At 43.5% G+C, this 121,896-nt stretch overlaps 4 protein-coding genes, 1 non-coding gene and 2 pseudogenes across 13 annotated transcripts; 4 read left to right on the top strand and 3 right to left on the bottom strand.

Moving 5' to 3' along the window:
* The first annotated feature begins 18,925 nt into the window (after nt 1-18,925).
* On the top strand, nt 18,926-20,517 carry LOC124039135 (corticoliberin-like). Its single transcript, XM_046355019.1, has 2 exons — nt 18,926-19,034; nt 19,555-20,517. The coding sequence occupies exon 2, from the start codon at nt 19,574-19,576 to the stop codon at nt 20,075-20,077; it is 504 nt and encodes a 167-aa protein (XP_046210975.1). The 5' UTR covers nt 18,926-19,034; nt 19,555-19,573; the 3' UTR covers nt 20,078-20,517.
* A 3,247-nt stretch (nt 20,518-23,764) lies between these two features.
* On the bottom strand, nt 23,765-32,579 carry LOC124039566 (tripartite motif-containing protein 55-like). Of its 3 annotated transcripts, none has more exons than XM_046355671.1 (9): nt 32,233-32,579; nt 31,661-31,830; nt 29,375-29,558; nt 29,101-29,196; nt 28,161-28,394; nt 28,031-28,053; nt 27,789-27,913; nt 25,077-26,100; nt 23,765-24,507 (listed from the first exon to the last, which is right to left on the bottom strand). In XM_046355671.1, the coding sequence occupies exons 1-8, from the start codon at nt 32,350-32,352 to the stop codon at nt 26,000-26,002; spliced, it is 1,053 nt and encodes a 350-aa protein (XP_046211627.1). In that variant the 5' UTR covers nt 32,353-32,579; the 3' UTR covers nt 23,765-24,507; nt 25,077-25,999. The 3 variants fall into 3 exon arrangements, with proteins under 3 accessions (XP_046211627.1, XP_046211629.1, XP_046211628.1); XM_046355673.1 differs by having other exon boundaries at nt 29,375-29,555; XM_046355672.1 differs by lacking the exon at nt 23,765-24,507 and adding an exon at nt 24,931-25,036 and having other exon boundaries at nt 25,582-26,100.
* Nucleotides 32,580-34,035: 1,456 nt separating this feature from the next.
* On the top strand, nt 34,036-34,121 carry trnay-gua. The gene is given in 2 exon segments: nt 34,036-34,072; nt 34,086-34,121. It is a non-coding gene; the product is annotated as a tRNA-Tyr (tRNA).
* A 1,326-nt stretch (nt 34,122-35,447) lies between these two features.
* LOC124040484 lies at nt 35,448-43,043 on the bottom strand (annotated as a pseudogene).
* LOC124039565 (high affinity cAMP-specific 3',5'-cyclic phosphodiesterase 7A-like) lies at nt 41,680-81,299 on the top strand. 5 transcript variants are annotated; one of them, XM_046355666.1, is made up of 13 exons: nt 46,698-47,730; nt 65,157-65,217; nt 67,466-67,498; nt 67,957-68,046; nt 70,397-70,590; nt 70,711-70,774; nt 71,098-71,294; nt 71,454-71,585; nt 78,109-78,200; nt 78,321-78,465; nt 78,597-78,693; nt 78,775-78,855; nt 78,969-81,299. In XM_046355666.1, the coding sequence occupies exons 1-13, from the start codon at nt 47,593-47,595 to the stop codon at nt 79,280-79,282; spliced, it is 1,638 nt and encodes a 545-aa protein (XP_046211622.1). In that variant the 5' UTR covers nt 46,698-47,592; the 3' UTR covers nt 79,283-81,299. The 5 variants fall into 5 exon arrangements, with proteins under 5 accessions (XP_046211626.1, XP_046211622.1, XP_046211624.1 ...); XM_046355670.1 differs by lacking the exons at nt 46,698-47,730; nt 67,466-67,498 and adding an exon at nt 41,680-41,740; XM_046355668.1 differs by lacking the exon at nt 67,466-67,498 and having other exon boundaries at nt 46,699-47,730; nt 67,960-68,046.
* Nucleotides 81,300-81,781: 482 nt separating this feature from the next.
* LOC124040483 lies at nt 81,782-86,418 on the bottom strand (annotated as a pseudogene).
* Nucleotides 86,419-87,894: 1,476 nt separating this feature from the next.
* LOC124039564 (armadillo repeat-containing protein 1-like) lies at nt 87,895-120,662 on the top strand. Of its 3 annotated transcripts, XR_006839603.1 has the most exons (9): nt 87,895-88,299; nt 89,649-89,857; nt 93,361-93,452; nt 102,900-103,092; nt 103,718-103,834; nt 103,949-104,023; nt 110,083-110,288; nt 113,797-113,846; nt 118,164-120,662. XR_006839603.1 is itself a non-coding variant. In XM_046355663.1 (8 exons), exons 2-7 carry the CDS (start codon nt 89,696-89,698, stop codon nt 110,275-110,277), a joined length of 834 nt encoding a protein of 277 aa, XP_046211619.1. In that variant the 5' UTR covers nt 87,895-88,299; nt 89,649-89,695; the 3' UTR covers nt 110,278-110,288; nt 118,164-120,662. The 3 variants fall into 3 exon arrangements, 2 of the variants coding, with proteins under 2 accessions (XP_046211619.1, XP_046211620.1); XM_046355663.1 differs by lacking the exon at nt 113,797-113,846; XM_046355664.1 differs by lacking the exons at nt 113,797-113,846; nt 118,164-120,662 and having other exon boundaries at nt 103,949-103,996; nt 110,083-112,703.
* Nucleotides 120,663-121,896: the final 1,234 nt, after the last annotated feature.

The following is a 121,896-nucleotide window of genomic DNA, read 5'->3' as shown; positions in this document are numbered from 1 at the left end:
ATGTGTCATCATAAGACTTCTTTAATGAAGTATAATACTATCTCTACACACAAGGAAAGAGCAAGGAGGACCCATCATATCGTTTGATACACTAATAACATCTCACCCTGGCCGAGAGGGGCTGTAACTAAACTCAGTTCAGTACCATAGATCCAACTACACCACCCTAGGATTGTACCAAGAGCATAGGAAGTAACAGTTTTACCATAGATAACACAGGTTATTTGAGAATGGGCTTGAGTGGAAATGGATGAAAGGAAAATCAGAGGCAACCAAGTAATACTTCTCTTAGCCTCTTGAGACTAGGGGGCAGTATTTTGATGTTTGGATGAAAAACGTACCCAAATGAAACTGCCTATTTCTCAGGCCCAGAAGCTAGAATATGCATATAATTGGCAGATAGAAAACACTCTAAAGTTTCCAGAACTGTCCAAATATTGTTTGTGAGTATAACAGAACTGATATTGCAGTTAAAAACCTGAGGAACATCCAACCAGGAAGTGCTGTTTTTCTGAAACCTCCCTGTTCTATTGCATGCCTTCCCTCCATTTAAAGGGATATCAACCAGATTAATTTCCCTATGGCTTCCACATGGTGTGAACAATCTTTAGACATAGTTTCAGGCTTTTATTCTGAAAAATGAGCGTGAATGATCACATCGCGTCAGTGGATAGCTGTGTCCCCCCAGAGTTTTGAAGGCCATAAAGATCATCAAGGACAACAACCACCCGAGCCACTGCCTGTTCACCCCACTATCATCCAGAAGGCGAGGTCAGTACAGGTGCATCAAAGCAGGGGCAGAGAGACTGAAAAACAGCTTCCATCTCAAGGCCACCAGACTGTTAAACAACCACCACTAACATTGAGTGACTGCTGCCAATATACTGACTCAACTCCAGCTCACAAATTTAGAACCAGGAACAGATATAGCCCTTGGTTCTCCCCAGACCTGACTGCCCTTAACCAACACAAAAACATCCTATGGCATTCTGCATTAGCATCGAACAGCCCCCGTGATATGCAGCTGTTCAGGGAAGCTAGAAACCGTTATACACAGGCAGTTAGAAAAGCCAAGGCTAGCTTTTTCAAGCAGAAATTTGCTTCCTGCAACACTAACGCAAAAAGGTTCTGGGACACTGTAAAGTCCATGGAGAATAAGAACACCTCCCAGCTGCCCACTGCACTGAAGATAGGAAACACAGTCACCACTGATAAATCCACCATAATTGAGAATTTCAATAAGCATTTTTCTACAGCTGGCCATGCTTTCCACCTGGCTACTCCTACCCCGGTCAACAGCACTGCACCCCCAACAGCAACTCGCCCAAGTCTTCCCCATTTCTCCTTCTCCCAAATCCATTCAGCTGATGTTCTGAAAGTGCTGAAAAATCGGGACCCCTACAAATCAGCCGGGCTAGACAATCTGGACCCTTTCTTTCTAAAATTATCTGCCGAAAATGTTGCCACCCCTATTACTAGCCTGTTCAACCTCTCTTTCGTGTCGTCTGAGATTCCCAAAGATTGGAAAGCAGCTGCGGTCATCCCCCTCTTCAAAGGGGGGGACACTCTTGACCCAAACTGCTACAGACCTATATCTATCCTACCATGCCTTTCTAAGGTCTTCGAAAGCCAAGTCAACAAACAGATTACCGACCATTTCGAATCTCACCATACCTTCTCTGCTATGCAATCTGGTTTCAGAGCTGGTCATGCGTGCACCTCAGCCACGCTCAAGGTCCTAAACGATATCTTAACCGTCATCGATAAGAAACATTACTGTGCAGCCGTATTCATTGATCTGGCCAAGGCTTTCGACTCTGTCAACTACCACATCCTCATCTGCAGACTCGACAGCCTTGGTTTCTCAAATGATTGCCTCGCCTGGTTCACCAACTACTTCTCTGATAGAGTTCAGTGTGTCAAATCGGAGGGTCTGCTGTCCGGACCTCTGGCAGTCTCTATGGGGGTGCCACAGGGTTCAATTCTTGGACCGACTCTCTTCTCTGTATACATCAATGAGGTCGCTCTTGCTGCTGGTGAGTCCCTGATCCACCTCTACGCAGACAACACCATTCTGTATACTTCCGGCCCTTCTTTGGACACTGTGTTAACAACCCTCCAGGCAAGCTTCAATGCCATACAACTCTCCTTCCGTGGCCTCCAATTGCTCTTAAATACAAGTAAAACTAAATGCATGCTCTTCAACCGATCGCTACCTGCACCTACCCGCCTGTCCAACATCACTACTCTGGACGGCTCTGACTTAGAATACGTGGACAACTACAAATACTTAGGTGGCTGGTTAGACTGTAAACTCTCCTTCCAGACCCATATCAAACATCTCCAATCCAAAGTTAAATCTAGAATTGGCTTCCTATTTCGCAACAAAGCATCCTTCACTCATGCTGCCAAACATACCCTTGTAAAACTGACCATCCTACCAATCCTCGACTTTGGCGATGTCATTTACAAAATAGACTCCAATACCCTACTCAACAAATTGGATGCAGTCTATCACAGTGCACTTCGTTTTGTCACCAAAGCCCCATATACTACCCACCATTGCGACCTGTACGCTCTCGTTGGCTGGCCCTCGCTTCATACTCGTCGCCAAACCCACTGGCTCCATGTCATCTACAAGACCCTGCTAGGTAAAGTCCCCCCTTATCTCAGCTCGCTGGTCACCATAGCATCTCCCACCTGTAGCACACGCTCCAGCAGGTATATCTCTCTAGTCACCCCCAAAACCAATTCTTTCTTTGGCCGCCTCTCCTTCCAGTTCTCTGCTGCCAATGACTGGAACGAACTACAAAAATCTCTGAAACTGGAAACACTTATCTCCCTTACTAGCTTTAAGCACCAACTGTCAGAGCATCTTACAGATTACTGCACCTGTACATAGCCCACCTATAATTTAGCCCAAACAACTACCTCTTTCCCAACTGTATTTAATTGATTTATTTTGCTCCTTTGCACCCCATTATTTATATTTCTACTTTGCACATTCTTCCATTGCAAAACTACCATTCCAGTGTTTTACTTGCTATATTGTATTTACTTTGCCACCATGGCCTTTTTTGCCTTTACCTCCCTTCTCACCTAATTTGCTCACATTGTATATAGACTTGTTTATACTGTATTATTGACTGTATGTTTGTTTTACTCCATGTGTAACACTGTGTCGTTGTATCTGTCGAACTGCTTTGCTTTATCTTGGCCAGGTCGCAATTGTAAATGAGAACTTGTTCTCAACTTGCCTGGTTAAATAAAGGTGAAATAAATAAATAAATAAAACTTGAATAATGAAAATTGATGTAAAAAAATATATCACTAGCCACTTTAAACAATGCCACTTAATATAATGTTTACATATCCTACATTACTCATCTCATATGTATACAGTGCCTTGCAAAAGTATTCGGCCCCCTTGAACTTTGTGACCTTTTGCCACATTTCAGGCTTCAAACATAAAGATATAAAACTGTATTTTTTTGTGAAGAATCAACAACAAGTGGGACACAATCATGAAGTGGAACAACATTTATTGGATATTTCAAACTTTTAACAAATCAAAAACTGAAAAATTGGGTGTGCAAAATTATTCAGCCCCCTTAAGTTAATACTTTGTAGCGCCACCTTTTGCTGCGATTACAGCTGTAAGTCGCTTGGGGTATGTCTCTATCAGTTTTGCACATCGAGAGACTGACATTTTTCCCATTCCTCCTTGCAAAACAGCTCGAGCTCAGTGAGGTTGGATGGAGAGCATTTGTGAACAGCAGTTTTCAGTTCTTTCCACAGATTCTCGATTGGATTCAGGTCTGGACATTGACTTGGCCATTCTAACACCTGGATATGTTTATTTTTAAACCATTCCATTGTTGATTTTGCTTTATGTTTTGGATCATTGTCTTGTTGGAAGACAAATCTCCGTCCCAGTCTCAGGTCTTTTGCAGACTCCATCAGGTTTTCTTCCAGAATGGTCCTGTATTTGGCTCCATCCATCTTCCCATCAATTTTAACCATCTTCCCTGTCCCTGCTGAAGAAAATCAGGCCCAAACCATGATGCTGCCACCACCATGTTTGACAGTGGGGATGGTGTGTTCAGGGTGTTGCTTTTACGCCAAACATAACGTTTTGCATTGTTGCCAAAAAGTTCAATTTTGCTTTCATCTGACCAGAGCACCTTCTTCCACATTTTTGGTGTGTCTCCCAGGTGGCTTGTGGCAAACTTTAAACAACACTTTTTATGGATATCTTTAAGAAATGGCTTTCTACTTGCCACTCTTCCATAAAGGCCAGATTTATGCAATATACGACTGATTGTTGTCCTATGGACAGAGTCTCCCACCTCAGCTGTAGATCTCTGCAGTTCATCCAGAGTGATCATGGGCCTCTTGGCTGCATCTCTGATCAGTCTTCTCCTTGTATGAGCTGAAAGTTTAGAAGGACGGCCAGTTCTTGGTAGATTTGCAGTGGTCTGATACTCCTTCCATTTCAATATTATCGCTTGCACAGTGCTCCTTGGGATGTTTAAAGCTTGGGAAATCTTTTTGTATCCAAATCCGGCATTAAACTTCTTCACAACAGTATCTCGGACCTGCCTGGTGTGTTCCTTGTTCTTCATGACGCTCTCTGCGCTTTAACGGACCTCTGAGACTATCACAGTGCAGGTGCATTTATACGGAGACTTGATTACACACAGGTGGATTGTATTTATCATCATTAGTCATTTAGGTCAACATTGGATCATTCAGAGATCCTCACTGAACTTCTGGAGTTTGCTGCACTGAAAGTAAAGGGGCTGAATAATTTTGCACGCCCAATTTTTCAGTTTTTGATTTGTTAAAAAAGTTTGAAATATCCAATAAATGTCGTTCCACTTCATGATTGTGTGATTGTCGTCACAAAAAATACAGTTTTATATCTTTATGTTTGAAGCCTGAAATGTGGCAAAAGGTCGCAAAGTTCAAGGGGGCCGTATACTTTCGCAAGGCACTGTATGTATATACTGTACTCTATCATCTACTGCATCTTGCCATCTTTATGTAATACATGTATCACTAGCCACTTTAAACTATGCCACTTTTATGTTTACATACCCTACATTACTCATCTCATATGTATATACTGTACTCGATACCATCTACTGCATTTTGCCTATGCCGTTCTGTACCATCACTCATTCATATATCTTTATGTACATATTATTTATCCCTTTACACTTGTGTGTATAAGGTAGTAGTTGTGGAATTGTTAGGTTAGATTACTTGTTGGTTATTACTGCATTGTCGGAGCTAGAAGCACAAGCATTTCGCTACTCTCGCATTAACATCTGCTAACCATGTGTATGTGACAAATAAAATTTGATTTGATTTGGTGTGTGAGCAGCTTGGAGCAGACATTTTCTCTCTCTCTCCTATTGAAAAAGCTACCGTCCGGTTGAAACATTATTGATCATTTATTGTAAAAACAACCCGAGGATTGATTATAAAATACATTTAACATGTTTCTACAAACTTTACGGATACTATTTGGAATTTTTTGTCTGCCCGTTGTGACCTGCACGAGCCTGTGGATTACTGAACAAAACGCGCCAACCAAATGGAGGTTTTTGGATATAAAAATAATCTTTATGGAACAAAACTAACATTTATTGTGTAACTGGGAGTCTTGTGAGTGCAAACATCTGAAGATCATCAAATGTAAGCGATTCATTTGATTGCTTTTCTGACTTTCGTGACCAATCTACTTTGCTGCTAGCTGTTTGTAATGTTTTGTCTGCTGAGAGAGCTGTCCTAACATAAACGCTTGGATAGCTTTCGCTGTAAAGCTTTTTTGAAATCTGACACGCCAGGTGGATTAACAACAAGCTAAACTGTGTTTTGGTATATTGCAATTCTGATTTCATGAAAATTAAATATTTTTAGCAATTCAATTTGAATTTGGTGCTCTGCAATTCAGCGGATGTTGACGAAAATGATCCCGCTAAAGGGATTGGTGCACCAAAAGGTTCTCTTAGCAAAACCAAGGCTTTAAAAAAATCTAAAAAGCTCTGCCACAGCCTCCAAACAAATATAGTTTACCTCTCACCTGTACTTTCCCCTGGACAGCCACACCTCAACCAATGGAAACAAGGGTTATAAAGAGGCAGAGAAAAACAGGGAGCCCATCACATTACTCAATGAATCAAGCAATAAACAAGCGCTCAATTAAGAGCAAAGGGTTAGAAGCATGCACAATAATTAAGAGCATTTGTCAGACCTGTGACAATGAGATCAGCACTAGATTGAGTACAGTTACATGCACACAATAATATGATTATTGCGGACAGTCAGATTAATATAATAGTTAGATTAAAACGTTTACATGCTTTGCAAGAACAACGATTTCCCTAATAATCCTGTACACATGGACACATATGAAATCAGGCTATCTGATGGGACTTTGATGAATGCAGAAAATCTCAATCAAAATGAATGTTCTACCACTGCAACATGTTCGTTTTGGGAAGCCTATTTGATTCTGAGTACGGACATAAATAACGTTTGTATGTGAAAACTACTTCTAAGATGTATACTTTCAGTTGTTCCCGAACTCACTTGGTTCTCGGCTGGTGCTATAGCACATGCAGATCAAATACACCGCGGAAACTCGGACGGTTAAGGTGTTTACATGTCCTAATAATTCGAAAGATTTCTCAGAAAACCGGGTGTTTTAATCATCGTATGCTTACTTTGATTATGACCGTACACCGATTAAGATAAGCAGACTAAGGTGTTTACATGACCAATGCAATACTCGGCCTACTGCCATAATCAGTTTCTTATTAGTGTGTGTGTTAACCTACTCAAGGGTTCTAAGAATACCAGGTTTTCTTCTGGATGGTGTCAATCAAGGTAACTTTTGTTTTGAGCTTTTATACGGGCAATTGTGACTCTTAAATTCTAATTTTGCTTGATCACATTTTAGCCAAAACAGTTAAAAGCATTACTGGCATCACCCACCAGAAGTTACATTGACACCTTCATGGAGATAAAGAGGATTGTGGTCTCAGGATGGATTGTCCCCCTCTGGCAGTGGTCATCAAACCTGGTCCTAAAGCAATAGCATGCAATCCTACTGCATTCTGCTCACCTATGAAGTTACTGGGTCAAAACATATAAACAAAACCCACAACATTCATGTTTAGCTCATTTGACTCTTTTAATGCAGTTTTGTTTTCAACAACAATGACTTTTGACCCTGTACTAAGAATAGCGCATGTCCTTGTTTTCCTCACTGGGCAGCATCTTGTGTAACATGACGTTGTGCAACCATTATGGGCACTGTGGGACAAATACACACAGAGCAATCATCTGCAAAGACGGATGGGAATTATGCAAATGTGCTGTGACTGAAGCGGACACTAAGCATCCGTGGTCGCCACATGAGCGTGAGACGGACTTAGGCTCTGATGTCACTTAGATGTTGTCTTGGCCACTCATAGCCAAAAAGTGTTACTTAAGTCAAGCTGACCCAGGAAGCGCCACAGGAGACCTATAAACTTGCTACTAAGCCTCAAGGGCTGATACGTGGTCAGTGTTATGATTGGCCCCCTTATGGTCAAGGTTAGGGTTGAGGCAGGATCAACTAATCCTATATCTGTGGAAAGACAAGTGGTGTCCTATTGGACTGCAGCTGGTAAGAAAACAATCCCAGCTCTGATGCAGTTGTCAGCCATCCTCAAGTCCTCTTATTACAGATTCAACTCAGCATTCACTGTTTGTTCTTATGGTAGCAAACAGAGATGGCAAACATGGTTATGTCACAAGAACGAGAACCTGGAAAGATAAATCATGGGAAGAGGCGACACGTGTAAATCCTAAACAGAATTAGTGAAATGCGTTAAGATTAAAACTGTGATGTCATCACACAAAGACTCTGACGTAAACACATCGACGTTAACATTTAAAACGGTTAAGTAAGGGTTAGGTAAGGGTTATGGAATAGGTTAGGTTTAGAGTCTGGGTTAAGGTTAAAGGTTAGGGATGTCCCAATGATCTTGGATAACACTAATGGTACTAAGACGGGGTGGCAGGCAGCTTCCATTGTGGGTAGGATAGAAAAAGGCCACACGGCATCGACCGCCCTCACCAAGACATGATGGAGGAGCACAGAAACAGATGGAGGAGAAAGATCTTTATTTTTCCACAAACACTTCATATATATTCTCATATACACTTCGGAGACTGAGAATTGTGAAAAACATCAAGTGAAATGAAATTGTATTCATAACATGCTTCGTAAAACAACAGGTGTAGACTAACAGTGAAATACTTACTTACAGGCCTATACCAACAATAGAGCAGGAGAGAAAATAGAGAATTAATAAAAAAATAAAACACGTAATAAAACAAGTAATAACAAATACACAATGAGTAAAAATAACTTTGCTATATACACGGGGTACCAGTACTGAGTCAATGTGCAGGGGTACGAGGTAATTGAGGTAGATATGTACATATAACTAGGAATAAAGTGACTAAGCAACAGTTATGTTCAACAGAGAAAAATACTTAGAAATCAACTACAATCACTTCCAGTGAATGCTTAAGTCATATTATCAAGCCTTTCATAACAAAATTACCATATTATGAAATAAATCAATAAACAAGTTATGTAATACAGGAATTAACGCAATCTCATTTGAATGGTGTTGATATGCTTTGACACGGACATCACTAGTCAAACGAGTCTCTGCAAATGCGTATCCAGATCAGACACTCAGTGTCCCAGGACTAAATCAGATTATTAGTAGTCCACTGCCCACCGCTGTGAGGCAGAAAACAGGCCTGACTGAAGCCACTCTGGGCTGGCTGAACAGGAGTCACAGAACAATGACGAAAAGAGGAAGACCAGCAATAGATACATGTCTATTTTGGGGGGGAAATCTTTTTTTTTTAAAGGAGTAATCCGTCCATGCTCCACATTATGAGCCGTAGATTCACATGTGAAGGATATGTGCAGCCACACATACAGTACCAGTTGAAAGTTTGGACACACTTAATTATTCCAGGATTTTAACACTTTTTAAAACTCTTTTCTACATTGTAGAAGACATCAAAACTATGAAATAACACGTATGGAATCATGTTATAACCAAAAAAGTGTTAAACAAATCAAAATATATTTTATATTTGGGATTCTTCAAAGTAGCCACCCTTTGCTTGATGACAGCTTTGCACACTCTTGGCATTCTCTCAACCAACTTCATGAGGAATGCTTTTCCAACCGTCTTGAAAGAGTTCCCACATATGCTGAGCATATGCTGCTTTTCCTTCCCACTGCAGTCCAACTCATTCCAAACCATCTCAATTGGATTGAGATTGGTGATTGTGGAGGCCAGGTCAACTGATGCAGCACTCCATCACTCTCCTTCTTGGTCAAATAGCCCTTACACAGCCTGGAGGTGTGTTTTGGGTCATTGCCCTGTTGAAAGAAAAATGATAGTCCCACTCAGCGCAAACCAGATGGGATGGCGTATCACTGTATATAACATGTAATAGCAGACAGTGATGCTCTTCTTTGTAGTAAAAGAGGAACGATCTCAACCTGTCACACATAGCAGGGGTGAGATGGGGATAACTCCATCGTTAGCACACCCACTCCACCTGCATTTTACCCTATTCATATCATCAAACTACACTTTATTCACATCCTTATTATCATTATTAGAATCACTGGAGATCTCCAACAATCCCCTGGGGAAATCAAAGAAACACGTCTCTGTTTCCATTGATCATCCTTGAGATGTTTCTACAACTTCATTGGAGTCCACCTGTGGTAAATTCAATTGATAGGACATGATTTGGAAAGGCATACACCTGTCTATACAAAGGTCCCACAGTTGACAGTGCATGTCAGAGCAAAACCCAAGCCATGAAGGAATTGTGCGTAGAGCTCCGAGGCAGGATTATGTTGACGCACAGATCTGGGGAAGGTTACCAAAAATATCTGCAGCATTGGAGGTCCCCAAGAACACAATGGTTTTCTTCATTCTTAAATGGAAGAGGTTTGGAGATCTTCCTAGAGCTGGCCGCCTGACAATACTGACAAATCGGGGGAAAAGGGCCTTGGTTAGGGAGGTGACAAAGAAACCGATGGTCACTCTGACAGAGCTCCAGAGTTCCTCTGTGGAGAGGGGAGAACCATCCAGATGGACAACCATCTCTGCAGCACTCTATCAATCAGGCCTTTATGGTAGAGGGCCAGTTGGAAGCCACTCCTCACACATGACAGCCTGCTTGGAATTTGCCAAAAGGCATCTAAAGTACTCTCAGACCATGAGAAACAAGATTCTCTGGTCTGATGAAACCATGATTGAACTCTTTGGCCTGAATGCCAAGCATCACATCTGGAGGAAAAATGGCACCATCCCTATCATGCTGTGGGTGTCACGCCTTGGTCATTGTATCTTGTGTTTTTGTTATATGTTTGGGTAGGCCAGGGTGTGACATGGGTTTATATGTTGTATTTCGTATTGGGGTTTGTATTAATTGGGAGTGTGTATTATTAGGGGTGTGTCTAGTTAGGCTTGGCTGCCTGAGGCGATTCCTAATTGGAGTCAGCTGATTCTCGTTGTCTCGGATTGGGAACCGTATTTAGGTAGCCTGAGTGCGCGTTGTATTTCGTGGGTGATTGTACCTGTCTCTGTGTTAGTCACCAGATAGGCTGTAATTAGTTTCACTCGTTTGTTGTTTTCTTCTTCAGTTATTTCATGTACTGCATTATCTTCATTAAAAGTCATGAGTAACCTACACGCTGCATTTCGGTCTGACTCTCTTCAAACAACAGACGAAGTTCGTTACAGTGGGGATGTTTTTCAGCGTTAGGGACTGGGAGACTAGTCAGGATAGAGGGAAAGATGAATGGAGCAAAGTACAGGGAAATCCTTGATAAAAACCTGTTCTCAGGACCTCAGACTGGGGTGCTCAGGACCTCAGACTGGGGAAAAGGTTCACCTACCTATAGGACAACGATTCTAAGCACACAGCCAAGACAATACAGGAATGTCTTCGGGATAAGTCTCTGAATGTCCTTGAGCGGCCTAGCTAGAGCCCGGACGGAAATCCGATCGAACATCTCTGGAGAGACCAGAAAATAGCTGTGCAGCGACGCTCCCCATCCAACCCGACAGAGCTTGAGAGGATCTGCAGAGAAGAATGGGAGAAACTCCCCAAATACAGGTCTGCCAAACAAATACAGGTGTGCCAAGACTCAAGGCTGTAATCGCTGCCAAAAGTGCTTCAACAAAGTACTGAGTAAAGGGTTTGAATTCTTATGTAAATGTGATATTTAATTTATTGTTTATTTTTTTCATTTGCAAAAAATTCTAAAAACCTGTTTTTGCTTTGTCATCATGGGATATTGTGTGTAACCGATTGAATCCACTTCAGAACAAGGCTGTAACGTAACAAAATGTGAAATAAGTCAAGGGGTTTGAATACATTCTGAATGAGCTGTATAACAGATACTGACAGACAACAGGAAGTTGGTATCTAATTAATTGATCAGTTGGCCTACCTGTGCATAATTAATCTACCTGTCCTCAAGGACACATGCATAGTATTGTATCTATCACTTGTTTATTTTAAGCATTTACCAAGTGTACATGTAATTAACCAAACAAAGCAGGGACTTGATGTGTAAAAAGTAAAAAATACTGGAGTGGCTAAAATGACAGAGAGAGGGACAACTACAAAGAAACAGAAAAACACACAGGACAATGAGTTAAGTTTGCTCCTGCATATGCCAGCCTGGCTGTGCCAAAGTTAGGGCTGTTTGTATTAGTCATTAAATAAACCAAGATCCATTCATTGGCAGTAATACCAACTTGGAGGTAAATGTCTCACCACTAACGTTTGGCCTATTTGTCTTCCCACTCCTCTGTAAAATAGATGTCAGAGTCTACCACCAGTGTCACCCACCTCTAGTACCTCGTTAAAGTGGAGGAATACATTCGAATACACTCTGAATTCAATTACTGTCCGTTTTAAACCAGGCCGTATCACTGCTCTCTATATTTTCTGGACACATGAGCTTTGCCCATTAATGTCAGGCATTGCCTCTGGGGACCCTTGGGCCTAGCCACCTCATATAAAAGCAGTGGGAGGAGGACCCGTTAACAGTCATAAGGCCACTGTCACCTCCTTTATTGAGATGAGTTCCTCCAAGTCGACCACAACACTGACTGCGTTAAGTAAACGTGGTACGTGGTGGCTGGTACCAGGGGTGGCAAATCTAGTAATCCAGTTATTAGCATGGCACCACAGATAAGTGCATGTACCTGCAGGCTGTTCCACATTACAATTACGAAAGCAAATGATCATCAATTGAAGGACATCTGTTTCCATGGCGAATTAGTGTCCTCTCTTTGGGTCATTTACCATAGCCGATGCTCTCTACAGACTTACATCGGGCCAGTGTCTCAGTCTCGCATAGTCATCTACTGTAGCCGATGCTCTCTACAGACTTACATCGGGCCAGTGTCTCAGTCTCGCATAGTCATTTACTATAGCCGATGCTCTCCACAGACTTACAGCGGGCCAGTGTCTCAGTCTCGCATAGTCATCTGCTATAGCCGATGCTCTCCACAGACTTACAGCTGGCCAGTGTCTCAGTCTTGCATAGTCATCTATTATAGCCGATGCTCTCCACAGACTTACAGCTGGCCAGTGTCTCAGTCTATCTAGCCGATGCTCTCCACAGACTTACAGCTGGCCAGTGTCTCCGTCTCGCATAGTCATCTACTGTAGCCGATGCTCTCCACAGACTTCCAGCTGGCCAGTGTCTCAGTCTCGCATAGTCATCTACTGTAGCCGATGCTCTCCACAGACTTACAGCGGGCCAGTGTCTCAGTCTCGCATAGTCATCTACTATAGCCGATGCTCTCCACAGACTTATAGCGGGCCAGTGTCTCAGTCTCGCATAGTCATTTACTGTAGCCGATGCTCTCTACAGACTTACAGCGGGCCAGTGTCTCAGTCTCGCATAGTCATCTACTATAGCCGATGCTCTCCACAGACTTATAGCGGGCCAGTGTCTCAGTCTCGCATAGTCATTTACTATAGCCGATGCTCTCCACAGACTTACAGCTGGCTAGTGTCTCAGTCTCGCATAGTCATCTACTGTAGCCGATGCTCTCCACAGACTTACAGCGGGCCAGTGTCTCAGTCTCGCATAGTCATTTACTGTAGCCGATGCTCTCCACAGACTTACAGCTGGCCAGTGTCTCAGTCTCGCATAGTCATCTACTGTAGCCGATGCTCTCCACAGACTTACAGCGGGCCAGTGTCTCAGTCTCGCATAGTCATCTACTATAGCCGATGCTCTCCACAGACTTACAGCGGGCCAGTGTCTCAGTCTCGCATAGTCATCTACTATAGCCGATGCTCTCCACAGACTTATAGCGGGCCAGTGTCTCAGTCTCGCATAGTCATTTACTGTAGCCGATGCTCTCTACAGACTTACAGCTGGCCAGTGTCTCAGTCTCGCATAGTCATTTACTGTAGCTGATGCTCTCCACAGACTTACAGCGGGCCAGTGTCTCAGTCTCGCATAGTCATCTACTATAGCCGATGCTCTCCACAGACTTACAGCGGGCCAGTGTCTCAGTCTCGCATAGTCATCTACTATAGCCGATGCTCTCCACAGACTTATAGCGGGCCAGTGTCTCAGTCTCGCATAGTCATTTACTGTAGCCGATGCTCTCTACAGACTTACAGCTGGCCAGTGTCTCAGTCTCGCATAGTCATTTACTATAGCCGATGCTCTCCACAGACTTACAGCTGGCTAGTGTCTCAGTCTCGCATAGTCATTTACTGTAGCCGATGCTCTCCACAGACTTACAGCGGGCCAGTGTCTCAGTCTCGCATAGTCATTTACTTGTTGTCAGTCTCACTTTCTCATAACAGGACCTCATCACTGTGTTGGGTCAAATTCTACAATACAAAAAAGGATGGCTAGTGATTCCATAATCCGGGCCTTGAGCCCTTCCTGTTTTGCATCACACGACTTAGTGATTGGTTGAGCGGGGCGTTGATTTGACAGTGAGGTGACCGAAAGCGCTCCCTGTCTGACATGGTAGTGTGTTCTATTTGTGTCGGACAGCATGTGCTTCTCATGATGGGACCTGACACCGCTCCTGGAGGAGAGGGGGAAGGAGATGGAGAGAGTGGGGGGCAATCACTGTGACACACAGTGTAGTATGATGAAGATGCTACGGGACAGTGACTCCCTTCAATGTTTTTCTTGGCAGGGCGCAGAGGTTCTCTAAGCAGGACTACATACACCAACATTTAAAATGTATAGTCAATCAATAGCGGCTAAGATTTTTTAGATGAGGGATGACAGAGCTATGTTGGGATTGGGATCCTTCTACATTATTCTAATGCAGGGGTGTACAGATCCAGTCCTGAATAACTACATGTGTACAGGATTTAGTTCCAGCCATGTACCAATAGGACACCTGATTCAGCTTGTCATGGCTAAATTTGCAATCACGCTCTGCAACTGGAAATCCTCACATCTCCCATTTTCTCCAGCTCTGCTGTCAGACCGTCACCTTAGTCAGAAGATGGATGCTGTTATCAAATGTAATAACATTAAGATATTCTGGAGAAGAATACACGTCTTTCATGTTATTTCATTGCATTATTCCCTAGGGTTCCTTGTAAACCACAGATATATTGTTTTCCCTGCTTTTTCATACTCAAGACGTCTGAATGATGTGAGAGAGATAGACATGGTATATAGAAAATTGTCCTTTTCTCAAAATGTGGGGATGTAAGGTGTAGACGTCTAGACAATTACGTATTAACAACCAGATGGATTTTCTATTAGGGTTCTAATGGAAATATAGAAATGTTAAAAAACTATTATGAAGGAAAATGCGCAACACTCGCTCACCATGAAAAAATGTATGATTTATTTAAGCAAGGTTAAAATATAAAACATTTCGGCCTACCATGGCCTTCGTCAGAGTCAATTAAAAAACACTGTGTTTAAATAAAACATAGACGTTTTATGCTGAGCGAATGTTGCACCTTTTCCTTTGCACCGTTGATTACATTTCCAGAAAACTACTATGAACCAGAACTAAAAGAAATCTATGAGTGTGTGGGAGAGAGAGAGAGGGACGGACGGAGGGAGGGAGGGAGATAGATAGATAGAAAGCGACAAACTGGCAGAGAAAATGAGAAACAAATATAAGAAGGCAAAAGAAAGAACCTGAAACAAAGCCTAAGCAGAAAGACAAAGAATGGAAAAAGCAGAGTTCTAGTCCGTGCTCTCTATGAAGCTGATTGGGATTCTAATGGCAGTCGGTGTGAAATTTGAATCAAGTGAGAGAATCACTCCTGTCTGGCAGGCCAAGAAGACAGGAGTGACAGAGCTAGTGATGTACATGTATGCAGCAGTAATGAATCATAGAGAAATGCTACTGATGGTCTTGGTGAAAACCCTTCTCTGTGACATTTTTTGTTTTACCTTTATTTAACTAGACAAGTCAGTTATATAACAATTTGTTATTTTCAGTGATGGCCTAGGAACAGAGGGTTAGCTGCCGTGTTCAGGGGTAGAACAACAGAATTTTAAAATCTTGTCTGCTTGGGGATTTGATCTTGCAACCTTTTGGTCCCTAGTCCAACACTCTAACCACTAGGCTACCTGCCACCCCATTTGTAGGTTCACCACCAGAAGGCAAGACAGGTCAGCTGGAAAGGTTAGGAGAATGTTAACAAACAGTCATGTATTTGCTTAGTTGAGATGGGTGATAATGGCTCTGAAGTGCAGCATGTATACTATTTCTACCCACAGTAAATGATGGAGGAGACCTTAAGAAGAACTAGGTCATACAGTCGCTATTGAAAGTCTACACACCCCTTGTAATCTTCCCATTTTGCTGCCTTTAAATTATTTTTTATTTGTTTTCATCTCTAATGATCTACACAACATACTCCACATTTTCAAAGTAAAAGAAAGTTATGCATTGATGCATTGATTGCTTGTTTTCACACCCCAGAGTTCATTCTTGGTGGAAGCATTTTTGGCATTTGGATCCCTTTGTATGTTCTTGTATTGTGGTGGCAGCATCATGTTAAGGGTATGCTTGTTGTGGACAGGGACTGGGGAGTTTGTCAGGATCAAAAGAAACTTGAATGAAGCAAAATGATTCACAGCTGTAATGGCAGCCAAATGCACTTCCATCAAGTATTAACTGTATTGATGTCTTCAAACCTCAGAGTTAATGCTTGATGGAAGCGCATTTGGCTGCCATTACAGCTGTGAATCATTTTGAATAAGATTCTACCAACAAACCTTGCACTTTTAGGGGAACATATCTATTGGTTTTGTCAAAACAGCTCAACCTCAGTAAATATGGTTGGGAATCATTGACGAACAGCAATATTCACATTTTGGCAAAAATAAAATTATGCAGATTTTAAGCACGACAAAGAATGTACGTTCAGGAACACTCAACACCTCTTGGAAAGCCATTGTGGTGTGTCTTTGACATTCAAATATGTGTAATTGTGTTGTGGTAATAACACTCTATTCAAGGATTAGGTTTTCAGAAGACTGAGGCAGGTTTTCCTCTAACTTTGCTCCTTTTGTCACGCCCTGATCTGTTTCACCTGTCTTTGTACATGTCTCCACCCCCCTCCAGGTGTCGTCCATCTTCCCCATTATCCCCTGTGTATTTATACCTGCGTTCTCTGTTTGTCTGTTGCCAGTTCATTTTGTTTGTTGAACCTACCAGCGTTTTCCCCCTTGCTCCTATCTTGTCTAAGTTCCTGTTGTCTAGTTTTTCCCGGCTTTGACCCTTCTGCCTTTCCTGACCCTGAGACTGCCTGCCGTCCTGTACCTTTGCCCCACTACTCTGGATTACCGACCTCTGCCTGACCTGACACTGAGCCCGCCTGCTGTCCTGTACCTTACACCCTCTCTGGATTATTGACCCCTGCCTGCCTTGATCTGTCATTTGCCTGGCCCTGTTTGAGGAATACACTTTTGTTTCTTCACCACTGTAATACCTTTCAAGTTTCTTTTGATCCTGACAAAATCCCCAGTCTCTGCCAACAACAAGCATACCCATAACATGATGCTGTCACCACAATACAAGAATATACAAAGGGATCAAAATGATTCACAGTTGTAATGGCTGCCAAAAATGCTTACACCGAGAATGAACTCTGGGGTGTGAAGACATAAGCAATCAATACGTTGTCTATTCATTTGGAAAATATTCTATAACTTTCTTTCACTTTGAAAATGTGATCTGTAGGGAAAAATGAAATCCTTCATAGATTTAATTTTAGGACAGCAAAATGTGAAGACTGTAAAAGGGGTGTGTAGACTTTCACCAGACTTCACTAGCTTACATTGTGTATATCAGTTTATTAGGTACACCCATCTAGTACCAGGTCGGACCCCCCTTTGTCTCCAAAACAGCCTGAATTCTTCGGGGCATGGATTCTACAAGGTGTGGCATACAAAGGGAACTAATGTGTGCCAGGAAAACATTCCCCACACCACTACACCACCGCCTCCAGCCTGTACTGTTGACACCAGGCAGGATGGGCCAGAGCCAGAGACCAGGGACCAGGCCAGAGACTTATGTTACATCTTGATTCTGCCATCAGCATGATGCAACTGGAACCAGGATTCGTCGGACCAGGCTATATTTTTCCATTCCTCAATTGTCCAGTGTTGGTGATCGCATGCCCACTGGAGCAGATAGGAGTGGAACCCAGTGTGGTCGTCTGCTTCAATAACCACCACCAACAGTCCACTCTGAGCTATTGAATCATTATTTGCCTGTTTGTGGCCAGCCTGTTAGCTTGCACAATTCATTCCATTCTCCTTCGACCTCTATCATCAACAAGCTGTTTTTGCCCACGGGACTGACGCTGACACTTTTTTTGTTTGTCACACCATTCTCAGTAAACCCTAGACGCTGTCATGTGTGAAAAGTCCAGGAGGTCGGCCGTTTCTGAGATACTGGAACCAGCGCGCCTGCCACCGACGGTTATACCACTCTCAAAGCCGCTTAGGTCACTGGTTTGCCCATTCTAATGTTCAATCAAACAGTAACTGAATGCCTTGGTGCCTGTCTGCCTGCTTTATATAGCAAGCCACAGCCACGTGACTCTGTCATTTTGTGAATGGGGTGGTGTACCTAATAAACTGGCCATTCAATGTATGTTGGTGTGTAATCATGTTTAAGAAAAGTTGAGGAACTCTAATCTACAGACGTATATATATATTTAAAAAAAAAGTTGAGCTAGTAAGCCCCTATAGCATTCCGAACATTCTGTTCATGACATTTTAAGCGATTGCCATGAAATATTGGACAATGCATTTCAGACCAATCTGTTGTTCTTGAAGTTGATTAGTACAATTATATTAATTTAAAATGTACTCTGAGGTAATCTGTTATAAATATTCATCATTTCTCAGCAATATTTTATTTCTAATTTCTAATTCAGGGCACAAAGTCTGTATTTGATTGTCTGAGTGAGAATCATTTTGAGAAGTGCACCACCAAAATTACAATTCAGTCCATTTTCTGAACAGGACTTGTGCATGACATAATACAGGTCTCCTTTTTGTAGAACAGACCAGCCACTGAGATAAAGAACAACTATAGACTAATAATTATGTCTGCATCCAAGCCTGTGTGCGTGTTAGAAAATATGCTGTATTCTAAACACACACACACACGCACACAACCAACATTTATGACTCATCTCATTCAAACTACCCCAGACTTTCACAGATGCGTTCATTCAAGTTACACCAATGTAACTCCGCGCGCACGCAATCTCTGAGCTCAGAGCGTGACACTTGTCGCGGGTCTTGGCTATATAAATCCAAACTGCCGTGCTTTATTTGAAGAACTCCTTATACACATTTCTTGATCCATCACTCGTGGAAGAGGAAGAGAGTTCTCAACAAATACCTAAAATCCAGGGACACAACGACTCAACTGAAGGTATGAGACCATATATGCTGGCAACAAGTCCATGCATAGATCATACTTCATTTTAAAATGTTATTTTCACTTGTGTGTTGGAAGGTGCCATTACATGTTATTCCTCAACATGGAAAGCTGTTCATAGATTTCCACATGAACTTGATGGATACGCAAAGATGCATGCATAATTAATATACTCCCTCTCTGCTATCTCGTTTTGATTTTGTGGACGTTTCACCAACCCCTGGATTTATGGCCCACTAAATGGATTACTTTGCATGTACATATTCTATTTAATTTATTTCTGGCTGTAAATTCCTAGTCTGATAATGGTAGAGATGACAGGAATTTAAAATCATAGACAGTGCATTCTCATCACAATTGAAAAACTTTTACTTAAGTCATGCACATGTAGTTTATATTATCCTGCAACTTCATCGCATGCAACGAATGCCTCAATTTTATGAACAAAACGTATTGTACAAAAATTATAATGATTGAGGGAGACGTGAAGTTAATTGTCTCCATTCTTCTTCAGATCTCGTTGAACCCCTGACATGAAGCTCAATTTCCTCGTCACCACCGTGGTTCTGCTCATTGCTTTCTTACCGCGCTATGAGTGTAGGGCTATCGAGAGCCCTGGCGCTGTCCAGCGCGCCACCGCTCCACATCACGACGCGCAGCAACAGTCTCTTCCCCTCCTGACGCGACATGGAGAGGAATACTACATCCGACTGGGAAACGGGAACCGCAACTCTGCTGCGTCCGCACCTAAAGGCATGTACCCAGAGGGCTCCCCATCGGTCTACAACAGAGCCTTGCAGCTCCAACTGACGCAGCGTCTTCTACAAGGCAAAGTTGGGAACATCAGCCGGTTCGTCAGCGGCTTCGCGAACCAGCTCGACGACTCGATTGAGAGGGGGAGGAGGTCTGATGATCCGCCGATATCTCTAGATCTTACGTTCCACATGCTCCGACAGATGATGGAGATGTCCAGAGCTGAACAGTTACAGCAACAAGCCCATAGCAACAGAAAAATGATGGAGATCTTCGGGAAATGAAAACTACATCCATCCATCCCCAAAGATTTGTTTTTACATTTAGCACAAAACACACAGTATTCTGTACCATAGTGCTGCTTTTCCATCTTTGTTTATAATGATTTATTTTATAGCTTTAACCTGACGGTGGAGACTAAATGGGCTTGTAGGTTACTTGTAATTATGATTGTAGCCAATATCATGCAAGATAAAGTATGTCCTATGAATTTGTATTAGGCTATTGTTGTTGAAGTTCTACGTCAAAACTGTAGAATATACACGATTCTGTCTCTCTTTAAGACAAAAACATTTTTTTTGGTAGATCTTATAGGCTTAGGAAATTACGCTTTATTGTATGTTATGTTATTTAAGTTTGTTAATAAACTTATGAGCAACCAGTACATTTTTGTTGTGCAAGAGAATGTCTTATACTTATATTTTTCAATAAAATCTGAAAAGTTGTTTGCACTTCTCTGTGGATATTTGTAAACTCTACAGTTTATCGCCCATATAGTTAGCCATTTGAATATAAATTTGGTTTTGTATAAATACTGGACACAAACTTTTCACTGATCTGAAGTGTCTGGCAAAAAAACCCTAAACATGATTATCTGTATAGCCTACAGTAGTCCGTACAATAGAATAACGTTTGAGGATGGAGCAAGAGCGTTTCTTTCAAGCCTGAAGATGTCTAATTGCATGTGCTTTGAAAAGCAGCACCTGTCCAACGGCAATAGTCGCTATACCATGTGTCATACAGTGAGAAATAAGTCCAAAAAGAAAGAGAGATTAGGTCTACTCTTAATCATAAAGATAAACAGAATTTGTTTTTCCTGTCCTTGAACTGATTTAGGATCCGCTCGCTGCCACAAGTTGAAACACTCACACAAAAGGATACAGAATTCAAAAGAAAAAAACATATAGTGAAATTGCTATTGTTAATGCATTTATATTAGCCTACTGATGACTTGTGCCACCAAATTGATCCAGACAAGGTAAAGAAAAAATTACATTAGAATCGAAGTCAGAGAATCACTGGAAATGTGAGCACAATAACAAGCTGAGAGGAGTTAGTGAGATGACCATTGCCTCAAAGGAGCCTCCTTACAATTCAAGCCTCATCTACCTAGCTGTTTCAAAACACTCCTCTATGAAGGAGCGCCACTCATTACACAGTCCAAGCCACTGCTTCGCTAGTGACAAGACAACAAAAACACAGGAATACCAGATGAGCTCTTGTGTGAGATGAGAGTGGCACGCGTCTGTATGCCCTGATCCTTGATCCGTAGTGTCAACATAAACAAAATAACTGTGTCTGTGAGTCATTCAGCTTATTGTCTGCCCTACATAGCAACAGGGGGCTCATTACAGTGTGGAGCCTAAATTGTAAATGTTGCAGTGAACCATGCTGTGAACAGTGAACTATGCTGTAAAGCTGATTGACAAGATAAGTAAATGATGGATCTGGATCCGGGTGTGTGGATTGTTAAAGCACCACCACAAGATTCACCTTACACACCCACACCCTCCACTGGGCTGGAAGACACTATTTGGATTACGCAACAAGCTTCCTGACATCGTTAACTGAACTGAGGCAGTGAGATGTGTGAACTAACGCCTGTTTAATGCTAAGAAGGAGGCATAAGGGAAATACCACATAGAGAAATGGTGCTGGAGGCCAATGGAAATGACTTTGGCCCACATGCCCTGAACGGTCTACACTCTGCTGGAAGACAAAGTATCTACAGTGAGGCAGTAAAGACAAATGGTGCATTATGATTTTCTGCACAAAGGAAGAAGGACACCTGAACAAACAAGTGGTTTTATTCACACATTTTATGCATGCAATATAATGTACACTGTGACAAAATGCAGGCAAAATATCTTCTTTCTTATATTTTCTATGAGAGAAGTCTGCTTGCCATCTCTTACAGTAATTGAAAAACCTAGCCATGTATATATTAAACCTGGAGCGCCTTCAGAGCGCTTTCACACCCGGTGACTTTTTCCACATTGTGTTGTTACAGCATGAATTTATAATAGATTACATTTAGATTTTGTGTCACTGGCCTACACACAATACACCATCATGTCAAAGTGGAATAATATTTCTAGACATTTTAAAATTGGATAAAAAATGAAAAGCTGAAATGTCTTGAGTCAATCAGTATTCAACCCCTTTGTTACGGCAAGCCTAAATAAGTTGAGGAGTAAACATTTGCTTAATAAGTCACATAATAAGTTGCATGGACTCACTCTGTGTGCAATAACAGTGTTTAACATGATTTTTGAAAGACTACCCCATCTCTGTACCCCCACATACAATTATCTAAGGTCCCTCAGTCGATGAGTGAATATCAAACACAGGTTCAACCACAAAGACCAGGGTTTTTCCAATGCTTTGCAAAGAAGGGCACCTATTGGTAAATGAGTAAAAAAACAAAACAGATATTGAATATCCCTTTGAGCATGGTGAAGTTATTATTTACATGTTGGATGGTGTCTCAATACACCCAGACTACAAAGATACAGACGTCCTTGTAACAGGGAGTTTGCGCAGGTCTCCTACCTGGCATAACTACTCTCCCTTCTAGCCTCCCCCCAATAATTTTTTTGGGCTGCTTTTCCGGCTTCCAACCGCGTCGCCGTGCTGCCTCCTCATACCTGCGCCTCTCCGCTTTTTCCGCTTCTATTTCTTCCTTGGGACAGCGATATTCTCCCGGCTGCGCCCAGGGTCCTTTTCCGTCTAATATCATCTCCCAAGACCAGAAGTCCTTATATTTCTGCTCCTCACAATTAACAGGGAGAGTAGGCTCAGGTCTGACTCCTGACTCAGCCACTCTCTCTCTGCACTCTCCCCCAATAAATATTTGGGGGTTACTTTCGGTTTTCGCTCTGCGTCGCCGTGTTTTCCTTTTTGACTCCATTCGTCTATAGCCCTCTTCGCACTGCTGCAGGGAATCCCAGGCGGGCTCCTGCACTCGCTCTGGGTCGGCCGCCCACCTGTCGATTTCTTCCCACGTCGTATACTCCATGCCTCTACCGTCCATAACGTCCTACTTTAGATCCTGCCAGTTTACACACTGCTCGGTCTGTGAGTGGTGGGTGTTTCTGTAACGGCGTTCGTTTGTTGAATGAAGAGAGTCAGACCGAAATGCAGCGTGTAGGTTACTCATGGCTTTAATGAAAGTATCGCGGTACATGAAATAACTGAACTAAATACAAAAACAACAGAACGTGAAACTAATTACAGCCTATCTGGTGACTACAACACAGAGACAGGTACAAACACCCACAAAATACAAAGCGAAAGTCAGGCTGTCTAAATACGGTTCTCAATCAGAGACAACGACAAGCACCTGACTCTGATTGAGAATCGCCTCAGGCAGCCAAGCCTAACTAGACACACCCCTAATCAGCCGCAATCCCAAATAATACAAACCCCAATACGAATACAACATATAAACCCATGTCACACCCTGGCCTACCCAAACATATAACAAAAACACTAAATACAATGACCAACGTGACAGTCCTTCCTAACTCAGTTCCCAGAGAGGAAGGAAACCATTTCACCATGAGGCCAATGGTGACTTTAAAACAGATACAGAGTTGAATGGCTGTGAAAGGATAAAACTGAGGATGGATCAACAACATTGTGTTAATCCACAGTACTAACCTAATTGACAGAGGAGACAGGTACAGAAGGAAGCCTGTACAGAATACAAATATTCCAAAACATGCATCCTGTTTGCAATAAGGCACTAAAGTAAAACTGCAAAAAAAAACTGCAAAAGAAATGTACTTTATGTCCTGAATACAAAGCATTATATTGGTGGAAAATTGAACAGAACAAAACCACAGAGTACCACTCTTCATATTTTCAAGCAAGGTGGTGGCTGCATCATGTTATGGGTATGCTTGTCATCAACAATAACTAGGGAGTTTTAGGAGGTATACAAATAAACAGGATGGAACTAAGCACAGAGAAAATCCTAGAGAAAAACCTGATCCAGTCTGCTTTCCAACACTGGGAGGAAAATGCTCTTATCAGGTCAATAACCTAAAACACAAGGCCAATTATACACTGGAGTTGCTTACCAAGACAACATTGAATGTTACTGAGTGGCCTAGTTAAAGTTCTGACTTAAATAGGCTTGAAAATCTATATTAAGACTTTAAAATGGCTGTCTAGCAATGATCAACAACCAACTTCACAGAGATTGAAGTTTGTTTTATTTTTAAATGAGCAAATATTGTACAATCCAGGTGTGGAAAGCTCTTAGAGACTTACCCAGAAAGACTGAGCTGTAATTGCTGCCAAGGTGATTCTAACATGACTCATACATTTTTCATAAATATTTTACAAATGTTCTAATTTAATTTTTCACTTTGATATTACAGTGTTTTATGTAGATCGTTGACAAAAATGAAATCAATTTGAATCCCACCTTGTAACAACAAAATGTGGAAAAAGTAAAGGGGTATGAATACTTTCTGAAGGTACTGTATATATTATTATACTATGTGAATTCATAATGTAACCAAATACATATATATATTTGTATACTTTTTCAGTAAAAAAAACAACAATAAAAGGCAGAAAAATCTTCTGGAAGTTCTTGTGAGATGTTCAGCTGATGATATTCTCTAATGATGTAGTTCAGATCATGTGGCATCTTGCCAACAATAACTAGGGAGTTTTAAGGTTCATTAAAACAACACTGCTGCTCAGACAAAACTCTACAACGGCAGTCTGAGGGAAAAATGCTAAAATTAGCCACAAAAAACTACTTTGTTAGCATATTTCTTTAACAAATCAAATTTAATCAGGCTAAAAGTCTTCCTAAATAGTGAACTTCCTGACTCCTGAAATGCACTCACATTGGGAAAAAAACATGTCCACATCCAGCTGCATCCAACCACAGCTTTGGGAGGAAGTCCCGGGAGAGTTGTGTGTCAGAAGGATCTATCTATTACCTGTGATCGTTGACAAAAATGAAATCAATTTGAATCCCACCTTGTAACAACAAAATGTGGAAAAAGTAAAGGGGTATGAATACTTTCTGAAGGTACTGTATATATTATTATACTATGTGAATTCATAATGTAACCAAATACATATATATATTTGTATACTTTTTCAGTAAAAAAAAAAACAATAAAAGGCAGAAAAATCTTCTGGAAGTTCTTGTGAGATGTTCAGCTGATGATATTCTCTAATGATGTAGTTCAGACGGTGGCATCTTGCCAACTTCATTAAAGAAACAACACTGCTGCTCAGACAAAACTCTACAACGGCAGTCTGAGGGAAAACTAAAATTAGCCACAAAAAACTACTTTGTTAGCATATTTCTTTAACAAATCAAATTTAATCAGGCTAAAAAGTCTTCCTATAGTGAACTTCCTGACTCCTGAAATGCACTCCTATTGGGAAAAAAACATGTCCACATCCAGCTGCATCCAACCACAGCTTTGGGAGGAAGTCCCGGGAGAGTTGTGTGTCAGAAGGATCTATCTATTACCTGTGCAGGTGTGCTTCAGGTAGATGTTGTCCATAGGCACTGATCATGGATCAGCTTAGCTTTCCCCAATCCTAACCTTAACCATGAGGAGGGGAAAACTCAAAACTGACATTAGAACAATGTCCAGGGGCAACTTCATCCTACTCCTGCAAGAAGTATCTTTGAGTCTGGACCAAAGATGGTGGATAAGTTAAGATGTCCCTCTCAGGCCGTTTACCACTGAAAAGGAAAGGATCAGTTCCGGTCTGATTAACGAGGTGGCTCTCACATAGGCTTCAATGCATTAGCAGCTGGGTTTGGTCTGCTTAGTTCATTGACTCTATAGGAACCAGAAAAAAATGAGGGAGTCTGTCTCACTTCCTCTCCATCTCTGTTTGGGCCATGGCTGATGGTTGGCTGTGCTCTGTGGTTGGCTGAGTTAAGGGGCGGGGGATGGGAGTGGGGCAGCTGTTGAGGATCCACCTCCTACTTCAGCCTCTGCCTTTCCCCCATCTACCTCCTCATACTCATCTTCGTCATCTACAGACAGAGGGATATTGAAGTGAGAGATAAATGTCTGATAAACAACAACGCAAGAACTACATATACTGCCCATGGAAAGCTTAATATACAGTTGAAGTCGGAAGTTTACATACACTTAGGTTGGAGTCATTAAAACTCGTTTTTCAACCACTCCACAAATTTCTTGTTAACAAACTATAGTTTTGGCAAGTCGGTTAGGACATCGGCAAGTCGGTTAGGCCAAGTCGGTAAGAACATTGTTTACAGACATATTATTTCACTGTATCACAATGCCAGTGGGTCAGATAGGTTGACTGTGCCTTTAAACAGCTTGGAAAATTCCAGAAAATTATGTCATGGCTTTAGAATCTACTAATATGTTAATTGACATCATTTGAGTCAATTGGAGGTGTACCTGTGGATGCATTTCAAGGCCTACCTTCAAACTCAGTGCCTTTTTGCTTGACATCATGGGAAAATCAAAAGAAATCAGCAAAGACTTCCGTAAAAAAATTGTAGACCTCCACAAGTCTGGTTCATCTAATTTCCAAACGCCTGAAGGTACCATGTTCATCTGTACAAACAATTGTACTCAAGTATAAACACCATGGGACCACGTAGCCGTCATACTGCTCAGGAGGGAGACGCATTCTGAGATGAGCGTACTTTGGTGCGAAAAGTGCAAATCAATCCCAGAACAACAGCAAAGGACCTTGTGAAGATGCTGGAGGAAACAGGCATAAAGATATCTATATCCACAGTAAAACAAGTCCTATATCAACATAACCTGATAGGCCGCTCAGCAAGGAAGAATCTGCTGCTCCAAAACCAACATAAAAGAGCCAGACTATGGTTTGCAACTGCACATGGGGACAAAGATCCTCTGGTCTGATGAAACAAAAATTTTTGGCCATAATGAAGAAATGTCCTCTATTGTGGATGCTTTGCTGCATTATGATGGCATATATTGAATATTGCAACATCTCAAGACATCAGTCAGGAAGTTAAAGCCTGGTCGCAAATGGGTCTTCCAAATGGACAATGACCCAAAGCATACTTCCAAAGTTGTGGCAAAATGGCGTAAGGACAACAAAGTTAAGGTATTGGAGTGGCCATCACACAGCCCTGACCTTAATACTATAGAAAATTTGTGGGCACTGAACTGAAAAAGCGTGTGTGCGAGCCAGGAGGCCTACAAAGCTGACTCAGTTACACCAGCTCTGTCAGGAGAAATGGGCCAAAATTCACCCAACTTATTGTGGGAAGCTTGTGAAAGGCTACTTGAAACGTTTGACCCAAGTTAAACAATTTAAAGGCAATGCTACCAAATACTAATTGAGTGTATGTAAACTTCTGACCCATGTGATGAAAGAAATAAAAGCTGAAATAAATCATTATCTCTACTATTTTTCTGACATTTCACATTCTTAAAATAAAGTGGTGATCCTAACTGACCTAAGACAGGGAATTTTTACTAGGATTAAATGTCAGGAATTGTGAAAAACTGAGTTTAAATGTACTTGGCTAAGGTCTATGTAAACTTCCGACTTCAACTGTAGCTTTCACCTAGCCTGTTTTCAGATCAATAAAGATGACAGCCCGGAAACAAGGAAAGTAAACCACACAAGACAATTGAGATGCACCCCACCCTGCAGGGGCAGACAGAATGAGACACAATAAGATGTTTCACTACCAACTCGTCCTACCTGAGATGAAGTCAATGCTACGCAGGGCCCTGCCCTCTCTCCAGAAGTTAACAGTGTAGTGATCCATCGCCTCATATCCTTGCTCCACCTTCTCCAGGTGGGAGGTACTCGACGCCTCCCCAGTCCTGACACACACACACACAGGGGAGAGTCAGGCTTTGCCTTATTGTGTATGGTGTTTAGAGATATGTACATAATGCGGTACATGATACGCACTTTGTTCCGTCAGCATGTGTACTCACCTTTTAAGGAGGTCTTTTACAGTCTGTAAGACAGAGAAATGGAAAGGGTTACTCTAAATTCCTGATTTATGTGAAAAGTTGAATCAGGATTGAAGCCTGAATGTTAAGGGAGAGTGTTTGTGTCAGTCACCTGTAAGAAGACAGCCATCTCTGGTTCCTCCAAGGTCTGTATGCCTGTCTCTACGGTCTTACAGCTCCGCTCCAGGTGCTCTTTGTACTTCTTGGTTAAACCACGAATGTAGTTGAGCTTCTCTTCCTGCTCGGCCACCACCTTAGAACTTAAGTCCCTCTTCCTCTCCTCCAAGATGGCGTACAGATGGTCAAACTTCTCACACAGCTGGGACTTCTGCCTCCTGCCATTCTCCTGTGCGCAGGTAACCACACACACATGGACGGACAGACAGACGGACACAAACACACAAGCGTTTTCTCCCATTGCCTTGCCTAATGATCATGACCCAGCTCTGACCACGATCCAGCTCTGATCACGATCCAGCTCTGACCACGACCAGCTCTGACCACGACCCAGCTCTGAACACGACCCAGCTCTGAACACGACCCAGCTCTGAACACGACCCAGCTCTGAACACGACCCAGCTCTGAACACGACCCAGCTTTGACCATGACCCAGCTTTGACCATGACCCAGCTCTGAACAAGAACCAGCTCTGCATGACAATCCTGGGTAACACCACCACGGGTGACACAGAGGGGACTGGAGCCACTCCAGCTTCCTCCCCAGTACAGTTGTTACTAGCTCATCAACTCCAATGTGTGTGTGTGTGTGTGTGTGTGTCCGCTCTCTCCCCATCAACTCTCCTCTTGGTTTCTCAGTATGAGAGAGAAACGGCAGAATACTTAGTGTGTTTCTTGGTATGTGTGAGGGAGGACAAAGTGTCCGAACTTATTAGTTTATTTTTGTGGGTGATAGAAACAAACAGACTTAGAACACCTTCTCATTTTTGTATAGGGGGGCTCAATACAGTAACATCCTGGTTTCAGTTGGCTGTGTTAGTGAGAGGCAGACAGACAGAGACAGAAATACAGGTGCTGCCACACTGGCCCAGTCACCTCTATGGTCCGGCAGGTCTCCTTTAACTGACTGATGATGCCCTGGATCCTGTCGTTGTTCCCCACCATCATCGCTATCCCGTCAGTCAACTCCGTCTGGGGGCACGCAGTACACACACACACACACACACACACAGAGCCAAAACAGTCACTGAGAGAGTTGCAATGCACTGACATGCGCAGGAGGCAACTGTCCCATTTCACCTACTGTGCATCTCTTGAAGATGTTTTCCTACATCAGTCAAGACCATACAGCAGATAATTGGGTCCTCACCTTCTGTGTCTGGTACATGCTTTTGAGCGGCGCCACCTCACAGTCCTGGTGGGCTCCAAACACCTTGCACATGGAGCAGGTGGGAACGCTGTGGGTCACACAGTAGATGTTGATCTTCTCCTCCTTGTGCTCTTGGCACATGGCCTGCTCCTCTGTCCTCTCTGGGGCCGCTGGCTTGGCGCTGCTTGAAGGGGGAGGGAGACATGATGAGACTCCCAATACTAGGGGTGCATCTTACTGTAATAGTTTAGTGGCTTCCTCTCCTGCTCAGTTTCCTTCCACTGGATGTTGTGAGTCAGGCTGCCTGCCCATGATAACTGAACATCATTCAGTCATGATAAGACTATCAAGGTCATGATAGGCTACATCACATCCTAAGCCTTAAGCATCTGTACAAACAGTATCTAAATGGAGTGACGTGTGTGTCATACCTTAGTTTTTAGTCACCCTTCCTCCCAACACGCACACACACACACACACACACACGTCGGCTCGGAGTATATCATTGTATTACTCGGACCAGAGACCTCCTGCCAGCCAAATCAACCCTCTGACTCACTGTGGGACCATGGGTTAATATGGGCACCAGCGGCTGGGTGACATATACACTGCCTTTAAGCACGCAAAACTACACAATAAGCAAGCGTACCTCTCCTTCTCTTTTTTCCTCTATCAAGCTATTGAATGTCCTCAAACACACAGAGCACCCCTCACCTCCATTCCACTCTATCCCTCTCTATGTCGAGCGAAAGAGTTTTGTCTCGTGAATAAAGTCTAAAGCGTTAAGCGTGATGTCGAGTGAAAGGACAGTAGAGAGCTAGATTACATTGCCTCAGGGCTCCTATTCTTCATAGCAACACATTCATCTGATGGATTCTTATAGCACTAAACCCTCCAGCAGACACCATAGACAAGATGACACTCTCACTACAAAACCGCGGACACTTAGCTCATTTTAGCTAGCGGGAGTTAAATATAAACAGTAATCCGTCATGTAAATGTGATGTTTGTGATCTACGTACTTCCTTGACTGTATTTAGCTCCAGCTGTTGTCATCGCTGTGGCTTCTGGAGGGAGAACATCTGATTGAAGGACGTCATCTACTACTGTATTTCATTATTTCTTTATCAACACTATTTTATGATCTACTACTAGTCACCTTCATCAGCCACCATTTGTCTTTATAAGGCAGCCTGGAATACTTGTATACGAGGCCAGAAAAGTAGTCAAGATTGTAGAAAACATTCAGTATGAGTGGCAGCAGGAGTTTTTCCACAGTAAAGATTGAGGCCCAGCTTTGTCTTGGTCAGGTGTCATGTCATGTGACGAGGAATCAGGAAAAATAACACCTTTCAACACTGGAGTTTCAACACATTTTTAATGTAGGCTGTATGTAGTTTTTCAGAGCTATCATTATACAGTGGGGCAAAAAAGTATTTAGTCAGCCACCAATTGTACTCTCTCCCCATCAGTTCTCCCACTTAAAAAGATGAGAGAGGCCTGTAATTTTCATCATAGGTACACTTCAACTATGACAGACAAAATGAGAAATAAAATCCAGAAAAATCACATTGTAGGATTTTTAATGAATTTATTTGCAAATTATGGTGGAAAATAAGTATGGATTTCTGGATTTTTTCTTTCTCATTTTGTCTGTCATAGTTGAAGTGTACCTATGATGAAAATTATAGGCCTCTCATCTTTTTAAGTGGGAGAACTTGCACAATTGGTGGCTGACTAAATACTTTTTTGCCCCACTGTATATGTCACTGTCAATGCCCTAACTGGCCTATTTTAACAAATCACTGTTCGTCTTCATGTAAGCAATTCACTGTTCGTCTTCATGTAAGCAATTCACTGTTCGTCTTCATGTAAGCAATTCACTGTTCGTCTTCATGTAAGCAATTCACTGTTCGTCTTCATGTAAGCAATTCACTGACATATTGCAAGTAGTATTAGAGCCTGGGAATGTAATACAATGGGTGAATAAGATAAGGATATTACACATTCAAAAAAACATTTTCCCCTGAACTCACAAAATAGAGTAACTGGATGTTTGTATTTAGTTTGTGGTACAGCAGGACCGTGATGGTAGTGTCTGAGACAGACTCTATTTCCTTTATAATTACTATTTAAAATGATTCCTGAAACAAGCTAGTGAGAACATGGAGAAAATGGTTTCCCCCCAGTTTGCTCATCTGTTCATGCACCTTGGCTGGAAAGTGAAGTACAGGCACTGGAAGTATTATTTTTCCTTTGGACTCCTATAGTGTACAACTCTCTCACCTGGTGGACTCCTGTTTGAACATGTCGATGATGTTCTCCACCAGCAGGTTCCTCTGGAGCCCGTAGACCCCATGGCGGTCCAGGACCACCTCGTGCCTGCAGGACGGGCACCGGAAACGGCCACCGGAGGTCACTGACCCCCCTCTGGTTGGGAGGTATGGGTTGGAGGCCTAGACAGGATAGAACAGACAGGGGCATATTAAAATGTATACCAAATGTAATACCTATTATTATCTATGCCTAATATTTCATCTGTAATACTATAGTCACATTTGAGGCTACACAAAATGACATGGGAGCACATAGCTGAGATTGAACACTGCAATGGCTCATGGGAAACAACAAGATGAAATAAAACACAAAATGAGAACAGTGCAGAGGTTTTGGTGTACATAGCTTATGGGCATGGACAAGAAACAAACAAAAACAATATCCCTGATATACAGTAAAACTAGTTGTTATAAATAGACCAACAAATAATATAGTTTGTAGATTAAACACGGTTTAATATATATGTCTACCAGAAAAAAGAACAGCTATTTATTACTTACGTTATTGCAGGACTACTTTACCTGAAAGATATCATTGGCACACTTTCTACACAGGTTGTGTTGACACGGTAAAATGACCACTGGTTTGGTAAATGTTTCCAGGCAGATGGGACAAATCAACTGCTTCTCCAAATTGTCCATGACGTTTCTCTTCTGATACACACCCACTCACTGCGTTAAGACGTTAAAAGTGTCAAATGAATAATAAGAAATGGTTAATTCGGCATTATAACGTCCCAAGCCGCTTATTTCAGAGTAAAATTGAAATGTAGGTCCACGGTAATTGCTCCGGTTCAACCTGTTCCTCACACTGAGTATAGTGTGGCACCCAAACTGGCTGCTCGAGCGGGTGTCAGGGCTGTTTTTAGAAAGTGTCAGGTCGAAGGTTGCCATGTTTACATGCCCATATATGAAAATGAGTCTAGATAGGGCTTGGGCAGTTAATGATTCCTCGCAGTAGTCTTTAAACTGACCCCATTTAATGTAAAGCTGTGTGTCATCAAACTGTTAGCCTATATACAAATATCATTGTATAACAAAAGTGTTTGAGGATGTGTTGTTCAGGGGAACAACATGAACATGTGACATAATAGGCTATTTATATTGGCTGTGGTAGGATTTACATTTTGGACTCAACTGATGTTTTGATGAGCATCGCAGTTCGTTGGTAATCCTAGGGGAGTTCAGTAAACCTACTAGAATTTCAGTGGGCGCCCTGAAACTGTAAAAAATTGACGAACGCTCCACCATTTGAGCTTAATCCCCTTGTGGTTATTACATTTGCAAATTAGAATCCACCTGTGTCTGATGAACAGTGGCATACACACTATGATTGAGTATAAAAGCAGTATAATGAGCCAATTTGATGTATTATGGTATTTAAAAATAATATTTACGCATATAAAACGTATCAGAATATATGATCAGCATCATGAACAGTATGTCGTAGTGTAAACAGTACAGTATCTCGCAGATCAAGGAAGGAACGTTCATCCAGTTCATGTTTCAAAACGTTCTAATGTTAATCATCCAGTTACATTGTATCAGAATGTTTCATATGAATACATAGCAACACATGACTGGCTACAAAGTAATTTCAATGTTTATTTATGGAAAATAGACAACAACACTGATTGGGAAGTTCGGGAAAAGATTTGGAGAATGCGGGCATCGATCCCGCTACTTCTCGCATGCTAAGCGAGCGCTCTACCATTTGAGCTAATTCCCCTTCCTATACAATGGCAGCAGTGACTCATATAAATGCATCAGGCTATTTGGAAAGATGCGTCGAATGTGAGTAGCTGGTTAGTTTACTATGTTGCCACCTCCCTCTCGAAGTTAAACTTTTTAGTCTGTCGTCAGAGTAACAACAGCTTCCATGACACTTTAATTTAGGAAACAGTTCATTACCACCATGTCAACCTTATTAGACAATTTCGCTAACGTCGTTACAGCTAGTTTAGTTTTAGTCTAGGAATATACAGAGTACTGTCCTAGATTTTATTAATGGTTGCACACGGCCTCAGTATATTTGACACGGCTCATGCTCGCTAGCTCGTAACGTTAAATGTGTTGAATGCGTTTGAAGCGAGATGTAGCTAGCTACCTTTAGCTATGGGCATATCTCGTTTGTTTTTATAATTCGCAATCTAAATGTGTGACTGCTAAAATGTCGTTTACTCAGATATATTATTCGACGCTAAGTAATTAATTACAGAAAGTAAACTCGGACACCAACCAGCCACATATATCCATATATATAATAATACATGCACACACATTGTTACGTATAGATACCCCGCTAGTCAACGGTTTCATGTACTCCCTTCGATAGCTCAGTTGGTAGAGCGGAGGACTGTAGAGGTTACATAGCGATCCTTAGGTCGCTGGTTCAAATCCGGCTCGAAGGAGGATTTTTTTGCTCACCTGATTTGTGAAACCAGACCTAACAACAGATTTAAGTATAATTTGTACGCCTATATGTTTGTAAGATGCGTAATGTAATTACAAAAAAAGATGTTGAAGTAACTTTTCAAAAAGGAAAGTCTATTGCCACATGACACAATTCTAAATCTCTCAAACCTTTCACAGCCATACTTACGCCTACTATACTGTATAACAAACAACACAAAACAATAACTAACACAAAACACATTGCACACAAAGGAACACTCATTCATAATTTACAAAGTGTAGTCAAGGGGTGGAATGGACGCCTTCTGGGATCTACATCAGGGAATGAATCCCCCTTAGACCTGGGTTCAAATAATATTTAGGGTATTAGGGAAGGAAGTATTTAGATATATTTTTGTTGTTGTTGAAAAGACAAGTTTTTGAATATTGGAATTTATTTGGAAATACACTTGGAACGTCTGCATCCCATGCATTCAACCCAGGTATTTGAAAATAGTATTTTAAATAACTATTTGAAAATAATTTCAAATAGTAGGCTATTTTTGGGAATTATTTGAAAAAACTTGAAAATACTTCCAATATAAGTAGTTAATTCAGGGCACATTATTTGAAAATGCTAAAAGACACAGAAAATAAGTTTTTACAGTGCATTCAGAAAGTATTCAGACCTCTTGACTTTTTCCACATTTTGTTACATTACAGCCTTATTCTAAAATGGATGAAATCGTTTTTTTTTTTTTACCCCTCATCAAACTACATACAATAGCTCATAATGCTAAAGCAAAAACTGTTTTAAAAAATAAAGTTATTAAAAATAAAAGGCTTGTCCTCATGGCTTGGTTTTTGCTCTGACATGCACTGTCAACTGTGGGACCTTATATAGACAGGTAGGTGCCTTTCCAAATAATGTCTAATCAATTGAATTTACCACAGGTGGACTCCAATGAAGTTGTAGAAACATCTCAAGGATGATCAATGGAAATAGTATGTACCTGAGCTCAATTTCGAGTCTATTAGCAAAGGGTCTCAATACTTATGTAAATATGGTGTTTCTGTTTTAAAAAATATATACATTTGCAAACATTTCTAAAAACCTGTTTTTTCACTTTGTCAATATGGGGTATTGTGTGTAGATGGAGCAGGAAAAATATTTACTTAATACATTTCACAATAATGCTGTAACAAAATGTGGAAAAAGTAAAAGGGTCTGAATACTTTCTGAATCCACTGTAAATAACAAATACTTAAATACACATGTATTTGAACCCAGGGCTGGAATCCCTATGACATCACCAGTCCTCTAATGTCTGCTCTCAGGTGTGTTAGGGATAGGCCTGTCGTCCGTCACCAATCAACCTGGTATTCTTGCTGGTATTGGTTGGTTGCTGTATTATGGGGATGTCGTCAGCATCTGGAGAGGGTAAGATCAATTTATCAGTGCATTTAGTTTATGTTGTAATGTTACACAGAACTATGAAAATATGGCATATCCTCCAAAACTGTCCTAGAAATAAGTCTACTACAGGTGTAGGATCTTAATTTGAGCCAGTTTGATACAGCAGGAATAATCCTGCAGCAACAGGAAATGTGAATTATTATGTGGTTTATAATGAATGGAATTTTTTTTTAGGGGCAAATCAAGTCTAATATTTAAAGTGGAAATTACAAACTTTAGAAGCTTTTTAAACCTTGACTACTCTACAAGTTTGCAAAAAGAGTGATCAAGTTAAGATCCTACATTTGTACACTAACTATAGGAAGTGTCGTCTAGCCTCCTGCCTCCTGCTGCCGGTTGTCCTTTTGGCACCACAGACGAGGCACACTTTGTCACAGCCTGGCTGGCTTGAAGGGCCGCTTTAATCACTTCAATTACCCTGGGCTATCCCTACAGTAGTAGGTACAATTCCTATTGGTACATGCTCACAATAAATATGTTATCATAAGCAATGTGTTCTGAAGCCAAATATATGAGTAGGCCTTCTTATCATCCCCCCATGATGGCTGAGAGACTGTGCAGTGAGTGCTGGAAACAAAGGCCATTGTGAGATGGGGCTCAAAATAACTGCTTATGGAAACACATTTAGAGATGTGACTCAGAGGCAGTAATTATCAGTTATGTTGGAGAACTGCAGCAGACATGAAGAATAAAATCACACCCAACCTCCCACAGCTAACTGGCACCAGAGCAATGTATCATATCCAAATATCTGGCCCAAATATATCAAGTCTCTTTATTTTCATTAACAGGCTGACTTGGTGCGTTGGAGAAAACATCGTATTCACAGTCTATGCCATTCTGCTGTCTTCGTGACTTTGCTTTCACATCAAAGTCACTTCGCAGCATCAAATGTTTTCCCTTTAATAGATGAGGAAGTATCGATACGGTAGGAGAGTGATGTAGGAAGAGCTTATTAAAAGGGTTGCTGCTGTTGTTTCAACAGAAGGATAATAAAACTGCGAACTACAGGCTAATTCTGAAGCAGTAAGAGATAGTGTGTGAGGCTTGCTCAGGGTAGAAGTTGCCCTTAGGCACAGCATTAGCTTACCCTCCCAGAGTCCTAATCTTATTAGGAAGATGAAAGGCAAAACTGACCTCAGTTCAGTGTCAAGGGGCAATTTCATCCTTCTCAGTGGGGCTCACCTGGCTCTCTGTTTCAAAACCCTGCTGAACATTGTAGCTGCGAATACCCTCCAGGTGTGTGCTGCTCACCTGTCTCCATGTCTGTGCGGATCTGCTCCCCCAGGTTGCCAGGGAAAATGTAGGTGTCGGGGTCCTCCTCCCCAGGGGTTTTGGTTTTTACACATCCCACAGCAGCAGTTCAAGCAGCAGCACAGGCAGCAGCAGAAGTAGCAGCCTGTTAGCATGCTACAGACCATAAACAGTGTCTGCTACAGACACTATTAACACATGAACATAGACTAGATTTCCTTTTTCACACACACACACACACACACACACACACACACACACACACACACACACACACACACACACACACACACACACACACACACACACACACACACACACACACACACACACACACACACACACACACACACACACACACACACACACACACATGCATGAAATAAAAGTTGAATAAACGTTGAAGCTCTCTCAAAACTGCTGAGCCACGTACAGCCTGAGGGAGACATAGCTGTTGTAGATGTTCCTCTTGGAAGCATCTGGCAGGACGGAGTGGGCATTGTTGAGCTCCTTGAATTTATCTGTGCCGTTCAGGTTCTCTGGGTTCTTGTCTGGATCATGTTTCAAAGCAAGATTTTTGAATAGAAAAAAAGTATTACAAAAAAATGACTTAAATGTAAATGAAAAGATGATTCACTCCAGAAGGCTAAGCTAGCCGAAATGCCATCTTCTTCATTGTTACTATCTTGCTACTTTAGGGTCTTATCTAATGCTTTCAGTAAGAGGCTGCACTATTATCTCTCATTTCCAAGCTGAGATCTTTTCCCATGTTTCAGTGTGTATCCTGGCATCTCTAGACGCATTCCTGTCTACACTCTCAATACCTGCAGATCACTCTGAATACCTGCAGATCACTCTCAATACCTGCAGATCACTCTCAATACCTGCAGATCACTCTCAATACCTGCAGACCACTCTCAATACCTGCAGATCACTCTCAATACCTGCAGATCACTCTCAATACCCGTAGCTCACTCTCAATACCTGCACACCACTCTCAATACCTGCAGATCACTCTCAATACCTGCAGACCACTCTCAATAACTGCAGACCACTCTCAATACCTGCAGATCACTCTCAATACCTGTAGCTCACTCTCAATACCTGCACACCACTCTCAATACCTGAAGATTACTCTCAATACCTGCAGATCACTCTCAATACCTGCAGATCACTCTCAATACCTGCAGATCACTCTCAATACCTGCAGACCACTCTCAATACCTGCAGACCACTCTCAATACCTGCAGATCACTCTCAATACTTGCAGATCACTCTCAATACCTGCAGATTAGATCCAGTCAGCAGTCAGCACCATATCAACTAGTGACAAAGATGGGGTGAGAACCCTCAAATCTGTCAACACACACACCTGCCAGGCATTAGTACATTAGTACAATACTGATATAAGCACAGTTTTAGTTGGAATAGCATGTATAGCACAATTAAAGTATTCTAAGTCAGGCTAGAAAATGCGTAGATATTGTTGACAGACACCATGAAATAAATATAACCCCAGTCAGCTTTGCATAAAACAATAAATATAACTACAGTCAGCTTTACATAAAACAATACATGAAACTACAGTCAGCTTTACATAAAACAATACATGAAACTACAGTCAGCTTTACATAAAACAATACATGTAACACAGTCAGCTTTACATAAAACAATAAATATAACTACAGTCAGCTTTACATAAAACAATAAATATAACTACAGTCAGCTTTACATAAAACAATAAATATAACTACAGTCAGCTTTACATAAAACAATAAATATAACTACAGTCAGCTTTACATAAAACAATACATGAAACTACAGTCAGCTTTACATAAAACAATACATGAAACTACAGTCAGCTTTACATAAAACAATAAATATAACTACAGTCAGCTTTACATAAAACAATAAATATAACTACAGTCAGCTTTACATAAAACAATAAATATAACTACAGTCAGCTTTACATAAAACAATAAATATAACTACAGTCAGCTTTAAAACAATAAAATAACTAATAAATATAACTACAGTCAGCTTTACATAAAACAATAAATATAACTACAGTCAGCTTTACATAAAACAATAAATATAACTACAGTCAGCTTTACATAAAACAATAAATATAACTACAGTCAGCTTTACATAAAACAATACATGTAACTACAGTCAGCTTTACATAAAACAATAAATATAACTACAGTCAGCTTTACATAAAACAATAAATATAACTACAGTCAGCTTTACATAAAACAATAAATATCAACATAAAACAATAAATATAACTACAGTCAGCTTTACATAAAACAATAAATATAACTACAGTCAGCTTTACATAAAACAATACATCAGTTTAACTAAATATAACAGTCAGCTTTACATAAAACAATAAATAAACTACAGTCAGCTTTACATAAAAAACAATACATGAAACTACAGTCAGCTTTACATAAAACAATAAATATAACTACAGTCAGCTTTACATAAAACAATAAATATAACTACAGTCAGCTTTACATAAAACAATAAATAAACTACAGTCAGCTTTACATAAAACAATAAATATAAACAATAAATATAACTACAGTCAGCTTTACATAAAACAATAAATATAACATGAAACTACAGTCAGCTTTACATAAAACAATAAATATAACTACAGTCAGCTTTACATAAAACAATACATGAAACTACAGTCAGCTTTACATAAAACAATAAATATAACTACAGTCAGCTTTACATAAAACAATACATGTAACTACAGTCAGCTTTACATAAAACAATAAATATAACTACAGTCAGCTTTACATAAAACAATAAATATAACTACAGTCAGCTTTACATAAAACAATACATGTAACTACAGTCAGCTTTACATAAAACAATAAATATAACTACAGTCAGCTTTACATAAAATAATAAATATAACTACAGTCAGCTTTACATAAAACAATAAATATAACTACAGTCAGCTTTACATAAAACAATAAATATAACTACAGTCAGCTTTACATAAAACAATAAATATAACTACAGTCAGCTTTACATAAAACAATAAATATAACTACAGTCAGCTTTACATAAAACAATAAATATAACTACAGTCAGCTTTACATAAAACAATAAATATAACTACAGTCAGCTTTACATAAAACAATACATATAACTACAGTCAGCTTTACATAAAACAATAAATATAACTACAGTCAGCTTTACATAAAACAATAAATATAACTACAGTCAGCTTTACATAAAACAATAAATATAACTACAGTCAGCTTTACATAAAACAATAAATATAACTACAGTCAGCTTTACATAAAACAATACATGTAACTACAGTCAGCTTTACATAAAACAATAAATATAACTACAGTCAGCTTTACATAAAACAATAAATATAACTACAGTCAGCTTTACATAAAACAATACATGAAACTACAGTCAGCTTTACATAAAACAATAAATATAACTACAGTCAGCTTTACATAAAACAATAAATATAACTACAGTCAGCTTTACATAAAACAATAAATATAACTACAGTCAGACATAAAACAATAAATATAACTACAGTCAGCTTTACATAAAACAATAAATATAACTACAGTCAGCTTTACATAAAACAATAAATATAACTACAGTCAGCTTTACATAAAACAATACATGAAACTACAGTCAGCTTTACATAAAACAATAAATATAACTACAGTCAGCTTTACATAAAACAATAAATATAACTACAGTCAGCTTTACATAAAACAATAAATATAACTACAGTCAGCTTTACATAAAACAATAAATATAACTACAGTCAGCTTTACACAAACCAATCAATATAAGTACAGTCAGCTTTACGTAAAACAATACATGTAACTACAGTCAGCTTTACATAAAACAATACATGTAACTACAGTCAGCTTTACATAAAACAATAAATATAACTACAGTCAGCTTTACATAAAATAATAAATATAACTACAGTCAGCTTTACATAAAACAATAAATATAACTACAGTCAGCTTTACATAAAACAATACATGTAACTACAGTCACACCCTGACCATAGTTTGCTTTGTATGTTTTGGTTGGTCAGGGTGTGAGCTGAGTGGGCATTCTATGTTACATGTCTAGTTTGTCTAGTTCTATGTTTAGCCTGATATGGTTCTCAATCAGAGGCAGGTGTTTGTATTTATTAGGTAGCCATATTTAGGTAGCCTGTTTGGTGTTGGGTTTTGTGGGTGATTGTCCTTGTTACTGTCTCTGTGTTACTTTGCACCAGTATTAGGCTGTTTCGGGTTTTCGTGTTACGTTTATTGTTTTTGATTTGTGTTTACTTTGTTTCATTAAACATGGATCGCAATAGTCACGCCGCATTTTGGTCTGACTCTCTTTCACGTAAGGAAAACCGTGACAACTACAGTCAGCTTTACATAAAACAATACATGTAACTACAGTCAGCTTTGCATAAAACAATACATGTAACTACAGTCAGCTTTACATAAAACAATACATGTAACTAAATGTTATCGCTCTCTTTTTTTGCTGTATATTGTAATTTGTCATTAACATTTGATGATGCTCTGAAGCACGTCTGCTTGTTCATTTTTAATGATGCCAACATGCTCTGGAAATGCCACTGTTTACATATTCATTAACAACAAACAAGGGCTGCTCAAAAGCTAACCATTTGGATGGTTCCTGAAAGTGAATTCCAATTAGGCTAATTAAGAAGGACTAATTGTAATGGCACCTGTATGCGTCTGAAGTGAATTCCTATTATAAGTCATTAGATTCCGACTTACTACTGGACGTGTCGGAGTGCTTCCAATGGAAATGTATTGGTGAAATGAGAGAGAAGGCAGAGGTGCAAGAGGTCTTGACACATATTTTGGTTGAAATGTAAGTTACAGCATGTAGGTTAAAATAGTTATCCTAAACAAAATCTACATTAAGAGCGTCTGCTAAATGACTTAAATGTAAATGTAAATGTTAAAATGCGGAATTACACTGCAAAATATAATTGAAAACAGCTTGGGTTATAGCTGAGTGAATTGATCTTGATTAAGCATCAAAGGCCCCTGTCATGACACAATAACTAGATTAAGGTTGAGTACGGGGACCAGTAGGTTTTTATCAGCTGCTTTTCATGTTGTAGGACGTCTGTTCTTCTGTTTTATTGTAAGGTTCAGGTACTACTTGTTGTGTGGGTACATAGAAAGTGGGGCTGCAGCCATAACGCTAGGGTCTATTCCCAACGTGTTCTGACAAGCTTCCGAGTACACCCGCCCTGCATATGGGGGGCACACACACACACACACACACACACACACACACACACACACACACACACACACACACACACACACACACACACACACACACACACACACACACACACACACACACACACAGGAATCTTGTATAAGCCCTGACCTGTGTACAACAAGGGGTGCCATCTGTTCTGTAGTATTAATATTTTAGTTTTATGGAAGTAATATTGTATTCATGCAGCTATCTGACAATAACTGTCTGTGATTATAAAAGGTCTTGCAGCAGTCAGTCAGAGTGTCTGTCTGACTCACAAAGTCTTGTTTTTTGTCTCCTGAAAAACGGCCCATTAAAATCATTCCCACTGACCTCCATAGACATGGGTTGTTACATGACATCTGTTTGTGCTTTCCAGCACACGTTGCATGGTCACAGATCAATGTATAACCTGCTTCTGTGGAGAAAATGATCTTCGTATACTAACAAAAACAGTGTTTAGAGTATATAGAGTTAAATGGATGGAACGTTTTACATGGGTTAACATGCTCAAAGGGTTGCTGTCAGTGATGTCATATGCAGTTCAGTTTCTCCATTGAGGCATACAGTTATCTGTTGTCTTTTGTTTGTCTGGTTACTCCACTAACTAGCCAAATGACTTCCAAATTGTGTGTCCTATAGAAACAACCTGATGGGTCGGCCCAAATATTTAAGTGGGTCACCCACTGGTTTAACCAAGCACACAACTCAAGAAGTGAGGTGAAAGTGTGTGTGTGTGTGTGTGTGTGTGTGTGTGTGTGTGTGTGTGTGTGTGTGTGTGTGTGTGTGTGCCTGTAGGACTTATTGATGTTGTCCAGTGTACAGGTCTTTTGAGGCCCAGGACTAAGTATAGGGCCTCTCCTGAGATGGACAGGGAATGCTGCTTTTGTTCCGACATATTCTCTCACCATTACCTGCACAACACAGCAACCACAATGATTTGATTCCTGATATTGACTGTGTGGTTGTTCAGCTGATCCACTGATCTATCAGTAATGGTATACTGTTCACACAGCATCCCTATTCATCATTGATAGAACTGCTATAAATAGTAACAAATAATTTTCCACAGAGATTGTACCGTTCCATTGTTTTATCACTATGTTATCTCCAACACTCTATTCGATCTAAGAGTTGCTAAAGACATTGGCAAAATTCATCAGAGAACACAAACATGAGAACTTGTCACCTTACTGTTTTAACATGGACTACGAACACGAAAACAACAGAACTCAAAAGACTTAACTAAGAGAACATTTAGCCAATCACATCCTCTGCATTTGTCCACAGCTATTCCTCTTTCCCGTTCCTCTCTTTCCTAACTGTTCCTCTGTCCAGACCGTCAGCTCCAGTGCTCCAGTCGTCCCTGGGAGAGACAGACAGGTCAGTGGATTCAGGTGTCTGCTCTGTGGAGGACTAGTTCAGCAGATGAGATGAAGAAAACATACAGGTAGATAGTCATGTGCTCACGTTTCAGCAGGCCCAGCCGCCAGTGGCCCTAACATGATTGGCTGGAGGTTGGGTTGGGGTTTAAAGGGGAGTTGGAAGTAGGTCTACTATATTGCAGGATACTGAGGTGTCTGGGTAGAATAGTAGTAGTGTCAACGGATTGATGACTTTCTGAGAGAGGGTGAAAGATAATGTAAAATATTGAACGTAATGCTGTGCTTTTTAGTCTACTATCGTTTTAGTAGGCTTGATAGGATTACACCATGGGTTTCACAAAGCTTCTGCATTCAGTGACAGAAGACCACCACCTAGTGGAAGATAGAAGAAACGCAGAAAAAAAGTATTGTCCTCTTGTCTTCTTCCACAAGATGGCGATACATACATGCAGAGTGACATACATGCAGAGTGACATACATACAGAGTGACATACATACAGAGTGACATACATACAGAGTGACATACATACAGAGTGACATACATACAGAGTGACATACATGCAGAGTGACATACATGCAGAGTGACATACATGCAGAGTGACATACATGCAGAGTGACATACATGCAGAGTGACATACATGCAGAGTGACATACATGCAGAGTGACATACATGCAGAGTGACATACATGCAGAGTGACATACATGCAGAGTGACATACATGCAGAGTGACATACATACAGAGTGACATACATGCAGAGTGACATACATGCAGAGTGACATACATGCATAGTGACATACATGCAGAGTGACATACATGCAGTGACATACATACAGAGTAACATACATACAGAGTGACATGACATGGTGTTAAAAACGTAGGTCGAAAAGGGTTTGCAGGTGGACACAAAGTTTACCATGACCAATATGCATTATACTCACCTAAGCTCCATGTATATAAAGACTACAATAATTATAGTAATATTGTATCTTATAATTTAGATTGGGTAGAGTTTGCAAACCAGTGATTATTTCAAGGAGTGGCATATCACAGTTATAATGTATTGTTTATGGTGTTGAAAGTCCAAACAAAACAACAGATTGGAGTCACATTTTATTGACGGTTTATTTCCTGATCTGAAAGAAGATACTTGTGGCCCCTGGGGAAACATCAGGTAAGCAGCTCACCTGTCCCTGGACTCCCTTCTCTATACTCCGTGTCTCCTGGGCTTGCACACTGACTTGTGTGGCTAAGCATGTCTACCTAGGGACCAATATGTGTGTGCTTTAAAGAGACCGTAGGAGGAATTAATTAAGAAATGCTTTCCTACCCTTTCCCGCAGACAGTCACACTCATGGGAGTGTGCACACACACCCACAAGCGCGCACACGCACACATCTCATTTAGAGTGGTTGAGTGGTTTGTTGAAAACATTTTGTAAAACCTACCAAATCAACACCAACCTCCACTACACTTTTAGAAATGTCTATTAACAAATGCAGCTTAATAGCCACCACAGCTAAACCCAGTCATTCTCAGTTGATATCCAACCGAATGAGGCTAGATAGGCTTGTCCTTGGCTAAGGGCAATATGGGGTTCCACTATCATGTGCCTAGCTTTCTTTGAGGTTGAGTGACTGGCTGGTGGAGTGATTTTAGCTCAATGTTGCTTCGGTTGCCTGGAAAAGACGCAGGACCTCGTGGCAGGGAGTGTGATTGTGTGGAATTGCATTCAGAGTGCCGTAGAAGAGAGGGAGAGATGGAAGGATGGAGTCGAGGAGAGGGGTATAGCCCTACTCATTATGCCCCTCAACTGGCATTCAGCCTGACTGTTGCCATGGTGCAGCTCAGGATTTTCCCCCAGCTCTCCTACATAAGGAAACAACAAAAAAAATGGTCTAATTGGAATGTAAGTAGAGGTGGTTCTTAGAACAGTGTTTTCAGGGGAGAAATCTGGAATGGTGTGTTCCTTGACTTCTTGGAAATAAGGTCTTATTTACATCTAACCTACTACTCACACAACGGACAATAGAGACACACCGGACAATAGAGACACACCTGACAATAGAAACACACCTGACAATAGAGACACACCTGACAATAGAGACACACCTGACAATAGAGACACACCTGACAATAGAGACACACCTGACAATAGAGACACACCTGCCAATAGAGACACACCTGACAAGAGACGCACATGACAATAGAGACACAACGGACAATAGAGACGCACCTATCAATAGAGACACACCTATCAATAGAGACACACCTGACAATAGAGACACACCGGACAATAGAGACACACCGGACAATAGAGACACACCGGACAATAGAGACACACCGGACAATAGAGACACACCGGACAATAGAGACACACCGGACAATAGAGACACACCTGCCAATAGAGACACACCTGCCAATAGAGACACAACGGACAATAGAGACACACCTGACAATAGAGACACACCGGACAATAGCCACTTACTGCAGGTACTACTTGTTAGGTCAGCCTGACATTGATGGAGGAGTAGTATGAATTCCTTTCTCTCTCTCTCTCTCTCTCATACATTTGTGGGAAGTTCTCCTCCCTACTGATTGTGACAGACATTCACTGTGATCTCAAATGAATATCATGAATAATAATATGTGTATTTGATTGTTCAAATACTATTCCTACCCCGACACCTGTCTAGGAACAATAAAAACCTTTCAGATAATTAATGAAGGTAGGGTAGTCAATAAGTCACTTTTCAAGTAAGTAGCCTATTATTATTTGTATTATTAATGTGAACTATGAGACACCATACAGCTTTTATTAACAGATCATACAACATTTTTGAAGAGTATTCCACTAAATTCCACCATAGCCTCACATTGAAAACAGTTGAGTACTACTTCTCAAGTACAACTGGGTGACTCATGCAAGAAAGGTAATCACAGGCAATGATGTGGACCTCTCTAGGGCAAACCCCATTGTGGTGGAATACCCTTGTGGAGGTCTGCGCCGTCGGTGTACGACTGCTCAAATCGGTATTGGGGATCGCCCTGGACATGTAGCCAATAGTGTGGCTTGTTGCAAACAAAATCTACGCCATTGTCCAATCACTATAGATGTGACACTGGTAGCCTTGCTGCAATTGGATAACTTGGACAAGGGCGTCTTGTTTTCTCTCCAGCAGCTCCATCTCTGGCAGGTGGTGTGTTCGAGAGAAGCCTCATGTTTAGAAAGGTAGCTAGGTAGTTAAAGGAAATCAATTTACCTTGGTTCACATTTTTGCTGCAGTTTATTTTTGTTTGATGTGCCAATATTTTTCCCGGACGACGGGTTTAGGTGAAATGGACGTCGGGTTTCCCCTTGAGCCAGCCACTTTCTTTTGAAATCACACAGTGCTGCATTGAGTGAGACCGATGTGTGGTGAATCACGGGTGCTATTTATCCTTGCATTGAGGAAAAAAAGATAGATATTGATAGTTTCTTCTCGCACCGAAAATCTTGAATGAATACCACGAACCACTGCTCCAATATGTTCCTCGTATGATTCCTTTCACTTCACCCACTAGTGATGTACATCGGCAGCTGTTTTTTTTTAAGTGGTCTTCCCTTTTTGTTTTGATTTGGAGACAATGCGGAGCCATATCACGACGAAGCACGTCTGAGGCGAGTTTTGGAGAAGACAATGAGGAAACGTTTTTATGAAGATAGAGAAAATATAGAGGCCTCGTCCTTTGAGGGCCCAAATCTGTGTAGAAAAAGGTGCTAAGTAGCAGCATGAATAACATCCCCGGTTAGAATGGGAACAAACGAGACTAGCGGCATAGGCAATGTATTAATGACGGCGATTTTGGCAAGTTTAAAGCCGCCTAGAACAAAGATAAGTAGCTTTCTTCACTGCTGAAGTATTACAACGGATTCCCTCCACACAATTACAGGAGGAATACCGCTCTACAATCAACCCTCTTATTTTCCTGCATTTTACTTTCCATTTGATCAATTTATTTCCCATTTTAACTGATTTTTATTCGTTTTTTTTTTTATCTGGATCCAACTCTGACTTTGTTCAATGGAAGTATGTTATCAGCTGCCGGTTTTGCCTCTAGACAGGCCGGTTCCTAAGCATGTCCTCAGCCGGAGAGGAGCCATCAGTTTCAGCTCCAGCTCGTCTCTCTTCGGGGCTCCTGATCCAAGGCAGCTGTCACAGGTAATGTCTCGTTACTTCAACTGGATCGGTTTCAAATGAACTGTCTCGGCTCTCCATAATGACACTACATAATCAATTTGATGACATCTCATGCACTACCTAATAACTAACTGTTGGATCGCTTCTTTCAGATTCATATGAGTGGTATGGGAACCCCGCAGGTGGTAGCCTATCGATTTGCAATGTCACTCTAAAACTACAAAATGATCAGTAAAAATGTTCAAGTGGTTAAATGCAGTCACTCTTCAACTCAATGTATTGTTAAGCTACATTGTCTGAATTGTTGCAACGCCTTCAAGTGTTAGTTGCAACAGCTGTCTACTTGTCACTTTGTGCAATTGTCACTTCGATCTAGTGTGTTCCAGTCTAGACACATTTAACAGACTCGTTAAATAGGTGAGCCACATTGGCTACTCCTTGATTTCTCATCACGTTGTATAGGAGGCCTATTCATGGAATAGTTGTGCAATGTAGCTTAGGCCCATGAGTTACAGTATTTTGTTAAGGAAACTTTGGCGCAAGGAAACAATGATATATGAGCGGGATCTGATAACCTTAACTAACACGATCACAGAATGATGAGGACATCGACTCACGTGTTTGGTAGTTGATAGTTAGCCATCCTACAGAGTAATTGTATGTTAAATAAGGGGTGAATAACTCGTGTCCGACGCTCACATGACATTGTATACCGAACACATTAACCAGGCAGTGAGATCTGTGCGTGTGCGAGCCGCGTCCCTCTTCGGTGGGATATCCATTCGTCTTTTGTCAAGCCCACTGCTCCACATCACATAATCACCCCTGTGTCTGCTTTCAAATATCCACACCATTACCCTCCACTCAACAACAGATATACAGGCCCTCTCTGTCAAAGGCTATCAATGTCCTGGCATAGCATTGGATGCATAAAGTCCTGCTTAGTTTTCTGATGCGATGATCCATCAGTTTATTGAATATTCCAAATGGCTGCCATGTTGCACTATGGAACGTTGTTTTGAACGGGGAACGCTCGTTCTAGTTTTATGCACCCATGCGAAACCTGTAGTACAATCGCACTGTGTACAAACACTGTAGGAGCCATTGTGCTCCTGGTTCGTGTTTGCCCCTTGTTTCTCTTGAGTGTGCCACAGTTCATTTGTAATTGGTGGGCTGTGTTTAAATTATTATTCTTTTGGCCCTTTTGTTGGGAGAAACGGCTCACTTGCAACGAGCCACAGGCTTTGTAGTGTTAAGTGGGGTTCTTTTGAAACAATGATTTGCATCAGGTTTTGGTTTGTGCAGCAGAAGTGAAGACCTTCCCACTGTAGTTGGACACCAGGGTATGGAATGGAGACGTGTTTGCTGTATGGGTTTTCCCACACACACTACTTGCCATGGAGTGACTACTGTCCCTCTCTAAACATAATTTCTCTCCTTCTGTGTGGCCATAAGGGTGAGTCTTTTCCTCTGTGGTCACTGCTGTGTTCTGGTTCCAGTGTGCTCGCTTCCTGGTGTTTGTTTAAGCGGGGACAGGGGACGGGCTAGAACTAGCATTACTGAGGGAGCAGGTTCAACATGTGCCTGAGGGTAGTGGTTTGGCTCTTTGCCAAACTCCCAGATGGCCGGAGTTTCAGGCCCTCTTGCTCTCTGATGAAGACATTTCCTCTTGTAAACAGAGGGTGAAAGTGTAGGGTTTAAGAAAAGATGACATCAGAGAAGTGCATTTTTGTGCTCGCTGTCTGCATGTGGATGGGTGTATAATATGCTCTAGTAGAGGATAGTGGAGTGGCCAATGGCTAGGTCGCCAACCGAACATTGAGAGGAAGTGGGTGTGTTTGACGCACAGAGTCAGCCAGTATTGCCTCATCTGACTCCTGAGTTGGTGTTTACATCCAGAGAGCCAGGCCAATGCAGGGAAGAGTGCAGCTGTCAGTACCATGTGCCTGGTGCATTGATTGATAACTGAAACACACACCTCTCCACTGATAAGGCCAGGCCACAGAGCCAATTGAGATTTGTCTTGTTGTGTGTATCCGAGATATAAAAGTCAATATGTAAACAGAAACACAGTATTGATGAGTTGCAGCGGTTAGTCCCATGCAGATTTACGACAGGAAAAAGGAGATTTGGCAAATATGAGCCAGCGTGCTACGCAACAGGACGAGATAGCACCACTTGTTTTTCTGCAGGCGGAGGGGATCACATCATGAGCACGCGCGTTGATTCTTAACTGAAGCGATAAGGTTTTGACGTAGTAGTGTGCGTGGCTGGATTGACGTAGTTTCAGGATGTGGTAAGAATGCCGAAGGAGCTGTTAAGAGTCTTGCTGCTATTCTTTCACAACCACAGGGCTTTAACCCCCGACGTGCCACACGGACTATTCTCATGAAGGTTATCTGAATGCGTGTAGACCTTATAGGACTAGTATGTGGTCTGTCCTTTTTTTCATTAGATTTGTCTTCACATGACTCTTCTGCTTGTGGTTCCTTGTCAGCTTTTGTTGAACTGCTGTACTCACCTGATCAAGGCATTCAACTGGAAAGGTTTGGGTCTAAACTCAATCAACTGTCATCTCTCTCTATCCCTGGAGGAGTGTAGGACCTAACTTCAGGAGCTCCTCTATAGTAGAAAAGAAAGGACCTTAACAAACCATACAGTTCTCAACAAGTCTCTTATTTGGCCAGGTATAGACTAAGTTGACTGACACTAACACATTCTAGAAACATTGGTGTTGGAATGGAAGTTTTGAATAATTCAATTTCTACCTTGATTCACCTCACATACTACAGCTGTTTCAATGCCTGAACCACTTCCTGCCTATAAACCTCTGATCTTGCATAGATATTGCTCAACACAGAGCACATTTGCAACCCCATTCTAAACCTCTCCCTATAAAGATATTTTCAATGACTTTGTGACAGTTCTCCATTTTAAAAAGCCCTGGTTGACTATGTCTGGCTGCTGTCTGCAGTGCTCTCTCACCATGTGTCTGGAAGTGTTCTACTGGAACACCATGACCTGCCCTGCCTGGCCTATAGTAGCATGAAACTGCCTCTATGGCCTAGAAACTGATCAAAGTTATTTTGACCAATGGGTTTGTGTAGGATGAGCTGATCCCAGATACCCAGTGCACCTCTCCTTCACAGGCCAGTGGGCCCTTCTAAACCCACCTAATGACCTCTGACACTGGAGTGGAGTGTCCCCCCATAGACCAGTGTTAGTAGGTAGACTCAATCTCTGGCTTTGTGTAAGCAGTGGCTGGCACACATGCAGCAACCTGCATTGCAGTAAAGTCCAGGTTTATGGCTTTAGCATTGCCTTGCTGGAATGTGCCATGGTGTATTACAGCATTGCACCGCAAGGGTATAACTCTTAGGAGGACGTTTTCACTTCATGAAGCTCTGCTGACTCCAGCTGCTTTTAGTGCTCAGTTTACAGACACTGTTTGTGGCTGATATTCCAGAATTAGTTGGCATACTGCTGGCTTCCTCCATAGTTTGACGTGCTGTCTGTCTCAGCTAGGGCTGGGTGAGCTGGACTAAAAATCACAGCTCCCTTTATTTTATTATTATTTAACTTCGTGGTAGTTCATGGTTTTATTATGATTATTATTTTTCTATAAATAAGCTTAAGTTGCACAATGAAATATGAATACACTGCATTTCAAGCAGTTGGGAATAATCAAATGAATTTGGGGCTTGTCATTAAAATAATAACTATTCTATATATATATATATATATATATATATATATATATATATATATATATATATATATATATATATAAGCCTTCAACTGTAAGATCCCCTCCAAGTGTTTTAACAACATGGGCTGTTCATGTTGTTTAGATGCTGAAATCAAGTGGCCTACCTGGATAAGATGCTTATCACATTTTATTTGTCAGTCTACACCCGTTTATGAAGTATAACAGTGAAATGTTTATTTACGGACCCTTCCCAACAATGTAGAGAGAGAGAAAATAATAGAAAAATCCCAATGATACCCCCCCAATGTTTTACATTGAATTCTGTTCATCTGCCATCCTGGGATTTACCGTATTACTGGCACAAATATACATATGAGATGAGTAATGTAGGGTTTACATACCCTACATTACTCATCTCATATGTATATACTGTACTCTATACCATCTACTGCATCTTGCCTATGCTGTTCTGTACCATCACTCCTTAATATATTTTTATGTGCATATTCTTCATCCCTTTACACTTGTGTGTATAAGGTAGTTGTTGTGGAATTGTTAGGTTAGATTACTCGTTGGTTATTACTGCATTGTCGGAACCAGAAGCACTCACATTAACATCTGCTAACCATGTGTATGTGACAAATACAATGTGATTTGAAGAGGTGCTAAAAACACCAACATGGACAAGTTAATAAAAAAAGCCCTTTGGCTGTCTATTACCAGTAATGGCTAAATCACAGACACTGTTAGCTATATGCAACGAGTGGAAATAAACAAATGTATTGCAAATCCAGCACACAGTTACAGTGGGGCAAAACAGTATTTAGTCAGCCACCAATTGTGCAAATTCTCCTACTTAAAAAGATGAGGCCTGTAATTTATCATATGTACACTTCAACTACTACAGACAAAATGGGGAAAAAAATCCAGAGAAGCACATTGTAGGATTTTTAATGAATTTATTAACAAATTATGGTGGAAAATAAGTATTTTGTCAATAACATAAGTTTATCTCAATACTTTGTTATATACCCTTTGTTGGCAATGACAGAGCTCAAATGTTTTCTTTAAGTTTTCACACACTGTTGCTGGTATTTTGGTCCATTCCTCCATGCAGGTCTCCTCTAGAGCAGTGATGTTTTGGGGCTGTTGCTGGGCAACACGGACTTTCAACTCCCTCCAAAGATTTTCTATGGGGTTGAGATCTGTAGACTGGCTAGGCCACTCCAGGACCTTGAAATGCTTCTTACAAAGCCACTCCTTCGTTGCCCGGGCGGTGTGTTTGGGATCATTGTCATGCTGAAAGACCCAGCCACGCTTCATCTTCAATGCCTTTGCTGATGGAAGGAGGTTTTCACTCAAAATCTCACGATACATGGCCCCATTCATTCTTTCCTTTACACGGATCAGTCGTCCTGGTCCCTTTGCAGAAAAACAGCCCCAAAGCATGATGTTTCCACCCCCATGCTTCACAGTAGGTATGGTGTTCTTTGGATGCAACTTGGCATTCTTTGTCCTCCAAACATGACGAGTTGCGTTTTTACCAAAAAGTTATATTTTGGTTTCATCTGACCATATGACATTCTCCCAATCTTCTTCTGGATCATCCAAATGCTCTCTAGCAAACTTCAGACGGGCCTGGACATGTACTGGCTTAAGCAGGGGTCACGTCTGGCACTGCATGATTTGAGTCCCTGGTGGCGTAGTGTGTTACTGATGGTAGGCTTTGTTACTTTGGTCCCAGTTCTCTGCAGGTCATTCACTAGGTCCCCCCCGTGTGGTTCTGGGATTTTTGCTCACTGTTCTTGTGATGATTTTGACCCTACGGGGTGAGATCTTGCGTGGAGCCCCAGATCGAGGGAGATTCAGTGGTCTTGTATGTCTTCCATTTCCTAATAATTGCTCCCACAGTTGATTTCTTCAAACCAAGCTGCTTACCTATTGCAGATGCAGTCTGCCCAGCCTGGTGCAGGTCTACAATTTTGTTTCTGGTGTCCTTTGACAGCACTTTGGTCTTGGCCATAGTGGAGTTTGGAGTGTGACTGAGGTTGTGGACAGGTGTTTTTTATACTGATAACAAGTTCAAACAGGTGCCATTAATACAGGTAACGAGTGGAGGACAGAGGAGCCTTTTAAAGAAGTTACAGGTCTGTGAGAGCCAGAAATCTTGTTTGTAGGTGACCAAATACTTATTTTCCACCATAATTTGCAAATAAATTCGTTAAAAATCTTACAATGTGATTTTTCTGGATTTTTTTTCTCCCCCCCTCACTTCGTCTGTCATAGTTGAAGTGTACATATGATGAAAATTACAGGCCTCTCATTTTTAAGTGGGAGAACTTGCACAATTGGTGGCTGACTAAATACTTTTTTGCCCTACTGTATACAAGCATAGCAAGTAGCTACTGAATGTCATTTTACGAGAAAAGCGAACAAAAGTTGTGACGCATGCTCTTCTGAATAAAGAGCAGCAGTTGTACACGGAGCATAGGGGGGAAAGCATTTTGCTACACTACAAGCGTTTCACTACACCAGCAATAACATCTGCTAAGTATGTGACCAATAAAATTTGATTTGAAGGGGGGGAAATGGCAACTGAACAGAACTCATCCAGAGCTCTTGGACTTCTGGCAGAAAGCCATTTTATAGGATATCTGATAGCAAACATTTAGTAGTGAAATGCATACAAGTTTATCAAATTTTATTTGTCACATGCACAGACTACAACAGGTATAGACCTTAATGTGAAATGCTTACTTACAAGCCCTTAACCTGCAGTTCAGTTAAGAAAATAGTTTATATTTAGTAAAATAACACAATAGAATAATATTGAGGCTATATGCAGGGGGTACCGGTACTGTGTCAATGTGCGATGGAACAGGTTAGTCGAGGTCATTTGTACATGTAGGTATAGGTTACGTGACTGTGTAGTTGATAAACAGTGAGTAGCAGCAGTATTAAAAACAAATTTGGGGGGGGGGATCATTGCAAATATTATGTTAGCTGTTCACCAGTCTTTTGGCTTGGGGGTAGAAGCTGTTAAGGAGCCTTTTGGACCTAGACTTGGTGCTCCAGTACCGCTTACCGTGTCTATGACTTGGGGGGAATTCTAAATGAATCACTGACCGTGTCACCAGCAAAGCACCATCACACCACCTCCTTCATGGTGGGAACCACATGTAACAGTATAACTTTAGACTGTCCCCTCGCCCATACCCGGGCGTGAACCAGGTACACAACCAGGCACACATCAACAACAGTCACCCACAAAGCATCGTTACCCATCTCTCCACAAAAGCCGCGGCCCTACTTCACCACTACTTCAAGGTCTCAGAGCAAGTGACGTCACCGATTGAAACGCTATTTAGCGCGCACCACCTCTAACTAGCTAGCTATTTCACATCCGTTACACACACATGCGGTGATCATCCGTTCACCTACTCTGCGTCTCAGACACGGAGGTTGGAACCAATAATCTCAATTTCCACCAGTCATGTTTCTTGGCCCAAGCAAGTCTCTTATTGGTGTCCTTTTTAGTAGTGGTTTCTTTGCAGAAAATTGACCATGAAGGCCTGATTCATGCAGTCTCCTCTGAACAGTTGATGTGACTTGAACTCTGCAATTTCTGAGGCTGGTAACTCTAATGAATTTATCATCTGCAGCAGAGGTAACTCTGGGTCTTCCTTTCCTGTGGAGGCCCTCATGAGAGCCAGTTTCATCATAGAGCTTTATGGTTTTTGCGACTGCACTTGTAGAAACTTTCAATGTTCTTAATGTTCCGCACTGACTGACCTTCATGTCTTAAAGTAATGGACTGTTTTTATTTTTTTCCCTCTTTGCTTATTTGAGCTGTTCTTGCCATAATATGGACCCTATTTGGTAAAAGACCATCTTCTGTATACCACCTCTACCTTGTCACAACACAACTGATTGGCTTAAGAAGGAAAGACATTCCACAAATTAACTTTTAACAAGGCACACCTGTTAATTGAAATGCATTCCAGGTGACTACCTAATGAAGCTGGTTGAGAGAGCTTTGAACACGCTTGGCAGTCATCAAGGCAAAGGGTGACTACTTTGGAGAATCTCACAATTATTATTATATTTTTTTGGTTATGATTCCCTGTGTTATTTCATAGTTTTGTCTTCACCATTCTACAATGTAGAAAATTGTAAAAATAAAGAAACCCTCAAATGAGTAGGTGTGTCCAAACTTTTTACTGGTCCTGGATGTCAGGAAGCTTGACCCCAGTGACTTACTGGGCCGTACGCACTACCCTAGTCTCCTGAGGGTGGGAAAAGGTGTTGTCGTGCCCTCATGACTTTCTTGGTGTGTTTGTACTGAGATAGTTGATGTGGACACCAAGGAACTTAACTCTCGACTCGCTCCACTATAGCCCCGTCGATGCAAATGGGGGCGTGTTCGGCCCTCCCTTTTTCCTGTAGTCCTCAATTATCTCCTTTGTCATGCTCACGTTGAGGGAGCGTTTGTAGTCCTGGCACCACACTGCCCTGTTGCTTTTTCACAAAAATAACTATGTACATCTAGGTAGGGCTGGACGATATTGGCAAAAGTATCATATCACTTAAAAAATATATATATTACGGTATTTTATGTATTTGAACAATACAGTGTGACCCATGGGTGACGACGCATACATTCTAAGTGATTTCAATGGGTTATTGAAATTCAGCTCATGACAACAAATAGCTAGCCAGCTACTTAACCCTGTTGCCCAAAGCTGACGTTATAAGCAGCCAGCTAGCTTCATCTGGCTAGTGAGGCTCGACCTGACCGAGTTATGTTGTGAAGCTAGCCACAATAAGGATTTGGCACAATGGTGGAATTTGTAGTTTGCCTTCAAAATAAAAGTACCTAATTTTTTAAAAAGGTGATGCAGAAGGTTACAATTGGTGGAATCATGCCATATTTAGACAAGATCATGTTAAACAAGGTTGGAATGTGACGCAATGAAATGGGGTATCGGTCTACTTGGTGACACTCACAGAACACCACCTAATGAAGAGTTTACGCAAATATTAGCATTGTAGCTCTTATCGCGTGACTGTGAAATCCCCTCCCCAGTCAGCCTATTATTCATAATGCACTCTACAGCTTTACCTAAGGATTGGGGATCTAAGAAATGGGCTAACGGTCTACTTAATACCTAATATATTTTTTTCCTAATGTCCTCTGCTTTTTCAAACTCCGACATGCACACAGCATTGTTTTTTTTCCCTCAGGAATAGTGTAAAATACACAGGTTGACAATAAATGTGGCTCAATTCAGTTGTTTCAGAGTCCTGCAATAAGAGCTATGACACTAATGTTCTTGGTGTCACTGAGTAGATTGATACCCCATGTCATTGATCCACAATCCATAGGTAAGGCTGTATAGTGAAATGCATTACCGTTCAAAAGTTTGGGGTCACTTAGAAATGTCCTTGTTTTTGAAAGAAAGGCACTTTTTTTTCTTCATTTGTTCATTTTTTAAAATAACATCAAATTGATCACATAGTGTAGCTGGAAATGGCTCATATTTAATAGAATATCTACATTTATCAGCAATCATCACTCCTGTGTTCCAATGGCATGTTGTGTTTATTATTTTAAAAGGCTAATTGATCATTATAAAAACATTTTGTAATTGTTAGCACTGCTGAAAACTGTTTCTGATTTTAAAGAAGCATTGAAACCGGTCTTCTTTAGACTATTTGAGTATCTGGAGCATCAGCATTTGTGGGTTTGATTACAAGCTCTAAATGGCCAGAAACAAAGCACTTTCTCCTGAAACTCGTCAGTCTATTCCTGTTCTGAGAAATGAAGGCTATTCAATGTAAGAAACCAAAGATCTCGTACAGCGCTGTGTACTACTCCCTTCACAGAACAGCACAAACTGTCTCTAACCAGAATAGAAAGAGGAGTGGGAGGCCCCGGTGCACTACTGAGCAAGAGGACAAGTACATTTAGTGTGTGGTTTGAGAAACTGGCAGCTTCATTAACTAGTACCCACAAAACACCAGTCTCAATGTCAACAGTGAAGAGGCTTCTCCAGGATCCTTTTTATATGTTGGACCAAACCATGCATGCAAATAACGATTTGAAACTGCTTGTTGTCAGAGAGGAAGATCTCTTTTGTCATTGTTGTGAGTGGCAGGTGGAGAGGCTTGGTGTCCCTGTGCGAGTGGAAAGGTGCACCGAAGGAGCGAATGGGATGAGACTAAAAAGACATCCTCGATTCTTGGAACATTGTGCTAAAACATATTAATTCGATATCACCCAGCCCTAGCTAGAACCCAGTGTTTTTATGCCGTCTGTGGGCTGTCCTCAGCTAGAACCCAGCGTTTTTATGCCGTCTGTGGGCTGTCCTCAGCTAGAACCCAGCGTTTTTATGCCGTCTGTGGGCTGTCCTCAGCTAGAACCCAGCGTTTTTATGCCGTCTGTGGGCTGTCCTCAGCTAGAACCCAGCGTTTTTATGCCGTCTGTGGGCTGTCCTCAGCTAGAACCCAGCGTTTTTATGCCGTCTGTGGGCTGTCCTCAGCTAGAACCCAGCGTTTTTATGCCGTCTGTGGGCTGTCCTCAGCTAGAACCCAGCGTTTTTATGCCGTCTGTGGGCTGTCCTCAGCTAGAACCCAGCGTTTTTATGCCGTCTGTGGGCTGTCCTCAGCTAGAACCCAGCGTTTTTATGCCGTCTGTGGGCTGTCCTCAGCTAGAACCCAGCGTTTTTATGCCGTCTGTGGGCTGTCCTCAGCTAGAACCCAGCGTTTTTATGCCGTCTGTGGGCTGTCCTCAGCTAGAACCCAGTGTTTTTATGCCGTCTGTGGGCTGTCCTCAGCTAGAACCCAGCGTTTTTATGCAGTCTGTGGGCTGTCCTCAGCTAGAACCCAGTGTTTTTATCACTGACAGCGTGAGGAAGTCTAGTTTTATCACTGGGGGTCATTTCAATGTGGAAGGACCAATGAGCACCAAAGTGAAGTTAATAGGAGCATATTAAATTGGGTGTAATGAATGAGTCCCTGTTTGAGAAAGGAAGGCGTATACATGTTCCATCCTAAAAATGTGTAATAAGTGAAGGCTTTGATTTCTGATCAAACCGATGCAAAGGGGTCTTAAAAGGTATTAGAATTACATCAGAACACAATGTTGAAGTAAAGACCCCTTCCAACTAATAGCAACTTTTTGGGGGGGATTTCTATGAAACATTTCCTTGTGCTTTGGAGTTCCGTTACCAAAACCCACATCTCTAAGATATTTTCTAATTTCTCTCCCTTGTGAGGGAGAATAATGAAAGTTTACAGAACAAGGAAAGGTAGAGCTATCAGTTAGTGTTTTTACTGATATCAAGTGAATAAGTGAATAAAACAAATTCTGGTAATAAAATGGGTAATAGAATTTCTGCAATTGATTTGGCTACAATGGGAAATCGTAGTAGTCACAAACCACAGTTTGGTTCACAAGTTTGGACAGTACAGCTCAGAGTAGTGTACAGAGCACACAAGTTGAGTACACTAATGTGCTGTACTTTGTTGTCCAAACTTGTGGAAACATAGACAACTTTGATTGGTTCAGATTTGTTTCCGGTCTGGATGACCCAAATTTGGTCTTGTTTGGGGGCAAAGTTCATTAAAACAATTAGCCAGTGTGGCGAATGATACCCAAATATGCAGAAGAGGATCTTACATATTTTCATATATATACAGTGCCTTGCGAAAGTATTCGGCCCCCTTGAACTTTGCGACCTTTTGACACATTTCAGGCTTCAAACATAAAGATATAAAACTGTATTTGTTCCATGAAGTGGAACGACATTTATTGGATATTTCAAACTTTTTTAACAAATCAAAAACGGAAAAATTGGGTGTGCAAAATTATTCAGCCCCTTTACTTTCATTGCAGCAAACTCTCTCCAGAAGTTCAGTGAGGATCTCTGAATGATCCAATGTTGACCTAAATGACTAATGATGATAAATACAATCCACCTGTGTGTAATCAAGTCTCCGTATAAATGCACCTGCACTGTGATAGTCTCAGAGGTCCGTTAAAAACGCATAGAGCATCATGAAGAACAAGGAACACACCAGGCAAGTCCGAGGTACTGTTGTGAAGAAGTTTAAAGCCGGATTTGGATACAAAAAGATTTCCCAAGCTTTAAACATCCCAAGGAGCACTGTGCAAGCGATAATATTGAAATGGAAGGAGTATCAGACTACTGCAAATCTACCAAGACCTGGCCGTCCCTCTAAACTTTCAGCTCATACAAGGAGAAGACTGATCAGAGATGCAGCCAAGAGGCCCATGATCACTCTGGATGAACTGCAGAGATCTACAGCTGAGGTGGGAGACTCTGTCCATAGGACAACAATCAGTCGTATATTGCACAAATCTGGCCTTTATGGAAGAGTGGCAAGAAGAAAGCCATTTCTTAAAGATATCCATAAAAAGTGTCGTTTAAAATTTGCCACAAGCCACCTGGGAGACACACCAAACATGTGGAAGAAGGTGCTCTGGTCAGATGAAACCAAAATTGAACTTTTTGGCAACAATGCAAAACGTTATGTTTGGCGTAAAAGCAACACCCTGAACACACCATCCCCACTGTCAAACATGGTGGTGGCAGCATCATGGTTTGGGCCTGCTTTTCTTCAGCAGGGACAGGGAAGATGGTTAAAATTGATGGGAAGATGGAAATACAGGACCATTCTGGAAGAAAACCTGATGGAGTCTGCAAAAGACCTGAGACTGGGACGGAGATTTGTCTTCCAACAAATAAAGCAAAATCTACAATGGAATGGTTCAAAAATAAACATATCCAGGTGTTAGAATGGCCAAGTCAAAGTTCAGACCTGAATCCAATCGAGAATCTGTGGAAAGAACTGAAAACTGCTGTTCACAAATGCTCTCCATCCAACCTCACTGAGCTCGAGCTGTTTTGCAAGGAGGAATGGGAAAAAATGTCAGTCTCTCGATGTGCAAAACTAATAGAGACATACCCCAAGCGACTTACAGCTGTAATTGCAGCGACGGTGGCGCTCCAAAGTATTAACTTAAGGGGGCTGAATAATTTTGCACGCCCAATTTTTGAGTTTTTGATTTAAAAAAAGTTTGAAATATCCAATAAATGTCGTTCCACTTCATGATTGTGTCCCACTTGTTGATTTTTCACAAAAAAATAGTTTTATCTTTGTTTGAAGCCTGAAATGTGGCAAAAGGTCGCAAAGTTCAAGGGGGCCGAATACTTTCGCCCACACAGACCAGGGACCCATGATTAAATTCAGTTAACGTGTGTGAATCACTTCACTTACTCTATTTTAATAACCAAAAGAGGTTTTTCAAAGTCCGTGTGTACGTCATAGCTGACACCGCATTATTTCTGCAAACATTGTTGAATCTTGATTTGGAACAGATATTTTAAGAGTTTCTGGAAAGCACGGACACAAAGATTTTACCGAAATTCTGTTACCAAATTTTGCATCTGCACAGCTCTTCCAGTAAATGTGGTTTTGTAAAATCGTCAGTGTAAATTGTTAAAAGTAGTCCTTGTTCATCAGTTGTATGGTTTTTGTTAAACTTTGAAATCAATGATCTTTGCTCGGCATACATTTGAAGTGACATTGCCCTGGGGCTGAAACGGGGAAGTGTGGGTGGATGAGCTTCGACCAGGCTCTGCTTAACACCACTTTAAAGGCCTGGAGCTGTTAGACTTGGCATCAATGATCATTCACAGGGTTAGCTCTGTAGAGCTGTCTGGTTGGGTTTAGATTTAGCTTCAAGTACACCTACAGTAGTGTCAACTCTGCTACACATGATCAAACTTGATGCTGAAAAAGTATCTAGATGCGTTACACTTGAATTCCATCTAAAAACATTTTGTTTTACTTAACTGTTCTCTCAGACAAGGTAGGTTTAGGACACACATTTTGTTTTACTTAAACTGTTCTCTCAGACAAGGTAGGTTTAGGACACACATTTTGTTTTACTTAAACTGTTCTCTCAGACAAGGTAGGTTTAGGACACATTTTGTTTGTTGTTTACTTGTGTAAAACTGAACCAACTACAGACACTAACCTGATCTCTGTTTCACAGGCAGCCCTCCACACCTCTGATTCAGAGGTGTTGGGTTAAATGTGGAAGACTCAATTAAGTTGAATGCATTGTTGGGCAACTGACTAGGTATCCCCCTTTCCTTTCACATGGCCCGGGGTTGATGCCTCAGTCCAGTCTGACCTCTGACCTGTCTGACCGATCTTGGAGAAGTTGCCTGACCCTGCCTGAGGGGGACCTGGTAATCCTGCCAGTTGGCTGCTAACTGACACTGAAGTGATGAGTGACGGTACAGGCCAGATCAGACACGCCAGCAATAGCTGTCAGCCAAAGGGGGGTGTGTCTGTGTGTTTGTGATTGAAAAGGTTATATGCAGTAGTTTGGGGTCTGTCTGCTTACGGTTATGCCAGTCTGTTTATCCCCCCGCCCACGCACACAGGGTGGATATTACTCACGCTAAGCGCTGGTGCTGTGTGTGAACACAGCGGCGTGTTGACAGTAAAATACTGCACCACAAGCCTGTTTGCAAGCCGGTCAAATATTATCTTGGATTGGCCGTCGCCGTCATGGGAGCTTAGAATTAGAGGACACTTGGGGTCAGAGGAAGATGGACACACCCATAGAGAGAGGGCGTCTGTGACGACAGTTTGGTGGAGACGAACCCTGATCCTTATCTGGGTTTCTAAGTGGTTACAGTTGGACGTGTGTGTGTGTGTGTGTGTGTGAGATGGTGGTTGTTAAACTGGTTACCATAACTCTGGACTGTTTTTCAGATGTGATCAATCCCAATGGGACTAGGCCATAACAAGCTGCTTAGACATTTTGTTAATAATAATTCTGTCACCTTCAGTTGACACCCATGAGCATCAATAAATTGCTGTTTTTAACGGCCTCTCCACTGCATTGTGAGGAGAATATGGCTTCAAAGCGTTTTGTTTTTATTCGAGAGTGGAGCCCAGAGGGGATGAGCGAGGGAGAGAAATAAACAGAGTGAGGGAATGAAAATGGGTAAAGTATATCATGAATGCAAATGAGGCTAAGCCGATTGACGTCACGGGCCTGAGTGATGTGCCATCTGGGGCACCCTGGCTGGAGGGGAGGAGAGCCAAGGCAAGCTCAGACCAGGGAGGGGGAGTCTTGTGGGGAAACTAGCTCTGGAGACACCACCATCCCCTCTCTGGATCGTGTGTGTGTGGTGCAAGGGGAGGTGAGCCAAGACCGTGTACAGGCCTGAGCATTTGTCTGTGGGTGACAGCAGGTTGAGGATATCCCCTGGTTGGTTCCTCTGTTACTGCAACCTGCTGATTAGAGCCAGGCACCAGTGTACACCTACTAGGTAGATAGATAGATATATCTCTCTTGCTCTCTAGTATTGTCCTAGGTCTATGTTTGTGTGCATTTTTGAAAATAAGTTTGACTTGGCTGTATGAATACTCTTACCCTCCTCCCTCTTGGCTGTATGAATACTCTTACCCTCCTCCCTCTTGGCTGTATGAATACTCTTACCCTCCTCCCTCTTGGCTGTATGAATACTCTTACCCTCCTCCCTCTTGGCTGTATGAATACTCTTACCCTCCTCCCTCTTGGCTGTATGAATACTCTTCCCTCCTCCCTCTTGGCTGTATGAATACTCTTACCCTCCTCCTTGGCTCTTGGCTGTATGAATACTCTTACACTCCTCTTATGAATAATCTTACACTCCCCCCTCTTGGCTGTATGAATACTCTTACACTCCTCCCTCTTGGCTGTATGAATAATCTTACCCTCCTCCCTCTTGGCTGTATGAATAATCTTACCATGAATACTCTTACCCCCTCCCTCTTGGCTGTATGAATACCCTCCTCCCTCTTGGCTGTATGTATACCTCCCTCCTCCCTCTTGGCTGTATGAATACTCTTACCCTCCCTCTTGGCTGTATGAATACTCTCCCTCTCCCTCTTGGCTGTATGAATACTCTTACCCCTCCCACCTCCTTACCCCTCCCACTTGGCTGTATGAATACTCTTACACCCCACTTGGCTGTATGAATACTCCACCCCTCCCACTTGGCTGTATGAATACTCCACCCCCCCCTCTTGGCTGGATGAATACACCCTCCTCTCTCTTGGCTGGATGAATACTCTTACTCTCCTCCCTCTTGGCTGTATGAATACTCTTACACCCTCCTCCCTCTTGGCTGTATGAATACTCTTACACCCTCCTCCCTCTTGGCTGTATGAATACTCTTACACCCTCCTCCCTCTTGGCTGTATGAATACTCTTACACCCTCCTCCCTCTTGGCTGTATGAATACTCTTACACCCTCCTCCCTCTTGGCTGTATGAATACTCTTACACCCTCCTCCCTCTTGGCTGTATGAATACTCTTCCCTCTTGGCTGTACACCCTCCTCCCTCTTGGCTGTATGAATACTCTTACACCCTCCTCCCTCTTGGCTGTATGAATACTCTTACACCCTCCTCCCTCTTGGCTGTATGAATACTCTTACACCCTCCTCCCTCTTGGCTGTATGAATACTCTTACACCTCCTCCCTCTTGGCTGTATGAATACTCTTACACCCTTCCTCTCCTCCCTCTTGGCTGTATGAATACTCTTACACCCTCCTCCCTCTTGGCTGTATGAATACTCTCCTATGAATACACCCTCCTCCCTCTTGGCTGTATGAATACTCTTACACCCTCCTCCCTCTTGGCTGTATGAATACTCTTACACCCTCCTCCCTCTTGGCTGTATGAATACTCTTACCCTCCTTCCTCTTGGCTGTATGAATACTCTTACACCCTCCTGCCTCTTGGCTGTATGAATACTCTTACACCCTCCTGCCTCTTGGCTGTATGAATACTCTTACCCCCTCCTCTTGGCTGTATGAATACTCTTACACCCCCCTTCTTGGCTGTATGAGTACTCTTACACCCCCCACCCACCCCCTTCTTGGCTGTATGAATACTCTTACCTCCCCCTCCATGTGTGTGGTAGTCTCGCTGCCACTGTCCGTCCCCCCCCCCTCTTTCTGTCTTGCGTGCTCGGTAAGCCTAGTGTCATTGGGAGTGTTGTCTGCTGCTGTCCTAATCAGCAAGCAGCTTTGCTCTATCGTCACGGTAACAAGGAGCCTATTACTGGGGAAATGAGGTGTGATTAACTCTTAGGTTTTACCAGATGGACATCTCAACCCAGTCTGTCTGGAGCAGCATGTTCCCCCTACATGTAGTACAGAGCTTCCCACACCAGCTCTCACTACACGCACCGTGCATATGTCATGTGTACACACGCGCTCGCACACGCTCCGTGCATATGTCATGTGTACACACGCACACGCTCCGTGCATATGTCATGTGTACACACACTCCGTGTGAGTGTTTTCTACTGCTTACGCAGCATGCATGTTTCTCACACTGGCTGATGAATAGATGGAGAGTGTGTGTACCATCACAAAGATGACGCACCTTGTGGGCCTGTGTGAAAGTCTATCAGTTGAACCCAACCGTTCAGCAGCCTAACAGTCCTCAACAGAATGAAATGGATGGTTGAACCCAGATGACTTTAGTAGACGGAAGGCCAGCACCACTCGTATTATTCAAGTGTTTAACATCGTTGCATATTTCTCTGGTTCTCTTCTGATTTACTAATAAATGTAAATGTAATATCTTGGAAGCATAAATGTTATTTTTTTTTTTTTTTGTCTTTCCTCTCCTTCAGAGACGAGGGGCCATCTCGTATGACAGCTCAGATCAGACTGCTCTGTACATTCGTATGCTCGGTAAGTACTGCCCCCTGTCACATACAGTACACACCAACTAGCGTTATGCTAGTTACTGTGAGTACTGTCCCCACCCACCCACACTCACTCAGCAGCACCACCAGCCATTTTGTTGTAGTACAACTAGCATTTCAATACTAGCAACTATAAGTACTGCTCACTGTCCCCACATTTACAATGAACAGGCATCAGGCCTCTAGATTCCACATCAAGGAAAGGGTTGAAATATTGTTGTTCTTGTCATATTACATAATAGCTTAAGTAACAACGTAAAAGGGATGAATACATTTTTAGAAAGGGATAGAGGAATTCAGGCAGACAGAGATGGATGCAGAGGGACTCACTCGTCTGATCTCTTTGATAATCTCTCCATCACATAAGGTTTAAGTCATGTCTGAGTCCGTCCAGCCGTCCAGGCCAGTCGTTGGGCCACAGAATTAAGCATCTGAATTTTGAGCAGATTTACTGAGGCCGAGGTTTAATTCTGTGTTGTGCTGGGTACATAGGTCGGTGGAATGTTCTGGGTCCTCTGTGTGGATGCTAGGAGTCCACTCGATTTAGACCAGTATTTCTGTGTGGTTGTTTGTAAGAGTCTGTCCTGTCTTGTTGGTTATGTATATATTATGTTGTCTGCACTGCCACGTAACATTTGAGGGATAATAGTTTGAGTTGGATTTTGCCCTGCCTACCCAGCAGTCAGTCTAGCAGACCAGACAAAGACAGATTAGAACCTTATGCCTGTTCTTTTGTCATGGGAGATTATATACATAGGGCCAGGAGTTTTCCAGGAAATACTCTGGGCCCTGTTTATAACCTATAACTGGCCAGGTCACTGACCTCATTTCCTGTCTGGAGGAAGCTATGATGGTTTGTGCTGCAAATAGTTTGATTAACTATTTTCAGATACAATTCTGTTCGAAGTTAATTTAGATTAAAAAAAACAAACATTTTTAAACACCAATTACTGACATCTTCAGTAGTTCAATCATCTCAAGAAGACTATTTAAATGACCATTTTAACTCAATGATGTAACAACAATTTGCTGCTACTAGCGTTCCCCTGGTTATCTCTGGCTCTACTATTAGGCCTACTTTGAGAGCATGTGTTTTTGTAGAGTTGGTGCTACTAGCCATCCCCTGGTTCTCTGGTTCTACTATTAGGCCTACTTTGAGAGCATGTGTTTTTGTAGAGTTGGTGCTACTAGCCATCCCCTGGTTCTCTGGCTCTACTATTAGGCCTACTTTGAGAGCATGTGTTTTTGTAGAGTTGGTGCTACTAGCCATCCCCTGGTTCTCTGGCTCTACTATTAGGCCTACTTTGAGAGCATGTGTTTTTGTGGAGTTGGTGCTACTAGCGTTCCCCTGGTTCTCTGGCTCTACTATTAGGCCTACTTTGAGAGCATGTGTTTTTGTGGAGTTGGTGCTACTAGCGTTCCCCTGGCTCTACTATTAGGCCTACTGGTTCTCTGCATTCCCCTGCTCTACTATTAGGCCTACTTTGAGAGCATGTGTTTTTGTGTTTTTGTAGAGTTGGTGCTACTAGCCATTCCCTCTGGCTCTACTATTAGGCCTACTGTGTTTTTGAGAGTTGGTGCTACTAGCCTACTGTGTTTTTTTGTAGAGTTGGTGCTACTAGCCATCCCCTGGTTCTCTGGTTCTACTACTTTGAGAGCATGTGTTTTTGTAGAGTTGGTGCTACTAGCCATCCCCTGGTTCTCTGGCTCTACTATTAGGCCTACTGTGAGAGCATGTGTTTTTGTAGAGTTGGTGCTACTAGCGTTCCTCTGGTTCTCTGGTTCTACTATTAGGCCTACTGTGAGAGCATGTGTTTTTGTGGAGTTGGTGGATATTAAAATGTATAATAAGAGGTGCTACAACATCTCAGTTCAGGACATGTAGGCTATTTGACAGGGCCTGTGATAAATTACTAGGCCAGTCTGTCATACAGTGGGTTTAAAAGCATTACAGCGTAGAGGTCAGTGCACATTGCAAATCAACTGTCTGACCCATATTCCCCTGACGTCAAGGCCCGCTGGCACATAGAATGGGAAAACGTGACACTCCACATCTCATCACACATTTTAAACGTGCAGCTCACACACAGACACCAAATGACTTGGATGTGTGACTGCATGTATATCTGAGTTTGTGTACATCATGCATACCTTTTTGTATATTTAAATGAAATCTGTGAAAGCTGTATGTGACCGTCCTTTAATGGTAATTCCCAGTTTTGCTATTTTGCTAGGGGCTTGTGTTATATTCAAACAGCTGTTCCCAAGTAAGTAAGCTGGTGGGAGTGAGACTGTACTGAATGACTGATCTGATGTACAAATCAGTGCTGAAGAGCTGCATTAGCCTGTCAGTCTGACTGTGCTGCTGAATGACTCACCTAGGAGACCAGTATTGACTGGGTTGCCTGGACCAGTGCCATAGTACCATAGCAATAGTCAGTGTTCGCCTCTGAGTATGAAGCACAAACCTGTCTACTGTATGTTGATCTGCTGCTCTGACTACTAATACTAGTGTTACTGTAGCCTTGCCTGGCATTGCATGCTCAGCTGTTCCTAGTTCCTTTAGTGGTCTACATGCTGCTGCCCTTTGGAGAAAGGGAGAGGCAGAGAGGGAGAGTGCATGTGTGTGAGTACAGCATGTTGGTGACCTGTGTGTGGGAGCGCTCTTTCTCAACTGTACCTTTCCTGACTCTTGAGGACGTGTGTGCGTGTTGCTTCCCTCTAGGAGATGTTCGAGTGAGAAGTCAGGTAGGATTTGAACCAGAAGGAAGAGGTTCCTATCCGTATCTGTGCATTGACTTCCGGACCCTACACTGTGAGTATGAACCATGACGACGTATTTCCTCACTGCCTAGTAGTTGTGGTGTGACTTTCCTCTAGTTACCCTCACTGATCAGTTAAGAGATGGTACCGGCATACAGCCCTGCCCCTGCGGGTACTACCGGTCTTAAGTCTGTAGATCTGCTACACCTGACAGATGTTGGTGAATATCTTATTTATTTCACACACTGATTAGTTGACATCATTGTCTTTATGTAAATAAGTCAACCTGAATAATCCTTGTGACTGAGCAGGGTGGGGTACTGTTCTAGTTCAGGAAGTGGAGTGATATTTAATTTGGACAAAGTCTTGTAGAGAAAATACTGTGACATTCAGTTCATGAATAGAAAGTTGTAATCTGAGCCAACCCTGAATGTGAGTCCTGCTACGTTAGTGACTCCCAGTCCAGTGGAGTTCTCCCTCTGACAGACGTTCCATGTGTTCACTTCCTGGTTTAAAAGTAAACGCCTTCCTCGGAATGCTGACATGCTTCCTGAGTTGTACCATGGCTTTCCAGCCATGGTGTATGTGTCCACTGACGAAGCATGACTTGTGACGTGTGTGTGTGTGTGTGTGTGTGTGCAGTAGGCTAAGTGTAGGCAGTGTAAGTGTCCATCCTCAGGCAGTGGTGTTCATAGTTGACCAGTCTTGAATCCAGAGTGACCTCACAGGAATGCAGTGTGTATGTACATCAATCACTTGTCCACTTCTTTCATTCTTATTGATTACATTTTTATTGGTTTCGCCAGTCTTCTTATTGGTTTCGCCAGTCTTCTTATTGGTATCAAATCAAAGTTTATTTGTCATGTGCGTCAAATACAACAGGTGTAGCCTTAGTGAAATTCTTACGTGGGGGAAAAAAACACATGGCACAATTTCACAATTCATCAGTATTCTTATTGGTTTCATCAGCGTTCTCATTCACATATTGAACTTTTTGGACATTTGGATAGCTCTTAGTCTCAATTATAAGTCCACCCAAACATTCGTGCAACATTACTGATATAAGATTTGGAGCAGATGTCTGTGACTAGTGCCTGGGGATTATCAAGCAGAGTACATTACTAAATGATTAGATAGACCTCTACTGTGTAAACCAGACACGCCATGTCATCCCTCTGTTTCTTTCTGTACAACAGGAAACTGTTGAATCTATCCTCTATGTTGTCCGTGTTTTTGACAACAAACATTTTATGACCATTACTAACAGATAACAAACAAAAAATGTCTATGGAATAGTTGAGGGTGTAATACAATTATAATATGAATCCACAATGGGCTCGTGGTAATGGCTGGAGCGGGAATAGGTGGAATGGTATCAACCTCACAGTTTCCATATGTTTGATACCATTCGCTCCGTTCCAGCCATTATTTTGAGCCGTCCTTCCCTCGTCATCCTCCACTGCTGCTAGTTTTCAGTTCTCCTCCTCACTCAGACCACTCCCAGACAGTCCCAGAAAAATTCTTGCTTGAGAAATTGTACTTCGCTAAGAAGGTATTTTGTTTATTTCTTACCATTGTGTAATTGAAAACAGTCACAGTAAGGTACTTAATTCTTTCAATATATTTTTTGGCAATGCACTAATTTTAAGCTTTAAAACTGCAAAATGTTCTTTGTCTCGTGACAAAATGTGTAGAATTGCAGGACATTTGCTTAAAAACGGCACATTTTTCTCTCTGATGCCAAGAGATGAGCCTTTAATGTTCCTTCCCAGGGCCTGAAGGTTTGTCCGGCCATGCACTGCCAAAGTCGATCAGTGGTGGAAAAAGTAACCAATTGTCATACTTGATTTATACTTAAGTATATTTAAAACAAAATACTTTAAAGTAGTATTTTACTGGGTGACTTTCACTTTTACTTGAGTCATTTTCTTTTAAGGTGTCATTACTTCTACTCATCTCAAATTCATTATATTAAACAAATCAGACGGCACGATTTTCTTATTTTTTTGATTTACGAATAGCCAGGGGCGTACTTCAACACGCAGACATAATTTACAAACAAAGCATTTGTGATTAGTGAGTCCGCCAGATCAGAGGAAGTAAGGATGACCAGGGATGTTCTCCTGATAAGTGCGTGAATTAATTAATGTTCCTGTCCTGCTAAGCATTCCAAATGTAACTAGTACTTTTGGGTGTCAGGGAAAAGGTATGGAGTAAAAAGTACATTTATTTTATTTAGGAATGTAGTGAAGTAAAATCTAAATAAAGTACAGATACCCACAAAAAGACTTTAAACTACTTAAGTACTTTATACTACTTTTTAATTTTACCCCTGGACCCAAAGTTTGAGAACCACTGTTTTAAACAACTCCAATGTTCTGAATAAACCCTTGTGTTTTCAGCCTGCTCAGAATCCACCTCAGCCTCTAGTCTTATCCCTGGTCCTGGCTTCATCTCGGCTGGGCCCGTGTCTGGTAGGCGGCTCCGCAGACTGCTCAGCTTCCAGAGATACCTACACTCGTCCCGTCTGCTCTGGGGAACAACCCACCTCAACCCCCTCCACATCCTGGATGAGGACTACATTGGACAGGCCAAGGTCTGATGCTCACGCAGACCATACGCTCTGAGCCAATCATACACTCGTATGCATACACATTTCATGTTTATGTGCATGGCTTAACACACACTTACATGTACATGTGTTTTTCTCTTGCAGTGTATGCTGGAAAGGGTCGGGAGCTGGAATTTTGACATTTTCCTCTTCGACAGATTAACGAATGGTATATTTCTAACAGATGTCCACTTTTTCTCCCAGAGCTTTACCTACATTTTTGTAATGTCCTCATCCTCACAGAATGAATGAATGAGTGTGACATGACTGCATAGGCCTGCTTTCAACTCTTCAGACATTTTTAGACAATGATGCCCTCTGGTGTTTGTTTTGCTGAATGCTGTGTAGAACTGGGATGTTGGGGACTCTTAAGTTATTCTCCATAGATTTTCATTGCAATGCTAAACTCCACCACAAAAAACACAACTACCCGCCCCTGAACACTATTCCTGACAAGCTCTTAAACTAAATCTCACATCCCTCTCCATGCAGGAAACAGCCTGGTGACGATGACCTTCCACCTCCTGAACCAGTATGGTCTGCTGGAGCTGTTTCAGCTGGACATGGTAAAGCTGTGGCGCTTCCTGGTCATGGTGCAGGAGGACTACCACAGCCTCAACCCCTACCATAACGCTGTGCACGCTGCTGATGTCACACAGGCCATGTACTGCTACCTGCGAGAACCCAAGGTAGCAGACAGATTGACCGTGCTAGTTTTCTGTTGTACAGAAAGTATTCAGAAGTAGCTTAATGGGTGTTTGAACTGGGCTATCCCACTGAGCTAAAGCCTAGGCATTTGCTTCTGGAGCCGATTAAAAATTGAGCTGACATTCCCGGTCTCTCCATAGCTGGCCAAGTCCCTGACGTCCTGTGACATCCTCCTGGGCCTTCTAGCAGCTGCTACTCATGACCTGGACCACCCGGGAGTCAACCAGCCTTTCCTCATCAAGACCAACCACTACCTGGCCAAGCTCTACAGGGTGAGAGCCCATAGCTGGAGCAGTCCACAGCTACTTTAGAGGCCATATTAGACCAGAGAGTTATACTACAAAGCAGTATCACTGAGTTGGCTAACTATTGATTTTCTGGTTAATTAAAAAGATAAACTTGGGTCTCCTGAGTTGCACAGCGGTCTAAGGCACTACATCACAGTGCTGAGGCGTCACTACAGACTGGTTCGATCTCAGGCTGTGTCACAGCCGGCCATGACCGGGAGACCCACAAGGTGGCGCACAACTGGCCCAGCGTCGTCCGGGTTAGGGGAGGATTTGGCCGGACGGTATTTTCTTGTCTCATTGTGGCGGGCCGGGCGCCTGCAAGCTGTCGTCAGTTGGAAGGTATTTTCTTGTCTCATTGTGGCGGGCCGGGCGCCTGCAAGCTGTCGTCAGTTGGAAGGTATTTTCTTGTCTCATTGTGGCGGGCCGGGCGCCTGCAAGCTGTCGTCAGTTGGAAGGTATTTTCTTGTCTCATTGTTGGAAGGTATTTTCTTGTCTCATTGTGGCGGGCCGGGTGCCTGCAAGCTGTCGTCAGTTGGAAGGTATTTTCTTGTCTCATTGTGGCGGGCCGGGTGCCTGCAAGCTGTCGTCAGTTGAAAAGGTATTTTCTTGTCTCATTGTGGCGGGCCGGGCGCCTGCAAGCTGTGGTCAGTTGGAAGGTATTTTCTTGTCTCATTGTGGCGGGCTGGGCGCCTGCAAGCTGTGGTCAGTTGGAAGGTATTTTCTTGTCTCATTGTGGCGGGCCGGGTGCCTGCAAGCTGTGGTCAGTTGGAAGTTACTTTCACCGACACATTGGTGCAGCTTGCTTCCGTGTTATGCGAGCAGTGTGTCAAGAAGCAGTGCGGCTTGGTAGGGTCGTGTTTCAGAGGACGCATGGCTCCATCTTCACCTCTCCCGACTCTGTAGTGGAGTTACAGCCAGCGACAAGGCTGGAGGGGGGTTACAGCCAGCGACAAGGCTGGAGGGGAGTTACAGTGCCTTGCGAAAGTATTCGGCCCCCTTGAACTTTGCGACCTTTTGCCACATTGCAGGCTTCAAACAAAGATATAAAACTGTATTTTTTTTGTGAAGAATCAACAAGTTGGACACAATCATGAAGTGGAACAATATTTATTGGATATTTCAAACTTTAACAAATCAAAAACTGAAAAATTGGGCGTGCAAAATTATTCAGCCCCCTTAAGTTAATGCTTTGTAGCGCCACCTATTGCTGCGATTACAGCTGTAAGTCGCTTGGGGTACGTCTATCAGTTTTGCACATCGAGAGAATGAAATTTTTTCCCATTCCTCCTTGGAAAACAGCTCGAGCTCAGTGAGGTTGGATGGAGAGCATTTGTGAACAGCAGTTTTCAGTTCTTTCCACAGATTCTCGATTGGATTCAGGTCTGGACTTTGACTTGGCCATTCTAACACCTGGATATGTTTATTTTTGAACCATTCCATTGTAGATTTAGCTTTATGTTTTGGATCATTGTCTTGTTGGAGTCTTGTTCCCAGTCTCAGGTCTTTTGCAGACTCCATCAGGTTTTCTTCCAGAATGGTCCTGTATTTGGCTCCATCCATCTTCCCATCAATTTTAACCATCTTCCCTGTCCCTGCTGAAGAAAAGCAGGCCCAAACCATGATGCTGCCACCACCATGTTTGACAGTGGGGATGGTGTGTTCAGGGTGTTGCTTTTACGCCAAACATAACGTTTTGCATTGTTGCCAAAAAGTTCAATTTTGGTTTCATCTGACCAGAGCACCTTCTTCCACATGTTTGGTGTGTCTCCCAGGTGGCTTGTGGCAAATTTTAAATGACACTTTTTATGGATATCTTTAAGAAATGGCTTTCTTCTTGCCACTCTTCCATAAAGGCCAGATTTGTGCAATATACGACTGATTTGTTGTCCTATGGACAGAGTCTCCCACCTCAGCTGTAGATCTCTGCAGTTCATCCAGAGTGATCATGGGCCTCTTGGCTGCATCTCTGATCAGTCTTCTCCTTGTATGAGCTGAAAGTTTAGAGGGACGGCCAGGTCTTGGTAGATTTGCAGTGGTCTGATACTCCTTCCATTTCAATATTATCGCTTGCACAGTGCTCCTTGGGATGTTTAAAGCTTGGGAAATCTTTTTGTATCCAAATCCGGCTTTAAACTTCTTCACAACAGTATCTTGGACCTGCCTGGTGTGTTCCTTGTTCTTCATGATGCTCTCTGCGTTTTTAACGGACCTCTGAGACTATCACAGTGCAGGTGCATTTATACGGAGACTTGATTACACACAGGTGGATTGTATTTATCATCATTAGTCATTTAGGTCAACATTGGATCATTCAGAGATCCTCACTGAACTTCTGGAGAGAGTTTGCTGCAATGAAAGTAAAGGGGCTGAATAATTTTGCACGCCCAATTTCTCAGTTTTTGATTTGTTAAAAAAGTTTGAAATATCCAATAAATGTCGTTCCACTTCATGATTGTGTCCCACTTGTTGTTGATTCGTCACAAAAAATACAGTTTTATATCTTTATGTTTGAAGCCTGAAATGTGGCAAAAGGTCGCAAAGTTCAAGGGGGCCGAATACTTTCGCAAGGCACTGTACAGCCAGCGACAAGGCTGGAGGGGAGTTACAGCCAGCGACAAGGCTGGATGGGAGTTACAGCCAGCGACAAGGCTGGAGGGGAGTTACAGCCAGCGACAAGGCTGGAGGGGAGTTACAGCCAGCGACAAGGCTGGAGGGGAGTTACAGCCAGCGACAAGGCTGGAGGGGAGTTACAGCCAGCGACAAGGCTGGAACTACCACTTGGATACCACTTTTTTTGTACTTCCGGCGCCGACAGAGATGGCCGCCTCGCTTCGCGTTCCTAGGAAACTATGCAGTTTTTTTACGTCTTATTTACATTTACATCTTACATTTGTACCCCAGGTCATCTTAGGTTTCATTACATACAGTCGAGAAGAACTACTGAATATAAGATCAGCGTCAACTCACCATCAGTACGACCAAGAATATGTTTTCCGCAACGCGGATCCTGTGTTCTGCCTTACAAACAGGTTAACGGAATTGATTCCATGCAGCGACCCCCAAAAAAAACGACTTCGTAAAAGAGGGAAACGTAGCGGTCTTCTGGTCAGACTCCGGACACGGGCACATCGCGCACCACTCCCTAGCATTCTTCTTGCCAATGTCCAGTCTCTTGACAACAAGGTTGATGAAATCCGAGCAAAGGTAGCATTCCAGAGGGACATCGGAGACTGTAACGTCCTCTGCTTCACGGAAACATGGCTCACTGGGAAGATGCTATCCGGGGCGGTGCAGCCAACTGGTTTCTCCACGCATCGCGCCGACAGAAACAAACATCTTTCTGGTAAGGCCTCATGACTAACGAGACATGGTGTGATGAAAGAAACATACAGGAACTCAAATCCTTCTGTTCATCTGATTTAGAATTCCTCACAATCAAATGTAGACCGCATTATCTACCAAGAGAATTCTCTTCGATTATAATCATAGCCGTGTATATCCCCCCCCCCCCCCCCAAGCAGACACATCGATGGCTCTGAACTAACTTTATTTAACTCTTTGCAAACTGGATTCATTGTAGCTGGGGATTTTAACAAAGCTAATCTGAAAACAAGACTCCCTAAATTTTATCAGCATATCGATTGCGCAACCAGGGGTGGTAAAACCTTGGATCATTGTTACTCTAACTTCCGCGATGCATATAAGGCCCTGCCCTGCCCCCCTTTCGGAAAAGCTGACCACGACTCCATTTTGTAGATCCCTGCCTACAGACAGAAACTTAAACAAGAGGCTCCCACGCTGAGGTCTGTTTAATGCTGGTCCGACCAAGCTGACTCCACACTCCAAGACTGCTTCCATCACGTGGACTGGGACATGTTTCGTATTGCGTCAGATAAAAATATTGACGACTACGCTGATTCGGTGTGCGAGTTCATTAGAACGTGCGTTGAAGATGTCGTTCCCATAGCAACGATAAAAACATTCCCTAACCAGAAACCGTGGATTGATGGCAGCATTCGCGTGAAACTGAAAGCGCGAACCACTGCTTTTAATCAGGGCAAGGTGACTGGTAACATGACCGAATACAAACAGTGCAGCTATTCCCTCCGCAAGGCTATCAAACAAGCTAAGCGTCAGTACAGAGACAAAGTAGAATCTCAATTCAACGGCTCAGACACGAGGCATGTGGCAGGGTCTACAGTCAATCACAGACTACAAGAAGAAACCCAGCCCAGTCACGGACCAGGATGTCTTGTTCCCAGGCAGACTAAATAACTTTTTTGCCCGCTTTGAGGACAATACAGTGCCACTGACACGGCCTGCAATGAAAACATGCGGTCTCTCCTTCACTGCAGCCGAGGTGAGTAAGACATTTAAACGTGTTAACCCTCGCAAGGCTGCAGGCCCAGACGGCATCCCCAGCCGCGCCCTCAGAGCATGCGCAGACCAGCTGGCCGGTGTGTTTACGGACATATTCAATCAATCCCTATACCAGTCTGCTGTTCCCACATGCTTCAAGAGGGCCACCATTGTTCCTGTTCCCAAGAAAGCTAAGGTAACTGAGCTAAACGACTACCGCCCCGTAGCACTCACTTCCGTCATCATGAAGTGCCTTGAGAGACTAGTCACCCTAGACCCACTCCAATTTGCTTACCGCCCAAATAGGTCCACAGACGATGCAATCTCAACCACACTGCCCTAACCCACCTGGACAAGAGGAATACCTATGTGAGAATGCTGTTCATCGACTACAGCTCGGCATTCAACACCATAGTACCCTCCAAGCTTGTCATCAAGCCAGGGTCTCGACCCCGCCCTGTGCAACTGGGTACTGGACTTCCTGACGGGCCGCCCCCAGGTGGTGAGGGTAGGCAACAACATCTCCTCCCCGCTTGATCCTCAACACGGGGGCCCCACAAGGGTGCGTTCTGAGCCCTCTCCTGTACTCCCTGTTCACCCACGACTGCGTGGCCACGCACACCTACAACTCAATCATCAAGTTTGCGGACGACACAACAGTGGTAGGCTTGATTACCAACAACGACGAGACTGCCTACAGGGAGGAGGTGAGGGCCCTCGGAGTGTGGTGTCAGGAAAATAACCTCACACTCAACGTCAACAAAACTAAGGAGATGATTGTGGACTTCAGGAAACAGCAGAGGAAACACCCCTATCCACATCGATGGAACAGTAGTGGAGAGGGTAGCAAGTTTTAAGTTCCTCGGCATACACATCACAGACAAACTGAGTTGGTCCACTCACACTGACAGCGTCGTGAAGAGGCTGAAGAAATTTGGCTTGTCACCAAAAGCACTCACAAACTTCTACAGATGCACAATCGAGAGCATCCTGGCGGGCTGTATCACCGCCTGGTACGGCAACTGCTCCGCCCTCAACCGTAAGGCTCTCCAGAGGGTAGTGAGATCTGAACAACGCATCAACGGGGGCAAACTACCTGCCCTCCAGGACACCTACACCACCCGATGTTACAGGAAGGCCATAAAGATCATCAAGGACATCAACCACCCGAGCCACTGCCTGTTCACCCCGCTATCATCCAGAAGGCGAGGTCAGTACAGGTGCATCAAAGCTGGGACCGAGAGACTGAAAAACAGCTTCTATCTCAAGGCCATCAGACTGTTAAAATGCCAACACTAACATTGAGTGGCTGCTGCCAACACACTGTCATTGACACTGACCCAACTCCAGCCACTTTAATAATGGGAATTGATGGGAAATTATGTAAATATATCACTAGCCACTTTAAACAATGCTACCTTATTATGTTACTTACCCTACATTATTCATCTCATATGCATATGTATATACTGTACTCTATCAGACTGCATCCTTATGTAATACATGTATCACTAGCCACTTTAACTATGCCACTTTGTTTACTTTGTCTACATACTCATCTCATATGTATATACTGTACTCGATACCATCTACTGTATGCTGCCCTGTACCATCACTCATTCATATATCCTTATGTACATATTCTTTATCCCCTTACACTGTGTATAAGACAGTAGTTTTGGAATTGTTAGTTAGATTACTTGTTGGTTATCACTGCATTGTCAGAACTAGAAGCACAAGCATTTCGCTACACTCTCATTAACATCTGCTAACCATGTGTATGTGACAAATAAAATTTGATTTGAAATTGGGGAGGAAAAAGGGGCATAAAGATGAATAATAAAAAAGCTCATCTTAGATATCAATTAGCCCAAACCCATTACAAGCTTATCTTTCCTAAAAACTATAATGTTATAGCAGAATATTTGGGGCAACTTTTTGATCCTGCTTTGTAGTATAAACCTCTGGCTAACGCTACGCTGTCATGTTGGCCAAGCTCTAGAGGGGAGAACGTAAAGCAATCCAAGCTCCTGTAGCTTTAGACCTGGCTGGAGATCAATAGATGGCCATGTAATGTTGAGGTCCATGATTGAATGCAGTTAGTAGCTCAAGATGACAGCATTCTCAATCTGTCTCTGGTCTGTAGAACTCCTCTGTTCTGGAGAACCACCACTGGCGGTCTGCAGTAGGTCTGCTCAGAGAGACTGGCCTGTTCTCCCACCTGCCTGCTGAGGAAGGGTCAGTCATGTTCTTTTTCCAGCGCCAAATGGTTGATCAATAAACGTTACTCTGTTAAAGAGCAAGGTAATGAGTTGGTTGTTGTAGTATACATTTTATTTAAACACATGAGCTCATCAGGCTGAAGATGGAGCGCCAGCTGGGTTCTCTGATCCTGGCCACTGACATCAGCAGACAGAACGAGTACCTGGGGAAGTTCAGAACACACCTGAACCAGGATGACCTGTGCCTGAGCAACGCCAGCCACCGACACTTCATCCTCCAGGTCAGTTACCAGCTAGACCATAGGTTTAGAGTTGGGCCTGGGGAAACTGTGGTAACTAACCAGTAATTGTGGCTCTTAGTTGTGCATGGGGAAACTGTAGAACTGGCTGTTTTGTCTCTAACTCATTGCAGATGGCTCTGAAGTGTGCGGACATCTGCAACCCCTGCAGACCCTGGGAGCTGAGCAAACAGTGGAGCGAGAAAGTGACTCAAGAGTTTTTTCACCAAGGTAGCCTCTCATTAATCTCTCATTTTCTCTTCACCTATCCTGTTGATTTCTGATCAGTGTGTGTTGTCTATCCCTCTGTAGGAGACATTGAGAAGAAGCACAAACTTGAAGTCAGTCCACTGTGTGATAGCCAGAGAAACTCAATGGGAAACATTCAGATTGGTAAGTTATGATGGTTTCTAGGTAAGTACTAGCTACATTCCATTGATAGAACCAGAAGCTCTATTAGGCCTGCCTTTTGAACCCTGTGTGTCTCCCTGTCTTCCCTTCCCCAGGTTTCATGACGTATGTGGTGGAGCCTCTGTTTGCTGAGTGGGGTCGGTTCTCTGACACGCGTCTGTCCCAGACCATGTTGGGCCACCTGGGGCTGAACAAGGCCAGCTGGGGTGGGTTAGTACAGCAGGAGCGGCCGTCGAGCCCCGACGAGTTGGAACCTAGAAGACCCGCCTCCGTCACCATGCCAACGCCTGCCATCACTGAGTCAGAACCAGAGTCTGCCTCTGCTGTGGAACCCACAGCCGTCACCACGGCAACAGCCACGGGAGCAACCAACTCCAAAGAAATACCTCGGGGAAGGAAAGAGTCCTGACACTCCACGTTTGCCCTTACAACCCTGACCCTTAACCCCGGGCCTCACCACACTGGGTGGTGGAAGGGGCAGGGTGTGGACTTCAAACCCTACCCCCCCACCTGAACTTTAAGTTTGTTGCTTTTGCGTCCCGTCTTTGACAAACCACTGATTTTATTTAATTTTTAATTCCTTTCCTTGACATGGAGAAACACCTAGATACCTCATGTGGCTACTGCTGTATTATTTTTATTAGCTTGTTTTATTTATTTGTCCTCTGAAGTTTTGGCCTTACTAATTTGACACTATTTTTGGTGGCAAAGTGAATCTAAGGGAATGACAGTAACTGAAGAATACACTTTTCTAGTTGAAGTGCCATTTTCAAACCAAGTTCTACAGGATGCTTTGAAAGTCATTGAGAAGAGGCTCTCTAAAGACTGCACACAAATGACATGGTGTGTGTTGATTTTATAACGTATCTTCTTCCTCGTGTAAAAATAAAAAGTGACATGCCCAGTCCTTTCGCTGCCTCTATGAAGACTGTTTACAGACGTCTTTGTTGTCACATCGAAATGAATCATTTCGGTTCCGCCTTCTAAGCACAGATGTGAAGAAACATCAGCGTTTGAACTACTGCTGAAGTGGAGCACAAAGCCTCCGTCTGACAGACGGACAGTCACCAGATGCCATAAAGGAAACACCACCTGTGCTCCATTGTATTCCTCTTCTCCTTGCGCTCCCAAAAGACTGACATGTTGGACACCGCTTCTGTTCTGAAAGAATTTGGGACAGACGGAATGGTATTCTAGAATGCAATGGTATTGTAGAATAGAACCAATATGAAAAAGCATTATTGTAGACTGTAGAGCATGGGTGACCTAGATCTGTCACCCTGGATCCTTTCACACGCATCTCATCTAAACTCCATCACAATGCAACTCGCTCAGGGTTTTGCCAATCTCTATCCCAAGGTATAGGTTGGACTGTAGTAGTTTAGCTACCTGGTAAACATGTTTACGTCTACTGAATGGGACTCTCTCTGAATGTCTCATCATAGCCACATGCAACCTAGAGGACTGCTCTACCGATGCCTTAACTATGCACAAACTACGCTAAGTGACCAAACCAGCTTCTACTACTCATTAAGTGCATCGTATGCTTGCACTCTGTCCCCTTTGCCTTTTTGTGAGTAAACTCAATCCTTTTTTTACATGGAAACATTCCATCTAATTTAGGTGGTTTTTTTCTGATTCTGTATAGACGGCACAGATGTTTTGAACAATAACGGGTGCTTTTTATTTTAGCTGATTTGTAATTTTGCTGTAAGACTGTTGATAAACTGTTTACAATTTTTTTGCAGCAGCCATTTTGGGAAGATGACTTCAGTATCAAGCCGTTTTGTAAAGGCTTTGCTGTGTTGACCTTTTGATACATGTTGCAGTTTGATTAATAAAAACAGTTGACAAATTTCAATGATCCAATTGAACTTCAGTGTTCAGCATCAAACAGGGCTGTATTGAGTGATACTCAACATCGCAGCTTAATGTAATGAATAGAGCTGACATGACAGGCAACTCCGTTCTACATCATACCGTTCTGAACATGGAGCTTCAGGGCTCGACTATGTAGACTGAAAGGCTCCCATTTTAGCGGAGACCGCATTCACGTCAACTCATTTGGAAATGACCTTTTTTACATTTCTGTAACACTTCAGTGATGGATTGTAAGCCCTCGGTCATTCATTGTTCAACCACTCAAGGTCTCTGCTTGTGCACAGATTACTATAAATGTGCAAACAGTGCCTATTTACCTGAAATGTATCTTTGAGAATTGGGGAAAAAACATTTCATGCACACAGTCATTGGTTTTATTCATACATTTGATTCTAGGTTTGTCAAATGTGGATGACATTTCCTATGTTAGGGTTTTAAGTCAAGTATTACTGACAGTTGTCCATGTTCCCTTATACTCCCACCATGCGAAGGTTCAAAGCTTAATATTTTTCCATGAAATAAACTGGCCAATGTCTTCAATTGTTTACCATCAGTGGAACTGGTTACGGTATTAAACTTTAACATGAAGACATTTTGTGGTTTAAAAAGAGGGATACAGCTGGTCATGGAGTAGCATTACCTCAGAATGGGCTTGTCATGGATCTGGAACTAATAAAATGTCCTCCTGCCCAGCATCGGTAAGTAATGAACAAAATGACTGGTACAGTATCCCCGTTTTCAGACTGTAGATTAGTGTAAGTTTGGTCCACTCTGCATAGTGAGGTACGGAACTTGTCCCAGTACAACTCAAAGCGATTTTGTCTACAATTAAATCAACCATGGACGCTTTGATAATTGGTAGCAACTATAACTTGACAAGTATTAACTAGAAATAAATTTAACCGACTAGGATGCCATTTACAAAAATATTAAGTGATCCCTCTTCTCTGCATACATCTCTATCCCTAGTAAGAAGTAGACCCAGTGAGGCAAAAATAAATACAAAATTGATAAGCCTTTGTCTCTGTGCATTTAGAAACCCTTTAATACATGTAGTTAACAGTTGAGGAATGTTAGGATTTTGTAGTGTTCGACTACATCCAGAACACACACGGGTGAATCTCATTGGAATTGAGTTGTGGTACAAAAATCTACATTAAAAGAAGATCTGACCGTCCTAATTTAAGATCGAAGACTTCGAAACTGGCATCAATTTAACAAAAATAGGACATTTTAAATTAAAGTTAAAAAAATAATTACATATGGTATGTTATGAAAGTGTAAGAACTGAAGACTGAGGCAATAGTGTTGGTGAGTAGGAATAGAGAGCAGATTGATTGTATATCTAGTCAAACAACATGGCCATCCAGAGACGGGTGACAAACAGGTTGATAAAGGCACTTAAGTGTCCATGGGTGTCTGGAGGTCAAACCATCTCTGGGCGCTCAGAGGAGCTTTCTCTGGCCAGTAGATTTCAACATGTGCTGCCCAAACTACAGGTCAGGTAAAAGAGACAGGCGCAAATTAGTTTCCAAACTCGCATCAAATATTAGATCAGATTACTTTATAAAATCTAAGATTTTAGTCATGCTTGCACTTCTCTTACCATGGGTGTGTCTGGGTGTAGTTTCACAACAGGGGCTGCGGTTTTCAGCCAGTGCTGCCTTACCTAGAGGCCAGAGAAAGTTAAGCAAATGACAACCCAGACACACAATAGCCAGAAATTCACAGATTAAGGTTTTACAGTGTAGTTTGAAACTATAAGGCCCAAACTGGGGATTCATGGCTGATGTAATAGTAGTATCAGTGTTGCTCTTACCAGGGGAACCTCTACTTTGTCTGTCTTGGGGAATTCAGAACAGAAAGGTTTCAGTTCAGAGGCTGGGAAGTCAAACTCTTTGTTCTCATTGCTGTTGTGGCGATAGCGATGGGCGAACTTGCGCTTCAAGGCATTAGCGATGAGAGACGCAGCATCTGTGGGCTCACTAGGCTTGGCTTGGCTCTCTAGCCGGCTGGACAATAATACACAGGAAGTAAGGGAAAATCTATTTTAGCTGGAAATTAGTCAAGTTTTCAGTTAGTAAAACAGTTGTGCCCATCTTCTAATGTAGAAGTCAGACGAACATGGTGCCCACCTCTTAGCGGGGCGTAGTTTGACTTTGCTGATGTCTTTAAGCACATCCAGCATGTTGGGGACCTCTGCCTGCTTGGGCTCCTGGTTCAGCAGTGTCTGGCCATCTGTCTTCTTCCCACAGCGCTCCTAGATGAGGTCAATGACCAAGAAGCTCCGCTGGAATCCCATGAGTGGGGGAGGTGGTGGAGGAGGGGGTGGAGGGGGAGGGGCGCAGGGTGGTGGAGGGCGACCTGGGGCAGGAGGACCACCTGGGGCAGGAGGACCACCTGGGGCTGAGGTGAAGGAGAGAACTTGGTGAGACATGTATAGCTTAGACAATTATGCCATAAAGCTTTCATCTTCAGACAGATAGGTCATTAGAGGAAAATGTAGAAGTACTGCATCTTACCCAGCAAATTGTATTTAACTAGGCAAGTCAGTTAAAATTCTTATTTACAATGGCGGCCAAACCCCAACGACACTGGGACAATTGTGCACCGCCCAATCACGGCCGGTTGTGAAACAGCCTGGAATCTAACTAGGGTCTGTAGTGACACCTACCACTGAGATGCAGTGCCTTAGACCGCTATGAGTTGTTTGAACTGTGTGTTTGTTTAGAAGATTATTTCTTTACCCTTTAGTGTGTGTTCCAGGGTTCTCTGTTCCATACCTGGTGTCTGTGCGTTCTGCTCCTGGGTCAGTACTATCTGTGCGATCTGGGCTCTGAGTTTGCCAGCTCCATCTCCAGAGCACTGATCTTCTGGATGGCCTCATCGTTGCTGCGGGTTTGACCCTGGGGCTCTGGCTCGGCCTGGTGCAGGCTGGGTAATGATCTACGTCTGGGCTGAGGCGGGTGAGAACGGAACATGAGCCCAGACGGTGCTTCTGACCTGAATGGGACCAATGGTAAACAAGCACCATATTAGAAGAGAGGAAAATGTTATAGTTAACACATGAGCAAAGGAACTGCCTAATGAGCAGTGTATGGGTCAATAAACAGTAGCTTTCTAAGGGCAGCATCACAGCTTGAGAAAGTGTGGCCGTTCCACAGCCCATTCCTCTTCTTACCTCAGTCTTCCAAATCCAAACCAGTCATTTTCATCTTCCTTCTCTTCCCTGTCGATCCAGACATCATCAGCCAAAGAGGCAACCAGTCCATTCTGTCTCCCAGCACTGTTCAGGACACTACCGTCTTCAGTTTAAAGATTGAGCTGAGACACAGGGCAGCCATATTAAACAATACACCTAAACATTCTCCTTACATACCAGAGGATTGGGTCAACGACAAAAAACTCAGTCCTGTTTAACCACACACATGCTATTCTCATCGTATGACTCAAAACTGCATTCACACTACTTGGAAATGTATTCTGACAGACATTCAAATTTTTTGGTCAACCAAAGCCAAAGGAGAGCATTCACGGTACAAGACGGTAACAAGGCTGATCCTTATGTTGTCTATCAATAGCCTGTCAAGGCTGATCCTTATGCCGTCTATCAATAGCCTGTCAAGGCAGATTTTTATGTCGTCTATCAATAGCCTGTCAAGGCAGATTCTTATGCCGTCTATCAATAGCCTGTCAAGGCAGATTCTTATACCGTCTATCAATAGCCTGTCAAGGCAGATTCTTATGCCGTCTATCAATAGCCTGTCAAGGCAGATTCTTATGCTGTCTATCAATAGCCTGTCAAGGCAGATTCTTATGCCGTCTATCAATAGCCTGTCAAGGCAGATTCTTATGCCGTCTATCAATAGCCTGTCAAGGCAGATTCTTATGCCTTCTATCAATAGCCTGTCAAGGAAGATTCTTATGCCTTCTATCAATAGCCTGTCAAGGAAGATTCTTATGCCCTCTATCAATAGCCTGTCAAGGCAGATTCTTATGCCGTCTATCAATAGCCTGTCAAGGCAGATTCTTATGTTGTCTATCAATAGCCTGTCAAGGCAGATTCTTATGTCGTCTATCAATAGCCTGTCAAGGCAGATTCTTATGCTGTCTCTAAAAACTCAGCATAGGAAAGTTAAGAAAACAGAAGAAATAAGGACAGTGGATAGTCCTAATAAGAGGACCTTTGGTATGCTGGTATGCTACCAGAAATGTGTCAGCAGCACAAGGTTACTATTACAGGTTTCCAGGTGAACTGACCTAAAGCAGACAATGCATTCCTCACAGAAAGGAAGGACAGCTAAAGAGAGGGAGAAAAAAAAGTGTTGAAAAGACAAAAACTGAATCTAAAGATTGAGAACAGGGAACAAAGATGACGACCTAAATAAACTTTTAAAACAACTGTTCCTGTGACTAATGCACATTTTTTTTTTTTACCAGACTTATGTTTTATCTAAACATTCAAAAGGCCCCGTAATGCGTTTTCACCAAATTGGGGCAAATGGCAATAACAAAAAACTCTTTGGTACTTTAAAAACCTTCTGAATGTAAAATAGTGTACTATAACTTGAAAAATAAATAGGACCCTGAATGACAAAATATTGATGTTTCCAACATCAGGGCTGTTTTTCTAAAGAAGTTAAATACACTGTGTTTAATTTATTTTGCCATGACACTATGAGTATTGCGATACTGGCATCGTCCCAGTCCTACTAATAATCCCAAACAATCAGCACGTAGGTTCATTATTTCCAGTCTGTTTAGAGTTGGAACATCAAAAACAGATGAACAAGCAGGAAACCACTCTTGATGAAAGTGACTTAACCATTAGATCAGAATACATCAGGCCAGAACGCTAAGAAAACATGACACAAGGCTTGGAGAAGACAGAGTCACTGTAGCAAACGTTGATTGTTTGTCACTCACAGATCATACTCTGTTAAAGTATGTCAGCAGACAGCCTACAAAGAATAGTATCAATCACTTTTAGTTCTATAACATGTCATTGATCATTGGAGACTTCCGACATAGTATGCCTGCCTTCTCTGTCGCAGATACAGTCCTACCTGAAAATGGACCCTGGGGCATGGTTTAAGGGGAAGATTGGTGGCTATTCTTCTCACAATACTCCTTGAGGACCCATACGCCTTTTTTTAACAGATTATTTCACTGCATCACAATTCCAGTGGGTCAGACGTTGACATACACTAAATTGACTGTGCCTTTAAACAGCTTGGAAAATTCCATAAAATGATGTCATGGCTTTAGAAACTTTTGATAGGCCAATTGACATAATTTGAGTCAATTGGAGGTGTACCTGTGGATGTATTTCAAGGCCTACCTTCAAACACAGTGCCTTTGTTCGATATCATGGGGAAATCAACCAAGACCTCAGAAAAAAAATTGTAGAGGCCATCACTCTGTTTCCTCACACCATTGTATAGCCTATAGAAATGTTGCACAACATGAGCTCATGAGCTCTCATGAAGTGTTTGATTAGATTTTCAAATACATTTGCATTGATGTCAGAGTGATTAGAGGGACAATAGAGTGCTGAGTACCAGGCAGTGAGCAAGTTCAGTAGGCTACTAATGACCAGCATCAGAGCTTGGAGAAACCTAATTACCGTGACTAAACGCTCACATGGAATTTGGCTGCCTTCATGACCGCCGGTGTGGCGGTAATACTGTCACCACACCAGCCCTAACCATAGCAGTCTATTTAAAAAATAAAATAAAAAGCACATACCAGGTTCTTTTCTATCCTTGTATTTTCTTGACCCATTCTATTGATGCATTTCAGAGAGGCCATTGTAGAGTAGTTCACAAAAAAGCATCTTCTCTGAGGTAGTCTGGGGCAATAAGAGGGAGACAAAACAGGGAAAATACCTGTAGTTAGTTTGAGCAACAACACCAAGGCAGCAATATGTGGAGAAAACACAGGTCAGGGTTAGAGTCCGTTCCATATTCATATTAAGAGTACTGACCCTCACAGATCATTGGACAGAGACTCAAGCTGTCAGTCATTACAGTTAAAGGTTTTCCCATGTGATAGTTTTTTGCCTTCCTCCAGTTATTTTTAAGTTGTTCATTTTATCTTATCCTAGCCATCACCCGACTTCTCTTTGTGTTCATAATAGTGATGACAAGTTTTATACCTGCTTTTTTAGGACCCCCTGGCTTAAAGCTCTCAAAAGGCCCCCTGGCTGTGAATAAATGAAAATGTTGATTTGACAGTTCATATTTTGTGTGGCTACTGCTTGTCTGCAACGGCCGACATGCTATAATGTGCTTGATATGCAATACTGTACTCTAAACCTCATTGCACATCGACCAGTGCAGACTGTAGCTAGTTATTGTGTAGACAGACAACTTGCCAGCATCCCTCACATACGTTAGCAAGTTGCTGCGTGTAAATAGCTAACGTAAATCCTAAACTGTCTGAAGTAACTTAACTAGCGAGGGACGAAAGACAGTAACTGTTGTTTTTTTGTTGTCTGTAACAACTTATAGTAGTTAGGTTAAGTATCTTGCCATAAACCTCTATTTCCATATGTAAGCAAGCATAGTGAATGGTTTGGATACCTATAACATGTTAGTTAGCTACCGGCTAAACTAACTAGCAGTAGCTAGCGAAACTTCTTCCTAACCAAGGGGTTGAGTGTTCCGTGGTGTACAGTTGGTTAACGAATCAACCAAAGGCTCACTGGGTTTTTAGCAGTAGCAAAGGCTAAATCATAGCTACATTCGTAGATCGAATTTGATCAAATAAAAACTTACTCGTGTCATTACGACAACGTCCAATAACAGCTTTCTGTTCACCTCTCAAACAACCCTAAATGTTCACTTTTAAATCTCCTTAGCCCTGGCAAAGTGAGTAGGCGGGAACATGTTTATTTCTTGACGAATGGATTGGTAGATTTGTTTTATAAACCAATAGGCATTGAGGAATCGTTTAGGCTGGGCGTGTACAATAACTTTATGATGATGTTATTGGTTGATTATAATGAATAGCAGCACATCAACTGACCACCTGCAGTATTGTCAGAGAGGAGGCGGACCCACCGTCTTTGTCATTCGGTTTACCCCGTTAATGTAGCAAGTCTTGCATAACGTGGACAGTTGTGAAATGTCAAGTAACATTCATTAATTGTTAGTAGTTTACTGTCACTGTCTTTGTAGAATAATTTGGTCAATTACATTACATTCTTGAATACCGCTACATTCAATCAAGGTCGTGACAATTTGCTAACGGTAAAACCTTCGATGAATGGCTCTTCGCCTTGTCGGTCACAACTGAACTGTCCAATCAGCTGTCTTCAAACTGAGACCGTGATGAATTCAATATGGACGTAAAATGTACCAGTTAGCCAGCTAGCTAGCTTTTTGCCGAAATTTTGTTAATAAACAAGCTTCAGTTTTATTTCGGTGTTGTGACGGAAACAGCTGTCTCTGCTTCTCATAACTGCTTAGTTTATTTTCAACCGCACTGTATTTGCGTTTTTTAAAATATAATTCAAACAGGGGAAGATCACTTGGAGAAAAGGTAATAATATGCTAACGATAACTAGCTAGATCTCTAGCCCAGCTCCTGCTTGTCCTGGGCGTGTTTTCAGATGTTCTGCGTAGACAACAATGCTACACAAGCAAGGTGAAGTTGCCAGTTAATGAGCAACTCTTGCAGTTCTGATAATAAACATGGATGGCCCTTCACTGTAATTATCCTGACAGTCTTAACCTGATAACTAGTTATGTGTTGTTGTTAGCTAGCTTGCTAACTATTTTAACTATTGCTTTTAGCTATTGGTCTTGCTTGTTACGCTATGTTTCATGTGCACGGAGGAGTGCAACTGCCCTGTTTATCAGAATAAAACCATGGGCGTTCTCAACAAAAAAATATTAAGAACGCTATATTCACTTTGTTTTGGCCCATGGCATTGACGTTAGGCTAATTGGGCCTTTTGTTGCAGCCATAACATGTTAGCCTCCATAAAACGTTAGCGCCCTTATTTGCTTTGCACATCTATCTTCACAATGGGCAGGGCCATATATCAGAACACTGCTGATACCATATCAGTAGCTAACTACATTGCTTTAACCTCTGTTATCATGTTTCAATGTGGACCTCCACGCTTTATTTGTCAGCCAAGTGTCCAAAGAAAGAAACTAACGTTAGCTAACTGCTGTAGTTAGCTAGCTAGCTAGTTGACATACCTATAAATATCGGTAGGTCTACACTTTTATTTTTATTTATTTATTTCACCTTTATTTAACCAGGTAGGCTAGTTGAGAACAAGTTCTCATTTGCAACTGCGACCTGGCCAAGATAAAGCATAGCAGTGTGAACAGACAACACAGAGTTACACATGGAGTAAACAATTAACAAGTCAATAACACAGTAGAAAAAAAGGGGAGTCTATATACAATGTGTGCAAAAGGCATGAGTAGGTAGGCGAATAATTACAATATTGCAGATTAACACTGGAGTGATAAATGATCAGATGATCATGTACAGGTAGAGATATTGGTGTGCAAAAGAGCAGAAAAGTAAATAAATAAAAACTGTGGGGATGAGGTAGGTGAAAATGGGTGGGCTATAGAAAATGGGTGGGCTATAATGGTGGGCTATAATGATAATAATGATAATAATGGTAATGCTTTCAAGTGACCTGTCAAACTGATTGTTTTTCACAAATCACAATATGTTGCTCATATTGATTACAGTATTTGAACAGGTTGATACATCATTACCATTTAATATTGACAGGTTGTTTTGGTCATGCAGTTTGCCAAAAATAAAAGCATTTAGAGACTTGTCACTGAAATGGATGTCATTGTAATTAATAGGTTTGGTACTGTACAGCTACATCTGACTTGATCCTATTATGTACACAGTGTGAAGAGGCTGGTTTGATGTGCACGGCACAGAGAGAGGAGGCACCATGAGTGGGGAGCTGGATGTGCTGACTGTGGTGAACCAGCTACGAGATCTTGCAGCTGACCCCCTCAACAGACGAGCCATAGTACAGGACAATGGCTGCTTACCAGGGCTCATCCTCTTTCTGGACCACCCCAACCCTCAGGTTGTCTACTCCGCATTATTGGTAAGGCTCATCCACCACCATTTGACCGTTTTGTTGGCAATGCATAAGGTCAGGAGTTTTTCCTGAGCATATGACCTGGAAAAACTCCAGGCCCTATTATGCAAAATGTGGCCTGCTCCTATGATACAATTATCAAAAGGAATTGGAACTGGGAAGAAGGACAGTCTAATCTTGAGTGCAATATGCGGTAAGTCATTCATAACCATCTGTCCGGTGGTGTCAGGACAGGTTAGGTTAGAGTGACGGTGCGAAGGGCAATCCCTCCCACTGTGTCGGCGCCAGGCAGGAACATTGATATTTACCCAGCAACATCTACAACAGGGTTTCCCAAACTTGGTCCTGCCCCCCACCTCCGGGTGCTTGTTTTGTTTCTTGCCCTAGCACTAAACAGGTGATTCAAGTAACCAACTCATCATCAAGCTTTGATTATTTGAATCAGCTGTGTAGTGCTAGGGCAAAAAACAAAACGTGCACTTCCAGACCCACATCAAACATCTCCAATCCAACGTTAAATCTAGAATTGGCTTCCTATTTCGCAAAAAAGCATCCTTCAATCATGCTGCCAAACATACCCTTGTAAAACTGACCATCTTACCAATCCTCGACTTCGGCGATGTCATTTACAAAATAGCCTCCAATACCCATACTTAACAAATTGGATGCAGTCTATCACAGTGGAATCTGTTTTGTCACCAAAACCCCATATACTACCCACCATTGCGAACTGTACGCTCTCGTTGGCTATCCCTCGCGTCATACTCGTCGCCAAACCCACTGGCTCCATGTCATCTACAAGACCCTGCTAGGTAAAGTCCCCCCTTATCTCAGCTCGCTGGTCACCATAGCATCACCCACCTGTAGCACGCACTCCAGCAGGTATATCTCTCTGGTCACCCCCAAAACCAATTCTTTCTTTGGCCGCCTCTCCTTCCAGATCTCTGCTGCCAATGACTGGAACGAACTACAAAAATCTCTGAAACTGGAAACACTTATCTCCCTCACTAGCTTTAAGCACCAACTGTCAGAGCAACTCACAAATTACTGAACCTGTACATAGCCCACCTATAATTTAGCCCAAACAACTACCTCTTTCCCTACTGTATTTATTTTATTTATTTATTTTGCTCCTTTGCACCCCATAATTTTTTATTTCTGCTTTGCACATTCTTCCACTGCAAATCTACCATTCCAGTGTTTTACTTGCTATATTATATTTACTTTGCCACCATGGCCTTTTTTTGCCTTTACCTCCCTTATCTCACCTCGTTTGCTCACATCGTATATAAACTTGTTTATACTGTATTATTGACTGTATGTTTGTTTTACTCCATGTGTAACTCTGTGTCTGTCAAATTGCTTTGCTTTATCTTGGCCAGGTCGCAATTGTAAATGAGAACTTGTTCTCAACTTGCCTACCTGGTTAAATAAAGGTGAAAAAAAAAATAATTAAAAACCCAGGAGAGGCCTCAGGACCGAGTTTGGGAAACCCTCTTCTAGAAGAACCCTGTTCTAAAAGAACCCTGTGGAGGAACCAGGAGATTGGTGTCGCCTGGTGCCTGGTGTGGCTCTCTGATGCCAGGCTGTAATAATGTTAATTAAAACTAGTTGCAAAATAAATAAAAAAATATCAACAGGGGGAAAAAAAAGAAAAGTGATACCGAACGGTTCTGTATTTCTCTGAAATAATAAACAAAATGATAGTTTCCGGATTCGACCATATTAATGACCTAAGGCTTGTAGATCTGTGTGTTATTATGTTATAATTAAGTCTGATTTGATATTTGATAGAGCAGTCTGACTGAGCGATGGTAGGCAGCAGCAGGCTCGTAAGCATTCATTCAAACAGCACTTTCGTGAGTTTTGCCAGCAGCTCTTCGCAATGCTTCAAACATTGAGCTGTTTATGACTTCAAGCCTATCAACTCCCGAGATTAGGCTGGTGTAACTGATGTGAAATGGCTAGCTAGTTAGTGGGGTGCGCACTAATAGCATTTCAAACGTCACTCGCTCCGAGACTTGGAGTAGTTGTTCCCCTTGCTTTGTGGAGCGATGGGTAACGATGCTTCGAGGGTGGCTGTTGTCTATGTGTTCCTGGTTCGAGCCCAGGTAGGGGCGAGGAGAGGGACGGAAGCGATAGTGTTACACTGGCAATACTAAAGAGCCTATAAGAACATCCAATAGTCAAAGGTATATGAAATACAAATGGTATAGAGAGAAATAGTCCTATAAATACCACATTAACTACAACCTAAAACCTCTTACCTTGGAATATTGAAGTCTCATGTTAAACTTTCATATGTTCTGAGCAAGGAACTTAAACATGAGCTTTTTTACATGGTGCATATTGCACTTTTACTTTCTTCTCCAACACTTTGCATTATTTAAACCAAATTGAACATGTTTAATTATTTATTTGAGGCTAAATAGATTTTTATTGATGTATTATATTAAGTTATAATAAGTGTTCATTCAGTATTGTTGTAATTGTCATTATTACAAATACATTTTAAAAATTGTCAGATTAATCGGTATCGGCTTTTTTTTGGTCCTCCAATAATCGGTAGCGGTATTGAAAAAAATCATAATTGGTCGACCTCTACTTTAAAGTACTACTAAGTTGCTTTTTCAGCTATATGTACTTTACTATTTACACTTTTTTACTTCTACATTCCTAAAGAAAATAAAATACTTTCTACTGCATACATTTTCACTGACACCCAAAAGTACTCATTCATTTTGATAGGAAAATGGTCCAATTCACTCACTTATCAAGAGAACATCCATGGTCATTCCTACTGTGTTTGTAAATAATGTCTGAGTGTGCCCCTGGCTATCCGTAAATAAATAAACAAGAATTGTGCCATCTCCATTGCTTAATATAAGGAATTTGAAATGATTTATACTCTTACTTTTGATACTTAAGTATTTTTAGTAATTACATTTTCATTTGATACTTAATTATATTTCAAATCAAATACTTTTAGACTTTTACTCAAGTAGTATTTTACTGGATGACTCGCTTTTACTTGAGTTGTTTTCTATTAAGGTATCTTTACTTCTACTCAAGTATGACATTTGAGTGCTTTTTCCATCACTGGCTCTCACTGCGCTTAAGTGGCTGGTTGGCTGCTCAGCTGTGATTGTGTGTATGCATCTTTGCCTGGCTGAGTTTACACACACACACACACACACACACACACACACACACACACACACACACACACACACACACACACACACACACACACACACACACACACACACACACACACACACACACACACACACACACACACACACACACACACACACACACACACACACACACACACACACACACACACACACACACACACACACACACACACACACACACACACACACACACACACACACACACACACACACACACACACACACACACACACACACACACACACACAAAACTAGAGAGTGATAGCCCTAGGTTTGTTTAAGCTGTAATGGTTTCCCTTGTCCTTCCAGGCAGTGCGCTACCTTGCAGAATGTCGGTCCAACAGAGAGAAAATGAAGGGAGAGCTGGGCATGATGCTGAGTCTGCAGAATGTCATGCAGAAGTAAGTCCCCTACCTGTCACCGCACTGCACTGTATCGGACTGAGCACACACACTGCACTTTTCACTGAAAACCAGATCCTGATATTTCTCTTGTTTTCAGGGGACATTAATTGCCTCCGTGCCTGTCTGCAAATTTTCTTGACCGGAAGGTTGTCTAAGGTTGCCATGTCAGGTTGAATTTGATCAAACCAGAATTAAAGTCTGCCGCTAAACAATTAATTAGCTGTTTCTGCACATTTAGGGATTTGATGCAACATGCCACTTTTCAATTTTTAAATTTGACCTTTATTTAACTTCTTGATGCACACATCCCGTTAGCGGGATCATTTTCGTCAACATCCTCTGAATTGCAGAGCACCAAATTCAAATTAAATTACTAAAAATATTTAATTTTCATGAAATCACAAGTGCAATATAGCAAAACACAGCTTTGCTTGTTGTTAATCCGCCTGGCGTGTCAGATTTCAAAAAAGCTTTTCGGCGAAAGCATACCAAGCATTTATGTAAGGTCATCTCTCTCAGCAGACAAAACATTACAAACAGCTAGCAGCAAAGTAGATTGGTCACCAAAGTCAGAAAAACAATAAAATGAATCGCTTACCTTTGATGATCTTCGGATGTTTGCACTCACGAGACTCCCAGTTAAACAATAAATGTTCCTTTTGTTCCATTAAGATAATTTTTCTTTAAAAAATAATATTTAAAAAAAGATTATTTTTCTATCCAAAATACCTCCATTTGGTTGGCGCGTTATGTTCAGAAATCCACAGGCTCGAGCGGTCACGGCCAGGCAGACACAAATTCCAAATGTCAAACGTTTTTTATAATCAATCCTCAGGTTGATTTTACAATATATAATCGATAATATTTCAACTGGACCGTAGCTTCTTCAATAGGGGAGAGGGAGAGAGAGAAAAAGTCTGCTCCAAAATGTTGCTGGCACCCAGCCATCCACTGACGCGATGTGATCTTTCTCGCTAATTTTTCAGAATAAAAGCCTGAAACTATGTCTAAAGACTGTTCACACCACGTGGAAGCCACAGGAAAAGGAATCTGGTTGATATCCCTTTAAATGGAGGGAAGGCATGCAATGGAACAGAGAGCTTTCAGGAAAGACAGCACTTGCTGGTTGGATTTTCCTCAGGTTTTCGCCTGCAATATTTGTTCTGTTATACTCACAGACAATATTTTGACCATTTTGGAAACTTTAGAGTGTTTTCTATCCTAATCTGACAAGTATATGCATATTTTAAATTCTGGGCCTGAGAAATAGGCAGTTTCGTTTGGGTACGTTTTTCATCCAAACATCAAAATACTGCCCCCTACACTCAACAAGCTTACTAGGCAAGTCAGTTAAGAACACATACTTATTTTCAATGATGACCTAGGAACAGTGGGTTAACTGCCTTGTTCAGGGGCAGAACCACAGATTTTTACCTTGTCAGGGGATTTGAGCTTGCAACCTTCCAGGTTACTAGTCCAACACTCTAACCACTAGGCTACCTGCCGCCCCGATCTACTCAGTATCCCCACTTTTATTTGTTACATTTTGAATAATGTTAGGGTTGCCAGGTATTTTTCTCATGGACCGTTATCGGCTAAGCAGCGACACTTTCATCGCTGCATCTGTCTCTTCAAATAAATACATGTTAATGTCCGTTTAATGCCCTTTAGTTAGGCATAAAACATGAGACATGTCATTTTCCTTCACTGTAAACTAGGCCTGGGAATTGCCAGGAACCTCACAATGCGATGTTATCACCATACTTTGTACCGATACGGTATGTATTGAGATTTTATACTGCAATTTATTTTATTGCAGTTTGATGTTCCAAACATATTGCTCACTATATGTCTGCTGCAGAGGGATATGAGAGGATGTTTTTTATTTTTATCAGTCATGGACAGGAAAGTGCTGAAAGCAACATGTTGGCTCACTATTTAAGAAGATGTGGAACCAGCTATAGCATGAAAAATACAGTTTTGGCGCAGGTACAGCCCACTAGCGTCAGCTAACGCTACCTAGCAACTAGCGTCAGCTAACGCTACCTAACAACTATTTGTTTTTACTAATTGATACTGAGTCAAAGTATGGATTTGTAATATCTTCCAAAATAATATTGTGATCCCCCCATCACTACTAAAAAAAAGATGGTTAAAAAGTATGCCCTCTGTTACCTTGCTAAATCAATATGGCTTCCACATTCTGGTCACCCAGTGGGGTCGCTAGACCTCCAGATAGGGTAGTTGTGTGCTCCCCCTCCTAGTGAGAGGAACTGGAGGGTGTGTGGTAAGTGACTGCTGTTTATGATTGGCTCTCAGAAGTGTGCCAGCGGTTGGCAGGCCTGGTATCAGGCTGTATGATCTTCTCCCAGGGCAGAACTCTCTGTGAGACTGACCCTGAGCTAACCAGCCAGTCACTTCAGCTAGCAACAGGCCCTATCAAGATGGGTCCTGCGGTCACCCTGACTCCCTCTGCTCCACACAGTGACTTTGGGTGGAGGTCATTAATGGCTGGAGAGACTGTGAACACAAGACTGAAGGGAAAGTCTAGCCAAGTTACCACTCCCAAGGCTCTGCTTTGTTATTATTGGTACAGAGATTTAGCTTGTGAATGGAGCTTTGTCTAGTCCATTCACACAGAAGAACAATGTAATTTCGCCTGTCGCATATCCGTCCCTCCACACACACATTCTGAAATTACATTTTTGTCTGCCCCAAGTTTTATCATTGGAATGCGATAGAAAATGAGGCAACGGTGTGCTTTAGGACCATGCAGACGCCTCCAAGCTGTCGTGTAGGCTGTTTGGAGTGTTTATTCAACTGGATTAAAATATATATATATATATACAATGTTATTTTTGTTAGTTTTGGTGTTCGGCTGTTGGCGCCACAATTTTTTCTTAAGGCAAGTCGATGTTTGGTAGCCGAAGTCTACACCCCTTTGTCGGTGATAGGTCAACAGTAGGGGTGGGAACTATCGACAGGAGGATTCAATTAAGTGTTTGCTCTCTTTCAACTAGAGCAGTGGTCACCAAACTACGGCCCGCGGGCCGGATACGGCCCGTCAGCACATTTGGCCCGGCCCTCTGAACAATACCAGAGACGCCATCAAATTTTTTTCCTATTTGGCCTCCAGAAAAAAAATCCTAGGCCCGGCCCTGTCAAAGAGAGAACGGAATAATGGCGAAAAGGTTAGGTAAGAGAAAAATTGATTCAGAATGCAGGGTATTTAACCTGCAGTGGACAAACGATTATTTTTTTGTTCAATGCAAAGAAAAGGCTGTTTGTCTCATCTGTCAAGAGACGGTGGCGGTATTCAAAGAATACAATCTTCGCCGACACTATGAATCCCGTCACAAAGACAAGTACGATAGCTTGCAAGGCCAAATACGAGCAGACAAACTCTCAAAGCTAAAAAGTGGACTACTATCTCAGCAGAATACATTTGTATGCCAAGCTCAGCTGAACCAGGCATCAGTTCGGGCCAGCTTTCGGGTTGCTAAACTGATAGCAAGAAGCGGTAAGCCTTTCACTGACTGAGAGTTTGTTAAGAAATGTATGGATGCTGTCGCGGAGGAGGTGTGTCCCGAGAAGAAAGATGCATTTAATGCCGTAAGTCTGTCGGCGAGTACAATCACCAGACGCGTTGAAGAAATCGGGAGTAATGTATATGCCCAGCTGCAGCAGAAGACAAAAGAATTAGACTTTTTTTCATTAGCACTGGATGAGAGCACGGACGTGCAAGACACAGCGCAACTGCTCATTTTTATTCGTGGAGTTAGCGCAAACTTTGAGATATGCGAGGAGCTGGCAGCCCTACAAAGTCTCAAAGGGACTACAACGGGAGAGGATATTTTTGACAAAGTGTGCCAAACCATGGAGAAGTTGGACCTGGACTGGTCAAAGCTAGCTAGCATCACGACTGACGGGGCTCCTAGCATGGTGGGCGAAACTCGCGGTCTAATAGGACGCATGAACCGGGAGTTGGAAAAAGGGGTCTCACCGCCCGCTACGAGTCCACTGCCTAATTCACCAGCAAGCACTGTGCTGCAAAGTGTTGACGTGGGATTCTGTAATGAAGGTTGTGGTGTCGTGCATAAACTTCATCAGAGCAAAGGGACTTAAACACAGGCAGTTCCAAGAATTCCTGTCTGAACTGGAGTCTACGCACGGAGATGTGCTGTACTACACAGAGGTCCGATGGCTGAGCCGGGGCAGAGTTTTGAGGCGTTTTTACGAGCTGCTACCCGAAATTAACGCATTTCTTCATTTAAAAGACAAAACGTTCCCAGAGCTGATCGACCCAGAATGGAAATGGCACCTCGCATTTTTAACAGACGTGACAGAAATACTTAACAGCCTTAACTTGCAGCTACAAGGCGAGGGAACTCATTTGCGACATGTATTCACACATAAAAGCATTTGAGGTGAAATTAGCGCTGCTTTTGGAACAAGTGAAAAAGCGCAACTTCGTCCATCTTCCTGCTACCCAAAACCTGTCGACAGAGAACCCAGCGGTCCCGTTCCCAGCTGAAAAGTGCGTGGAAGCACTGGAAATGCTGAAGGCGGAGTTCGGTGTGCGATTCAGTGAACTACATGTTCATGCAAAAGAAATCCGTCTTTTTCAGAACCCCTTTGTTGCCGACATTGATGAAGCCCAGCCTTCATATCAGTTTGAGTTGGCTGAGTTACAGAACTGTGATGTTCTGAAAGACGCATTCAAGCCCAACAGTCTCATTGACTTCTATGCCGGCTTCCCAAACGACACATATCCAAACATCAAAAAACACGCAATGAAAATGTCCACAGTTTTTGGCAGCACGTATATCTGCGAGAAAACCTTTTCTCGCATGAAACTGCTGAAAACCCCGATGAGATCAAGATTGACAGATAAACATTTGCATCAGTGCTTGAGACTGGCTGTAACTAGAATGGAACCTGATATTCAACTTCTCACCAGCCAGATGCAGGCCCACAGTTCACACTGATGAACATACATAGGTAAGCTCACTTTTCTGACTTGAATGAGTCATTCTGAGCATAAACAAATATAATCATAATAAAATCTACTGGGATAAAATCCATCTTTACAACCATACTGGTAGTGAAATGTATTGTGCTGTGTAGGTGCTGTATCACTTAGTTCAGTTTCTCAACCTGCTTCTTTTGTGGTTTTCACAGGGAAGTTGATGAGAGAGAGCTGCAAACAGCGGTGTCTACAAGCCTACTGGAACCTACAAAAGGATTATAAGGAAGGAACACAAGAACTTTAAGAGACTGCTCATATGTGTCAGAGAGATTCTGCTCTGACAACTGAGCTGAACTTTTATCTGTTAAGATTGTGCATGGCACGACAGAAAGTTAATGTTCCATGGCTTTTTTTTCTATGAAGAACCCAGAGAGAGTTATTTAGTTATTATTTATTTCCTGTTTTTTCTGTGAAGAACTCAGAGAGGGTTATTTAGTTATTATTTATTTCATTAATAGTGTTATTATTTGTTTCCTGACTTTTTTTCTGTAAAGAACCTGGAAAGGGTTATTTGGTTATGTGTGGCTTTCTGGAAAACAATACATTTTTTTAAGCTCCCCTACGATCGTCACACTTTTTCTGTTACAAACTGCCACCGGCCCCCCATCAGAGAAGGGGAAAAGTTATGTGGCCCTCACAGGAAAAAGTTTGGGGACCCCTGAACTAGAGAGACACGGGAGCGTCAGGTAGTCTTGTGGTTAGAGCGTTAGACTGGTAACTGGAAGGTTGCAAGTTCAAATCCCTGAGCTGACAAGGTTAAAAATCTCTCATTTTGCCCCTGAACAAGGCAGTTAACCCACTGTTCCTAGGCTGTCATTGAAAATAAGAATTTGTTATTAGCCTTTCTAGGGCAGGCGTTCCGCTAGCGGAACCCCTCAACAACATTCCGCTGAAAAGGCAGCGTGCGAAATTCAAAAATATTTTTTTGAAAAATCTAACTTTCACACATTAGCCTAGTAAAATAAAAAAGATAGGCCCTACTGTCCAGCACACCACATTGGTTGTGGTGCATTTGCATTCCACCATGCTTGACACAAATGCCTGCATGGTGATACCAAAGATTGTTATAACTAAACCAAGATAGACCACAGCCTGTCGTTTCCATGGGTAACAAATTAGTCATAGTCTGCAGAACAAGCAAGGAGGGGGGCAGAGCCAATGTCGCGAGATCCTATTGGAGGGTTCTAGCATCCTCTGTATATTTCCGTTAAGGAACGCCTACTCTGTGTGTTCGTGGTGCAATAACTCAATTTGCCTTTGCACTCCTCCCAAACAAGGCGATTTTAAAAAACGTTTGCAAAGGGTAAAGTCTACAAACCTTAGACTACAAACCTTAGACCTGTTCATAGCATATTCTAGTTTTGGGGACAGAACTGTATTGGGATCAAATTTTCAACAACGAAAATTTGCAGAATGTCAGCCAAAATCCATTTTGCGCCATCTTCTCCCACTGCCCGCCAATGTTTGGTAGTGAGTGGAATCGCCAAGTGGATGCTTCACATTTCTAATCTCAGCAAAAAAATAAATGGCCTCTCACTGTCAACTGCGTTTATTTTCAGCAAACGTAACATTTGTAGATATTTTTATGAACATAACCAGATTCAACAACTGAGACATAAACTGGACAAGTTCCACAGACATGTGACTAACAGAACTGGAATAATGTATCCCTGAACAAAGAGGGGGTCAAAATCAAAAGTAACAGTCAGTATCTGGTGTGGCCACCAGCTGCATTAAGTACGGCAGTGCATCTTCTCCTCATGAACTGCACCAGATTTGCCAGTTCTTGCTGTGAGATGTTACGCCACTCTTCCACCAAGGCACCTGCAAGTTCCCAGACTTTTCTGGGGGAAATGGCCCAAGCCCTCACCCTCTGATCCAACAGGTCCCAGACGTGCTCAATGGGATTGAGATCCGGGCTCTTCGCTGGCCATGGCAGAACACTGACATTCCTGTCTTGCAGGAAATCACACACAGAACGAGCAGTATGGCTAGTGGCATTGTCATTCTGGAGGGTCAGGTACAGCGTTGAGATTTCCTGCAATGACAAAAGCTCAGTCCGATGATGACCCTCCCTCCAAATCGATCCTCCTCCAGAGTACAGGCTTCGGTGTAACGCTCATTCCTTCGACAATAAACACGAATCCGACCATCACCCCTGGTGAGACAAAACCCCGACTCGTCAGTGAAGAGCACTTTTTGCCAGTCCTGTCTGGTGAGCACTGATGGAGTGATTGTGCGTTCCTGGTGTAACTCAGGCAGTTGTTGTAACTCAGGCAGTTGTTGTTGCCATCCTGTACCTGTCCCGCAGGCGTGATGTTCGGATGCACCGATCCTGTGCAATTCAACCATGAAGTCCTGATTCACACAGTGTCTTCTGGACAGTTGACGTTGAGATGTTTGTTACTTTAACTCTGAAACATTTATTTGGCCTGTGATCTGAGGCTGGTAACTCTAATAAACTTATCCTCTGCAGCAGAGGTAACTCTGGGTCTTCCTTTCCTGTGGCGGTCCTCATGAGAGACAGTTTCATCATATTGCTTGATGAGTTTTTGCGACAGCACTTGAAGAATCTTTGAAAATTCTTGAAATCTTCCGGATTTACTGACCTTCATGTTTTAAAGTAATGATGGAATGTTGTTTCTCTTTGCTTATATGAGGTTTTCTTGCCATAATATGGACTTGGTCTTTTACCAAATAGGGCTCTTCTGTATACCACCCCTACCTTGTCACAACACAACTGATTGATTCAAACGCATTAATAAGGAAATAAATTCCACAAATGAACTTTTAACAAGGCACCCCTTTTCATTTAAATGTATTCCATGTGATTACCTCATGAAGCTGGTTGAGAGAATGCCAAGAGTGTGCAAAGCTGTCATCAAAGCAAAGGGTGGCTACTTTGGAGATTCTCAAATATAAAATATATTTTGGTTAGCACATTTTCGGTTACTACATTATTCCTGTGTTATTTCATAGTTTTGATGTCTTCACTATGTAGGAAATAGCAAAATAATAAAACAAACCCTGGAATGAGTAGGTGTGTCCAGACTTTTGACTGGTACTGTATGTATGTGAACACCTTTAAATCCAGAATTGGAAGGCTGGTTTGTACAACTCAACTATGCCAGACAACAGACGTCCTATCTGGTTATATTGGCTGAATGATGTCTTGGTGACATGTATAGTATTAGCCTGCAGGGGCATCCTGGGACCATCACAGTATGGCAGTACTGACCACGCATGTCTGTGTCGAGGAATACTGCTGTCCTCTAGCCATGCTCTGTCTCCACAAAGGAGACAATGTACTTAGCTCATGTATGCTTTATAAAACATATTGATTTACTGATAAATTATCAGTCTCTCTGATTCGACAGGGATTATTTACTTATGTCTACATTTTTCTGTTAAAGATGCACTATGTAGAAATAGCTCCGCCATTTCCTGGTTGCTAAATTTGTAATAGTTCGCCTAATTTCAGTTTGTGACAAAACAAATTTAGTGTTGATAATCATTTTACCATCTAAACCACTGTGAAATATATTTTCCATAACCACACACATTGTATTTCTATCTGTTTTGAAGCTTGTTTTCAAAACCAAAGTAAAAGACGCAAAAACAAATCTTTATCACGGGAAGCATAGACACCGCACACAGAACAGATCTACCAATTCTTAGACTTGCCTTCAATGAGTGACAGATCTAGAACACACATTTCCATGTGAATTTGGTCAACAACAAAAAGAAGTGACACATTGCGGCTTTTAAATGACATTAGACTAATACTTTCATTAACAGTATTATTATTGAACCTTTTAGAGAGGGACAGAGACCTTAGTGAATGTATGGTCGTTTTATGAGTGTAGTGTGGTCATTTCTCCTCCTACGAGGCTGGCTATTTATACAGTGGAAAGGTTAGGTGGTGACAGGCCTGTCACACTGGCTCTCTGTCGGGGACCACCCACCCTACCTCCTCCATGCAGCTGGACAGCTCTCTTACTGTGCGTCTGGCAATGAGACTACTTGTATAAATATCAACCACTCAGCCCAGTGGGCTCTGGGAGAGACTTGGACAGGCCCAGACCACAGGAAAGGACACCCAGCTGTAATGGAGACCACCGTTGTCGTGTTGCACAGAGGGGAAGAGTAGACATGGAAACTTTACTCTTTATGCGTCCACTTCCTTATTGACTTGGATTCATTGGTACCATCTTGCCCTTGTCTGGATCTGAAGAGACGACTTGGACATGACGAAATAACATGTGTAAAATGTAAAATCTCACACAGCAACTATGCCTTTGTTTTCTGAGACAACTGTCCACAAAAGTACTTGAATTTTTTTAACCTTTTGATACTTAACCTCTCTTTCTCCCACCCTCTATTCTCCACCTCTCTCCTCCCTAACCCTCCCTCAGGAGCACCTCCCCAGGGGAGACCAAGCTTCTGGCGTCTGAGATTTATGAGATTCTGCAGGCGGCTGGTAATGACCAGGCAGAGCAGGCCGAGGCTGAAGCCGCCTCCTGCAGACGCAAGGCCCACTTCTTCATGGGCTCCACCAACAAGCGGGCCATGACCGTGGTGCTGCACATCAATGGCCTGGACGACTCAGTGAGTGGATAGTGGTGTTTCCACATTGTACACACACAATCCCATAACACACCTGAGGAGAGCAGTTTGCCAGACCAACGGCCCAGGCTCCATTCCAAACTGGCTGCTTGCTTCATGACTTCTTGCCTTTAATGTGTCTCCTTGGGATGAAAACAGGTGAAAAAATAGAATCGCTTTCTTTGTTATTGTGATAGGTTAACACAGTCGATAAGTCACCACCTCTAAGAACCCTTGAGTTCGGCATATTGTCGCCCTGTTGTCAATGTGACCACACAGTCTTAACACACATTGTCAAGTAATGTGGGTCAGTGTTGTAAATGTCAGCCATTGAACAGCAGGGTGTTGAGATTAAACCTGAACATCACACCACAGGAGAGCTGCACCTGTCCCTGATCACATTACACCAGACAGACAGCCTCAGTGACCAACACTCATACCACAAGACAATGGAAGATGGGCTCTTTTGAAATTTCATGTCTATTACCGTGTTGCATATGTATGCAACATTAAACCCCTTCATCTGAATAGAATGTGAAGGTTTACAGGGTTACTGGGTGACCATTTTATTTAAGACTGAATTGGTCTTGTCCTCTGCACAACTTCCCTTTCTCTCTCCATCCCTCAGGCTCGTAGAAGTCTGTGTGAGGAGGCCCTGCTGAAGATCCCAGGGGTGATCAGCTTCACCTTCCAGATGGCTGTGAAGAGGTGTGTGGTCAGGATCCGCTCTGACCTCAAGGCTGAGGTGAGTTGCTCTCTCCACCATGTCATTCCACGGCACTGGGAAATAGATGAAGAACATCCCTTTTTTGATGACTTTGATCCTGTGATGAAGAACATCCATCTTTGTGTTCCTCAGGCGCTGGGCACGGCGATCAACTCCACCAAGGTGATGACGGCTGCACAGGTAGTGAAGGGAGAGGATGGAGGAGAGGTAAATGGAGGGAGGGAGGGAGGGGGATAGTACTGTCAAATGAAATTACAACTCACTTTACAGTAAAACATTCAAATGAAGGTGAACAGAAGCTAATAATATAAAACAAAATAATATTGAAATGATTGATTCAAGGCTGTGCTAAATAACTGTAAAATAATGTATTCATCTTCAGGCTAAAAGGGTAGGTTTTGACACGTCATATAAAAAGCTCCACTGTGTCTGGGCCTCTTACCTGACAGGGCAAGTCATTAGGTTATTGTTGTGCTGTTGCAGCTTTGGCTAGGGCTTATTGTTTTTCAAAATGTCCACACCCAGTGGGAGTAGGCATGGTAGAGCTCGTCTGTGTAGCTGCTGCGTGCTGGAAATATGTTTATATCCTGGTGTGCTTGGGATGGTAGCTTGATCACAGATGAATCTTGGTTATTTGGAGTGACACCATTAGCTGGTCATCTCTCTCTAACCTGAGGGGATTACTCACCGCCAGGTCACATGACCAATCCCAGCATGCCCTGGGAGCAGTGTGGCACGACACCATGTATCTTTGGGAAACTGCAACCCCCATCAGAGGAGAAGAGCCAGCAACAGAACTCCCACTCCCGGGAGATTTCTTCCTTTAGGTGCTCAATCATGGCCTGAAATGTCCCTCTCCAACACAAGCGACAGCTCCTCACTGACCTGCTGCTGTTCCTGTTATGTCCATCAGGGGGCAGAGCTGGTTCATTTATGTTTCAGAGATGACCCTGGAGAGGTAGAGGATAGCTTGAAATTGCCTGAGCAACTTGTTGTTTTGTCTGCACTGTTTTTGTCCCCCACAATGAAATCAGGGAGGGGAATGGATCTGTCTACGTCCGTATGATAGTGCATGTGACGATCTTAGACAGCACTGGCCCGATTTTGACGTAACTTCTGTGAATGATGCGTCTTGCCATAGAGATCTTACATTTACATAATTACACAGAATGTCAAGATGGTGGCACTATAACAAGCGATTGCAAATGCCAGCCTTGAAAGTTCACGCCACTCACCTCGTTTGACCTGAAGTCCTGAAATTTGGTACATAGGTCCCTCTCCTCACAAAGGAACACGTTTACCTCAGGGACCCATAATGTCCACCATGATGCATTTTAGCCTTTTAGAATTTAGTGAAAAAAACTTTCAACGCCAGTCCTCTGGCACCGAAGACTGATCTGCATGAAACTTCATATGCTGCTATGAACAAAGGTCCACCAACACACAACTTTTTCCAGACTTGTACCTAAAACAACATGGCCACTATTGACCAATAAACATTAACGTGGGTGTGGTCTGGCACATAAATACATATAATTCAGTCACATATTCATATTGTAAGAAAATTTGGTAAACACATTGCAAAAACTGTCAAGGCTCAACATATGCAAGAACATTCATATAGACCACATGGTGGCACTATAATGGGGACATATTTTATTACTACCAGTATAGTCTAGTTTGAATTGTTGTCACTAATTGGCCCAAGGGGTGGGGGCTGCATCATTTGTGGGGGATGACATGTTTACTGTTGCCTTGTTTAATTAAACCAGTTTGCCACGAGGCAGGGATTCTGAACAATTGTTGTCTCTCTCTCTCACCCCCCTCCTTCCGTCTGTCCCACCCTCCCTTCTACCGTCTGTCCCACCCTCCCTTCTCCGTCCTTACGTCCCACCATCTCCCTCCCTCCGTCTGTCCCACCCTCCCTTCCACCGTCCTTACGTCCCACCATCTCCCTCCCTCCGTCTGTCCCACCCTCCCTTCTACCGTCCTTATGTCCCACCCTCTCCCTCCGTCTGTCCCACCCTCCCTTCCACCGTCCCATCCCACCATTTCCCTCCCTCCCTCCGTCTGTCCCACCCTCCCTTCTACCGTCCTTATGTCCCACCCTCCCCCTCCGTCTGTCCCACCCTCCCTTCCCCACCCTCCCCTTCCACCGTCCGTCCCACCATCTCCTCCCTGTCCCACCCTCCTCCCCTGTCCCACCATCCCTCCCTGTCCCACCCTCCCTTCTACCGTCCTTATGTCCCACCCCTCCCTCCGTCTGTCCCACCCTCCCTTCCACCGTCCTTACGTCCCACCCTCTCCCTCTGCCTGTCCCACCCTCCCCCGTCCTTACGTCCCACCATCTCCCACCCTCCGCCTGTCCCACCCTCCCTTCTACCGTCCTTATGTCCCACCCTCCCTTCTACCGTCCTTCCACCGTCCTTACGTCCCACCATCTCCCTCCCTCCGCCTGTCCCACCCTCCCTTCTACCGTCCTTACGTCCCACCCTCTCCCACCCTCCCTTCTACCGTCCCACCCTCCCTTCCACCGTCCTTACCGTCCCACCCTCTCCCTCTGCCTGTCCCACCCTCCCTTCTACCGTCCTTACGTCCCACCACCCTCCCTCCCTTCCACCGTCTGCCTGTCCCACCCTCCCTTCTACCGTCCTTACGTCCCACCATCCCACCCTCCGTCCCCTCCCCTTATGTCCCACCCTCCCCTCCGTCTGTCCCACCCTCCTTCCACCGTCCTTACGTCCCACCATCTCCCTCCCTCCGCCTGTCCAACCCTCCCTTCTACCGTCCTTACGTCCCACCCTCTCCCTCTGCCTGTCCCACCCTCCCTTCTACCGTCCTTACGTCCCACCCTCTCCCTCTGCCTGTCCCACCCTCCCTTCTACCGTCCTTACGTCCCACCCTCTCCCTCTGCCTGTCCCACCCTCCCTTCTACCGTCCTTACGTCCCACCCTCTCCCTCCGCCTGTCCCACCCTCCCTTCTACCGTCCTTACGTCCCACCATCTCCCTCCCTCCGTCTGTCCCACCCTCCCTTCCACCGTCCTTACATCCCACCATCTCCCTCCCTCCGCCTGTCCAACCCTCCCTTCTACCGTCCTTACGTCCCACCCTCTCCCTCTGCCTGTCCCACCCTCCCTTCTACCGTCCTTACGTCCCACCCTCCCTTCTACCGTCCTTACGTCCCACCCTCTGCCTGTCCCACCCTCCCTTCTACCGTCCTTACGTCCCACCATCTCCCACCCTCCGTCTGTCCCACCCTCCCTTCCACCGTCCTTACGTCCCACCCTCCCTTCTACCGTCCTTACGTCCCACCATCTCTCACCCTCCGTCTGTCCCACCCTCCCTTCTACCGTCCTTATGTCCCACCCTCTCCCTCCGTCTGTCCCACCCTCCCTTCCACCGTCCTTACGTCCCACCATCTCCCTCCCTCCGCCTGTCCCACCCTCCCTTCTACCGTCCTTACGTCCCACCCTCTCCCTCCGCCTGTCACACCCTCCCTTCTACCGTCCTTACGTCCCACCCTCTCCCTCCGTCTGTCCCACCCTCCCTTCTACCGTCCTGTCCCACCCTCCCTTCCGCCTGTCCCACCGTCCCGTTTACGTCCCACCCTCTCCCTCCGTCTGTCCCACCCTCCCTTCTACCGTCCTTACGTCCCACCCTCTCCCTCTGCCTGTCCCACCCTCCCTTCTACCGTCCTTATGTCCCACCCTCCCTTCTACCGTCCTTACGTCCCACCCTCTGCCTGTCCCACCCTCCTTCTACCGTCCCACCATCTCCCACCCTCCGTCTGTCCCACCCTCCCTTCCACCGTCCTTACGTCCCACCCTCTCCCTTCTACCGTCCTTACGTCCCACCATCTCCCACCCTCCGTCTGTCCCACCCTCCCTTCTACCGTCCTTATGTCCCACCCTCTCCCTCCGTCTGTCCCACCCTCCCTTCCACCGTCCTTACGTCCCACCCTCTCCCTCTGCCTGTCCCACCCTCCCTTCTACCGTCCTTACGTCCCACCCTCTCCCTCTGCCTGTCCCACCCTCCCTTCTACCGTCCTTACGTCCCACCCTCTCCCTCCGCCTGTCCCACCCTCCCTTCTACCGTCCTTACGTCCCACCATCTCCCTCCCTCCGTCTGTCCCACCCTCCCTTCCACCGTCCTTACATCCCACCATCTCCCTCCCTCCGCCTGTCCCCCTCCCTTCTACCGTCCTTACGTCCCACCCCTCCTCTCCTGTCCCACCGTCCTTACGTCCCACCCTCTCCCTCTGCCCCACCCTGTCCCACCCTCCCTGTCCCACCCTCCCTTCTACCGTCCTTACGTCCCACCATCTCCCATCCGTCTGTCCCACCCTCCCTTCCACCGTCCTGTCCCACCCTCCCTTCTACCGTCCTTACGTCCCACCCTCCCACCCTCCGTCTGTCCCACCCTCCCTTCTACCGTCCTTCGTCCCACCCTCCCTTCTACCGTCCTCCCCACCATCTCTGTCCCACCCTCCGTCTGTCCCACCCCCTCCCTTCCCCTCCGTCTGTCCCACCCTCCCTTCCACCGTCCCCTCCGCCTGTCCACCCTCCCTTCTACCTTACCCTCTCCCTCCGCCTGTCACACCCTCCCTTCTACCGTCCCACCCCTCCGTCTGTCTCCCTTCTACCGTCCTCCCCACCCTCTGTCCCACCCTCCCTTCTACCGTCCTTACCCCTCCCTGTCCCACCCTCCCTTCCACCGTCTGTCCCACCCTCCCTCTGTCCTTATGTCCCCCTCTCCCTCCGTCTGTCCCACTCCCTCCCCTCCGCCTGTCCCACCCTCCCTTCTACCGTCCTTTCTGTCCCCCACCCTCTCCCCACCCTCCCTCCGTCCTGTCCCACCCTCCCTTCTACCGTCCTTACGTCCCACCTCCCTTCCACCGTCCCACCATCTCCCACCCTCCCTCCGCCTCCACCTCCCGTCTGTCCCACCCTCCCCTTCTGTCCCACCGTCCTTCTACCGTCCTTACGTCCCACCCTCCCTCCCTCCCCCACCCTCCCTTCTACCGTCCTTCTATCCCACCATCTCCCTCCGTCCCTCCGTCTGTCCCACCCTCCCTTCCACCGTCCTTACGTCCCACCATCTCCCTCCCTCCGCCTGTCTTACCCCACCCTCTCCCTCTGCCTCCGTCCCACCCTCTGCCTGTCCCACCCTCCCTGTCCCCACCTCCCTTCCACCGTCCTTCTCCCTCTGCCTGTCCCACCCTCCCTTCTACCGTCCTTACGTCCCACCATCTCCCACCCTCCGTCTGTCCCACCCTCCCTTCTACCGTCCTTATGTCCCACCCTCTCCCTCCGTCTGTCCCCATCTCCCTTCCGCCTGTCCCTCCCCACCCTCTCCCACCCTCCGTCTGTCCCACCGTCCTTACGTCCCACCCTCTCCCTCTGCCTGTCCCACCCTCCCTCCGTCTGTCCCACCCTCCCTTCTACCGTCCTTATGTCCCACCCTCCCCTCCGTCTGTCCCACCCTCCCTTCCACCGTCCTTACGTCCCACCATCTCCCTCCCTCCGCCTGTCCTCCATCTCCCTCCCTCCCTTCTACCGTCCTTACGTCCCACCCTCTCCCTCTGCCTGTCCCACCCTCCCTTCTACCGTCCTTACGTCCCACCCTCTCCTGTCCCACCCTCCCTTCTACCGTCCTGTCCCACCATCTCCCTTCCGTCTGTCCCACCCTCCCTTCCACCGTCCTTACGTCCCACCCTCTCCCTCTGCCTGTCCCACCCTCCCTTCTACCGTCCTTACGTCCCACCATCTCCCCCCTCCGTCTGTCCCACCCTCCCTTCTACCGTCCTTATGTCCCACCCTCCCTCCGTCCCCACCCTCCCTTCCACCGTCCTTACGTCCCACCATCTCCCTCCCTCCGCCTGTCCCACCCTCCCTTCTACCGTCCTTACGTCCCACCCTCCGTCCCCACCCTCCCTCCGTCTGTCCCACCCTCCCTTCTACCGTCCTTACGGCCCACCATCTCCCTCCCTCCGTCTGTCCCACCCTCCCTTCCACCGTCCTTACGTCCCACCATCTCCCTCCCTCTGTCTGTCCCACCCTCCCTTCTACCGTCCTTATGTCCCACCCTCTCCCTCCGTCTGTCCCACCCTCCCTTCTACCGTCCTTACGTCCCACCCTCCCTTCCACCGTCCTTACGTCCCACCCTCTCCCTCCGCCTGTCCCACCCTCCCTTCTACCGTCCTTACGTCCCACCCTCCCTTCCACCGTCCTTACGTCCCACCCTCTCCCTCCGTCTGTCCCCCCAGCTGATGCTTCCATTCCAGGAGGGTGCGGAGGTGGTGGTGGTGGAGCACAACGTGGATGTCCCAGACTACCTCCCTGAGGAGGAAAGCCCATCTCAGGAGCAGGACAAGGCCGTGACCCGTGTGGGCTCCATCACAGATGGTGTGGGCTGGCTCAGCACCGCCGCCAACTTCCTGTCCCGCTCCTTCTACTGGTGACCACTTCCTGTGTCAGTACCCATCGTCACAAAACTACCAACTGACGGTCGGTCGCCTTAGCCCACCAGCCCTGCCTATCCCCTTCCCCGGTCATCCAGCCCTTCTACTCTCTAGTCCCTTTCAGCAGCCACACAGAGTACCACTCTGCTCAGTGTCTATATGGAGCACTGGACTGCCATGCGCACCCTGAATAGGGTTGCAAAATTCAAGGAACATTCCATAAACTCCCTGGTTTTCCAGATATCCCGGTTGGAGGATTCCCGGAATCAGGAGGGAATAAGCAGGAAAGCTGGTAGCCTCCTACCAGGATTTCTAGAAAACCAGGTCATTTATTGAAAGTTCCTGGAATAACCTTCACTTGTATATAAGAGGAAATAAGCTAAGAACATGCTAGCTACTGTACCACAGGTAAAGCACTGCACACTAAATACACATTCAACCGTTACACGTTATGCACCTCACAAGCCATCGACGGAGCACTTCAGTATCAGCTTCTCTTCTTTTCCTTTAGAAAATGAGCTTTCTCTGATGCCCGACGGTCCATCATCTCTTTGAAACCAAATTGCATTGTGGGAATGCATGGCATTGTGTAGTCTTCTGAGTTGGAGCGATTTTATTGGATGATGCTGCGCTTGTGGAAATAGGTTCTTTTTGTGCTTGAGTTTGAGTTCTCATCTTTTCCTCATTTAAAAAAAAGAGAGGCTTTTTTCTCCTTTTTCTGTCTTTTGCCAACCTCTCATTCACTTTTGGTTCCCTCATGTGGGGAGCCTGTTTAAAGCGTGCTGTAATTATTTTGTGTGTGCTGATCTTTCTCGTTGCCTTTTTCATGCTTTGCTGCAATCTATTACTATTTAGTGGTCCATTTGAACTTTGCTCAAAACCTCTGAAGCCTTGTGAATAATGCCATCTCGGTCCTCTACGTCCGGAGCTTGTTTGCCCCAGCACGTCATGTCTCTCACAGGGAGATGTCATATCTGTCGTAAGGAAACGAGACCCCCAGCGAAGGCTGCGGTCCAGTCAGTCAAATGACACTAGCTTCCAGATAGAGGACTGTTGATGCAGAAGGATAAGGGACATCGCGATGGTTACGGTTCTACTATAGCCATCTGCATTGGTCCACTTGTTACCTCTTGTAAGTCTCCGAGGACTTGGGAATCCCCTGGTTGAACAGTACAGTAGAGGTGTGTTCAGACAGATTGTTGTTGTGATGTATTGACTGACATCCTGAATTGACTTCTTAGTTCTTTCCCCTTCTTCACGGTTTCTGTACAGCATTATCATATGGTGTTCTGAAAGGTCAGAGAGTAATGAACGTGGCCTAAATCATTGTAGTGGAGTAAAGTATCTCGCCCTAAATGTGTCTCTCAACCTAAAGCTCATCAACATCTTCACTATTGTGGCCCAGCCACTTTAATGTTTGTTTTACCCCCTTTTAGCCAGCTGTGTCCTTAAAACAAAGTGTACACACACACCATTGCTGCGGAGAGGAAGACTGTAGAGGTGTAGGCAGCATCGGGGGGTGGATATGTACAATCTATGTTTAATCTCTGTCCTGATTTCCGGAAGAAATCATGGATTTTTTTTTCTGTTACAGTTCAACTTCGTCTGCATTTTACTTTGTTGAAAAATGGCACAGAATATAATTTTCGATGTAGATAACACCCTTTATCAAGAGGCTTTGACTAATTTCCGATACATTTAAAGTATGATGATACTGTAGGTTCTTGCAGAGAACTGGTTTTGGATTGACTTAATTTTCTTTTGAGAGCCTTTCATGCCTGTAATCCTGCCTTCATGTTCTCATCTGTTTTGAGTGTGATTGACATGCATTGGTTAAAGGAAGTGCCGACCAGACAATGAATAGTCTCCTGCTGGAGGCCATACTCACAGCTCACATGGCTAGTCGAATAGTATGATTTAAAATGACCTCAAAGAATTAGCCTAATAACATATATCCACTAAATTGAGTGTCTCTTATCTAGCACCAGCGCTCAAAAGTAGTGCTTTCCAACAACAACAAACATGACAACAACAAGTCATAGGATGAAGTTGAGAAATCCTCAGTGTTATATTTAATCCCAATCCTTAGTCTTCCTTTTTTCTCTAACATCCACAGAATCAGTCAAGATATGCACCATGGAGTTAATTGTAATATATGTTATACCCCTTGTACTGTTTATCATAAATACTTGAACACGTTATTTTGTCTCTGTTTAAATCCCCTATGTGATATGCAGTCAGTTTTTAATCCCACCCTATCCTTTAATAGCCACTGCATCAGGATGGCTGACAGAATTGTGTATCAAGTCCTCAGAATAGTAGCTTCTTCTCATGTACAGTGTTTATCTGACATAAAACGTAATATAATATATTGCAGATCTCAAAACAGTTAATTCCCAAATCAAATATTAAAAAGAATTACAATTGTTTGCGTCTGTTGTGATGTCAGCAGTGTGTGTTGTGATGTCAGCAGTGTGTGTTGTGATGTCAGCAGTGTGTGTTGTGATGTCGGCAGTGCGTGTTGTGATGTCGGCAGTGCGTGTTGTGATGTCGGCAGTGCGTGTTGTGATGTCAGCAGTGTGTGTTGTGATGTCAGCAGTGTGTGTTGTGATGTCGGCAGTGTGTGTTGTGATGTCGGCAGTGCGTGTTGTGATGTCGGCCGTGTGTGTTGTGATGTCGGCAGTGTGTGTTGTGATGTCGGCCGTGTGTGTTGTGATGTCGGCCGTGTGTGTTGTGATGTCGGCTGTGTGTGTTGTGATGTCGGCCGTGTGTGTTGTGATGTCGGCCGTGTGTGTTGTGATGTCGGCAGTGTGTGTTGTGATGTCGGCCGTGTGTGTTGTGATGTCGGCAGTGTGTGTTGTGATGTCGGCAGTGTGTGTTGTGATGTCGGCCGTGTGTTGTCAAATCAAATTTTGTCACATGCGTCGAATACAACCGGTGTAGACCTTAAGGTGAAATGCTTACTTTACAAGCCCTTAACCATCAATGCCGTTTTAATAAAAATAAGTGTTAAGTAAAAAATAAGTACAAAAAAATAATGGTTGGATAGTTAGAGCAGCAGCGAGGCTATAACAGTAGTGAGGCTATATGTACATGTAGGTAGAGTACAGTAGTGTGTTGTGATGTCAGCAGAATGTTGTTGTCAGTAGTGTGTTGTGATGTCAGCAGAATGTTGTTGTCAGTAGTGTGTTGTGATGTCAGCAGAATGTTGTTGTCAGAAGTGTGTTGTGATGTCAGCAGAATGTTGTCATTAGTGTGTTGTGATGTCAGCAGAATGTTGTTGTCAGTAGTGTGTTGTGATGTCAGCCGAGTGTTGTTGTCAGTAGTGTGTTGTGATGTCAGCCGAGTGTTGTTGTCAGAAGTGTGTTGTGATGTCAGCAGAATGTTGTTGATGTCAGCTGAGTGTGGGTTGTGATGCAGTATATCTATTTTTTTAACTGCATTGTTGGTTAGGAGCTCACACATTGTACACATTGTAATCGTCCCATTGACTAATACAATTTAATTTGATGTCAGCAGAGCGTGTGCTGTGATGACGATCCTCATTGGAAGAGAATACTTTGGCCTTGGTAAGCAGTCATCTACCATGGCCATAGTAGCTGTAAACCTGCTAGTGTTTCCAGATCAAAATGCTGAGGGTAGCCGAGAGAAAGGAGATATGATCAAATCTGTTTTCCTTGCAAGTGCAGAAATGTACTGCCATAGGACATCCCCCTGCTGTTACCGCAGCCTGGTCCACCTCCCCCTGCTGTTACCGCAGCCTGATCCACCTTCCCCTGCTGTTACCGCAGCCTGATCCACCTCCCCCTGCTGTTACCGCAGCCTGGTCCACCTCCCCCTGCTGTTACCGCAGCCTGGTCCACCTCCCCCTGCTGTTACCGCAGCCTGGTCCACCTCCCCCTGCTGTTACCGCAGCCTGATCCACCTCCCCCTGCTGTTACCGCAGCCTGATCCACCTCCCCCTGCTGTTACCGCAGCCTGGTCCACCTCCCCCTGCTGTTACCGCAGCCTGGTCCACCTCCCCCTGCTGTTCCCCCAGCCAGGTCCATCTACCCAGCCTGGTTCACCTCCACCTGCTGTTCCCCCAGCCAAGTCCATCTACCCAGCCTGGTCCACCTCCACCTGCTGTTCCCCCAGCCAGGTCCATCTACCCAGCCTGGTCCACCTCCACCTGCTGTTCCCCCAGCCAGGTCCATCTACCCAGCCTGGTCCACCTCCCCCTGCTGTTCCCCCAGCCAGGTCCATCTACCCAGCCTGGTCCACCTCCACCTGCTGTTCCCCCAGCCAAGTCCATCTACCCAGCCTGGTCCACCTCCACCTGCTGTTCCCCCGGCCAGGTCCATCTACCCAGCCTGGTCCACCTCCACCTGCTGTTCCCCCAGCCAGGTCCATCTACCCAGCCTGGTCCACCTCCCCCTGCTGTTCCCCCAGCCAGGTCCATCTACCCAGCCTTGTCCACCTCCACCTGCTGTTCCCCCAGCCAGGTCCATCTACCCAGCCTGGTCCACCTCCCCAGCCTGGTCCACCTCCCCCTGCTGTTACCGCAGCCTGGTCCACCTCCACCTGCTGTTCCCCCAGCCAGGTCCATCTACCCAGCCTGGTCCACCTCCCCTGCTGCTCCCCAGCCTAGCCAGTCCACCCCCCCCTGCTGCTCCCCCAGCCTAGCCAGTCCACCTCCCCCTGCTGCTCCCCCAGTCTAGCCAGTCCACCTCCCCCTGCTGCTCCCCCAGCCTAGCCAGTCCACCTCCCCCTGCTGCTCCCCCAGCCTAGCCAGTCCACACCCCCTGCTGCTCCCCCAGCCTAGCCAGTCCACACCTCCCCTGCTGCTCCCCCAGTCTAGCCAGTCCAGCTCCCCTGCCCCCCCAGTCTAGCCAGTCCACCTCCCACCTCCATGCTTTCAGTAAAACATTGCAATAATGTAATATATTGATTTTCTGTTATTTATTATACATACTGGTACATCATTTGACCTTAAACTAAGTTCCTTTTATTATGAACCCACCTATCATGGCCCCACCTATAATCTATTCTGATGAAGCTACCCTGTATAGAATACTGTCTGGTTTTCAGTTTTCCAGTTTTCAGGGTAATGTGATGTGCTCTCCACTAGAGGGAGTCTTGGCTGAGAAAAAATGGAAATGACAAATTGTGACCAACAAATGTGAAAAACGACTCAAAATTCACCGTTCAATCTCATGTCAACGGAGAGGACATGGACAAACATACTGACAACTGTGTTTCTACATTAACAGAATAGTTGCCAAAAACATACTCTTAAATCAGACTGAAACTATCAGCTGTTTTAGCAATAGAGAGTTCTAGAGCGGTTCTCTGAAGTCAGGCCCATGATTCTATTAAAAGATCTGGGATGTATCGTCCCCCCCCCAATAAAAGTAAAAGGTATGCAGAGCGAAGTAGTAATTAAACAGGGTAGCCTACACGTTCAAGCGTCTGCTAAATGACTTCAATGTAATGTAAATGTAGATGGTTTCATAATTATCATGTATAAATACCTGTCCTCTGGTTGTAGGCAATGCAGCATTGAGGAACACCAAATATATTATTTTCTACCAGGGTTTTTCTTTTAACAAGTCTCATAAATTCTCCAAATATTCTTCCAATATTCACTCACAAACTCCTACGGATACACCCACACATTCTGAAGAAAGCAACTATTTGCCAGGGAGAGAAGTAACAGAGCCAGCTACACCTCCCTGCAGATCTACTGTGTTTGCTGGGTTTCTGGAATAGTGGAGAGAACTATCAGCTTATCTTATTTTGTGAATTAATTTCACAAAAAGGTTTTAATTTCTGGGATATTTCAAATAAGATTCCACGTCCACCCACATCTTGTCTGATCAAACGGCACCAGCTCTTCTCCTAAACACTCCTTGTTCGTCTGCGATATCAGCCCCCCTCTTGCATATTTGTGGCATACGTGTGGTCCATATCACTAGGAGCAGCGCTATATGCATTTTTAATCTATGCTTGCCGGGGATGAGGGCCTGAGTGTGAGAAGATGGATAGGGAAGAACGGTGTATCTGCAGAGCCGCTTTGACGATTTGATTCCAGGTTCAGCATCCAGTCAATGAGATCAGCTGTAAATCCTCCTGCGCTGGGCACGGCGTGAAATGATGTGGCTCCTGTAATTTATGTCAAATAACTTTTCAGGATGTGTGAGTGTAGCAATCAGCGTTCCAGAGGCACCATAACTCTCGGGCTGAGGGCCCCGGTGGAGATTTAATTGAGACATTTTTCTTTATCTTAAGCGCTGAGCGAGCGGCGTGTTGTTGTATAACGAGATGTAATGCCTCTCTTTAGATGGAGGGGGGATGAGGGAAGGTCACAGGCAGACTGGGTTGGAGATCCAATTTTCCCATGCAGGGTTCAGTCTCTATGGGGGATAAAGAGTGGAAAGACACCAGAGGAGCAGAACACTGAGAGGCCATTGATGTCATTATCATGCTCAACATTCAATGCTAATCTTTACACTTACTCCAGGATCAATGGAGTCATGACACTTTTAGTTCAGCCAGGATGGGCAACACTGGAGTGCATAAATACGTGTACTTGTCAGCCAGAAAAAGGCACAGAGAAGAAGACTATCACTATGTACCCTTGTTATTTAGAATGCTGTGTGGGCCCCACCCTCCGCCTATGGAGGATGTATTGTGGGTATTATTATTATTATGATTGCGTATATATCTACTGCCTGTGTGTAAGTAGTCCTCCTTCGCTCCCTGTGAAATGGTCCTGATGAGATGCATGCCACACACACACACACACACACACACACACACACACACACACACACACACACACACACACACACACACACACACACACACACACACACACACACACACACACACACACACACACACCAAGTGAGAGCGAGAGGCTGTAGCTCATAATTGTGGCCGTAGTTCATTATGACCCTCGGATGATTTGGAGCAGCCAGGGGAGCCTCGTCCTCTGACACCGCCACGTCCGCCCGGCGACAACCACTCCGGGCACTGATTGGTGGGATGAAATGTTGCCGTCGAAAATGAAAAGGTCCCGGTGTCAAAATAATTCATGATATGCATAATCCTCTTGGCCTGATGACATGGTGGATATCTGGATTAGGAGGATAATAAAAGTGTTCAGGCTGCAGTTAAAACTCTTTAGCAGGCGAAGGAGGGACGTGTCTGTTTTATCAGTGTCAAGAGTGCTGGATTATGGGGTCAAGATACTTCAAGGGTGTGTGTATGTCCATGCTTCAATGTGTGTATGTCTATTCCAGTGTGTGGTGGGTCTCTCCACACCCCACCTGTGATTTGAATATCTGCTGTAATTGTCCCAAAACCGCTCATCAGTGGATCTGCCGTCCACCATTAGGGCTCAACAATATGGTGTGACATTCGAATTCCCCTCAATGACAGGTTATTAGGAGAGCCAAGCAGCCGGCACATAATTAAGCACCATAACGTTGACCTGTAATGTGAAGTAATGCTGAGAATGAATGGCAGGGAATGAAATAGGCACTTTGTTATAACACAGGAAAAGTGAGAGAGGTAGTAGGGCTAACCTTGCATCACAGCCGGATCATTTTTACAGCTACTTTCCTCTCTGGATTTGTCTTTGTAACAGGTGGGTAATATGGGGAGGATTCGAGTAGCTGAGGGATAGCTGTGTTCGTTATAGAAGATTGTTTGACAACTGAGTTTATGCGATAAGCTAGTATTCATTGTTGACCAGTTGTACTTAGGCTTCTCTTTCTCCTATACTTAAAGATGAAGTTGTCATTTCATGCACTTTACTTCCAGTGCTCTACATATGTGTGATATGAACAATGACAATAACCCCAAAAGTACATTTGACTTGTTTTTTGTTTTTTTTACAGTTGAACTTCAGATTGTGAATAAATCCATTACATTTGAGCATATCAATTACGGAATCTATTTGAAGCTGCAGTACATGGCTGATATGGGACAGCAAAGAAAACGTGTACATTTTCCATGTGGCACTGAAGCCTGTTACACAACTCCAGGCATGTTGGCTGCGGCCTCCGTCCGCCTTCTCCTCTCCAACAGCTAGTGGACGTCGCGATGAGCAATGGATCCATCTGGTGTGTCCTCTCCTCCAACTGGTGTGTGAACATGAAGTATAGATGGCATTTTTACCAGCCCAGAGCCACTGCTACCTGGAAGATATGGCATATACACTGAGTATACAAAACATTAGGAAACTTCCTAGTATTGAGTTACAGACCCTTTTGCCCTCAGAACTGCTTAAAGTCTTCGGGGCATGGACTCTACAAGGTACCAAAAGGGATGGCATTGGACATGGGAAACTAACCTCTGACCTCATTTGATTGTGTAAACTCAAGGACCTAACCAGGTCAAAATAGTATTTATACTGAACAAAAATATAAATGCGTCATGCAACAATTTCAAAGGTTTTACTGGGTTACAGTTCATATCAGTAAATACATGAATTAGGCCCGAATCTATGGATTTCACATGACTGGGCAGGAGTGCAGACAATAGTAGGCCTGGGAGGGCATAGGACCACCTATTTGGTAGCCAGGCCCAGCCAATCAGAATTAGTTTTCCCCCACAAAATGGCTGTATTACAGGCAGAAATAACCTAATAGTGTACAGTGTAGGTTAATGTAGTCAAGACAGTGTTTTCTATAGGCAAGAGAACATAATGTTTAAATGAGACTAATTACCTATTATTTTATATACGCATTAAATGTGGTTTTATGGATGAATTTGCATGTTAATTTACACAGTTCTAGAAGTCTTAGCCAGCCAGCTGGTTATCAGTGTTGATTGAATTGTAGTCTCTCTCACCTCCAGACCTCGATGTAAAGTAACACTGTATGCTGAGGGCCTGTGTAATTGTGGGTTTGTGGCAGGGCTGTTGAACAGAAGGTCTGCACTCTTCTTTCCCTGTCTCTCCTTCCCTCTCTCCTCCTCTTTCTTTCCATCCCTTCCTCTCTCCCGGTCTCTCCCTCCCTCGCTACCTCTCTCCCTCCCCCATCCATCTCTCTCTGTTAGTCCTCCCTCACCCCCTTTTCATAACGGTGACAGATGGCTTCAGGCGAATCTCTCATAATCATGTCAGGACGGGTCCTTCGATCCCAATTCAACACATTTCATCAGAGAGAGAATTACACACAGATTAAGCCTGCTGCTAGAACAGACAACAAAGGCACACAAAGATGGGCCTGGCAAACAAGTGTTCCTTTAATCATGTGACTCCTGTCACACCACCTCACCCTCTTACCACAACAGAATGAACCCTGTCACACCACCTCACCCTCTTACCACAACAGAATGAACCCAGTCACACCACCTCACCCTCTTACCAAAACAGAATGAACCCGCTGAAATTGGACTTCTCCCAAGTTCCTCTGGGTCCAAATCACTAAGGACTTAAAATGGTCCACTCACACGCGCACAGTCATGAAGGAAGTTTGGTGTGGCCCTCAAAACATCAAAAAGTTATACAGCTGCACCATTGAGAGCATCTTGACTGGCTGCATCACTGCTTGGTATGGTAACAGCACCACCCTCGATCGCATACACTGCCGAGGGTGGTGCGGACAGCCCAGTACATCACTGCTCGGTATGGTAACGGCACCACCCTCGATCACATACACTGCCGAGGGTGGTGCGGACAGCCCAGTACATCACTGCTCGGTATGGTAACGGCACCACCCTCGATCACATACACTGCCGATGGTGGTGCGGACAGCCCAGTACATCACTGCTCGGTATGGTAACAGCACCGCCCTCGATCACATACACTGCCGAGGGTGGTGCGGACAGCCCAGTACATCACTGGGGCCAAGCTTCCTGCCATTCAGGACTTCTATATCAGGCGGTGTGAAAGGAAGGCCTAGAAAATTGTTAAGGCTCCAGTCATCCAAGCCATAGACTGTTTTCTCTGTTTCCACACAGCAAGCGGTACTGGCACATGAAGTCTGACACCTACAGGTTCCTGAACAGCTTCTACCCCCAAGCCATAATGCTGCTAAATACCTAACAAACGGGCTATCTGAGTTGACTCTTGTATTTATGTTTTGCACTGTCTATGCACACTCACAGGAATCTACACACTCACAGGAATCTACACACTCACTCGCTCACTCACACTGACACAGCAAAAACACATAACACGCACACACATTTATGCTGACTCTACACACAAGCACATACTCACATACAATCTTAATTTATGCTGTTGCTACTCTATCATATATCCTGATGCCTAGTCACCTTACCCCTATATATACATATATATATATATATACCCCTACCACTCCAGTATCCCTGCATATTGTAAATATGGTATTGGACCTGACCAATATAAAGCTTCTTACTTTCTCGTGTGTTTTTGTTATATCTATGTTATTTTCAGTACTACATTGATATTGATTACTGCATTGTTGGATTAGGAGCTTGTATGAAAGGCATTTCACTGTACTTGTGCACGTGACATTAAAACTTGAACCAACTCTTTGTCTATCTGTTTTTCTCTCTGTCTCTTTATCTCTTTCTATCTTTGTCTCTGTGTCTCTTCATCTATGTCTCTATCTCAGTGTCTCTCTGTCCCTTTGTGTCAGTCTCTTTATCTCGGTATCTCTGTTTCTGTGTCTCTGTCTCTTTATCTCTCTCTTTATCTCTGTCTCTGACTCTTTGTGTCTCTATCTCTGTGTTCTATCTCTGTCTGTCTCTGTGTCTCTCTACTTCTGTCTCTGTGTCTCTCTACTTCTGTCTCTGTGTCTCTCTACTTCTGTCTCTGCCTATCTGTTGTTCTCTGTCAATTTCTCTCAATCACTGTGTCTCTCTCTCCCCTGTCTCTTTCTCTGTGTCTCTCTCTCCCCTGTCTCTTTCTCTGTGTCTCTCTCTCCCCTGTCTCTTTCTCTGTGTCTCTCTCCCCCTGTCTCTTTCTCTGTGTCTCTCTCCCCCTGTCTCTTTCTCTCTCTCTCCCCTGTGTCTCTCTCCCCCTGTCTCTTTCTCTGTGTCTCTCTCTCCCCTGTCTCTTTCTCTGTGTCTCTCTCTCCCCTGTCTCTTTCTCTGTGTCTCTCTCTCCCCTGTCTCTTTCTCTGTGTCTCTCTCTCCCCTGTCTCTTTCTCTGTGTCTCTCTCCCCCTGTCTCTTTCTCTGTGTCTCTCTCCCCTGTCTCTTTCTCTGTGTCTCTCTCTCCCCTGTCTCTTTCTCTGTGTCTCTCTCTCCCCTGTCTCTTCCTCTGTGTCTCGCTCCCCTGTCTCTTTCTCTGTGTCTCTCTCTCCCCTGTCTCTTTCTCTGTGTCTCTCTCCCCCCTGTCTCTTTCACTGTGTCTCTCTCCCCTGTCTCTTTCTCTGTGTCTCTCTCTCCCCTGTCTCCTTCTCTGTGTCTCTCTCTCCCCTGTCTCTTTCTCTGTGTCTCTCTCTCCCCTGTATCTTTCTCTGTGTCTCTCTCCCCTGTCTCTTTCTCTGTGTCTCTCTCTCCCCTGTCTCTTTCTCGGTGTCTCTCTCTCCCCTGTCTCTTTCTCTGTGTCTCTCTCTCCCCTGTCTCTTTCACTGTGTCTCTCTCCCCTGTCTCTTTCTCTGTCTCTTTCTGTCTCTTTCTCTCTGTCTCTCTC

The sequence above is a fragment of the Oncorhynchus gorbuscha genome, linkage group LG07 (genome assembly GCF_021184085.1).
Source record: "Oncorhynchus gorbuscha isolate QuinsamMale2020 ecotype Even-year linkage group LG07, OgorEven_v1.0, whole genome shotgun sequence".
NCBI lineage: Eukaryota > Metazoa > Chordata > Actinopteri > Salmoniformes > Salmonidae > Oncorhynchus > Oncorhynchus gorbuscha.
The sequence above is the reverse complement of the archived record's forward strand: the minus strand, read 5'-3'. Positions and strand labels throughout refer to the sequence as shown.

What these genes read in the sequence shown, in the direction of transcription:
- LOC124039565 (XM_046355666.1), top strand. Translation starts at nt 47,593, where the DNA reads ATGGAAGTATGTTATCAGCTGCCGGTTTTGCCTCTAGACAGGCCGGTT. An exon ending in CTTCGACAGATTAACGAATG is followed by an intron (nt 70,775 to 71,097) that starts GTATATTTCTAA and finishes CTCTCCATGCAG; the next exon opens with GAAACAGCCTGGTGACGATG. An exon ending in CACCTGCCTGCTGAGGAAGG is followed by an intron (nt 78,201 to 78,320) that starts GTCAGTCATGTT and finishes TGAGCTCATCAG; the next exon opens with GCTGAAGATGGAGCGCCAGC.
- LOC124039135 (XM_046355019.1), top strand. Translation starts at nt 19,574, where the DNA reads ATGAAGCTCAATTTCCTCGTCACCACCGTGGTTCTGCTCATTGCTTTC.
- LOC124039566 (XM_046355671.1), bottom strand. Translation starts at nt 32,352, where the DNA reads ATGGACAATTTGGAGAAGCAGTTGATTTGTCCCATCTGCCTGGAAACA. An exon ending in TTCAAACAGGAGTCCACCAG is followed by an intron (nt 29,559 to 31,660) that starts GTGAGAGAGTTG and finishes TCCCCCTTCAAG; the next exon opens with CAGCGCCAAGCCAGCGGCCC. An exon ending in GCATGTACCAGACACAGAAG is followed by an intron (nt 29,197 to 29,374) that starts GTGAGGACCCAA and finishes GCGTGCCCCCAG; the next exon opens with ACGGAGTTGACTGACGGGAT.
- LOC124039564 (XM_046355663.1), top strand. Translation starts at nt 89,696, where the DNA reads ATGAGTGGGGAGCTGGATGTGCTGACTGTGGTGAACCAGCTACGAGAT. An exon ending in CTGCAGAATGTCATGCAGAA is followed by an intron (nt 93,453 to 102,899) that starts GTAAGTCCCCTA and finishes ACCCTCCCTCAG; the next exon opens with GAGCACCTCCCCAGGGGAGA. An exon ending in GCTCTGACCTCAAGGCTGAG is followed by an intron (nt 103,835 to 103,948) that starts GTGAGTTGCTCT and finishes TGTGTTCCTCAG; the next exon opens with GCGCTGGGCACGGCGATCAA.